The sequence below is a fragment of the Tachyglossus aculeatus genome, chromosome 3, assembly GCF_015852505.1.
Source record: "Tachyglossus aculeatus isolate mTacAcu1 chromosome 3, mTacAcu1.pri, whole genome shotgun sequence".
NCBI lineage: Eukaryota > Metazoa > Chordata > Mammalia > Monotremata > Tachyglossidae > Tachyglossus > Tachyglossus aculeatus.
Genome location: NC_052068.1, coordinates 71,032,626 through 71,161,424, shown reverse-complemented (window position 1 = coordinate 71,161,424; position 128,799 = coordinate 71,032,626). Strand labels below are relative to the sequence as shown.

Below are 128,799 nucleotides of genomic sequence, written 5' to 3'. Positions count from 1 at the left end.
ACCTCATGAGGAAGGGAGGGATGGAGTATTACTCTATTTATTTATTTATTTTACTTGTACATATCCATTCTATTTATTTTATTTTGTTAATATGTTTTGTTTTGTTCTCTGTCTCCTCCTTCTAGACTGTGAGCCCGCTGTTGGGTAGGGAGCGTCTCTAGATGTTGCCAACTTGTACTTTCCAAGTGCTTAGTACAGTGCTTTGCACACAGTAAGCGCTCAATAAATACGACTGATTGATTGATTGATTGATGGAGCATTTATTAATTCATTCAATCATATTTATTGAGCGCTTACTGTGTGCAGAGCACTGTACTAAGCCCTTGGGAAGTACAAGTTGGCAACATATAGAGACGGTCCCTACCCAACAACGGGCTCACAGTCTAGAAACACCAGCTGGACTGGGGTCACTGTCATTGCCTCCCTATACCCACCTCTGTGAAAGGCCTGGCCTCCTCTAACCCTGACTGCCCACTAGAGAAGCAGTGTGGCCTGGTGGAAAGAACAGAGGACTGGGTGTCAGGACACCTGGGTTCCAATCCCAGCTCCACCATTGCCTGCTGTGTGACTCTGGGCAAGTCACTTACCTTCTCTGCGCCTCCATCTCCTCATAGGCAAAAATGGGTTCACGTTACCAGTTACTGTGTGCAGAGCGCTGTACTAAGCACTTGGGAGAGTACAAGTTTGCAACATATAGAGACAGTCCCTACCCAACAGTGGGCTCACAGTCTAAAAGACATCATCTAAAAGACAATAAAGAGATGCATTCCCCACCCACATCTCTAAATATAAATATGAGTAGCAGCATCATCATCAATTGTATTTTTTGAGCGTTTACTGTGTGCAGAGCACTGTACTAAGCACTTGGGAAGTACAAGTTGGCAACATATAGAGACAGTCCCTACCCAACAGTGGGCTCACAGTATAAAAGACATCGTCTAAAAGACAATAAAGAGACGCATTCCCCGCCCACATCTCTAAATATAAATATGAGAAGCAGCGTGGTTCAGTGGAAAGAGCCCGGGCTTTGGAGTCAGAGGTCGTGGGTTCAAATCCCGGCTCCACCACTTGTCAGCTGTGTGACTGTGGGCAAGTCACTTCACTTCTCTGGGCCTCAGTTCCCTCATCTGTAAAATGGGGATGTAGACTGTGAGCCCCCTGTGGGACAAGGAAGCCCCTTCCTTCCTCTCCCCCTCGTCCCCCTCTCCATCCCCCCCATCTTACCTCCTTCCCTTCCCCACAGCACCTGTATATATGTATATATGTTTGTACATATCTATTACTCTATTTATTTATTTATTTATTTTACTTGTACATGTCCATTCTATTTATTTTATTTTGTTAGTATGTTTGGTTTTGTTCTCTGTCTCCCCCTTTTAGACTGTGAGCCCACTGTTGGGTAGGGACTGTCTCTATATGTTGCCAATTTGTACTTCTCAAGCGCTTAGTACAGTGCTCTGCACACAGTAAGCGCTCAATAAATACGATTGATGATGATGATGATGTTGACAACCTGATCACCTTGGAACCTCCCCAGCGCTTAGAACAGTGCTTTGCACATAGTAAGCGCTTAATAAATGCCATTATTATTATTATTATTATATGAATGTCAACTTTGAATAAACCTTAGCCCCAACTGAACCTGCAAAAAGCTTCCCTTTGGTCCACTGGGTAAAGTTGAACACCTAATTTTAAAAATTCTGCCTGAATGTGGAATATCTGGGGTTTCGCCTGGGCTTGCTTCGCCCCTCTCTGCTGCCCTCTTGTGGCCATCTGTGGAACTACCAGTGGCCCTGGAACCATGACGTCCTTCTAACTGGCTTTTTAGGGGATGGGAGAATTTAATAATGATAATGATAATAATAATAATAATAAATAATAATAATAATAATAATAATAGACTGTCTCTATATGTTGCCAATTTGTACTTCCCAAGCGCTTAGTACAGTGCTCTGCACATAGTAAGCGCTCAATAAATATGATTGATGATGATGATGATAATAATAATAATAATAATAACATGTATTAAGCGCTTACTATGTGCAAAGCACTGTTCTAAGCGCTGGGGAGGTTACAAGGTGATCAGGTTGTCCCACGGGGGGCTCACGGTCTTCATCCCCATTTGACAGATGAGGGAACTGAGGCCCAGGGAAGTGAAGTGACTTGCCCAAAGTCACACAGCTGACAAGTGTTAGGAGGAGCAGCGTGGCTCAGTGGAAAGAGCCCGGGCTTTGGAGTCAGAGGTCATGGGTTCAAATCCCGGCTCCGCCAACTGTCAGCTGTGTGACTTTGGGCAAGTCACTTCACTTCTCTGGGCCTCAGTTACCTCATCTGTGAAATGGGGATTAAGACTGTGAGCCCCCTTTGGGACAACCTGATCACCTTGTAACCTCCCCAGCGCTTAGAACAGTGCTTTGCACATAGTAAGCGCCTAATAAATGCCATTATTAAGTGGCGGAGCCGGGATTTGAACCCATGACCCCTGACTCCAAAGCCTGGGCTCTTTCCGCTGAGCCACGCTGCTTCTCTCCCATTGCCAATTCTTGTGCCGTCTGAGCTGGACTTGCTTTCTAGTGTGGTCACTGACTGCACTAACTAAAAAAGGACACCCTTCTGCCAACCTGGAAGCAACACATGTGACTTTAATATTACTTTCAAGTAATAGACAGTCATTCTCCCCACCTTCAAAGCCTTACTGAAGGCACATCTCCTCCAAGAGGCCTTCGCACACTAAGCTCCACTTTTCCTCATCTCCCACCCCCTTCTTCGTCGCCCTGTCTTGCTCCCTTTGTCCTTTTCCCCCTCCCAGCCCCACAGCACTTAATGTACATATCCATAATTTTCTTTATTTGTATTGATATCTGTCTCCCTCCCTCTAGACTCTAAGCTCTTTGGTGGGCAGGGAATGTCACTGTTTATTGTTGCACTGTACTTTCCCAAGCGCTTAGTACAGGGCTCTGCTCACAGTAAGCGCTCCAGAAATATGACTGATTGAATGAATGAATCATCATCGTCATCAATCGTATTTATTGAGCGCTTACTAGGTGCAGAGCACTGTACTAAGCGCTTGGGAAGTACAAATTGGCAACAATTTGAATGAATGTAATGGTGTCATCATAACACCCAGAACGGTTCTTCGTGAAAGCGAGCAGAACCTTTCGAATTGCTGAGTGTGCCTCCCGGCAGAACCCTGATCCTTCCCAATGCTGCACTGTCGATAAGTCCTCCTCCTGGGTCCCTGAAAGCATGAGCTGAGGAGGAACCGGGTTGGGTTTTTAAAATAAAAAATACCCGATTTCAAAAAGTACCCCATGTGGTTTCCATGCTAGTCGAGGGACACAGCCTGGCTGCAACTGGACCACAAACCACCCCACCCACTGTCCCCATGTCTGATGGGCTGGGCCTTACTCCGTTGGGTTTCCTTGGGAGGTAAAATCCCAAGGTTTTAACTGCACCAAGCTGGACCTGTAGCCTACCTCAGCCAAGGAGGTCCCAAGCTAAGCCTCCTGAGGTTCGGAAGTCTCCAGGCTCTCAAACGTCTCGCTCTTCTGGAGAGGGTTCCCAGCGAGAGCTGCAGTTAGGATGACTCTGGGCTGGAAGAGGCACGGACAGGGGATAATAATAACAATAATCATAACAGTATCAGTTAAGAGTTTACCATGTGCCAGGCATTCATTCATTCATTCATTCATTCAATCGTATTTATTGAGCGCTTACTGTGTGCAGAGCACTGTACTAAGCGCTTGGGAAGTACAAGTCGGCAACATATAGAGACGGTCCCTACCCAACAACCCTACCCTACTTCACCCAACAACGGGCTCACAGTCTACTGAGGTGGATACAAGCAAATAATATTTCCCTTGTCCCATTTGATTCTCTGAGCTAGAATCTAGGATCTGAGGGTTTTTCAAATTCCATTTAGCTCGAGGCTGACCTTGTGTGCTCCCTTCCTGGCATGGTCCCTCTCTCAGAAACTCTGGCTTTAACATCAACTCCTCAACATGAATGAAGAGAAGAAAGAGAAGTACAGAGAAGCAGCGTGGCTCAGTGGAAAGAGCACGGGCTTGGGAATCAGAGGTTATGGGCTCAAATCCTGGCTCCACCACTTGTCAGCTGTGTGGCCTTGGGCAAGCCACTTAACTTCTCTGTGTCTCAGTTACCTCATCTGTAAAATGGGGAATAAGACTGTGAGCCCCACGTGGGACAACCTGTTAACCTTGTATCCCCCAGTGCTTAGAACAGTGCTTGGCACATAGTAAGTGCTTAACAAATACCATCATTGTTATTATTATTATGGAAAGCAGAGGGGCCTCGTGGATAGAACACGGGCCTGGAGGTTAGAATGAGCTGGGTTCTAACCCCGAGTTCCCCCCTTGTCTGTTGTGTGACTCAGGGCAAGCCGCTTAACTTCTCTGTGCCTCATTTACCTCATCTGTAAAATGGGGATTAAGACTGTGAGCTCCATGTGGAACAGGGACTGTGTCCAACCTGATTAGCTTGTACCCATCCTAGTGCTTAGTATGGCGCCTGGCATATAGCAAGTGCTTAACAAATACGAATTTTTTAAAAACAAATTTAATCAAGATGCATCCCTCCCTGCGCCCCCACCTTCTTTTTAAGCCCCTTCCTGCACCCCCCTTCCCCATCCCAATACAGGCTCAGCAAGGCTGGGGCCTCCAGCCTCCTTCCTAGAGGTTTACCTATCTGGCAGCCGCTTGATGCCAAGGAATTGCCAATGCCTCCAAAGCTGCCAACTTGGAATCAACTGTCTCATTCCTGGTTCGGTTCAGCTCTAGAGACGTTATAGTCTGGTCCGGCGGGAAGAGCATGGTTCTGGCAATCAGGAGACTAATCCCAGTTTCAGTCTTTGGCTGGATAACGTGAGCCAAGACAGCACACACACACTTCACACCCTGTCCGCCTATTTGCTTGTTGCAGCTACTGCCCCAGAGGGAACATGTCTGGCAGGGATGAAAGAGTGTGAGCGGCAATGCCCAAATCACCAGTTCCATAATCAATTCCTCTGGACGCAGCTTTTCAAGGCTTGAAGCTCTTCCCCAGCAGGAACACGTCTGGCAGGGACAAGAGAATGTGAGTGGCAATGCCCAAGTCATCATCATCATCATCAATCGTATTTACGGAGCACTTACTGTGTGCAGAGCACTGTACTAAGCGCTTGGGAAGTACAAGTTGGCAACATATAGAGACAGTCCCTACCCAACAGTGGGCTCTTTCTATAATCAATTCCTCTGAAGCAGCCTTGTGGTCCTGAAGTCTGTAGTCCTGGTCAGGAGACCCCATCCATCCGGAGATGTTATGGTGAACATTACGGGCTATTAACCCCTAGAGGCTGGACCTCTGTACCCCAGATCAGTAAAGGAAAGCCCTGCAGCTTTGCAGGAAGGGCCTGCCCATTGGGGCAACAGAGAGACAAACAACCTAGTTCCCCAAAGGAGACATCTTTCTCTAATAATAATAATAATTATAGCATTTATTAAGTGCTTACTATGTGCCAAGCACTGTTCTAAGCGCTGGGGAGGTTACAAGGTGATCAGGTTGTCCCACGGGGGGCTCGCAGTCTTCATCCCCATTTTACAGATGAGGGAACTAGAGAAGTGAAGTGACTTGCCCAAAGTCACACAGCTGACAAGTGGTGGAGCTGGGATTTGAACCCACGACCTCTGACTCCAATCAATCAATCAATCGTATTTATTGAGCGCTTACTGTGTGCAGAGCACTGTACTAAGCACTTGGGAAGTACAAGCTGGCAACATATAGAGACAGTCCCTACCCAACAGTGGGCTCACAGTCTAGAAGGGGGAGACAGAAAACAAAACCAAACATACTAACAAAATAAAATAAATAGAATAGATAGGTACAAGTAAAATAAATGAATAAATAGGGTAATAAATATGTACAAACATATATATATATACAGGTGCTGTGGGGAAGGGAAGGAGGGAAGATGCAGGGGATGGAGAGGGGAACGAGGGGGAGAGGAAGGAAGGGGCTCAGTCTGGGAAGGCCTCCTGGAGGAGATGAGCTCTCAGTAGGGCCTTGAAGGGAGGAAGAGAGCTAGCTTGGCCGATGGGCAGAGGGAGGGCATTCCAGGCCCGGGGGAAGACGTGGGCCGGGGGTCGATGGCGGGACAGGAAGGCTGAGTAGCTGCGAATGAGGTTGTCGTTAATGTAACTTGGTGATAACAAGGGCCTTTTTCCCGGGGTGGGGGTGGGGGGAGTCAGTCAGGACCGGACCGGGAAGGGAGGTTGGGAGGCACTGTAATGAAGGTCGCCTAAGTGGGTGGGGGTGGAAGCCTGGGCTCTTTCCACTGAGCCATGGAGGGGGGATTTTGAGGTCCAGCTGCCACCCCGTTCAAGGAGACTATCCAGAGCCCTCGTAGAGCAGCCAAGGGTCCTAAGATGCCAGGTGAATGGGCCGTCCACCGCCCAAACGGTCGGCTTCCTGCTGAACAAGATGGTTCAGGAGGAGGCTCATCGTGGGCAGAAAACTTGTCTCCCAAGTGCTTAGTATGGTGCTCCGCACACAGTAAGCACTCAATAAGTACCTCTGATTAAACAAGATTGATTGAGGCCCACAGCTACCTCTCCGAGGCAGCAGCAGGAGCCGATTGTTGCCATCGTGGTCCAAACTGCCCCGGGATCTGGCCCGCTTCCAGGAAGGAGACCCCAGAAGTACAGCCCCCAGGACGATCCCCTGACCACCCCTCAGTCAGTCCACTTTGGCAGCAGTGGTCCATTCCAGCTCCTGAGGTGCCCGGACCAGCTGATGATCATGGGCAGGGGCAGGTGGAGTGGGGTTGGGAGGACAGGGTCAGGGGTAGAGCGGGAACCTCTTCCATCTTATTTTCAGCAAAATCCCCCTGAGTTGGGTCTGAAAAATAAACTTCTCCCAGTCTGATTACCGAAAGAGGCAGCCTGCTTTAGGCCCTCACTTTCCTCATACACCAGGGGAATAAATTCTCTCCATGACCCCAGTCTTGCTGTAACATATGATTTTAATGTGTTTTATCTGGCCAACAGAATGAATTCGCATTATCTTGAGAAGCAGTGTGGTCTTGCGGAAAGAAGACAGAACTGGGAGGCAGGGGACCTAGGTTCTAATCCTAGCTCTGCCACCGGCCTGCTGTATGACCTTGGACAAGTCGCTTAACTTCTATGAGGCTCAATCTCCTCTGCTGCAAAATGGGGAAAAAATAGCTGTTCTCCCTGTCCCATGTGGGACAGGGACTCTGATCTGATTGCATTGTATCTCGCCCAGTGTTTAACATAGGGATTGGCAAATAGTAAACCCTTAACAAACGCCACAATTATTATTATTTGAGTCAACTCGTATGTTGAAGAAAATGATTTCTGTTACAACTGAAGGTCATTGGTGTAAAAACTGCCAACCTGGCTTAATCATTAAGCGGTGCCTCATTTTCAGATGAAGTCTCTTGATTCATGAAATTGGATTTTCATGATTTCCTAACCCGCCCTATCCCTCCAGCAAGCAGCCCGGTCTCAGATGAGTGAAGCAAGAGTGGATCTTGCAGGGAGGTCTTCAAACAAAGGACATCTATCCCTCCTTTCCCTCTCTGAATGTATGTGGTTTGAGAGTAACGTCTGCAAGGCCAGGAAAACCAAATGTTGCTTTTCCTGACTGTTCCTTCCTCTCTTTCCCTTATCTCAGAAATCCCCAGAAGGCTTCCTCACCCATTCATATGATCATATTTATTGAGCACTTACTGTGTGCAGAACACTGTACTAAGCACTTGGGAGAGTACAATATAACAAGATAGCAGATATATTCCCTGCCCGCAATGAGCTTACAGTCTAAAGGGGGAGACAGACATTAATATACATAAATAAATATTATAGATATGTACATAAGTACATAAATAAATTATAGATATGTACATAAGCACATAAATAAATTATAGATATGTACATAAGTGCTGTGGGGCTGGGAAGGGGGATGAATAAAGGGAGTAAGTCAGGGCGACACAGAAGGGAATCAGAGAAGAATCAGATCCACCGGGGTGAGAACTGATCACCTATAGAGAAATGGGTTTCTGTTCTGTCCTTTTTCCCGTTAGTCATGGAGGAAAGGGTATCTGCTTCAGCAGTTCCCTTTTTTTAATGGTATTTGTTAAATGCTTACTATGTGCCAGGCACTGAACTAAGCACTGCGGTAGATACAAGATAAGCTGGTTGGACACAGTCCATGTCCCTCATGGGGCTCACAGCCTTAATCCCCATTTTACCGACGAGGTAACCGAGGCCCAGAGAAGTGAAGTGACTTGCCCAAGGTCACACAGCAGACAAGCAGCAGAGCCGGGATTAGAATCCAGGTCCTTCTGACTCCAGGCCCGTGCTCTATCCACCAGGCCACGCTGCTTCTCGTCCTGCTTTTTACATCCACCTTCAGCTACATTCTAGACTAGCACTGCAGCCCATTAAGGTTTCATGAGATGCGTGTTTTAATTAACACGTGAAAAATGATCGAATTTGGCTAAGGAATCATATTTCCGTGATGAATGCTTAAATAATAAAGATGATACAATTATGTTAACTGATGTACAACAATGACCTAGAACCTAAGCCCCAACCTCGTTTATTAATAATGCAGTAATGAGGAGCCGTCTATATGAATGCTAAAATCAACTCTCATTCGGCTCTATGTGGGTTCTGCTGCAGTAGAAGTACAATTTGCACGGCTTCTCTCTGGATGACTCAGAAACTACTGGGTGATTAAAATGTGGCATTTTCAATTGAGAAGACAGTATGGTCTAATGGATAGAGCACTGATCTGAGAGTCAGACGTAACAGCGTAGTCTAGTGAGCACAGATCTGGGAATCAAAAGGGACTGAACTCTAAACCCAGCTCCGTCACTTAATAATAATAATGATGGCAATTATTAAGCGCTTACTATGTGCAAAGCGCTGTTCTAAGCGCTGGGGAGGTTACAAGGTGATCAGGTTGTCCCATGGGGGGCTCACAGTCTTAATCCGCATTTTACAGATGAGGTAACTGAGGCACAGAGAAATGACTTGCCCAAAGTCACACAGCTGACAATTGGAGGAGCGGGATCTGAACCCAAGACCTCTGGCTCCAAAGCCCGGGCTCCTTTCCACTGAGCCACGCTGCTTCTCTTGTCTGCTGTGTGACCTTGGGCGAATCACTTCACTTCTCTGCATCTCAGTTACCTCATCCGTAAAATGGAGATTAAAATCCTGAGCCCCATGTGGGACAGGGACTGTGTCCAACCTGACTAGCTTGCATCTATCCCAGAATTTAGTACAATGCCTGGCACTTAGTAAGCGCTTAACAAATACCAGGAAAATAAAAGTGGAAAGGATAACTCATTTAAAAGAAACATAGTTTTAAAGGAAACGTCTCGTGGCTTCTCTGGCCTGGTTTTCCCAAATGGAAAACCATGATTCTCTGCAGCCATGTGGGTCCCAGATTAATCTGGAGTCTGAGCATAACTGCCTTGAATCTGGTTGTAACCCTTTTGTCTAGATGATTCTTTTAATCTTCCTCCCTATTCACTTTTGGCAGACTACTGCTCTCCCCATCTTTAAACTTCCACTAGATTATAATCCCCTCAGGGGCATGGATCAAGTGCACTATATTGTACTTTTCTAAACTCTTCCTACAGTGCTCTACACACAATAAGCACTTGATAAATACTATGAAAAGCAGTGTTGTCTACTGGCCTCGAGTCAGAAGGACCTGAGGTTCTGACCCCGACTCTGCCACTTGTCTGCTGTGTGACCTTGGGTAAATCACTTTACTTCTTTGTGACTCAGCTAGCTCATCTGTAAAATGGGGATTAAGTCTGTGCAGCCCACCTGGGACGGGGACCCTGTATAACGTGTTTAGCTGTACCTACGCCAGGGCTTAGAACAGTGCTTGATGCATAGCTAATCCAATTAGTATTACTATCGGTTGATTCCTCCAAAATCCTATTAAATTCAAATATTCTTTAGGAAGCCTTCCCTGATTAATCTCTCTATCCTATTTCTCTTATTAGTGCACCTCCTATGCCTTTATGTCTTTACTTCCTAAGCACTCGCCCCATGTCCCTGTACATACATATTTGGTTGTTTGATCTCCCTGTAATTTATTTTGGTATCTACCTCCCCCACTAGATTGTAAGATCTTTAAAGCCAAGAATTGCTTCAACTAATTCTATTGTACAATAATAATAATAATAATGGTATTTGTTAAGCACTTACTACATGCCAGGCACTGTACTAAGCACTGGGGTGGATACAAGCAAATCAGGTTGGACACAGTCCCCGTCCCACATGGGGTTCACAGTCTTAATACCCATTTTATAGGTGAGGTAACTGGGACACAAATAAGTGAAGTGACTTGCCCAAGGCCACACAGCAGACAAGCGGCAGAGGCAGGATTAGAACCCATGACCCTCTGATTCCCAGGCCCCTTGTCTATTCACTATGCCATGCTGCTTCCCAGTGTTCTGCACAGAATAAAGGCTCAATAAGTACTATTGATTGATTCATTTATTCATTTAATTGTGTTTATTGAGCGCTTACTCTGTGCGGATCACTGTACTAAGCACTTGGGAGAGTATAACACAAGAATAAACAGACACACTCCCTGCCCATAATGAGTAATTTTAATTTTCTGGTCTTCCGGGAGACCTTAAGGGTCATCCCCCGTCTCATGATGCTACTTCTCCTTCTCACCCTGTTGTTGGCGTAAATGAATAGTCCAAGATGTTGACCTTACCTCATCCATCCTTCCCTTCCTCCCAGCATGGCTCAGTAGACAGAGAGCACGGGCCTAGGAGTCGTAAGGTCACGAGTTCTAATCCCAGCTCTGCCACTTGTCTGCTGTGTGACCTTGGACAAGTCAACTTACCTCTCTGTGCCTCAGTGACCTCATCTGAAAAATGGGGATTGAGACTACGAGCCCCACGTGGGACAGGGACTGTGTCCAACTCCAGAAGCAGCGTGGCTCAGTGGAAAGAGCACGGGCTTTGGAGTCAGAGGTCATGGGTTCAAATCCCGGCTCCGCCACACGCCTGCTGTGTGACTTTGGGCAAGTCACTTAACTTCTCTGGGCCTCAGTTACCCCATCTGTAAAATGGGGATGAAGACTGTGAGCCCACCGTGGGACAACCTGATCACCTTGTAACCTTCCCAGCGCTTAGAACAGTGCTTTGCACATAGTAAGCACTTAATAAATGCGATCATCATCATTTGCTTTCATCATCCTAGCGCTTAGTTCAGTGCCTGGCACACAGTAAGTGCCCAACAAATACCATCATCATTATCATTATTTTAAATGTGATTCTCCCTTTCCTTTATGGAGGGAGGATAGTGAAACCATTTCATGTCTCAAGATTGGTCTAGTTCAAAAATGTTACCCGTTATTTTCATTCATTCACTCATTCAATCGTATTTATTGAGCGCTTACCGTGTGCAGAGCACTGAACTAAGCACTTGGAAAGTACAATTCAGCAATAAAGAGAAACAATGCATGCCCACACCGGGCTTACGGTCTAGAAGGGGGGAGAGAGACATCAAAACAAGTAAACAGGCATCAATATAGATAAATAGAATTATAAATATGCACACATCAAAATAAGTAAACAGGCATCAGTATAAAATTTATTCCAGTGTCTATCTGCCCAGCCAGAGTGTAAGTTTTTGAGGGCAAGGGTCATGTCTACAGAAGCAGCGTGGCTCAGTGGAAAAGAGCGGAAAAGAACACGGGCTTTGGAGTCAGAGGTCATGGGTTCAAATCCAGACTCCACCAATTGACAGCTGTGGGACTTTGGGCAGGTCACAACTTCTCTGTACCTCAGTTACCTCATCTGTAAAATGGGGATTAAGGCTGTGAGCCTCCCGTGGGACAACCTGATCACCTTGTAACCTCCCCAGCATTTAGAACAGTGCTTTGCACATAGTAAGCACTTAATAAATGCCATCATTATTATTATTATTACTAATTCTATTGTACTTTCCCAAGCATTTAGCACAGTGCTCTGCACACGGTAAGTGCTCAATACATCCTATTGATTGATTCACTCAGAGTCATGTGAATGGCATCTCAGACTCTATCAAGTACTAAATGGCCATTTGTTCCGTGATGAAATAAGTGGTCTTTGAAGGGGCTCAGGGGAATCATCAGGCTTTGATTTTCCTTAAGGGTCCCCAATATGGGCTACCCTTTAGCCTCACCTGAAAATCCCAGTAAAAACTGGGTTGCTCAAAATAATGAAATAGAGAAGCCCGAAACATAATAAACTCCATGACATTTCAAGTGCCTGAGGGAAAGCTGGAATAAATTGGATTAATCTTTCAGAATTCAGGGGTGAACTTCCCCATGCCTTAAAAATGCGCATCTAAAGAGGTACTGCGGAGCAGAGCAGAGACCCTTTCAGAATAAGCGGGGAGGTTCATCTGGCCCCAGAGATCGTTTTCCATTCCCATGGCTCAGCCCCAGGGACACTCTGAATTGAGTAAATCAGGCTGGGTAATCTATTCTTGCTATCTCCTGAACTCCCACAGGGCCTTTTCCATTTGGAGCTGGCTGTCTGAATAAGGCCCTGAAATCAGCCCCTTAGCAGGATGCCTGCCAGATATTGGGGAAACGCAAGAGGCAAGAGGATATAGAATTTCACTCGGTTTGAACTCCGTAAACATAAAATAAGACCCCACGTAATTGAACCTGATATATATTTAATGAAATGAAAACAAAACCATGTCCCTTCTCTTTGAGTGTTACGTTGTACTCTCCCAAGCGCTCAGTGCGGTACTCGGCACTCGGTAAGCGCTGTGTGAATGCAGTTGAATGAACAAATGAGGGCAGGGCCGCTGTTGTGTTGTTCCTGTGTGCCCTGTGTGCGGCCGGGGGGATAGGGCCACGGCACCGTTGTGCCAGTGTGAGCCACCATGATCCCCCCAGGGACAGGGCCACTGCACCCTTAGACCTGACTGACCCTGTGAACACTGCTGACCCCGGGAGATGGGCCTGTGTGACGCTAAACCCCCATGGGCATGTCTGAGTTCTCTCTCCCTCCCTTCAGTCTCCTATTTCCTCCTGCCTTCAGGATATCTCCATCTGGATGTCCGCCCGCCATCTAAAACTCAATATGCCCAAGACTGAACTCCTTCTCTTCCCTCCCAAACCCTGCCCTCTCCCTGACTTTCCTGTCACTGTAGACGGCACTACCATCCTTCCCATCTCATGTTTTAATAATGGAAAAAAAAAAATTACTTTTGTTATGCAGTCCAAAAAGGCAAACTAGTTATTCTGGGCCCAGAAATGAACTGGTTGCTTTACTGAACACCCGGCATGTGAGGAAGATTGACAGGGTTTTTTTTGTTTTGTTTTGTTTTGTTGTTTTAGTTTTTAATGGTATTTGTTAAGCACTTACTCTGTGCCAGGCAGTGAACTAAGCTCGGGGGTAGACTCGTTGTAGGCAGGGAATGTGTCTGTCTGTTTATTGTGATATTGTACTCTCTCAAAATCTCACAAGCCCGCAACCTTGGTGTCATCCTCGACTCCACTCTTTTGTTCATCCCTCACATCCAATCCGTCAGCAAAACCTGCCTGTCTCACCTCCGCAACATCGCCAAGATCCGCCCTTTCCTCTCCATCCAAACAGCTACTTGCTGGTTCAATCTCTCATTTTATTCTGACTGGATTATTGCATCAGCCTCCTCTCTGATTTCCCATCCTCCTGTCTCTCCCGACTTCAGTCGATACTTCATGCTGCTGCCCAGATCATCTTTGTGCAGAAATGCTCTGGGCATGTTACTCCCCTCCTCAAAAATCTCCAGTGGCTACCAATCAATCTGCGCATCAGGCAGAAACTCCTCACCCTCGGCTTCAAGGCTCCCCATCACTTCGCCCCCTCCTACCTCACCTCCCTTCTCTCCTTCTCCAGCCCAGCCCGCACCCTCCACTCCTCTGCTGCCGCTAACCTCCTCACTGTACCTCTTTCTCGCCTGTCCCGCCGTCGACCCCCGGCCCACGTCCTCCCCCTGGCCTGGAATGCCCTCCCTCCACACATCCACCAAGCTAGCTCTCTTCCTCCCTTCAAAGCCCTACTGAGAGCTCACCTCCTCCAAGAAGCCTTCCCAGACTGAGCCCCCTTTTTCCTCTCCTCCTCCCCATCCCCCCAGCCCTACCTCCTTCCCCTCCCCACAGCACCTGTTTATATGTTTGTACAGATTTATTACTCTATTTAACTTGTACATATTTACTACTCTATTCATTTTGTTAATGATGTGCATTTAGCTTTAATTCTATTTATTCTGACAACTTGACACCTGTCCACATGTTTTGTTTTGTTGTCTGTCTCCCCCTTCTAGACTGTGAGCCTGTTGTTGGATAGGGACCATCTCTATATGTTGCCAACTTGGACTTCCCAAGCGCTTAGTACAGTGCTCTGCACACAGTAAGCGCTCAATAAATATGATTGAATGAATGAATGAATGAATTCACTGGATCTGCTTGCAGATTTGCTATTGTGATCAACGTATTTTGATACTTCATATAATTCCCTCACTTTGTGATATCCACCTGGACATTGTCCAGAGACAGAAGGATACTAGGAAGACAAATTTGATTTTTAAGCCCTGTCCAGCTTTGAATGCTGAGTTGGAAATACAGCCTTTATGTAGGGTGGTGACTCCTGAGAAAGTAACCCGTGCAAAGGTTTGAAAAATGGAAAAGCAGGCTGATCTGATGGTATTCCTGCAGAAATCTCCAAGCTCGCAGGGGACCTAGTTTTCAGACATGATGATGGTGTTTGTTGAGTGTTTACTATGTGCCAAGCACTGTTCTAAGTGCCTGGATAAATATAAGGTTATCAGGTTGTCCCACATGGAACTTACAGTCTTAATCCCCATTTTACAGATGAGGTAACTGAGGTCCAGAGAAGTGAAGTGACTTGCCCAAAATCACAAAGCTGACAAGTAGCGGAGCCGGGATTAGAACCCATGACCTCTGACTTTCAAGCCCATGCTCTTTCTACTGAGCTCCGCTGCTTCATATTCAATGGTCCCCACTGCCCAAGCAACATATGGACCAGTGAAGGAATCCCACAAGATTTCCAAGAGGCTACCAAAGTCACCATCTTTAAAAAGAAAGGGGAGAGAGCCTAAGGTGGAAATCAAGGGGGAATCTCACTGTCTTTCTCCCGAGCAGACTATAATAATAATAATTATGGTATTGGCTACTATGTGCCAATCACTGTTCTAAGCACTGGTGTAGATACAGGGTAATCAGGTTGTCCCATGTGGGGCTCACGCTTTTAATCCCCATTTTAATAATAATAATAATAATAGTGGTATTTGTTAAGCGCTTACTATGTGTGACGCACTGTTCTGAGCGCTGGAGGGGATACAAGGTGATCAAGTTGTCCCACACAGGGCTCACGGTCTTAATCTCCATTTTACAGATGAGGTAACTGAGGCTCAGAGAAGTTAAGTGACTTGCCCAAGGTAACACAGCTGCCATATGGCGGAGCCAGGATTAGAACCCATAACCTCTGACTCCCAAGCCTGTGCTCTTTCCACTGAGCCATGCTGCATCTCTTAAGTGACTTGTCCAAGGTCACACAGCTGACAAGTGGCGGAGCCGGGATTAGAACCCACATCCTCTGACTCCCAATCAGTCATCATCAATCGTCATCAATCGTATTTATTGAGTGCTTACTGTGTGCAGAGCACTGTACTAAGCGCTTGGGAAGTACAAATTGGCAACATATAGAGACAGTCCCTACCCAACAGTGGACTCACAGCCTAAAAGGGGGAGACAGAGAACAAAACCAAACATACTAACAAAATAAAATAAATAGAATAGATATGTACAAGTAAAATAAATAAATAGAGTAATAAATACATACAAACATATATACATACATACAGGTGCTGTGGGGAAGGGAAGGAGGTAAGATGGGGGGGATGGAGAGGGGGACGAGGGGGAGAGGAAGGAAGGGGCTCAGTCTGGGAAGGCCTTGTATTTATTGCACACTTACTGTGTGCAGAGCACTGGACTAAGCGCTTAAGTCCCAAGTCCGTACTCCTTCCACTAAGCCACCGTCCACTAAGACTACTGGAGAAGAAAGTCCAGGTAATCATTGAATTCACAGTATGGCTTCAAACCAAAGCACAGCTCAACAGACAGACTCTCCACAGCACGACAGGTACCGGAAAAGAACAGAGAGCAACGCCAAGATCTCTCTATTGTGTTCACCGACCTACATTGTCTCCCCCCTTCTAGACTGTAAACTCGGTGTGGACAGGGATTGCCTCTATTGCTGAACTGTTCTTTCCAAGTGCTTAGTACAGCGCTCTGAGCACAGTAAGCGCTTAATAAATACGACTGACTGAATGAATACATTTCCCATCTCATGTGATTTTTCCAGCTTTGGGGGGAGTGGGACGGGGGAGATTTCTCCCATGTACTCGAGAACACTCAAGCGTCTCCATCCATCATCAATCGCATTTATTGAGCGCTTACTGTGTGCAGAGCACTGTACTAAGCGCTTGGGAAGTACAAATTGGCAACATATAGAGACGGTCCCTACCCAACAGTGGGCTCACAGTCCAGTTAGCAGAAAGTTCTCTACCCGAGCATTTTCAGTTTGTGGCTCGCGAACCGCCCCCCAGGTGTTCTGAAGAGAGGGAGAGAAGCAACCGATACCTCATTCAGCGTGTCACTGGAGTTTTGTTTCCATCTCCGTTGACTCCTTTTGGGAAACCAGGTGGACCGCATTTTTCAATGATGACACCTCAGTGGGGACAACATTTTTTCTGATGAAACTCAGGCATCACCCGCTGCTTCTTAGGGCATCACCATGAGTTAAAACTGCACTTTTAGTTTAGGGTCTCCAAGTTTGACCCTTGCTTAAGTGAGATATTCCTTTGAAGACATTTGGCCAAAGGAGCTGAATGAAATTGAAAGGGCAAGTTCGATCCTGCAAGGCCTGGCTTCTGCTTTTCTGTTGCCTAAAAAAGGAGAAAATGCATGTTAACGTTGCTGGAGTAGCACGGGGGTTAAAATCTCATCAGGATTTTTAAGCATAAAAAGTATTTTTAAGCATAAAAACACTCCCTCTGGTCTGAAGATCTTTCAATACATTTTCCTAGGGGAGCCCGACTAAATTCTCATACACTTAGAGTCACAACAGGGGGTTCAAGGAATAATGATATTAATTGATAATAATTGTTGTATGTGCCAAGCACTGTAATAATAATAATAATAATAATAATAATAATAGTATTTGTTAAGTGCTTACTATGTGCCAAGCACTGGGTGGGGGGGTGGGGGTGGGGGGGGAATACAAGGTAATCAGGTTGTCCCACATGGGGCTCACAGTCTTAATCCTCATTTTACAGATGAGGTAACTGAGGCACAGAGAAGTTAAGTGACTTGCCTAAAGTCACCCAGCTGACAAGCTGAGAAGCAGCAAGGCTCAGTGAAAAGAGCATGGGCTTTGGCATCGGAGGCCATGGGTTCTAATCCCAGCTCCGCCACTTGTCAGCTGTGTGACTTTGGGCAAGTCACTTCACTTCTCTGTGCCTCAGTTACCTCATCTGTAAAATGGGGATTAAGACTGTGAGTCCCACGTGGGACAACCGGATTACCTTGTATCTACCCCAGCGCCTAGAACAGTGCTTGGCACATAGTAAGTGCTTAACAAATGCCATCATCATTATTATTATTACTATTATTGACAGAGCCGGAATTAGAACCCATGACCTCTGACTCCAAAGCCTGTGCTCTTTCCACTGGGGCAGATGCAAGATAATCAGGTCCCACATGGGGCTTACAGTCTAAGTAGGAGGAAGAACAGATTCTGGATTTCCATTTTGCAGATGAGGGAACTGAGACCCAGAGAAATTGACTGATTTGCCTCAAGTCACCCAGCAGACAAGTGAGGGGGCCGGGCTTGAACCCAGGTCTTCTGACTCCCAGGACCAGAGTCTTACCACTAAGCAGCTTCTCAAGACAAGCGAGTCAACCCAAGAATATTTGGGACTTACTTACTGAGGTGTCTGAAGACTGTCCCCCTTCTCGACTGTGAGCCCACTGTTGGGTAGGGACTGTCTCTATATGTTGCCAACTTGTACTTCCCAAGCGCTTAGTACAGTGCTCTGCACACAGTAAGTGCTCAATAATTATGACTGATTGATTGCTGGTACTGGCAGCTCCACTGATGTTCCATGTTAGGGGTCGGTGGATCATTTTATCCACCAGCTCTGATGGCTATTAGTAGCATCCTCCTTCTTTTCAAATCCAGGCAAGTGATGTGGTTGCCATGGTAATGTGGCCTCGCTTGAAGGCTAGGCCAGAGGCCTTCATGATACATTGGCCTATCTGAATGTGTTTAAAAGAAAACCACATTTAGATCCTCAGAATCTATTCCTCCTGCCATATTCAACCTGCCCGTCCCAATCCGGATACGCAGAACACTGAGGATAAGTGTTTCGCGTTCATTTCTGAATGCATTCTCCTTTTTTTTTCTTCTTTCTTTCTGCAAGATTTACATCTTTCCCTAAAAAGGATTTTCACTGATCTCTGCAGAAGTTTATGAATTGCCTTCCTCCAGGAGTCTGGGGTTCAGGCATAAGGAGTTACTGTGCCAGAGTTTCACTCATTCAATCGTATTTATTGAGCACTTACTGTGTGCAGAGCACTGTCCTAAGCGCTTGGGAGGTACAAGTTGGCAACATATAGAGACGGTCCCTACCCAACAATCAATCAATCGTATTTACTGAGCGCTTACTGTGTGCAGAGCACTGTACCAAGCGCTTGGGAAGTACAGGTTGGCAACATATAGAGACAGTCCTTTCCCAACAGTGGGCTCACAGTCTAGAAGGGGGAGACAGACAACAAAACCAAACATATTAACAAAATAAAATAAATAGAATAAATATGTACAAATAAAATAGAGTAATAAATACATACATATATACATATATACAGGTGCTGTGGGGAGGGGAAGGAGGTAAGGCGGGGGGAAGGGGAGAAGGGGAAGAGGAAGGAGGGGGCTCAGTCTGGGAAGGCCAGAGTTCTACCAGAGCGTGTGGATTGACGACGGGTTCTGCGTAGGATGCAATGGCAGATTTAGGAAATGTTCTGACCAAACATGTGAGCCTGGATATAGCGTGATGTGATTTTTGGAAGACACAGCTGTGCACATGTGCAGAGCACTGTGCTGGGTGCTTATTGTGAATAAGGCACTGTGTTGGACACCCGCTGTGGACAGGGCGCTGTACTGGTTGCCTATTGTGGGCAGGGAACTGTGCATTATGCCCATTATGGATAAGACACTGTCCTGGCTGCTCTCTGTAGACCGGGCACCTATGGTGGACAAGGCCCTGGGCTGGGAGCCAACTATGAGCAAGGCACTGTGCTGGGTGCCCGTTATGGATAGGGCACTCTGCTGGGCACCCACTGAAGGCAGGGCACCGTGCTGGCTGCCCGCTTGAGAACAGACAACAGAAGTAAAAGACATAGTCTCTGTCCTCTAATGGACAAGGGCAAGGGGATGTAAATTGGCCAACATACAGAAGGGTGTGAGCCCATTGTGGGTGGGGATTGTTTCTATTTGTTGCTGAATTGTACTTCCCAAGCGCTTGGTACAGTGCTCTGCACACAGTAAGCACTCAATAAATACGACTGAATGAATAAATAAAATAGTAAGAGCATAGATGCAAAAGATAAAATGAACAAAAGAGTAAGAGCATAGATACAAAAGATAAAATAAACGACAACTCAAATAGCTAAAACGACCGAGATAGGCACGAGTGCTAAGGTGGCTGACACATAAAGTGCAGCAAAGTCTAACTCCTTCAAAGTCCGGAACTTGTGTTTTGCTCCTGTTGGTTTCCACTCCATTTGCCACTCAATAAATGTCACTGATTGACTGAGATCGGGGAGCAGCATGGAGAGACACTGTTGAAATTGTGGTTGCTTACATAAGAACCTTCATTTCAGTCTGGGTGATCTCTTTGCGTGTGGCAGTCAGAAAATTCTAGCTAAGGGGCTCTAATTACAGCATGTCATAAAAAAAGAGCAGGACAATTACTCTGTGTTTTGTGGCAACAAAGACAATCTACTGAGCAGCAGAGGTGAACCATATAATCGTCCTTACTGGCTAATTGCTGTACTGCTTGCCTACAAATGTAAACCTAATTACAGTTGTTTCTTGGAGGTCAGAGTTAAAGGAGTAAAAAGCCAGACAGTAGCTTGTGCTGTTTTAGGTTTTAAATGAAATTCCAATAGTTGCTCGGGGTATGCCTTTCTGAAACTCATTTTAAGTAAGGGCTCTCTGCAAGTGGTTCTCCTGCTAGAATGATGAGTTCTGTTTGCCACTTTGAAGGGACTGGTTGGAGTTTTCTGCTGCAAAGAAATGAGCCGAGAACCAACTAGAGAATATGGAGGAGGATGCAGTGAGCAGCTCAGGATGGAAAGTTTGTATCATCATCATCATCAATCGTATTTATTGAGCGCTTACTATGTGCAGAGCACTATACTAAGCGCTTGGGAAGTATCAGTGCAAACTCACCACCACCATGGCAGATCAGAATTGCAAGCTAGTCTAGGAATTCTGGGTGGACAGGTGACAACAGCAGCTTTTTTTTTTTCCCTCTATGGTCTTTGTTAAGCGCTTACTACATGCCAGGCACTAAACTAAGCACTACGTTTTCCATCGCCCAAACATGATTCCCTAGACTACTCCAAGCCAATGGGGTTCCCTACATTCATTCATTCATTCGATCGTATTTATTGAGCGCTTATTTTGTGCAGAGCACGGTACTAAGCGCTTGGGATGTACAAGTTGGCAACATATAGGGACGGTCCCTACCCAACAGTGCGCTCACAGTCTAGAAGGGGGAGACAGAGAACAAAACAAAACATATTAACAGAATAAAATAAATAGAATAAATATGTACAAGTAAAATAGAGTAATAAATACGTACAAACGTATATACATATATACAGGTGCTGCGGAAGGCGGTAAGGCAGGGGGGCCAGACTCTGCAAAATCCACCCGCTATTTGGGGAGAGCTCTCCAAATACCCACTCAGTTGGCTGGAGTTCATCATCATCATCAATTGTATTTATTGAGCGCTTACTATGTGCAGAGCACTGTACTAAGCACTTGGGAAGTACAAATTGGCAACATATAGAGACAGACCCTACCCAACAGTGGGCTTACAGTCTAAAAGGGGGATAATAATAGTAATGGCATTTATTAAGTGCTTACTATGTGCAAAGCACTGTTCTAAGCACTGGGGAGGTTACAAGGTGATCAGGTTGCCCCACAGGGGGCTCACAGTCTTCATCCCCATTTTACAGATGAGGGAACACAGAGAAGTGAAGTGACTGGTCCAAAATCACACAGCTGACAATTGGCGGAGCCGGGATTTGAACCCATGAACTCTGACTCCAAAGCCCGGGCTCTTTCCACTGAGCCACGCTGCTTCTCCCTGTCTGCACTGAGAGGCCTGGCGAGAACCGGGGCATTCTTGGACTATGCCCCATCCAGTGGCTGTTCAATCAGTGATATTTAATAATAATAATAACAATATTAATGGCAATTGTTAAGCACTTGCTATGTGCCACACACCGTCCCAAGCGCCGGGGCAGATACAAGGTCATCACGTTGTCCCATGTGGGGCTCACAGCAACCAATCCCATTTGACAGATGAAGGAACTGAGGCACAGAGAAGTGAAGTGACTTGCCCAAAGTCACACAGCTGACAAGTGGTGGAGTCAGGATTAGAACCCATGACCTCTGACTCCCAAGCCCGGGCTCTTGACACTATGCCAGACTGCTTCCCCTAAGACAATGTTAAGTGTATTGTTAAGTATATGCTATGTGCCAACCGCCGTACTGGGTTAGATGCAAGCTAATCAGATTGTTCACAGTCCATGTCCCACATGGGGCTCACAGTCTTAATCCGTTTTACAGATGAAGTAACTGAGGCACAGAGAAGTGAAGTGACTTGTCTGAGGTCACACAAGAGACAAGCGGCAGAGCCAGGAGTAAAACCTAGGTCCTTCTGACTCCCGGGATAGTGCTTTATCTTCTCTTACTGAACACTTATTGTGTGCAGAACACTGTACTAAGCATTTGGGAGAATACAATGCAAAAGGGTAGGTAGACATGCTTCCTGCCCACACAGAGCTTACAGTTTAGAGCGGGGAGATATACATTAAAATGAATTATGGATATTTAAGAGCTGCAGGGCTGAAGGTGGGGTGACTAGCAAGTGCTTAAATGATATAGATAGACGTGCACTGGGGAGGCAGAAAGAAGAGGCAGTAGGGAAAATGAAGGCTTTTTTGGGGAAGGCAGCTTGGAGGCTTTTGAAGGTGGGGAGAGTGGTGGTCTATCAAATTCGGAGGGGGGAGTTCCTGGCCAAAGCAGGCACACAGGCAAGGGGTACGAAGTGAGACAGACGAGATTGAGCTATAGTGAGCAGGTTGGCGATAGAGGAATAAAGTCTGCAGTCTGGCTTGTGGTAGGAAATCCGCACGGTAAGGTAGGAGGAGTAGACCTGACAGTGCTTTAAAGCCGATGGTAAGGAGTTTCTATTTGACGTGGAGGTGGATGAGCAACCCCTGGAGGCTTAGCACAGAGCTGAGAACTGAATTTTTTTGAAGAAAAATGATCCAGGCAGCAGGCTGAAGTGACGACTGGACTGGGGAGAGACAGGAAGTAGGGAGGTCAGGGAGAAAGTTATAAATATATTATTATTATTACTGTACTTGTTAAGCTCTTACTATGCCATGCACTGTTTCAAGCAGTGTTCTAAGGTTGATGCAGTAGTCAAAGTCATATGTAAATGCTTGGATCAGAGAGTAGCAGTTTGGATGGAGGGTAAAGGACATACTTAATCGATATTGGTAGAAGGTAGAGCCGACAGAATTTAGTGACAGATTGAATATGCAGGTGGAACGAGACGTGAGTTGAGAATAATGCCAAGGATATGGGTTTGGGAAAAGGGGAGGAGGTAGTGTTGTCTTCAGTGACGGGAAAGACGGGGGAAGGTCAGGGTTTGGATGAGGAGTTCCTTTTTGAGATGAGAAGGCATAGTAGCATTAGTGGAAAAGGAGTGGACTTACCCCACGGCCTTGCATCGCACAGGCAGAAAAGCTTTAAATCTCAGGCTGTAAGCTCACTGTGGGCAGGCAGGAAACACGTCTAACATGGTGTAGTCCATAGACCATCGGCCTGGGAATCAGAAGGTCATGGGTTCTAATCCCAGCTTTGCCACTTGTCTGCTATGTGACCTTGGCCAAGTCACTTCACTTCTCTGTGCCTCAGTTACCTCATCTGGAAAATGGGGATTGAGACTGAGCCCCACGTGGGACAGAGACTACGTCCAACCTGATTTGCTTGTATCCACCCCACCGCTACCCTTCTCAGGATCGCACCTGGAGAGTTTTCAGTACCCTACCCATCTCAGCTACAGAAGGGAGAGTCGAGCAGAGACCTACCCATTCCATTCTTAGATTAGGCAGTGGTTAGTGAGCGGAAGGCAACGTGCTGTAAATCAAAACTCACCTGTGCCGGGCGGCAGCAGCATGGAAGAGTGGTGGGTGGAGACTTGAGTTTACTGCACAGAAGGCAATGGTAAACTGCTTCTGTATTTTTACCAAGAAAACTTTGGACACACTCCAAAACGATTGCAGATGGAGAGTGGGACATTCTGGGAGAGATGCGTCCAGAAAGGACTCGACAGCATAAGCCAAGCCAACCCCAGCACTTAGTACACTGCCTGGTACATTGTAAGTGCTTAATAAATACCATAATAATAATCCAACGGGCACTGCTGAACTGCACTCTCCCAGACAGAACAGTGCTCTTCACACAGGAAGTGCTCAATAAATACCATTGGTTACTCCATCACCTATTCAGCCGTGAAGTGACCTTGGTGAATTTCATCAGAATAGCCAAATTTGTTCAGCAATTTCCAGAGATCGGGTTGGTTGGTGACTCGGTGAACCCAAGAGAGGTCCTGATGATTTCTTCATTTATCTGTCACTGTCCTACAAAGATCAAATCTCTTAGGCAGCCCTTTGGCCTGAAGCGACACTGATTTGGGTAGTACACAATTGACTGTTATTCCATATTTTGCCCTGATGAGTTCTGATTAGATCCTTGCCTGTTAATCCTGTAAAACAGTGAGACTCCCCAGGAATTTTCCCAATCAACCTGCTCCCCTTCTTGAAGATGGAGACAAGAGTAGTGTCTTTAATGACCTGTAGCACTTCCTCCGTTGCATGTGTAGAGGATTTCCGCAGAACTGCCATTCAATTCCGTGGCTTTTCCATTTCCCTGAACTGCGGTACCCCTGATCCCTTGGCTTTCTTGAGCACTGTTGTTAACTAAAAATTATGTAGAAAGGGAGCTGGAAAACAAGGATAATCCCCTGGGCATTGTATGGGGAACACCTCTCCCCGGCCGATTTTAATTCCATGTGGGCCCTCGGCTCTCTTTGTCATTACTGTTCGCGTGTTTTAGTAAAAAGATTAAAAACAAACCATAAGCAATCTTCTAGTTGTCATCTCCTTTCAAACTATCTTCTTGAAGACCACGAACAATCTTCCTTTCTCTCTAGGCACAATTGAGAGTAAATTGGAATAATTTCTTCAATTTCCACTGAGAAGGAATTGAGAGAAACTGGTTTTCCCCAAGTGTCTGTCTCCATTTGGCCTTCTCATACTAATAATTTTTTTTCATCATCCAAACTCTGAAAGAGGTGAGTTTCATTCCCTCATCAGACACTTAAACTTTGTGCGCCTGGGCTTCCTGTTGTTCTTTCAAGTTGGATGAAGCTGTGAAGCCAAATTCCTTAAAGAAAAAGGAACAGGCTACTTCCTAATGTTTTTTTTTTACTTCCTGAATCATTCTTAAGAAACGTTTTACATAGCAGTTAGCCGTAATACTGTGTACCGTCAAGTAGTCCTCTTGGCTTCTGATGACCTCTTTTTTACCTGCACTTTACAACAGTCATCAGCCAATACTGAAGAAATGGCTTTTCTCGCCATCCTTCCCCCTCAGAAAGCTGCGGTGGCCACTCCCAATAATAACTGTGATATTTGTACCAGGCACTGTACTAAGCACTGGAGTGGATACAAGCAAACTGGGTTGAACACAGTCCCTGTCCCACAATGGGCAGAATTCATCCTCATACTGCAAATGAGGTAACAGACACAGAGAAGTTAAGTGACTTGCCAAAGTCACACAGCAGACAAGTGGCAGAGCCAGGATAGAACCCAAATCCTGCTGACTCTCAGGGCCATGCTCTGCCCATCAGGCCATACTGCTTCTACCGATTTTAGCTTTGAAGCTACTGGGAATAAAATAAGCATCACTAGAATTCAGGAATGCTGTTTTGTAATTGCCTTTTGAGAGTCAGTGTTTGATGAACGGTCCCTACTCTGTCACACATGTTGGTTTGAAGGAAACTTGTTGAACGGGTAATTTGTCATTTCTTCCAATTCTGGCACACAGCTTATTTTGCCCATTCCAGTTGTTCGAATCTCTTCCTCCGGCTCCCACTATTGGTAAATTACTTGTCTGTCCACCCCATTAGATTGGAAACCCCTGCAGGGAACACATCATGTGTCTCTTGACCGTGGAACTCTCCCAAGCTCTAGTGCAGTGCTTCACACACACTGGGTACTCAGTAGGCACTCATAAATACTGATGACAGGGAAGTGGGGAGAAAAACCCTAGAACTGGTGCAGAGGAGAGAATTTCAAAGTAAATGATACCCTTCTCCTATCTAGGGGAAGCAGCATGGTTCAGTGGCAAGAGCCCGGGCTTTGGAGTCAGAGGTCGTGGGTTCAAATCCCGGCTCCGCCAATTGTCAGCTGTGTGACTTTGGGCAAGTCATTTAACTTCTCTGGGCCTCAGTTACCTCATCTGTAAAATGGGGATTAAAACTGTAAGTCCCCCGTGGGACAACCTGATCACCTTGTAACCTCCCCAGTGCTTAGAACAGTGCTGTGCACATAGTAAGCACTTAATACCATCATTATTATTATTATTATTAATGCCTCAGATTAGAGTGCCTGATACTGTAAGCTCTTCTTCGGGAAGCAGTATAGCTCAGCGGGAAGAGCACAGGCTCGGGAGTCAGAGGTCATGGGTTCTAATCCCAGCTCCGCTACTTGTCGGCTGTGTGACTTTGGGCAAGTCACTTAACTTCTCTGTGCCTCAGTTACCTCATCTCTAAAATGGGGATTAAGATTGTGAGCCCCACATGGGACAACCTGATCACCTTGTATCCCCCCGGCACTTAGAACAGTGCTTTGCACATAGCAAGCACTTAACAAATACCACTTTTTTTTTCTAGACTCCTTGTGGGCAGAGATCATCTCATCTCTACCAATTCTGTTGTACCGCACTTTCCCAAAAGCTGTGCATAGTGTTCTGCACAAAGTAAGGACTCAAGAAATACCACTGATTGACAATATCCAGAGACTGAAATTCCACATGCTTGTGGGACAGGGAGGCTGGAAACCCTCCATGCAGGTGGCCGGGTTCCCTTCTAAATGGCAAAATGCAGAAGCAACGTCAAACCTCGGGCAAACCAACTGTGCAGCCAGCCACGCTCGGTCCCTCTCAGAGATAGGAAGACAATCGGTGGAACAGAGTGATCGTTGCCCTAGAGAACACCCCGTGCTCATGGTTGGCTTCCAGCATGGCACGGAGGGTCGAGCATGGGCCTGGGAATCAGAAGGCTGTGGGTTCTAATCCTGACTATGCCATATGTCCACCGTGTGAGCTTGGGCAAGGCACTTCACTTCTCTGTGCCTCAGTTACCTCATCTGTAAAACGGGAATTGAGACTATAAGCTCCACGTGGGACAGGGACAGTGTTCTGATTTGCTTGTACCCACCCCAGCCTTTAGTACAGTGCTCGGCACACAGTACTTAATACCACTATTATTGATATTACTAATTTGCTATGATCCTCTCAGCCATGAATTCATCCAGCTCCGTCTGTAGTTTGGCCAAGACAATTCCTCATTGTAACAAATCCCATATGCTTACCACCCGCTGGATGAAGATTAGTTCCTTTTGTTTGTTCTGAAACTAAAAATTGCAGTAGCATTTTTTTCCAAATATGGTATTTAGCAAGTGCATACTATGTGTCTGAGCCCCTTCCTCCCAGACTGAGCCCCTTCCTTCCTCTCCCCCTCATCCCCCTCTCCATCCCCCGCATCTTACCTCCTTCCCTTCCCCACAGCACCTGTATATATGCATATATGGTTGTACATATTTATTACTCTATTTATTTATTTATTTATTTATTTTACTTGTACATATCTATCCTATTTATTTTATTTTGTTGGTATGTTTAGTTTTGTTCTCTGTCTCCCCCTTTTAGACTGTGAGCCCACTGTTGGGTAGGGGCTGTCTATATGTTGCCAATTTGTACTTCCCAAGCGCTTAGTACAGTGCTCTGCACATAGTAAGCGCTCAATAAATACGATTGATGATGATGTGTCAAACACTGTTCTACGTGCTGGGGTAAGTACAAGTTAATTAGGCAGGCCATGGTCCTTGTCCTGCATGGGGCTCACAATCTAAATAGGAGGGAGAATAGGTATTGAATCCACAGAACCCAAGTCCTTTGACTTCCAGCCCCATGCTCTTTCCACTAGGCCAGGCTGTTTGGTACAGTGCATTGTAGTCACGGGTTAGGAAGCAAAAAAATAACAGTGATATGTTCCCTGCCCACATTCAGCTTACACTCTAACAGGGGAATCAAAGGTAAAAATATTTTCAATGACAGTGGCCAAAATTAATAGATTGAGAGGACATAAATACTGAAGAGGGTGTAAAAAATTAAGTGCTGGAGTTAGCTCATCTGGTTCCAGGGATTGGGAAATTGAAACTGGTGAAGGATTATTTTGGAGGAAGGGGGACTTTAGGAAGGAATTAAATGTGGGGAGCACTGTAGTTAATGCTACGTGGATTCAGCATACTATTTTGGTGAATTCTGGAAAAGAAATGGAATGCTATGAAGTGTCCGCCAATCAAACTTGAGCACTGACCTGAAAAGGGTATCTTCAGACTCGGATGCTTGGGAAGACCCCTAATTTAGGGAATATTGGCTGTCTCAATTTTTAGGCTGCCCACTAAAGTTCAATAACACATGGTTGGCTTTGGTTCATCAGCCTCTCTCCTTCCTCAACCCTCTCCTCTTTCTCTCGCCTCTACCTCTAGGCTTTCCCCATCTTCCTCTCCTTTCCCCCCTCCTTCCCTCCCACTCCCCCATCTAGCCCCACTTAGACTGCATCACCCATCAATAATGTCTGGTTCTGGAACTCCTGTTCCTGTTTTTAGCTATTTTTGCTAGCACAATGCCTAATGAGACTTAGGTACCAAAGAAATCTACTTTATATAAAGATGTATTCAAAACAGTTTGGCAAAGGAAACATTCTACTTCCAAAAACAACAGCTTCAACATTTTTTCCCTAGACTACAAAACAGACAAATTAGAAAAATACAATTATACACAGAGAATTTACATTGTTAGGCATTGAAACTGATGCAGCAATCCCTGAAAAACAAAATAGGGCACCAATACAGACAACAATGTGTTAGTAACGGGTTCAGAGTCAAATTGACAAATGCACCATCTCAAAGGATTACTTATTACAGAACACTGAGAAAACAAAAATAAACCTGTTGGACATAGCTATCAATGAAAAGTCAGGTGCCTAAAGGGATAGAAAATTGTATATGCTTTGAAATAGTGAGTTCTGGGTGCCAGAGACCTAAGAACTATAAGGTTTAAAAAAGAAAACAAAAAAGGACCGATCTACTAAGCTTTCTTTCAATACTAGTGAAAAAACAAAAATCATGAATAAGGAATTTGGAAATAATTCTGCCTAAAACGGAGGGGCAATCTCTGACAATCTCCGAAGGGTTCCGATTAGCGGCTTCCCCGGCTCTACTTCTTCTCGGTTACCATTCTAACGTTCAGGAAAAACAGACACCAGAGGTTTTGGATGATTCTTGATCAGTCCACCGATGGTATCTACTGAGCGCCTCCTGTGAGCAGTGCACTGTACTTAGTACTTGGGAGAGTTCAATGTAACCCAGTTGGCAGACACGATCCTTTCCCACAAGAAGCTAGAGGAACCTGTCAACCACGGGAACAATTCTCATCTCCAGGGAATGTTGCTCAAGAAGAAATTTTGCAAGGGCGGGGGGGTGCAGTAGAGGTGAGTCTGAGTGGGTCACAAAGAGAAGAACGGGATTCTGAAAGAGATGGATCCTCCTGTTCATACAGGATCCCATCTTCATAATTCCCGAACGAGCAATCTCTACACAGAGTCATCAGTCCCCCCGCCAAGCCCTAGATGGTTCATTCATCCATTCGCGCCCTCATATTTATTGAGCACTTGTATGCAGAGCATTGTACTCAGCGTTTCGGAGAGTGCAATATAACAACAAACGGACATTCCCTGCCCACAACTGGGGTTCAGAAGGCATTGCTCTGACTAGAAAAGGCAGAAGAGCGAAACACTGTTGTGAGGACTCTTTCATCCCGATAAATAAAACGATTTGCGAGTTTTCTGGAGTCTCTGCCCTTACTGGGAACATACTCAAAATGGCTTAGCGTTTGTTCCACCCGAAAGCAACTTGCCTCATGCTGCGGGCTGAGCAGCTCCTCTCAACGAAAGTATCTAAAATGGCTCAAGGATATTCCCTAGGTCTACACAGCTGAGGCTCCAGGGAAGATGGGGCAGTGGTAAAATTCCCACTTATTGTGTCAGGCTAAGAATTTCTCGGACTCTGCACCCTGCACCAAAGTGATGCTGGAGTCTCCATTAAACCTGGTCTGGCATGGTATTTAGCTGCCCTGGAATACATAATCATTAAGGGTTACATACACATGTGTAGGGGTTTTTGTGCAGGCATGAGTGCGTGTTTGTATGTGTGAGACAATTCAGTAGATCTTGAGCGTCATCACACAGATCTATTCTTCACGCCAGGGACTGCAAGGCAGTGCCAGGAAAGTGATGTCAAGTTCACGACGGTGAAACGGATTAGCTTTCACAGCTGGGATCTGCTTTTTAAATCTTCAGAAGTGGTGGCCCGCTTTCACAGCTTCGATGTCGGAAATCAGGGTTCTGGCAAGGAATATGCCAAAAATCTGAAGCAAAAAAAAAAAGCCCGGTCAATGCTGGGGGTCTGAGGGAAGTAAGGAGGGAGGGATGAAAGGGAAGGAAGAAGGGAAGGGGAAAGGGAGGGAGGAAGGAAGGGATGGAGAGGAGAAGGGAAGGAAGAGGACACAAGAGAAATATCTTGCTATAATTTCCAAAAGACCAATGGTAAAATTAATAAAATCGGTTTCTGGTAGTTCTACGTCTTCTAAGTTCAGGCTCTCTCCCCAGGGAGAGAGCAAGTGATAAAAGTGGGGAACTTTTCTTCAAGGATTTAAATGGAGGAAAACTCACTGTCCACCACTATGCCACTAGTGATCAGCTATCAAGATTCATATTGGCAGAGGGGTGGGTCCATTCTTTGACTAATGAGCATCCTTGAAAAAGGCAGATATGCTCTGGAAAGGCCATTTCTTCTCAACCACAGTGCAGAGTAATCACTAGACAATTTGGATTCCGTTTTTAGAGCTTTAAAGTTTACTTTTATACTAAGTCACATATCAACATGGGAAGCAGCGTGGTCTAGTGAATGCAGCATGGCCCTGGGAGTCGGAAGGACCTGGGTTCTAATCCTGCCTCCTCCGCATCTCTGCTGTGTGATCTTGGGCAAGACACTTCACTTCTCTAGGCCTCAGTTACCTGGTCTGTCAAAATGGGGATTAAGAGTGTAAGCCCCATGTGGAACAGGGCCTGCGTTCAACCTGATTGTTTCTACTCCAGTTTGGCACATAGTAAGCACATAGCACAGTGCCTGGCACATAGTAAGCACTTAAATACCATAATAATAACAATTATTATTCTTATTCTTATTAAGTAGCATGGTCAAGTGGAAAGAGCAGCACAGGCCTAGGTGTCAGAGGAACTGGGTTCTAATACTGGCTCTGCCACTTGCCTGCTATGTGACCTTGGGCAAGTCCCTTACGCTCCTCTGTGCCTCAGTTCCCTCATCTGTAAAATGGGGATTAAATCCTAGTCCCTCCTACACCTTCCTAGACTATGAGCCTCCTGTGGGGCAGAGACTGTGGCTAATTATCTTAATTAATTAACTAATAATGGCATTTATTAAGCGCTTACTATGTGCAAAGCACTGTTCTAAGCACTGGGGGATACAAGGTGATGAGGTTGACCCATGTGGGCTCACAGTCTTCATCCCCATTTTACAGATGAGGGAACTGAGGCCCAAAGAAGTGACTTGAGTCACACAGCTGACAAGTGGCGGAGCCAGGATTTGAACTCATGACCTCTGACTCCAAAGCCCCGGGCTCTTTCCCACTGAGCCATGCTGCTTCCCTGATTATCTTGTATCTACCTCACGCTTAGTAAAGTGCTTGGCACACAGTTATACACTTGAATACCACGGCGGGGTGGGGGACAACAACAAAAAAAACCCACAAATGCGTCTAAGACAAAAGACAACTTCTTTAAAGTCATTTTGCCATGGCAGACATTAGCCTAACTGCAGATTCCTCACAGTTGGAGACTCCGTCCTCAGTGCCTTGCACCCACCTGCAATAATGAGATGGCAATGAAGACTCCTGCCACAATATAGATGTTTCGCGGTAGCCAGCCTTCCAGAGCAGGAATGCAGCCTTTGATAAAAATGGACTCATCCCACTTGTTCTTGGCCTAGTTATGAGGGAGGGGGAGGAAGAATTACAAAACAGATTCATTTGCAGACATTCAAAAATGTCCCAATTTGGGGAGTAAATCATAGCTTTAGCTCAGCGAAATGTAAAGGGGTGCAAGACAAGAGGCCATAGGGTATGCAACAGGTATCCTTTTGTATCCTTTGACCATTCCCTCTCCCCCTTTACTTCCCCTTTAGTTGCAAACCCCTTTGGGGCCAGGGACCATGTCTGACTGAGTCCGTTGTTGGGAAGGGACCGTCTCTATATGTTGCCAATTTTTACTTCCCAGGTGCTCAGTGCTCTGCACACAGTAAGCACTCAATAAATACAATTGAATGAATGAATGAATGATTCTCCCCCTCGCATTACTTCCTAGCACTCTGTAGACAGCTTTGCACCTGCGACATGCAAGAATGGTGCCGTTCTGAAAGAAGAGGTGGGAGCTTCTGTTGATTTGAGATTGGGCGCTGCGGGACACACCCGAGGTGTCGGGGTTGGATGGCGGAAGCAGCCCGCCCTCCGAACGACACTGTAGAAGACCGGGCACCCATTGCAGGAGGACAGGAGCATCCCCCCGACGAACCAAACCACGTGGGCAATGCTATTATCACCCCCTTTGTCTGCTCCCTCCCCTCCACAGTCCAATGGGGGATGGAGGCCGATTAATGGGGGCATCTCCCCGCCCAGCGACACGGCCAGATGGGAATCAACCCCATGTCCCGCAGCAGTGGAGGGAAGATCTGTTAGACCCCGGCGGGCGCTGCGGGTCCTCCCCTTCTAGACTGCAAGTTTGCTGTGGGAAGGGAATATATCTGATTATTGTTGAACTGTACTCTCCCAAGCGCTTAGTACAGTGCTCTGCACAAAGGAAGCGCTCAAATACCACTGACCGACCCACTGACCAGGGACTATGGCCTGGGGCACTGAGGACCACCTCCTTCCAAGGGCTATTTTGCAAATCTATTTTAAAGTCTTAATACTCTAATCCATAACCTTACTGTGGGCAGGGAATGTGTCTACCAACTCTGTTACACTGTACTTTCCCAAACACTCAGTACGTTGTTCTGCACGCTGTAAGTGCTCAATAAACACCATCATTTAAGTTGTATGTCTTTTTCGTTGGCTTATCCCTGCTTTCTATGTCTGGTCTCTCCAACTTGGACTGCGAATCGCCGGGGGCGGTGGTGTAGGGGGCTGTGTCTGAACTCTTTGTTTTGTGCATGCTCCGGTGTTTTGAACATGGTACAGAACACATAATAGATGCCATTCTCAAGGAGACTAGACCACTGTTCCAATGGGAGAGTTTAGAAGGTACGTATGCATCACTGGTGGAGTGCAGAGGGGTGGGTATAACTTATAGGAAGTAAGAGAATAATTCTCCAAATAGGCAAATGTACACCTCCGTTATGACTCTGAAGAAAATCTCTATTCATACATATTCTACATATCTATTCTATTTATTTACATATCTATTCTATTTATTTTATTTTGTATACATATCTATTCTATTTATTTATTTTATTTTGTTAGTATGTTTGGTTTTGTTCTCTGTCTTCCCCTTTTAGACCGTGAGCCCACTGTCGGGTAGGGACTGTCTCTATATGTTGCCAATTTGTACTTCCCAAGGGCTTAGTACAGTGCTCTGCACACAGTAAGCGCTCAATAAATACGATTGATGATGATGATCTCTGTGTGTAGGACCACTGTACACCCTGGGCGGGAATCTAATGAGAAGGTTCACGAGAAGCAGCGTGACCTAGTAGACAGAGAGCAGGCCTAGGAGTCAGAAGGACCTGGGTTCTAATCCCGGCTCTGCCATTTGTCCACTGGGTGATCCTGGGCAAGTCACTTCCCTTTTCTATGCCTTGATTCCCTCACCTGTGAAATGGGGATTAAGACTGTGAGCCCCGCAAGGGACGGGGACTGTATCCAACCTGATTAGCTGTAACCACCCCAGCACTTAGTTCCATACCTGGTACATAGTAAGTGCTTAAATATCATAAAAAAAAGTTCATGAAATCTGCAAAATACTGTTCAAGGACAAAGCTCAGCTTCATAGCCAGAATTAAATATCTCCAGGAAAAATGTGAATCAATCAATCAATCAATCGTATTTATTGAGCACTTAATGTGTGCAGAGAACTGTACTAAGCGCTTGGGAACTACAAGTTGGCAACATATAGAGATAGTCCCTACCCAACAGTGGGCTCACAGTCTAAAAGGGGGAGACAGAGAACAAAACCAAACATACTAACAAAATAAAATAAATAGAATAGATATGTACAAGTAGAGTAATAAATATGCACAAACATATATATATATAGAAGCCTTCACTGGAAATTGGTTCTGGGGCAAAATTAGCCTTACAGATTATACGGAGTCTGCAGGACAGAGCTGGGTCATGGACTGAGATTTGCCTAAATCATTCATTTTGATTTCTCTGAGTTTAGTTTTGGGCAGAACAGAGCAAATAAAGCCAAAGCAAAAACAAAAAAAATTTTAATCACAAGGAAAGCCTTTATTGACTCAGAATAACTTTTTCAAGGCCCCTTTACACCTACACTTGCGTCTCTTTCTTCATTATAAAGTTATTGGCGAGCTAAATTAGGAGACGGGGCAAGAAGCAACAAAAATAACTATTAAGAAACACTTCAAACTACATGTAAAAGGTTCTCACCAGATTTCTGACATCATATCCACATTGCGTATTCACAACCTTTTGCTGTAAGAGAAGAGGTTAAAGAAATTAACTTTTCTTAATTACCACGGGTTCACGTGAGGCTTCAGAGAGAGGCCGAGGGAGAAACTCAGTAGCTCATAAATTGTGTAGATGCCTTCATCTAGCAGGCCAGCCCTACTTCACTCATGTTCAATCTCTGCAAGTGTTTTAGAGACTAAGTGGTAGAGCTACGCAGAGGAAAAAATATTGTAGAGGCAAATGGAATTGCTCACGATGGACAGGGAGCGTCTCTACCAACCCCCTTGCATTGTACTCACCCAAGCGCTTAGTACAGTGCTCTGCACACAGTAAACCCTCAATAAACACCATTGATTGATTGAGTCGGAGGTTCAGCTACAGTTTGGAGACTGAGGCGCTGTGATTTTTAACTCTGGTTCTGTCACAATTTTCCTCATCAAGAAAATAAAAGATGATATGATGGAATATTCTCTCAGAGTACTTGCTTATCGCAGTTATATTATATAACCAAATAAACCATTATGGCCTTGGCTCTGAATAAACTTAGGCCCAATTTTGGTCTCCCACTTTGCAATGACCTCAGAAGGAGCACCTCAACAGCATAAGCCTTACGCTGTACTCTCCCAAGCGCTCAATATAGTGTTCTGTACATTGTAAGCCCTCAAAAAACCCCACTGATTGTTACCACTGTTTGAACCATTTGTTTTGGCTTATTTGGAGACAGGAGAATTGCATCAACCATTTAAATGGGTCCTCAAATTCCACTATCCCAGCAATCAAAAATGACATTTTGAAAATAAAGGCAAAGGAAAACCACACGCAAAAAAGATGGTCCTCACTTTCTGCCACCATCCCGGGACATAGATTTTTTAAGGGGTGTGAGTGCTCAAGTCTGAACTCGGGCTCACCAAAAAGAAAGGAAGACCCCTATACAATCAAAAACTTAACCTCCCCATCCACCCAATTACTGCCAGAAGCGTAAGAAATCTCCTCCACTCCCAGGAGAAAACGTGTTATTTCACTCTCTACCCACCTCTGCAAAACACCCCGACTCGAGCCGACTCCTCCAGAGCCCTTTCACATTGCTTTCCGCGGCCCAAAACCTTTAACTGGTTCCGAGTCCCATGTCAACAACCCGGAGTCTTGCCACTACAGGAGTGAACGTTTAAGTACGGTGACCCCCTGTGATAAACAGCACCGCGAAGTTTCCATCATAGATGGCAAGAACTCACCGCAGGATCGGGGACACAGCAGGAAAAGGGGACGCCACATTTTTCCCGGCTATAGCTTTCTCCGCTGCAGTTGAAGTAGACGTTGAGGTCCCAGTCTTCGGGGCCGTAAGCTCCGCAGCACTGGTTCTGCAACGAGAATAATCAGGGTACCGTCAGAGGCCCGGTGGCAAGCAGCGGCAGCAGGCCGCGTCCCACGCCTTCAACCTCCGCCACTTTGTGGGGAGGGGAGAATGCCGGCGTTGGAAGATGGCCATCTCCTTTCACCTCCATCGCACTAGTCCAAGAGAACCCTGCCATGTAGCTGTGCTGTTTCTAAAAAATAAAGTTGAGAATCCACCTTAGAAAGTCTGACACCAACAGTGGCTTTGACCAAGCATGGGGGTTAAGATTGTGAGCCCCATGTGGGACAACCCGACTACCTTATAGCTACCCCAGTGCTTAGAGCAGTGCATAGTAAGCGCTTAACAAATACCACATTTATTCTTATAAACTTCTGTGCTGACACACTAGTTTCTACAAATAAAGCTAATGCCGCCCACATTTTCGCGGGTTATAAAAAGACACCTTTCAGGAAAACAAAATTCTTCTAAAATTCTCCGTGTCTTAGGTTCTGGTGTCACCAACCAGGCAATGGGATGCAGGGAACACTTAATCTAGGCAGAACATTGTACTAGGCATTAGAGACAGCACAATGGAAGTGCAAGTCAGCCCCTCCCTTCAAGGAGCTTCCGATTTTATCAGCAGCCTAAATTGGACAATCGCGGTGGCAGCAGAGGGAAAAACGGATTATGTAAAAATGAATAAATGAATAATAAAGGGCATAAATACATTATGATGTGCACAAGGGCCTGGCTTCGTGGAAAGAGAGCAAAACTGGGAGTCACAAGACCCATCGCCTAGTCTGAGTTCTGCCTACCGGCCTGCTGAAAAATGAGGATAAGGATAGACTGTGATTGATTGAAGCCTCTCTTCCAAGGCAATCCCTATGATTCAGCTTACTGCAGATTTAAATTACCAGTCCATTACTGACATACCCTGCATATATGTATATATGTTTGTACATAGTTATCACTCCATTTATTTATTTATTTTACTTGTACATATCTATTCTATTTATTTTATTTTGTTAATATGTTTGGTTTTGTTCTCTGTCTCCCCCTTCTAGACTGTGAGCCCACTGTTGGGTAGGGACTGTCTCTATATGTTGCCAACTTGTCCTTCCCAAGCGCTTAGTACAGTGCTCTGCACATAGTAAGCGCTCAATAAATACGATTGATTGATTGATTGATTGACAGAGGCTGGGCCCAGTCTCAGAATGCTGTATCTATCCTTGCCAAACGCACACCGCAACATGGCCTTGAGGGAAAAGGACAAGACTGGGTGTCAAGAGGGCCTGGATTTTAATCCAGGCTCAGCCACTTGCTGTGTGACCACGGGCAAGTCACCTAACTCCTCAGTTTCCTGTTCTCCCTCCTACTAAGGTACTGAGACAAGGACGGTTTCTCATCTGATTTTCCTGAACACACTTGGCACAGAGTAAGGACTTAGCACCAAAGTTATTATTATGCTATGTGCTTAATAGATGACAGAAATTAGTCAGCCCTCTGATCCGTGGGGTTCTCATGAGCACTCCACTGAGGAAATTGCATGTTGCAGTCTGTGCTTCCTGACCAGAGTCATGTGTATGTGTCCAATTGTTTCTTTCAACGTGAGCTCATTGTCTCAAACTTGCTCTGCCAGATGAACCTTTCCTAATTTTCCTACTGCGCTTTACTCAAAACACACAGGGGAAAAAAAAAAAACTGTATTAAAGGTAGCTGCTGAGAAGCTATGCCATGGAATCGTGGAAACTAGTTGGGGGAGACCTCCTACAAGGGGTGGGTTTACCAGTGGGTTTTTCAGGGACCCCCTAGAGATGGAGCAGGATGCGGTCTCGAAGATTGGAAGGGGACAGAGACTGGGGCAAAGGGAACAGCACATAACACGTAACTGTGGGATTTGCTAAGCACTTACTATGTGCCAAGCACTGTACTAAGCGCAGGGGTAGATACAAATTCATCAGGTGCCCATGGGGCTCATATGTAGGAGTGATAACAGGTACCGAATCCCCATTTTCCATATGAGGGAACTGAGGCCCAGAGAAATGAAGCGACTTGCCCAAAGTCAACCAACAGACAAATGATAGAGGTAGATTAAGAACCCAGGTCCTCTAATTCACAGGCCTGTGCTGTATCTACTAAGCCCCACCGCTTCTATGCAATGGATCAGAGACTGAAGGATAGAGAGGGAGGTCATGTACAGGTAGTTTGGGAGGATCAGAGAGTGCAAGCTGGGGCGTAGCACGCAAAAGAAATTGGCTACTTAAGGAGACCTGGGAGAGCCACTTGAAACCAATAACGAGGAGCAAAGTGGACAGCCATTAAATCTTAATAAGCAGAGTGGTGTATTTTGGGTGACGTTTTAAGGCTATGATCTGGGTAGCAGAGGGGACTGAAGAGGGCACAGGTGGGAGAAAGGAAGACCGAAGAGGCGGTTCACACCACAGCCCACTTAGGCTACTTTGAGAACTTGAACCAGGAAGGTTCATTTATTTATTCATTTATTTATTTTACTTGTACATTTCTATCCTACTTATTTTATTTTGTTGGTATGTTTGGTTCTGTTCTCTGTCTCCCTCTTTTAGACTGTGAGCCCACTGTTGGGTAGGGACTGTCTTTATGTGATGCCAATTTGTACTTCCCAAGCGCTTAGTACAGTGCTCTGCACATAGTAAGCACTCAATAAATACGATTGATTGATTGATTGATTGATTGAAGGAGCAGAAGTGGTTAGAACAGGGCCCTGGGAGTCAGAAGGACCTGGGTTCTAATCCCAGCTCCGCCACTTGTCTGCTGTGTGACCCTGGGTAAGTCACTTCTCTGTGCCTCAGTTTCCTCATCTGCACAATGGGGAATAAGACTGTGAGCCCCATGTGGGACTTGGACTGAACCCAACCTGACTGTATCTACCCCAGTGGTTAGTACAGTGCCTGGCACGGAGTAAGCACTTAAATACCGTTTAAAAAATGAAAAAAAAAAAGGCAGGTGGCTGTAAGGGTGGAGTGGAAGAGATTTATATGGGAAATATTGTGGAGGGGAACATGGTAAGACATCGACAAAGCGAGAGGTAAAACACAGAAAAATCAAACATGACACCAAGAGTGCCTGGAATAGAGAGAATGGTGATATCAACTGCAATGGGAAAGTCAGGAGGAGTACATAATAATAATAATAATAATAATAATAATAATAATAATGGCATTTATTAAGCACTTGCTATGTGCAAAGCACTGTTCTAAGCGCTGGGGGGGATACAAGGTGATCAGGTTGTCCCACGGGGCTCACAGTCTTAATCCCCTTTTTACCGATGAGGCAACTGAGGTCCAGGGAAGTGAAGTGACTTGCCCAAAGTCACCCAGCTGACAATTGGCGGGGCCGGGATTTGAACCCATGACCCCTGACTCCAAAGCCCGGGCTCTTTCCACTGAGCCACACTGCTTCTCTAGTATGTTCAGGCGTATGGTCAGGAGGGGCGACGAGCAGCTTTATTCAGTGGAAAGAGCACCCGCCTGGAAGTCAGGAGACCTGAGCTCTAAACCCAACTCTGCCACTCTGCCTTGTGACCATAGGCGAGTTACTTAACTTCTCTGGTCTTCATTTTCCTTATCTGTAAAATGGAGCTTTAGTTCCTGTTCTACCTCCCACTAGGCTTTGAGCGTTTGCTCCCACCGCCCCCCTTTTTTGGTGATATTTTTTAAGCCTTTACTCTGTAGCAAACACTATTCTAGACACTTGGGAAGAGCAATCAACCATATTTATTGCATGCTTACTGTGTGCAGAGCACTCTAATAATAATTGTGGCATTTGTTAAGCGCTCACTATGTGCCAGGCGCTGTACTAAGGCGTTTGGGAGAGTACACTATAACAGAAATGGTAGACGCACTCCCTCCACACAATGAACGAGCTTACAGCCTAGAAGGGGAGAACTCCATCACTTCCTCCTACCTGTAGTCCCCCACTAGACTGTAAGCTCCTTGAGGATAGGGATTATGTACACTCATTCAATCGTGCTTAGCAGAGTGCTCACAGTAAGCGTTCAGTCAGTACTACTGATTTATTTGCTCAGAAGTCCTGGAGACAAGAAAGAGGACATGTGGTAATACAGAGGAAGTAAGGGGTTGGAGACTACTTGGGAGGCATCCACACAGAAGAACCCTTGTTCTGTTCTTACTCTGTACACACTTAGAGCAATTCCCCTTGATTCTTTTTCAAGTTTTTGTTATCTCCTTAGAAAAACTTCCTGTGGAAACTGTGGCTCTCAACAGCGCTTAGAACAGTGCTTTGCACATAGTAAGCGCTTAATAAATGCCATCATTATTATTACCAACTGGGACATGCTGATTTACACTGGGTGGAGCGGACTGACATCCTGAGTATTTTCTGTAGCTCTGGTGGGTCTCACCAGCTCCTCATGTCTGGTTCTTAGAGCCCCCAAGGACCCCAGGACCCAAAAATTCTTCGGTGGATTCCGTTCGGAACGATTGCACTGCCTTTGGGAAAGGCCTCTAGTGTGAGCCCATGTCCATCTCATCCCTGGTTTATTACACAGCCCTGAGAATACAGACTGGAATGACTTGAGATTGTTAGTCTTACAAAAGTTCACCCGGTTCTGTCGCCCCAAGAAGCCGACTCCGTACGCTTAGGGCACAAACGGAAACCACAAAACAGGAGCAACACTTTCAGGGACTCAGGAAGCTATCTGATTGTTTTTCTAGGATCTTAAGCAGCCCAGTGCCTTCCCACGCAACCCCATCTGAAGTTACCAAATCAGGTAATATACTAAATGGAATTTCCAGACCTACCTTAGCCTCAGCAATCTCTGCTTATCGTCCAGCTGAGGGTCCTGTCCACGAGGACTTGAAATTAGATTCTGAGAAAGGGGCTGGGGAGTGTATCAGTCTTAGGCCCTTCTTTAAGAGCATTACTTTTCCACCAACAGCCCCGATATTATTAGTGATCCTTCACAGGGATTATTCAGCTCAAGGCCTTCTCTTAAATTACAACCCTGTCCTCCTTTACTCTGAGAGGATGCAGGCGATCTGTTGGATTACTGGTTTGTTTCAGATGACCTTTGGGTCTCGGGCGTAAAGGAGTTAACTTTTAAAATTTGCTTTGAACCTTGAGCTGTTGTACTTCTCTATTTTGAGTCGGCCAGGTATTCCCCGCTCCCAACTGAGGGTTCCAGGACAAGGACAAACATGACAAAAATCTACTAAAACCGGACTGGACCAGGGAGCAAGGGGGAAAGGGGCTTAAGGAAGATCTCTGAGGTGGGTGTGGCAATTGGGGTCCTCCACATTAGTCTGGGGATAGCTGGCTCCAGGAAAAAGGGCCACCGTCAAGACCCCTCTTCCATTTCAACCTTCCCAAGTTCTCAGAGCACCTTACTCTAAGGGGCTCAGGGACCACAAGCCTAGAGTTCCCAGTTTATTGACCAGGACGCTGTATTTCAACCAATCATCCCCACCCCTTGGGTGGGGAAATGATGGGAAAAATTATCCAGCAACTCAGTTACCTGTCAAGCTACTAGGACAGTTTGGAAGTCTGTGAACTAAGACGAACGGCACATTTTCCAGGGGCTCCTATGCCTTTCCTCTCCCGCCAGATTTAAAAGAGCAAAGGTTGACCAAAACAGCTGCCCCGGAGGCCCAGGTAACTTACGGCTTTCTGCAGGGAATCGATGAGGTTCTGGAGGTCGATATCGTCTCGGTAAGATTTGATGTTGATCTCAAAGAATTCCTTAAACCTATCCCTCACCCAGTCCTGGAACAAGAAAGCCAGCACCGCCACTGCCAGCTCCAAGAAAAATATCAACACGATGGCTCCACAAAACTGCAAAAAAGGCAAAGAGAAGAGAGAAAATAACCAGAAGTGCAGTGATAAAAGTGGAGTGCCCCACAGGGGCTCACCCGTACATCAGTCAGACATATAGGGATATCATTTTCAAAGTTTGTTCTCCTGGGGTCAAATCCTGACAGAGCAGTAAGGTCAAGTAAATGAAATGCTTTTGCAGAGCACAACCTCCCAGGTGGTGAACTATTTTCTTGATCAAAGTTCTGCGACTGGCACTGCCATCCATACCTGGATACACAGATGCACACGCACCCCCCCCCCCCCCACCCCCTTCCCACATTAAGGAGTTCTGGGGGAGTAAGGAAGAAGTTCTACCATCATCCCATATCCGCCTCTCCCTCACTAAGGTCACTCTGATGCAGGAATGGAGAGGGCCCAGCTGAAGACCAACCAAGGACTTGGAGTGTCTTCCCCTTCCTTCTGTGCTCTATCCCCAAACACTGATACTTTTCCTTTGTTTCCAAATGAGTAATGAAGCCTGCTCTCACACTGGCTCTTCAGTAAGCCCTCTCTGCCTCCCTCCGCCCTCGCTCTTCCTTCCCGTCACCCCCAGAGTTACTTACAAACTTCAGAAGACAGATGTTCTCCCTCAGGGCCCCGACGCAGCCGGCGAAGCCTAAAGTGAACATCACCACCCCGACTATCAGGACGAGCACGACCGGGTCCACGCCATGGAGACGGGTCACTTTGGTCAGGTCGGATAGCACCCCCTGAAAGTGGAGGAGAATCGACAAGGTGGGACCGACGGTCCGGGAGAATGAGGCTGGAATAAAACACACTGACTGGAATTAAGCGATATAAGCTCTAAATTGAAGTCAAAGGATGGCAGTTATAAAAACCTCTACTGAGTAGTGGTGGAGAACCATGTGTTTCACATAAAGTACTTGGGGCAAATAGGGAAAAGCTCAATCATGGAAGTCACGAACAGCTGGGAACCAGATACAAATCCCTGACAAGCTAGGAGTGTGAGTTTCTCTCATAGGCAAATGCTGCCATTTCCTCTGATAAGCAACTGAGATGGTTCCTGTGAAAAGCATATCAGGACAGAAACAGAAAGCACTCCATGAACAGTAGAAATGTCTACCCTAGGGCTAAATCAAATGACCCAGTCCTGAAACAAGAAGGCCAGCACCACCACTGCCAGCTCCAAGAAAAATATCAAAACAATGGCCGCACAAAACTGAGACCCATGTGTTTCACAGAAAGTACTTGGGGTAAATAGGGAAAAGCTTAATCATGGAAGTCAGGAACCAGTTGGGAACCAGATACAAATCCCTGACAAGCTAGGAGTGCGAGTTTCTCTCATAGGCAAATGCTGCCATTTCCTCTGATAAGCAACTGAGATGGTTCCTGTGAAAAGCATATCAGGACAGAAACAGAAAGCACTCCATGAACAGTAGAAATGTATACCCTGGGGCTAAATCAAATGACCCAGTCATTTGATTTGATAAGCATTCTATCGGCTTATCATCATCAATCGTATTTATTGAGCGCTTACTACGTGCAGAGCACTGTACTAAGCGCTTGGGAAGTACAAATTGGCAACATATAGAGACAGTCCCTACCCAACAGTGGGCTCTCACCTCTATGATTTCCTACCACAATCCAGCTGACACACTTGACGCCTTTAAATCAAATGACATTAATTCCTAGCAAAACTGGAATGAGACTTGATTCATTGATGGTCAACTCTTACGAACAGCCGATCCGGGCAATGAAAGAATTCTCTTTTTGACTCCACCATTACAACCTTTAGGTCATTATTCTCTTGGGCACTGATGAACAGCACGATCCCTGGAACGAATGCATTCTCTCTCTGACAGCACCATTACAACTTTCGGATCATTATTCTCTTGGGAACTGGTGAGAACTCAAGAGGGGAGAAGGGAGGTAAATTTGGGGGAAGAGGACCCTGGCCAACCCAACGCCTCTTCTTCAGGATGGCTTGAACCAATCCAGCCAAGTTTATTATTTAGAACGAAAGAAAATCTGTTGGGCAGGAGAGAGGGGGATTTACAGAGCTACGATAGTGGGACCGCTCCAGAGGTAAAATGGACAAATTTTACTGTGTGCTGAGTATTGTACTAACCATCAGACTGGGGATGGAAAGGGGATTCTTGGTCACTGGATTATTCAGCAGCCAAGGACCCTGCCCTTTCAGAACCAGGATGGTTCTGTTGTTACAGGAGGTCATGGGTTCTAATTCTGCCTCCGCCACTTGTCTGCAGTGTGACCTTGAGCAAGTCACTTCACTTCTCTGTGCCTCAGTTACCTCATCTGCAAAATGGGGATTGAGAATGTGAGCCCCACACAGGATGGGGACTGAGTCCAACCTGATTTGCTTGTATTCACTCCAGCACTTAAGACAGTGCCTGGTGAATAGTAAGCACTTAACAAATACGGTCATTTTTGCTTTGTTTTTTAGTGGCAATAGTACTGATAGAAGCAGCATTTCTTAAGCACCCCCTTGGCGTGATTCACCGTCCTGGACACTTGGGAAGCACAGAATTCATTCATTCATTCAATTGTATTTATTGCGCGCTTACTGTGTGCAGAGCACTGTACTAAGCGCTTGGGAAGTACAAGTTGGCAACATATAGAGACGGTCCCTACGCAACAGTGGACTCACAGTCTAGAAATAATAGAATAATAAAGTCACATGTTCCCTACCCACAAGGAATGTACCCTTTCGGAGCTTGCACCATCGGCCCCACCCTGGAAGCCACACTCCCTCCCCGCCCCATCCCAGCCTGAGGTCTGGACAGCAGGGTCGGCTCACAGAGACCACATATGGAGCATCAGTGCTCTTGCCTAATAATGAGTGGGACAAACAGATGCACAAACCCGTAACCTTGGCATTACCCCCAACTCATCTTTCTCATTCAACACACACATTCAAACTGTCACTTCAACCTTCACAACATCACTAACATCCACCCTTTCCTCGCCATCCAAACTGCTACCATGTTAATCCGAGCACCTATCCTATCCCACCGTGATTACTGTATCGGCCTTTTTGCTGATTTCCCTGCCTCCTGTCTCTCCCGACTCCAGTTCATACTTCATTCTGCTGCCCGGATCATTTTTTTCTACAAAACCATTCAGACCATGTTTCCCCACTCCTTAAGAACCTCCAGTGGTTGTCCATCCACCTCTGCATTAAACAAAAATGCCTTATCATTGGCTTTAAAGCATTCTATCGGCTTATCCCCTCCTACCTCACCTCTATGATTTCCTACCACAATCCAGCTGACACACTTGACACCTTTCAAGCCAACCTATGCACTGTACCTCAGTCTCATCTATCTCGCGACCAACCCCTCACCCACATCCTGCTTCTGGCCTGGAACTCCCTTCCCCTTCATCTCCAACAGACGATCACCCTCTCCACCTCTAAAGTCTTATTAAACTCACATCTCATCCAAGGGGCCTTCCCCAACTAAGACCTCATTTCCTGTCCTCCCACTCCCTTCTGGGACATCCTTGCACTTGGATTTGCATCCTTTATTCACCCCACCCCCAGCACTTATATACATATTTATAAATTATAATTTATTTACTTATTATTTATTATCTCCCCCTCTAGATTGTAATTCCGTTGTGGGCAAGGAATGTCTCTACCAACTCTGTTTATCTTTCCAAGCACTTAGTTTTGTATTCTGTTCACAGTTAGTGCTCAATAATACCACTGATGATAAACCACAATTTATCTGTATTAATGGCTGGCTCCCCCTCTAGACTGTAAACTCCTAGAGGGCATGGAATGTGTCTACTAACTCTATTATATTGTACTCTCCCAAGCTCTTAGTACGGAGCTTTACACACAGTAAGCACTCAAGAAATATCACTGATTGATTGATTAGCAGATGAGGCCATGATGCAGTTGCAGGTCTTCAGTGTCTCCAAGCCTAAACTCAACCAAAATTTCATTCATTCAAAGGTATCTATTCATTCATTCAACAGTACTTATTGAGCGCTTACTGTGTGCAGAGCACTGTATTAAGCACTTGGGAAGTATAAGTCAAGCACTACTATGAGCAGAACATTATACTAAACTCTTAGAAGAGTACAATAAAACAAAATTGGCAGACATGATCCCTGCCCTCAATGAGCTTCATTCATTCATTCACTCAATCGTATTTATTGAGCACTTACTGTATGCAGAGCACTCTACTAAGCGCTTGGAAAGTGCAATTCAGCAATAGAGAGAGATAATCCCTGCCCACACCAGGCTTACAGTCCAGAAGGGAAGACAGACAATATAATTTATAATATATAATTTAAAGATATGCACAAAAGTGCTGTAGGGCTGAGGGTGAGGTGAATATCAAATGCCCAAAGATCACAGATTCAAGTGCACAGACCATGCAAAATCACACCGCAAAGGCAGCAGTGCCGCTCTTGGGAAATACGAGCCGACCACCACCAGATGTGGCTAAAAACCCAGGGCTTTATCCAGCCTTCCCTGACATCCTGGCTAACGTTATGAGCTACCAACCGCTTCAACGCTGAGCTGAACTGGATCGTCTCAAAGAGGTTAGCCACAGAGAAACAACACATTCTCACTAGATCTCCAAAACTTGCGAAAGCAAATGCTCCTTCCTCCCATAACTCCTCCCAAACCGTCATCTGATCTATTAGATAGCCGACTGGAGACTTTTGGAGACTTCAGAATCGGGTCATCTAAGGGTTGGGGGGCTATTTTATTTGCTTGGGGGGGTGGGCGGGGAAGGTTGCCATGAATCACATCCTGAAAAAGGGCAAGGCACAAGTGGCAGAAGAATCTCTCCTGAAGCTCTGGATCCTGGACCCGTCTGCACACCAACTCTGAAATCTTACCTGGATTCTCCCCGCCCAGAGGAGAAAGACTCACCTCATTCATTCCATCGTATTTATTGAATGCTTACTGTGTGAGCACTGTATTAAGTGCGTGGAAAGTACAATTCGCCAACAGGTAGAGATAATCCCTACCCAACAATGGGCTCACAGTCTAGAAGATGAAAACTGGCACAAACATCAACTGCCCCATCCTTGCTCAACTCTTCACTTCTGAGTTCCACTGGACTGCAAGCTCCTTGAGGGCAGGGATCATGCCTCCTAATTCTATTGAATTATACTCTCCCACGTTCTGCACACATTAAATCCCATCGATTCATGGTTCTGGTGAACAACTCATCCTATGCTCACCTACGCAATTCAGAGTCCATTCCCCATTCCCTGATCATCGTCCATCACCCACCACTGTAAATAAATCAATCAATCGTATTTATTGAGCGCTTACTGTGTGCACAGCACTGTATTAAGCACTTGGGAAGTACAAGTTGGCACCATATAGAGACAGTCCCTACCCAACAGTGGGCTCACAGTCTAAAAAGGCACCGAACCCAGCCGTCTTCCCCGTTCTCAATGAAGATCAGTGGAGCATCCCATGGGAACCAACACATGGGCTTCGGGCTCGAGACTCGCAGACCAAGGGAGTGCAAAGGAGGAACTAATTAAAGAAACGGTGGCCTGAGCACCTCCCGCAAATTGGTCAGCAGGAATTCATTCCTTCATTTGAACATATTTATTGAGCGCTTACTGTGTGCAGTGCACTGTACTAAGCACTTTGGGAGAGTACAGTGTAACACTGCGGGTAGCACAGAGAGCACATTACACATCATATGTGAACTTCTTTTTATGCCTTTGCACCCAAAGTAATTGGAATATCAGCCTGGCTGAGTGGAAAGAGCCTGGGTGTCAGAGGCCCTGGGTTCTAATCCTGCCTCTGCTACTTGGTTGCTCTGTGACCTTGAGCGAGACACTTCACTTCTCTGCCTCAGTTACTTCCTCAGTAAAATGGGGATTAACATTGTGAGTCCTATGTGGGACGGGAACTGTGTCTCCAACCTGATTATATATTTACCCCAGTGCAGAGTATCTATCATTAAAAAAAACAAACAACCTTAGTTTCGGTACTTTACAGGCACAGCACAAAGATTGGGGATATTCCCCAAGTGCTTTAAAGATCTTTACACTATATAATAATAATAATAATGATAGCATTTATTAAGCGCTTACTATGTGCAAGGCACTGTTCTAAGCGCTAGGGAGGTTACAAGGTGATCAGGTTGTCCCACGGGGGGGCTCACAGTCTTCATCCCCATTTTACAGATGAGGGAACTGAGGCCCAGAGAAGTGAAGTGTCTTGCCCAAAGTCACACAGCTGACAAGTGGCGGAGCTGGGATTTGAACCCATGACCTCTGACTCCAAAGCCTTACTCTGCACTTACAACAGAGCTCTGCACATAGTAAGCACTCAGTAAATACGACTGATTGATTCCCTTCCAACTCCCATTAAAAACTACTTGTAAGAGTTTCCACTCATCCCTCACCGGGCTCTTACCTTTTCACTCCATGCCCAGAGTCCAACCCCAAGAAATGCAACTCCAGCTAACTGGAAAGAAGAGAAGACAAATGAATCAGGGATGAAGGGAGGTCAACCAGAAACCTTCTCAATGCAATAAATGGACTAAATCAACAAGTCGGCGGCAGGAATTCTCCAAATAAACCCTCCAGTCGTGTGTGTGAATGCACGTGTGCATGGTGCGTGTCTGTTGCTGGGTGTCTGGTGGTGAAAAAACTGAGGAAGAAATGGGTTTGAAAGGATTTCCCCCAAGGGCGGTGGGATGATGATGATAATAATAATAATAATAATAATAATAATAATAATAATAATAATAATAGCATTTGTTAAGTGCTTATTATGTGAGCGCTGGGGGAGATACAAGGTAATCAGGTTGTCCCACATGGGGCTCACAGTCTTAATCCCCATTTTACAGATGAGGTGACCGAGGCCCAGAGGAATGATGTGACTTGCCCAAAGTCACAGAGCTGACAAGTGGCAGAGCCGGGATTAGAACCCATGACCTCTGACTCCCATGCCCCCGGCTTCATCCCCGGAGCCACGCTACTTCTCTGCGATGTGCTGCTGCCCCTGCTCCTGAGGGCCCGGGCTGGCTCTAAAGGACAGTGGTAAAGGGGAAACATTTCCAGAGACAGCAAGGGCCACGGGCGGACCAAAACACCGGCCACCCGCATGCCTTCCGAACATCTGAGACCGTGGGATCCAGGACGCGGCGGAGGCTGCTATGCCGGGGCAGTGGGAATCCCGCCACTCCAGCCGCCACTTGGCTCCAAGTTTCCACAGCTTCCCTTCTCTGTCCAGGCTTTGATCCCAGCGACCCCTCCGTGGCCCAGTCCACGCACTCTGTCTCCATTGCCTCACGCAGCAGTTGAGCCCGGTGGGGCGGATGGTGAAGGGGGAGGTGGCAGCAGGAAGCAGCAGCTGGGCCTCGGAGGTGAAGAGGAGGAGCAGGGGAACCCAGAGCCCAGCAAGGAGCGGTACCATCATAGCATCAACCACTCCTCTGGCCCCTACCCACCACCTGCCCCCCCAGCCAAGCAAGCCTCGGCTGGCTCCCCCAACTCCCCAACCGAGCCCCGACAGAGGGTGCCCAGATGCTCAGTCCATCCCGAGCCCGTCCGGCTGCTTCTCCCAAGGAGAACCAGAAGCGGAACCCGCAGATCATCGACCAGTGATTTGGATGCGGCGGGACCCAGGGGACTGAGGAAAAAACCCACCATGATTGTCCGTCAATATATTAAAGCCTCAGACCCACCAGGGCTCTTGCTTTCATGCTAGACGTGACCCTCTGGGCATCCCTGATTAAAAGGGAAGAGAGGACTGCCCCAGCGCCTGTCTACACCACCTTAGGAGGAAGACAGTCACAGTGCCAACGCACACATCCCTGTGTCTGCTGCACGGGGAGTGGAGCGAAGCAGACAGCAGCAGCCCCTTCTCCCCGAGTCAGCCCAGGCCAGCTCTCCCCTTTAGCCGCTCACAGCACTGAAGCTGTATCCGACAATCCCAAGCATTGATGTCAAGGACAACTCAGGAACACGGCTTCCACTTTTTAATCCACCCTTCTAATATAGCCACAGGTGTCCCTTCTCCTGCTCCCGCTATTTGGAAATCATTTGTGTCTTTCTCACTCATTCGTTCAATATTTACTGACCGCTTACTGGGTGAAGACCACCGTACTAAGGACTTGGGAGAGTACGGTACAACAATAAACAGATACATTCCCTGTCCACAACAAGCTTACAGTCTAGCGGAGGAGTCAGACATTAATATAAAGAAACTACAGATATGAATATAAGTGCTGTGCCCTTTCTCCAGGGCAAGCTCCTTGAGGGCAGGGCCAAGGCTTCATTTTTAGGGTACTCTACCCCAAGCACTAGGTGCAGTGCTCGGCGCACATTAGAGGCTTGATGAATATTTTCGGCTGGCTGGTCCCAGCTGCCACTAGCTAGCGGTCCACCCACTGAATGAACACCTGTGCTCTGCCACTTTTGATCTGTGACTCTGTGCCGCATTACGCTTTCGGTTTGCAGCCCTCCAGTCTCCGGGGTTTCGCCAGCCCCGGTATAAAAGACACTTCATAGAGTCGTATGTGAGGCCCCGGGTCGAAGCTTGCCCTCCTCAATGATCAACAGGTGGGTGATTTTAAGAAGAAACAAGAAAACCAGGCTTCTGCATCAACAGCCTACCTCTCGGGGCTCCCCAGTCTAAGGGCGGGCCGGTTCGAAGGCCTGCAAGATGAACTGAGGATGCAGGACGAGGCCTCGGACCTCAGCCCAGCCCCATCAGAAACTGATGTGCGTTCTCTAGTGTGTCCACTTTCTGCATCAGCTCTAGGGGGGCAATGGTAGCTGCATTCAGGTTTCCAACCCGGGGGCCCTTCGAAGAGTTCTCGGGGCAGGACGGCCTTCATTCATTCATTCAATTATATTTATTGAGCACTAACTGTGTGCAAAGCACTGTACTAAGTGCTTGGGAAGTACAAGTCAGCAACATATAGAGACGGTCCCTACCCAACAACGGGCTCACAGTCTAGAAGGGGGAGACAGACGACAAACTGTTGGGTAAGGACTGTCTCTATATGTTGCCAACTTGTACTTCCCAAGCGCTCTGCACACAGTAAGCTCTCAATAAATACGACTGATTGACTGATTGATGTAGACGGGTATCAAAATCATCAGAACAAATATAATTAAGGCTGTATGCATATCATTAATAAAATAAATAGTAAATATGTACAAGTAAAATAAATAGAGGAATAAATCTGTACAAATATATACAAATGATGTGGGGAGGGGAAGGAGGTAGGGCGCGGAGGATGGGGAGGAGGAGAGGAAAAAGGGGACTCAGTCTGGGAAGGCTTCCTGGAGGAGGTGAGCTCTCAGTGAGGCTTTGAAGGGAGGAAGAGAGCTAGCTCGGCGGATGTGTGGAGGGAGGGCATTCTAGGCCAGGGGGTCGACGGCGGGACAGGCGAGAACGACGTACAGTGAGGAAGTTAGTGGCAGAGGAGCAGAGGGTGCGGGCTGGGCTGTAGAAGGAGAAGGGAGGTGAGGTAGGAGGGGGCGAGGTAATGGACAGCCTTGAAGCTGAGAATGAGGAGTTTTTGCTTGATTCGTAGGTTGACAGGCAGCCGTCACGTTATGGCAGTGGCAGCCTGGCCCTGCTTAACCCGAGGGAGAATAGAAATCCTTCCATAGCCCATGGTGGCAGGAGCGTTTTCTATTCTCACCTGCTCGGGATGTTGTTACTTTTCTTCACCCAGGCACTGGCTGGGATCTGCCCAGTATTTCTGGGTGGGTGAGAAGGAAGACCCTCCAGGTGAAACCTTCGGGCCACGGGGATTCGCTTCCAAAAAGTTGAAAACTGCTATGCAGAAATACTATGCTTAACTTAAAATACATTCTGCCCAAAAGAACAATCCTCCGCTTTCATTCCACACTAATGAAAAACCAAAATTCCACTGAAAGCAATACCAACACCCAGGAAAAGCAATATGCACTAGAGATAATGTCAGCAACAGCTATGGACATGATATATGGAGGCGAGGTGTGTGCGTGGGGAGAAGAGATGGAAGAGAGAGAAGGAGAGAGGGGGTTGGGTAGGGAAGAGGAGGGCGGAAAAGGGGAAGAGTGAAAGAGAAGACGCAATCTTCAGTACAGCAGGGAACCGTGCACAGATTCCCACAGAGGCAGGAAGAGAGGGGAAGCCAGGCTATTAGGCAACCCCAACCCCACCCCAGGTTTTCATCACATAGGGCCATCCCAGGTCACGACCCTGTGTGCTTCCAGCAAAGCACTGCCCGGGGGCTGGAATGTGCAGAGTGTGCAGTGTAAGGCAGTGGTAGTGGGAAGGCCAAAAGAGGAGGTATTAGAAAGTGGGAGGTCTGTTATGACAGTTAGACTCTGGCCAGCCTGCCAGAGTGATCAGAAACCTGAAAACTGCTCCTTCCCATGGGCTTTAAAGAACTCAATCGACTCTCCCTCCTCTTATCCGACCTCACTGATTTCCTACTGCAATCCAGCCCCCACACTCACTCCTCTAATGCCAATTTAGCCCCTGTACACTGATCTTGCCTATCTCGCCACCACCCCCTTGCCCACGTCCTCCTTCTGGCCTGGAACACCCCCTTCGCACCTGACGGCCCACCACTCACCCCACCTTCAAAGCCTTACTAAAACTACATGTCCTCCAGTGAGCCATCCCCAACTAAACCCTGGTTTCCCCTACTCCCTCTTCCTTCTGTGTCAGCCTCGCACTTGGATCTGTGCTCTTCAAGCACTTAGAATTCACCCCATCCTCAGCCTAACTGCACTTATGTAAATAGCTGTGATTTATATTGATGCCTGTCTCCCCCTCTACACTATTATTAAGCTCCTCGTGAGCAGAGGACGTGACACACACCTCCGCTGTACTCTCCCAAGAGCTTAACATACAGTACTCTGCACACAGTCAATGCTCAATAAATACAACTCAATGACTGATTTCTCCCTTGTCCGCAACTTACTGTGGCCTAGTGGAGCCCTGTCACAGACCTCAGCTTCTCCCGTAGTCCACCCAGCCAACGCAGTGCCTGACAACACTAACACCGCCACGACAGTCACCATCCACCTGACACGTACCCAGACGGTCACGCCGTGCACAGGCTGAATGAGCAACTGTATGTTCATGCCCAGCTCGCCCTTTTCAAACGCAACCAATTACTAATAAATTCTTTGTAGCCTTATTAGTAATCTGGTACAAGTGCCGTCCTGGTACCAAACAACCAAGCTATGTAAAATTTGGGGGCATGTCAGGGAACGTTTGCCGACATAGCCCTGATTCTATAAGCCCCGTCTGAGAGTGCATCCAATTGTTGCCAGAAAACCAATTCCTTTCCTGCTCCCTGCTCCGTTGGAGCTGTGCTGTTCTGACCGGTTCCCTCCCTTTCCACGCTCCTGAGTCACTCCCTTCACCGCTCCCTTAGTTTCTAACCAAAACCAACTACGCTGCTGGAGCCTTTTATTCATTCATTCAAGCTTATTTATTCAGCGCTTACTGTGTGCAGAGCACTGTACTAAGCGCTTGGGAAAGAACAATACTACAAAAAACAGTGACACTCCCTGCCCACAATGAGCTCACATTCTAGGTCAGGGAGACAAACATCAATATAGATAAATAAAATTACAGATCTAGCCATAAATGCTGTGGGGCTGGGGGAGGGTGGGGAGAGCGAATGGAGCAAGTCATGGTGACGCAGAAGAGAGTGGGAGATGAGGAAAAGTCTGGGAAAGCCTCTTGAAGGAGATCTGCCTTCAATAAGGCTTTGAAGCGGGGAAGAGTCATTGTCTGTCAGATTTGAGGAGGGAGGGCGTTCCAGGCCAGAGGCAGGACATGGGCCAGGGGTCGGTGAGGAGACAGGAGAGATGGAGGCACAGTGAGAAGGTTAGCACCAGAAGTGCAAAGCCGCACTAAGGCAGAGATTCTCACATCTTTCCCGGCACCGGTGGTCTGCAGTAGCAACCAGGAAGATCACCATGGAGCCAGGGAGTGGTCAGTCACACAGAATAGGATGGGAGGGAGGGGAATAGAGGAGGAGAGGGAGGTGTGTGGGGATGTCGGTGACCTGGGACTGGAGCTCCCAGAAGCCAGGCAGGGACCCAAGGAGGTGGCTGGGCATTGGGGAATAGGGATCAGAGCTAGATGGAGAGTAGCAAGACACTTCAACTGCACAGGGTGGCCTCCCTGTCCCACGAGGGAGGGAAGGACGCAGAAGTGGGACCAGGTCCTCCATCTCATTTGTCCTTTCCTGGGCCCTGGGACTCTCGTGTTCCCTCTCTGCTCCCTCCTCCCTTTGACTCTCTGTTCCTTTCTGTCTATTACTCTCTCTGTCTTTATCAATCTCTCTCTGTCTTTGTCTTCCTGTCTCTGCCTCTCTTTGTCTCTCTCTTTGTCTTTCTCTGCCTCCGTCTTTATCTTTGCTGCTTTCCCCCCCTTTTAGACTGTGAGCCCACTGTTGGGTAGGGACTGTCTCTATATGTTGCTAACTTGTACTTCCCAAGCGCTCAGTACAGTGCTCTGCACACAGTAAGCGCTCAATAAATACGATTGATTGATTGATTGACCAGGCCTCTGGCCACTAGGAGGGGACTCCTGGTTGCATTTTCCTTCCCCTCTCTTGCTGGCAGCTGCTGTAGTGCACGGTGTGAGGGGTGCTGCACACCTCGTTTATTTACAAAACAATACATCCTGGGATGGTGGTGGGGAGAGCTGGGGAAGCAGGGATCAAGGCAGAAGACTGGGGTCAAATCAACCAATCAATGGTATTTCCTGAGCACCTACTGCATTCAGGGCACTGTACTACACACTTGGGAGAATCCAAAACTATAGAGCTGGTAGACTCGATCCCTGCCCACAAGGAGCTTACGGCCTAGAGGGGAGACAGCCACTGAAATAAATTACAGCTGGAGGAAATAATACTGTGTTAGGATATGCACATAAGTGCTGTGGGGTACCAAAGTGATGTAAGAGGTTAGAAAAGTCCCTAGAAAAAATGAAGGGTGGGGGTATGGTTTAGGGAGGAGTGGGAAGTGGGAACTGTAACCTCGTTGTGGGCAGGGAAGGTGTCTGTTTTATTGTTATATTGTACTCTCCCAAGTGCTTAGTACAGTACTCTGCACACAGAAAGAGCAATAAATATGACTGACTTACTGACTGACAGACTTCTATCTGCAAAGCCTGGTCATGCTGTGGGTGGTTCTGGAACAAACTGCTCACAAATCAATGGAGAAACATATGGCTCACTACATAGCCGTGTTTTTTGAGAAATATATCACTACTGTACCAACGGGTATACCTAAACATTATTATTTCATAGAATAAAAAGAAATGAAATTCATGAAGAGGATTAAAATTAGATTGCAAACTCTCCCTAGCGGTCCAGTACAGTCCTTTGAACTCAAAGGGCACTCAGTAAATGCTACTGGTTGGCCTGCAATAGGGGAAACAGCATAGCCTTCTGGAAAGAACACGGGCCTGGGAACCTGAGGATCTGGGTTTTAATTATGATGATGATGATGATGGCATTTATTAAGCGCTTAATATGTGCAAAGCACTGTTCTAAGCGCTGGGGAGGTTACAAGGTGATCAGATTGTCCCACAGGGGGCTCACAGTCTTAATCCCCATTTTACAGATGAGGTAACTGAGGCACAGAGAAGTTAAGTGACTTGCCCGAAGTCACACAGCGGACAATTGGCGGAGCTGGGATTTGAACCCATGACCTCTGACTCCAAAGCCCGGGCTCTTTCCACTGAGCCACGCTGCTTCTCAGCCGGCCACTTGCCTGCTGGGTGCCCTTGGGCAAGTTACTTGGTTTCTCAGTGCCTCACTTACCTCAAATAGTGAAATGGGGATTAAAATCCTCCCCTGTCCAACTCAGACTTTGTCCAAAGAAAGTATCTTGTATCGATCCCAGCACTTAGTACAGTGCCTGGCCTTAGTACAGATAGCCCTTGACAAGTACCATTAAAAAAAATTCTTGTTAATGGATGGGCTTTCTGAAGAGGCAGGTTTTTTGCTACCTTTTCTCTGAGGGAGGCTTTCACCCCATCACTCACCAAGGTCTCCAACAACCTCCTCTTTGCAATGTCTAACGGCCTCTATTCTGTCCTCACCCTCCTTGTCCTCTTGACTGTCTATGACACCTCTGACCGCTATCTTCTCCTGGAAACACTACCCAACTGGTTTTGTTGACATGGTAGTAACCTGAATCTCAATCAGTGATGTTTATGGAGTGCTTACTATGTGCAAAGCACTGTACTACGCGCTTGGAAGAGTACAATTCAAGAGAGTTGGTAGACAGGAACCCCATCCCCAAGGAGCTTACAAACTAGAGGGGGAGATGGACATTAAAATAAATTACAGAGAGAGGAAATTCCCTACTAAATTTACTCTTCTTCTCAGCTTTCACATTCCAGTGAATGCTACCATTTCTTTTTCCCAGAGGCCTGCAGTCTTGGCATCATCACCTTCCTGCCTGGAATCTCTTCCTTTTTCAATTCCACAAGGCTACAGCTCTCCATGTCTAGAGGAGTATGGCCTGGTGGGAAGTACACACACCCGGCAGTCAGGCAACCTACGCTCTAATCCTGGCTCTGCCATGAGCCTGCTCTGTGACTTTTGGCAAGCCGCTTAACGTCTCTGTGCCTCAGTTTCCTCATCTGTAAAATGGGGCTGCAACACCTGCTCTCTCTCACCCTTAGATTGTGAGGCCCTTGTGGGACAGGGATGGGGTCTAATCTGCTTATAGATATCTAATAAACAGAAACATATATAATATTATTTATAAAATGGGCGGCACAAACTGGTGCTTTCAAAATTTTCCCAAGCTGTCAACACTTGATTCACGATCCCAGACAAAACAAAGTCTTCACACTGTCAAAAATTCTGCTCTCTCCTCATTAATAGTAATTCACTTCCTGGGGTAAAGAAAATCAGGGGCTACTTTCAGTTAAGCTATTTTAGTACTAAGAGCAGTGTTACTTAGCTGAATTTTGCACAGAGTGCAATGTCACAGCTAAATAATTAACTTTTTTTTACCATCTTTACCACATAAATACAACATATCAATCAATAGCATTTATTGACCACCCGGGTGTCCTGTCCACAAGGAGTTTAAAATTTAATGGAGCAGACATTCAAAATAATTTACGGATGGGAGGAAGTCCTTAAATACCAGAATAAGTAAATAGAATGTGAGATCCTTGAAGGAGAAAATCACGTTTACTAACTACTGAAATTTCCCGTGCACTTAGTACAGTGTTCTGCATACTGTGGGCACTCAATAAATACGACTGACGATGACCACGTGTAAAAGTCCAACACGAGGTAAAGAGTGCCAAAGTGCTGCATTGTCGGCAGGGAATGTGTCTACCAACTCTGTTGCACTGTACTCTCCCTGGCACTTAGTACAGTGCTCTGCACATAGTAAGTGCTCAATAAATACCATTGATTCGGTCGTATTTGATTGATTGATGACAGCTGGTAGGATGTAATCTGGCAAGAAGAAAAATTCATTAGGGAAAGTTTCCAGGAGGGGATGAGATATCAGAAGATGGAAAGAGCTGAGACCCGATGGATCTGAAGGGAGGAAGGAGTTACAGGTGCGAGCCACAACAGGAGACAAGGGCTGGAGGTGGGAAAGTTGGGAAAGTTGGGAAGAAGCACGGTAAGAAGGTGAGTCTGAAAGGAATGGAGGGTGTAAACTACGATGTAGTAGAAGGGAATGGGGTGGTGAGGGAATAGGAGTGCCTTAAAGCCAATGATCAAGAATTTCTGTTTGATCAATCGGTGGTTATTTACTGAGTGCCAACTGTGTGCAGAGCACTGTACTAAGCATTTGAGAGTATAGTAGATATGGTAGCCTTCAAGGGGCATAAAATCTAGTTCAGCAGAGAGACAATAAAATAAGTTATAGATGGTGAAACAAGAGTATAAGGAAATGTATCGAAGTGCTATGGGCCTGGTGGAGGTGCTATCAAAGTGCTTAAGGGGTACAGACCCAAATGCATAGGTGACGTAGAAGGGAAGGTAAAGAATTTAGTCAACGAAGGCTTCTTGGAGGAGATATGATGTCAGCAGGACTTTAACTTTTGGGAGTGGTGGTCGGTCAGATATGAAGGGGAAGGGAGTGCCAGGCCAGAGGGAGGACATAAGAAAAGGGTCAGTGACGAGAGATGAGACTGAGGCACAGTAGGTGGGTATTAGAGAGAGGAGGTATACAGGCTTGGTTTGGATTAGGAGTTCTGTGAGATACGGTAGGAGGAGGTGAACTGACAGTGCCTTAAAGCTGAGGGAAAAGAGTTTCTTTGACGCGGAGATGGATAGTTTTTGAAGAGTGGGAATATGTGCACAGAACTCTTTTTTAGAAAAACGATCCAAGCAGCCAAGTGAAGTACAGACTGGGGAAGGGAGAGTCTAGAAGCAGGGCAACCAAAGAAAAATGATTTTTAGCCCCCTGAACCGAGGTGATGGTCGCTTGGGTGGAAAGGACAAGGTGGAATAAGGAAATATTGTGGAGGCCACAATGACAGGACTAAGAGACTATGTGAAAAGTGGCGTGAGGACTCAAAGATATCGTCACCGTTCCAAGCTTTGGAGATGGAAAGAAAGGTGGTGTTGGGTTGACTAAAAATGGGAAGTTAGGAGGATAATTGCTCTCCCCCACTTCAAAAGCTTATTGAAGGCACATTTCCTCCAAAAGCCTTCCCTGATTAAGCCCTCATCTCCTCTTCTCGCATTCCCTTCTGCGCCTCTCCTACTTGCTTCTTCATTCATCCTCCCTCCTATCCCCACAGCACATACGTAGAGATCTGTAATTTATTTCTCCATTTATTTATTTATATTAATGTCTGTCTCCCCCTCTAGTCTGTGAGCTCGTTGTGGGCAGGAATGTGTCTGTCTGTTGCTATACTGTACCCTCCCAAGCATCAGTACAGTGCTTTGCACACAGTAAGCGCTCAATAAATACAACAGTGAATGAATGAATGAGGAGGATTTGGGAGGGAGGATGAGTTCTGTTTCTGATGTATGAAGCTTAAAGGGTTAGTAGGCCATTCATTTGGAGATGTCCAGCAGGCAAGAGAAAATACAAGATAACAGATGGGGAGAGAGGTAAGGATGAGCAAAATAGATTTCCTTGGGGGTGGAGTGGTGTCATCCATTTAGAGTTAGTAGCTGAAGCTGTAGGAGCAGATGAGTGTCCTATGGCTGTGAGTAGAAAGTGAGGGAAAAGGACCCAGAACAGAGCTTAGAGGGACACCCAAAGTTCAGGAATGAAAGGTGGAAGGGAAGTCAGTGAAAGAGACTGAGTGTCCATAGATGTAGGGGAAAACCTAGGAGAAAAACTGGGCTGGTGAAACTATGATTTTTTTTTTGGGTGTGTGTGTGGTGGGGTGGGGAGAATATTTGTTATGCGCTTACTATGTGACAGGCACTGGAGTAAGCACCAAGGTAGACACAAGCTAATCAGGTTGGACACATTCCATGTCCCAAATGAGGCTGACAGTATTATTAATCTCCACTTTACAGATAAGGTAACTGAGGCACAGAGAAGTGAAATGACTTGCCCAAGGTCACCCAGCAGACAAGGGGCAGATCCGGGATTAGAACCCAGGTCCTTCTGACTCCCGGGCCTGTGCTCTATCCACTAGACCTCGCTGCTTCTCCTGATAATATTATCAGGAGGAAGGCGTGGTGCACAGTGCCAAAAATGACAGATACCCAGGGGAATTAGGATAGAGTACGGATTGCTAGATTTGGCAAGGAGGAGGTCATTGGTGACCTTGGAGTGGGCAGTCTCAATAGACTGAAGGTAGTGGATACCAGATCAAGAATGGTATGGGAGGAAGGGGTTTGGTATCGGTTTGAGGAATTTCGACAGGAATGGGAGTGGGGATATGGGGGTGGGAGAGTGCAGCAAGATCCAGAAGGCTTTTTAGTAGGAAGGAAGCTTGAGAATATTTGAAGGCAGATGGAAAAGAGCCATCAGGGAATAAGCAATTGAACATGATGGCTAGGGAAGGAACTAGGGAGGGACAAAGTGCTTCTAGAATGTGATAAGGGATGATACGATCTCCCCCTGCTTGACTTACATTTGCTTTTATTTCTTGGATATATTCTTCTCAAGCTTTCTGACCACTAATATTTAGATTTCCAAAATCCACTGTTGGGTGTGATATGACACCTTCTACGTAAATAATAATAATGGTATTTTTTAAGTGCTTACTCTGTGCCAGGCACTGTACTATGCGCTGGGGTGGATACAAGCAAATCGGGTTGGACACAGTCCCTTGTCCCACGTGGGGCTCAAAGTCTCAATCCCCGTTTTACAGATAAGTTAACTGAGGCCCAGAGAAGTGAAGTTACTTGCCCAAGGTCACACAGAGGACAAGTGGTGGAGTCAGGATTAGAACCCATGACCTTCTGGCTCCCAGGCCTGGGCTCTAGCCACTATGCCATGCTGCTTCTCATTACATCATAATGTAATCTTCTACATCATCTTCTAAATCCTCTAGACTGTAAGCTCATTGTGGGCAGGGAATGTCACTGCTTATTTTTGTATTGTACTTTCCCAAGCACTCAGTACAGTATTCTGCACACAATAAGAGCTCAATAAATACAGCTGACTGAATCATAATACCTATTCAAATAAATTTTTAAAACCACCTTCCAAAACTGTATAAAAAGGTCTAAAGTTTTTAACTCCAAATCTGATACATTTAAAATTTTACTTCTGTTTTCGGCCTGTAATCCGGTAAATCACTAGTTCTGGTAACAGAAAGTTCAAAATTTGCATAAACTTTTTTCTACGTTTGTGTCGCAATAAACATGATGTTCCCAGTTTCCTAATACCAGTTGAAAGCATTTTCATTCTGAATGCAAGCACTTTCAATAGCAGCTCTCCCTTTTACCCAGAATTTTGTATTTTTCCAAATTGCTGATTTATTCATTCTTTTCATTTAATAAGAAAACTGTATATGCTCCTCAAAACTGCTGTTATTAAGCACTATTCATTGTTCAGAACTGGAGGGCAGATAAAAATAATATTCATGAAATATGGTTTGAAACGTACAGAACGACAACCACCTTATTATTTGGAATGCTGTTTTACATTTCAGTTAGTGTTACTGAAATTTTTAAAAAGCGAGAAGAGATGGTCTATGAAATAAAATTTGTGATTCTATCTACTATCACAGATTGCAAGCTTCCTGATGGCAGGAGTCGTTTTTATCTACAATACTGTACTCTCCCATGTGCTTAGTACAGCGCTACAGAAAACAGTAAGCACTAACTGCCACTGATTGATTGAGAACAATGGATCAAAAGATTTTAAATGTCTGGATCCTAGTACAATTTACTGTTTCAGGTGTTGCCTCAAATAATACATTTGCAGGCAAACAGGTAATGTTGACTCAGAAACATCGGAAAACATGATTCGTTATTTTGATCTGCTCAAGAAGTGGGCTGGGCAAAGCATTGACAGAAATATGAGTATATCGGCATGTCATATTTTTGCAGTTCCAATCATCAGAGCTCCATCTGAGAGGTATTTTTCTCCGCCTGGGGCTGATTGTTTTGTGGAACACTAAATTTAGACCCCAAAAACTTGGCTGACATCCTACTTTTCAACAGTCATTTCAAATTTGAAGATGTTGCAAACTTGTACTTCCCAAGCGCTTAGTACAGTGCTGTGCACACAGTAAGCGCTCAATAAATACGATTGAATGAATGAATGAACTGAATTGTTCATTTTAATCATACAATTGTGGCCCCAAGTCAGTAAAATAACACTGTTAGAACAGGTGACTGTTACACATAAATATTTAATGTTTTGTTATTTCTTGCTGCAGATTTGTAAGTCTGGAGTTGAGTCAGTCGACAAGTTTACAAATGTGGGTTGGGGCAGGGTGTGTCGGCAGTACTGCTTTGTGGGTACACGGGGGATGTGGGTTCAAGGCAGATCAAGGCAAAACGTGTAGGTTTTTACTTCCTGCCTCCTTAATAATAATAATATTATTATTATCATGGTACTTGTTAAGCGCTTACTATGTGCTCAGAACTGTTCTAAACTCTAGGGTAGATACAAGGTAACGGGGTTGTACACAGTCCCCGTCACACAGGGGGCTTCAGTCTCAATTCTCAATGAGAAGCAGCCTGGCTCAGCGGAAGAGCCCGGGCTTGGGAGTCGGAGGTCATGGGTTCTAATCCCAGCTCTGCCGCTTGTCAGCTGTGTGACCCTGGGCAAGTCACTTCACTTCTCTGGGCCTCAGTTCCCTCATATGTAAAATGGGGATGAAGACTGTGAGCCCCACCTAGGACAACCTGATTACCTTGTATCCCCACCCCCACCCCCGGCCCGCAGTGCTTAGAACAGTGCTTGGCACATAGTAAGTGCTTAATAAATACCATCATTATAGAGAAGCAGTGTGGCACCGTGGAAATCAGTCAATCAATCAATCAATCGTATTTATTGAGCGCCTACTGTGTGCAGAGCACTGTACTAAGTGCTTGGGAAGTACAAGTTAGCAACACATAGTGACAGTCCCTACCCACCAGTGGGCTCACAGTCTAAAAGGGGGAGACAGAGAACAAAACCAAACATACTAACAAAATAAAATAAATAGAATAGATATGTACAGGTAAAATAAATAAATAGAGTAATAAATATGTACAAACATATGTACATATATACAGGTGGAAAGAGCAGGGGCTTGAAAGTCAGAGATCATGGGTTCTAATCCCGGCTCTGCCACTTGTCAGCTGTGTGACTTTGGACAAGTCACTTAACTTCTCTGTGCCTCAGTTACCTCATCTGGAAAATGGGGATTATAATAATAATAATGGTATTTGTTAAATGCTTACTATGTGCCAAGCACTGTTCTAAGCATTGGGGGGAGGGGCAAGGTAATCCGGCTGTCCCACGTGGGACTCACAGTCTTAATCCCCATTTTACAGATGAGGTAACTGAGGAATAGAGAAGTTAAGTGACTTGCCCAAAGTCACACAGCTGACAAGTGGTGAAGCCAGGATTAGAACCCATGACCTCTGACTCCCGAGCCCAGGCTCTTTCCACTGAGCCACGCTGCTTCTCTAAAGACTACGAGCCCCACGTGGGACAACCTGATTACCTTGTATCCCCCCCAGTGCTTAGACCAGTGCTCGGCACATAGTAAGCGCTTAACGAATACCATCATTCTCATTAATTCCCATTTTATGGATGAGGTAACAAGCACAGAGAGGTTTAACTGACTTGTCCAAGGTCATACAGAAAGTGGAAGAGCAGCGATTAGAACCCACGACCTCTGACTCCCAAGCCTGTGCTCTTGAAACTAGGCCACGCTGCTTCTCTACACAGGGAATCCCTACCCAAAGGCCACGAAGTGATCCCAAAACAAAGAGGTGCTTGCAAAACGAAACAAATGGGATGAGCCACCCAAGCTTCCCCTCATCTGTCGTGTTCAACTTGATTAGCAACCATCTATCTCGGTGCTTAGTACAGTGCCTGACACATAGCAAGCACTAACACCACAAAAAAAAAGTGGAAAAGAGCACAGGCCAAAGACATGAGTTCTAATCCCAGCTCTGCCACTCGTCTGCTGGTTGACCTTGGGCAAGTCACTTAACTTCTCTGGGCCTCAGTTTGTTCATCTGTAAAATCTGAGCCCCAAGGGGGGGCAGGGACTGTGTCCAAATGGATTATCCTGTACCTACCCCATGACAGTCTAATGTTTGGCACGTAGTAGGCTTTACCAAGTACCATTAAAAAAAATTCCACGGACGTTCACTACACTTTTAGGACTGTCATTCCATCCATCATCCATCAGTGGTACTTACCGAGCGCTTAGGTACTAAGCACTGAATAGTAAAAAACATTTGCCAATCTGACTTGACACCCCATTTTTCTCCCTTCTGAAGTGATGGAAGTCAGAAGGACCTGAGTTCTAATTCCAACTCCCAACACTCGTCTGCTATGTGACCTCTAGCAAGTCACTTAACTTCTCTGTGCCTCAGATGCCTCATCCAAAAAATGGGGATCACATGGCCTTTTAGACTGTGAGCCCACCGCTGGGTAGGGACTGTCTCTAGATGTTGCCAACTTGTACTTCCCAAGCGCTTAGTACAGTGCTCTGCACACAGTAAGCGCTCAATAAATACGATTGATGATGATGACTGTGTCCAAACTAATTAGCTTGTATTTACCCCAGTGTTTAGTACAGTGCCTGGCACATAGTAAATGCTTAACAAACGCCACACACCAACCAAATACCTGAAAAAGGGATTAAATCTGACTACAACACGGGATTCACCACACCAACACAGCTTGCTGGAATTATGGAGTAATAGACTTAGGCTAGGAGAGAGAAGAAGAGAAAACACAGAGCACTTGAAAGGATTAAGAAAATAACAGGAAGTGAAATCACTGGTAATCAGGGGTAGAGGAGAGTTATGTAGAGGGCAAGGGGAGAAGTGAAGGACCTCTCCCTCTTTTGCAGCAAAAATGGAAAGGAAAAAGGAACAGCGTCATCGGGAATAGAGTACCCTGCTGCCACGGAGAGGGGGACGGGAGTTGAAGCCGCTTTCCAGAGGCCTACGCTGGGTTCAACACATAGAGGATTGTCTCAGTTGTAGCTTTAGCAGCCATGGGCCGGGACAGAATCAATTCTGCCGCAGCTCCCGTGGAGATGGGAGAACGCAGCCGGGTGCTCTGCCCAATCACCCACCCCCAACCCCAGACGTGTTTCACCTGCCCCACTTGCCAAGCTCAAGCAATGGGTTCGGGATTTAAACTCCTCCCCACCCAGCCAGCTAGTGCAACCCAACCAACAATATGTTGCCAATTTGTACTTCCCAAGCGCTTAGTACAGTGCTCTGCACATAGTAAGCGCTCAATAAATACGACTGATGATGATGATGAACACCGCCCGGCTAAAATGCCACTACCATCCTGTGTCGTCGAAATCTCATCTCCATTCGGAGCGGCTTCAGCTCTCCGTGGTAGCAGGGTACTGTATTCCCGATGCCGCTGTTCATTTTTTCTTACCATTTTTGCTGCGAGAGAGGGAGAGGTCCTTCACTTCTCCTCTTGCCCTCTACATAACTGTTCTCTACCCCTGATTACCAGTGATTTCACTTCCTGTTTTTTTTCTTAATCCTTTCGAGTTCTCTGGGTTTTCTCCTCTTCTCCTCCCTCCTAGCCTAAGTCTGTTATTCCGTAACTCCAGCAAGCTCTGTTGGTGTGGTGAATCACGTGTTGTAGGCTGGGTTGTCTTGCAGACAAAGAAGCTTCTTCTGAACCCGAAACTAACAGACTAAAGGGAAGAGGAATATGGAATCCTCCCTTTCACAAAGGGCAAAGGGAATTTCTCGCTCTTAATCAGGAACTGGAAAGGGCAAAGTCCCCTTCAGAGACTACATTTTCTCAAGTCCATTTTCCTGCACACCCAGGTACTCTGGGGGCAGGTAAGGTGAGTCACTGTTCTCTTGGTTCTCATCATCTGATGCCTAGTATCTGCTGGAAGCCAAGCTATTTTTTGGCTCTTGGGGAAGGCCTCCACTTGAGTGAATAATCTCTTCTATTTACCTTGTTCAATCTCTAACTCTGGTGGGAGAAGCTTAGACAGGGCAATGGGGATCTTGGATCTTTCTGCCTGAGAAGCACTGGGGCCTAGATGGAAGGGCATGCAACCGAGCAGTCAGAAGACCTGGGTTCTAGTCCTGCCTCTCCCACTTGCTGCTGTGAGACTTTGGGTAAATCACTTATCTGCACCTGTTTCCCTCATTTGCAAAATAGGAGTTAAATACATGTTCTTCCTTAAACAGTAAGCTTCATGTGGAACAGGGACAATATCTAACATGATTATCCTGTGCCACCCCCAGTATTTACTATAATGTTTGGCACATAATAATAATAGTAATAATAATAATAATAATGTCTCCCCCTTTTAGACTGTGAGCCCACTGTTGGGTAGGGACTGTCTCTATATGTTGCCAACTTGTACTTCCCAAGTGCTTAGTACAGTGCTCTGCACACAGTAAGTGCTCAATAAATACGATTGATTGATTGATTAATAATAATAATAATGGCACTTAAGTGCTAAATGTGTGCCAAGCACTGTAAGAAGCACTGGGGTATACATAAGATAATTATGCTGGACATGGCCCCTGTCCCTATGGGGCTCACAGTCTAAGCAGAGGGAGTGGGACTGAAGCCTCATTTTACAGATGAGGAAACTGAAGCCCAGAAGTGACGTGACTTGACAAGACAAGTGGTGGAGCTCGAATTCCTCACTATAAACTTCTCACCCTTGGCTTCAAAGCTGTCCATCCCCTCGCCCCCTCCTACCTCACCTCCCTTCTCTCCTTCTCCAGCCCAGCCCACACACTACACTCCTCTGCCGCCACTAACCTCCTCACTGTGCCTCATTCTCGTCTGTCCCAACGTCAACCCACGTCCTCCCCCCGGGCCTGGAATGCCCTCCCTCCCCACATCCGCCAAGCTAGCTCCCTTCCTCCCTTCAAAGCCCTACTGAAAGCTCACCTCCTCCAGGAGGCCTTCCCAGACTGAGCCCCCCCTTTTCCTCTCCTCCTCCTCCCCATCTCCCCCACTCCCTCCCTCTGCCCTACCCCTTTCCCCTCCCCACAGCACTAGTGTATATTTGTACGTATTTACTAATGATGTGTATATAGCTATAATTCTATTTATCTATTCTGCTGGTATTGACACCTGTCTACTTGTTTTGTTGTCTGTCTCCCCCTTCTAGACTGTGAGCTCGTTGTTGGGAAGGGACCGTCTCTAGTATGTTGCCGATTTGTACTTTCCAAGTGCTCAGCACAGTGTTCTGCACACAGAAGCGGCGTGGCTCAGTGGAATGAGCCGGGGCTTTGGAGTCAGGGGTCATGGGTTCGAATCCCGGCTCCACTAATTGTCAGCTTTGTGTGACCTTGGGCAAGCCACGTAACTTCTCTGTGCCTCAGTTACCTCATCTGGAAAATGGGGATTGGCTGTGAGCCCCACGGGGGACAACCTGATCACCTTGTAACCTCCCCAGTGCTTAGAACAGGGCCTTGCACATAGTAAGCACTTACTAAATGCCATTATTATTATTATTATTAATAAATACGATTGAATGAATGAATGAATTAGAACCCAAGTCCCCTGACTCCCAGGACCATGCTCTTTCCACTAGGCCACGCTGCTTCTGTCCATGTCCTGTTACTTTTCTGTCCTTTAAAATGCTTCTCAAGAACCATCTCCTCTCAAAGATATGCTAACACTTCAAAACATCTGGACCTTCATCGGGGCAGTGGAACTTCTGAATCTCATCGTGAGCTAGGATTACACCATTTTCACCCACCATCCCCGAGAAGGGATGGGAATTTGGGAGAGGGGAGGTTGCTGCTCTCGGCTCCTATAGCCGCAGAGCCAGCAGCTGAGTTCGGGAGGGGATTTCTGTTGCCCAGTCCTCTGCTCACATGACAAGAGTGGGTGTCTCTCCATGTCAGCAGGGTTCACGGTATAAAACACAAAGAAACCCTTCTCGGAATGAAAGTCATAAAGAGTCCTTTCTGATCACAGCTAAGCCTCATTGCCGTCTTTGGTTATACAGGCTACAAGATTCAGATCTAACGGAACAAGGCCTGAAAAAAAAATGAAAATGTTGCCCAGTCTTGCAATGGTCCTTTATTTTCACCCTGGTTTCCAGCTCCAGAGATCTTGCCTGACGTCTCTTCAGTTCTACGGTAAGCTGGGCAGCCTCAGCTGTGTACCCTCCCCTTTCCCACATACACCATTCATTCAATCGTATTTATTGAGCGCTTACTGTGTGCAGAGCACTGTACTAAGCGCTTGGGAAGTACAAGTTGGCAACATACAGAGACAGTCCCTACCCAACAATGGGCTCACAGTCTAGAAAGGGGAGACGGACAACAAAACAAAATATGCGGATAGGTGTCAAGTCCACAAAATAAACAGAAATAAAGCTAGATGCACCTTGTTAACAAAATGTTGGGGAAGCAGCGTGGCTCAGTGGAAAGAGCATGGGTTTTGGACTGTGAGCCCATTGTTGGGTAGGGACCGTCTCTATAGGTCGCCGACTTGTACTTCCCAAGCGCTTAGTACAGTGCTCTGCACACAGTAAGCGCTCAATAAATACGATCGAATGAATGAATGAATGAGTCTGAGGTCATGGGTTCAAATCCCGGCTGTGTGACCTTGGGCAAGTCACTTAACTTCTCTGGGCCTCAGTTAACTCATCTGTAAAATGGGGATTAAGACTGTGAGCCCCCCATGGGACAACCTGATCACCTTGTAACCTCCCCAGCGCTTAGAACAGTGCTTTGCTCATAGTAAGCACTTAATAAACGCCATCATTATTATTATTAAAAAAATAAATAGAATAGTAAATATGTACAAGATAAATAGAGTAATAAATTTGTACAAACATATATACAGGTGCTGTGGGGAGGGGAAGGAGGTAGGGTGGAGGGGATAGGGAGGAGGAGAGGAAAATGGGGGCTCAGTCTGGGAAGGCTTCCTGGAGGAGGTGAGCTCAAAGTAGGGCTTTGAAGGGAGGAAGAGAGCTAGCTTGGCGGATGTGCGGAGGGAGGGCATTCCAGGCCACGGGGAGGATGTGGGCCGGGGGTCGATGGCGGGACAGGTGAGAACAAGGTACAGTGAGGAGGTTAGAGGCAGAGGAGCGGAGGGTGCGGGCTGGGCTGGAGAAGGAAGTAGCACCAGCAGCAGCAGATAATTCTGACAAGCGAAACCCACTTGCCAGAGGTATCTGGTTTGCACCCCTGGGCTGACAGCCTCCTGGATTCAGACAGCATCAATTTTCCACTCACCCAGAAGATGATATTGTAGCTGAAGAGCAGATATTTGTACCAACAGCTGACCTCAGCATTAGAATATCTGTAATACTGCATCTTCTAAAAAGCAGTCTCTGTAAAGAAAGAAGACAACAGTTTACCCGCTTGTTTGAAAGACATCAACGCCCACTCATCGACAGGAAAAATAAGGTTCGACAACTGCAGCGCAAGGAAACTAACCTGCCAGTTCACACGAGTCACTCCATGAAATTACAAAAGATAAAATGTTCCACTTGGGCGGCAACTAATAAGGGAGAAGTTTGGTAAGACGCTGCTTATTAATAGGAACAAGTCCGGCAGGAGTGGAACTTCAACTGGCTTTTCAAAGAGGAGGTAAATATCAAAGGGGCGATGGCTCTCCTTAGCTGGGGGAGAGCCCCGTGAGTTATCAATAATAATAACTAAGTGCCAGGCACTGCACTAAACACTGGGGTAGATACAAGGTAATAGGGTTGCAAACAGTCCCTGTCTCACACAGGACTCCAGTCTTAACCTGTCGTTGGTATTTACTGAGCACCTACTCGGCGTCTGGGAGCGTACTTGAAAATTAGCAGGTATGATCCCTAGCCTCAAAGAGCTTACAGCCTTATAGAGAACCGGGTCTCTTGGCCAGAGAAAGTGAGAACGGCTTAAGAGATCCAGAGGGAGACGGAACTGAGACTACTACTGGCAAAGAAGACTGGAAAACAAACAGGAAGGATGGGGCAGAACGGTTGGGACTGATCATTTCACCTTGAAGTTGACTGATCCTGAGCATGCGAGTTGGACCCCGCAAAGGGTTCTGGTGAGACTCAGGAAGGTCTAAGGGAGCGGAAAAGAACACGCCAGCGTCCGCTGTGCTTCATGTAATACTCTGTACGCACTCATCATTCAATAAATACTGTTGACAATGATTGAGGTTGAATCCATGGTTGCGTCTGGACACAACCACTTGGACATTTGCACCACGTGCCCCTAAAAACAATCAGGTTCCTTTCTCAGGCCCTGGTATCAAGGGTGCTCCTAATTGGGACTACTATATGACAATCAATTAATCATCATCAATCGCATTTATTGAGCGCTTACTGTGTGCAGAGCACTGTACTAAGCGCTTGGGAAGTACAAGTTGGCAACATACAGAGACAGTCGCTACCCAACAGTGGGCTCACAGTCTAAAATCTTCTTGACTGAGCTTTTACTGTGAGCAGCGCACTCTCCCTCTGCGAGGGATGAGGCTGGGGTCATCTGTCTCTCCTAGACTTCAGTTTAAGGTGGGGAGAAGAGGGAGAGATGTAGCTACTCCAATTGTCAGCTGTGTGACCTTGCGCAAGTCACTTAACTTCTCTGTGCCTCAGTTACCTCATCTGTAAGATGGGGATTAAGACTGTGAGCCCCACGTGGGACAACCTGATCACCCTGTATCCCCCTCCAGCGCTTAGAACAGTGCTTTGCACATAGTAAGTGCTTAACAAATGCCATTATTATTATTATTACTGATAGCTCACTTCCTCCAGGAGGCCTTCCCAGACCAAGTCCCCCTTTTCCTCTGCTCCGCCTCCCCTCCCCAACGCCCTGATTCCCTCCCTCTGGTCTACCCCCTCCCCGCCCCACAGCACTTGTTCATCTATGTACATATTTATCATTTTAATTATTTTATTAATGATATGTACATATACCCATAATTCTATTTATTTATATTGATGCCTGTTTACTTGTTTTGATGTCTGCCTCCCCCCTTCTAGACTGTGAGCTCGTTGCTGGGTACGGATTGTCTCTGTTGCTGAACTGTACTTTTAAGCACTTAGTACAGTGCTCTGCACACAGTAAGCACTCAATAAATACAAGTGAGTGAATGAATGAATGAACGAATGAACAGTCAGGTGCAGTGGGGGGTGAAGGTCTAACTGAGCCACCCACATTCTCATCCAGTCTCCTGGGCTAATGCCACCGGTGGTCTCGGAATCAAACATATTTATTGATTGTTTACTGGGTGCAAAGCACTTCATTAAGAGCAAGGAACAGCCGATCTCCGAGCCCTCATAAGAATAATAATCATTGTGATATTCCCCAGACTGCAGGATCGTTGTGGGCAGGGAACGTGTGTACCAATTCTGTTAGGCTGAAGACTCCTAAGTGCCTCGTACAGTGCTCTGCACACCATAAGCACTCAATAAATACCACTGATGATGACTACACTTGTTAAGTGCTATGTGCCAAACACCGTACTGAGCAAGTGCTGAGGTGGCTACAAGTTAACCAGGATGGACACGGTCCTTCTCCCATATTCAGTCTAAGTAGGAAGGAGAAGAGGTATTGACTCCCCGTTCTACAGTGAGGAAACTGAGGCACAGAAAAGCTCAGTGTCTTGCCCAGGGTCCCACAGAAGGCGAGAGGCAGAGCAGGGATTAGAACTCAACTCCTACTCCCAGGCCCTGAGCTCTTTCCTCTAGGCCATGCTGCTTCCTGTAATGGACACCACATGACACTCAGGGAATTAGTGTGAGTTTGAGGGTTTTTTCTACTCTCGTAAAAATGAGGGGAAAGGCAAAAATGAGAAACAGAACAGAGAGCCAAAACCTTTTTCCGTAGATAACCAGACAGACTGCATAATTCATTTAATCGTATTTATTGAGTGCTTACTGTGTGAGCCCGTTGTTGGGTAGGGATTGTCTCTATCTGTTGCTGAAGTGTACTTTCCAAGCGTTTAGCACAGTAATAATAATAATAATGGCATGTGTTAAGCGCTTACTATGTGCAAAGCACTGTTCTAAGCGCTGGAGGGGGATACAGGGTGATCAGGTTGTCCCACGTGGGGCTCACAGTCTTAATCCCCATTTTACAGTAAGTGCTCAATAAATACGATTGAAGGAATGAACGAATGCAAAGCACTATCAGACAAGAAGAGAGAAGTGGTGGGAGTATCAGGGCAGGGCATAATAATAATAATAATAATAATGGCATTTGTTAAGCACTTACTATGTGCCAAGCACTGTTCTAAGCGCTGGAGGAGAAACAAGGTAATCAGGTTATCCCACGTGGGGCTCAGTCTTAATCCCCATTTTACAGATGGGGTAACTGAGGCCCAGAGAAGTCAAGTGACTTGCCCAAAGTCACACAGCTGACAAGTGGCAGAGTCGGAATTAGAACCCATGACCTGACTCCCAAGCCCGGGCTCTTTCCACTGAGCCACGCTGCTTGCCTGCATAGGCAGACAAGGGCTGTACCTATCTATTTATTTCATTTTGTCAGTATGTTTGGTTTTGTTCTCTGTCTCCCCCTTTTAGACTGTGAGCCCACTGTTGGGTAGGGACTGTCTCTCTATGTTGCCAACTTGTACTTCCCAAGCGCTTAGTACAGTGCTCTGCACACAGTAAGCGCTCAATACGATTGATGATGATGAAGGGCGGATTCCTGGGAGCAGCCCAGCAACACAAGATGGCAACTGCTGCCTCCGGGTGGATTTGGAAGACCTGAGCCCAGCAATCACCTCCCTGCAAAACTTTCCCGGGACGGCCGCTGCTCCGATCATTCGTTCATTCAATCGTATTTATTGGGCGCTTACGGTGTGCAGAGCACTGTACTAAGCGCTTGGGAAGTACAAAGACGGTCCCTACCCAACAACAGGCTCACAGTCTAGAAGGGGGAGACAGACAACAAAACAAAACAAAACGATCAATCAATCAATCAGTCAATCAATCGTATTTATTGAGCGCTTACTATGTGCAGAGCACTGTACTAAGCGCTTGGGAAGTACAAATTGGCAACACATAGAGACAGACCCTACCCAACAGTGGGCTCACAGTCTAAAAGAGGGAGACAGAGAACAGAACCAAACATACCAACAAAATAAAATAAATAGGATAGAAATGTACAAGAAAAATAAATAGAGTAATAAATATGTACAACCACATATATATATATATATATATATATATATATATATATATATATATATATATACACACACATATATACAGGTGCTGTGGGGAAGGGAAGGAGGTAAGACGGGGGGATAGAGAGGGGGACGAGGGGGAGAGGAAGGAAGGGAGGCCTCTCCAAAGGAGGATACTCCAAGCATCCACCTCCATGAGCCTCCCTTCATATGGCCAGCGACGGGATAACGATTGACCCCCGGCCAGATAACGTGCTACAAATGCCACTCTCTTTTCAGAGTGCTCACGGGTTCTCCTTACAGGCTGCGAATGTATTAAGTGTGAAATTGTTTCCAGTCCATAAGGAGCTTAGAGCTTTAATGGGGAAGGGAGATACAGAAATACGCACGCGCAGTAGCATCGGAATAAAACCGAATTTCGGTCAAAGATACGGAGGGGCACAAATGCTGAGGATGGTCATAAATCATCATCATCATCAACTGTATTTATTGAGCGCTTACTGTGTGCGGAGCACTGTACTAAGCGCTTGGGAAGTATAAGTTGGTAACATATAGAGACAGTCCCTACCCAGCAGTGGGTAACTGTTAGGTCACAGTCTAACAGGGGGAGACAGAGAACAAAACCAAACATACTAACAAAATAAAATAAATAGAATAGCTATATACAAGTAAAATAAATAAATAAATAGAGTAATAAATATGTACAAACATATATACAGGTGCTGTGGGGATCGGAAGGAGGTAAGATGGGGGGATGGAGAGGGGGACGAGGGGGAGAGGAAGGAAGGGGCTCAGTCTGGGAAGGCCTCCTGGAGGAGGTGAGCTCTCAGTTGGGCCTTGAAGGGAGGAAGAGAGCTAGCTTGGCGGATGGGCAGAGGGAAGGCATTCCAGGCCCGGGGGATGACGTGGGCCGGGGGTCGATGGCGGGACAGGCAAGAGCGAGGTACGGTGGGGAGATCAGCGGCGGAGGAGCGGAGGGTGTGGGCTGGGCTGGAGAAGGAGAGAAGGGAGGTGAGGTAGGAGGGGGCGAGGGGATGGACAGCCTTGAAGCCCAGGGTGAGGAGTTTCTGCCTGATGCGCAGATTGATTGGTAGCCACTGGAGATTTAAATGAATACATAGGTGCAAGAAGCATCTGAAAAGTTGATAATTATTTGGGGAAGATAGGATTTTAGGAGGGCTTTGAAGGTGGGCAGGGATGAGGTTCGACACCCAGTAATGCCATTACCAGGATTTTTTTTAAAGCCATGAAAACACTGATCTCTTTCACTCTAGCTGGGTTGACGAAAGGTCCAACCCTGTTCACTCCAAAGCCCACGAAGATTAAGTACTGGGCTGTTACAGTCCCATCTCCCAAGGAAAGGCTGAATCCCCTAAGAAAGCAACATTGCTAAAGACAGAATGGCCAACCGCTTCTCTGACTGTACCCTCTAGACTGTAAGCTTGTTGTGGGCAGGGAACGTGTCTGGTTTCTTGTTGTACTGGACTCTCCCAAGTGCTTAGTACAGTGCTCTCAATAAATATGACTGAAAGAATGACTGGTACCATGATCTCTCCAGTTTTAGCCCAGATGGCAGAGCTGGGAAATGGCTAGTTTCACTTCCCATGCAGGATGACAGAAGTAGTGGCTCCAGGGGTGTCAGGGAAAAGAGGAGGAAGGCTCTCCCCCGTCCCTGCTTCTCTTGGATCCCACCAAAGTCAGACCCCCCTTTTCACTGAAGCACGCTGTCTCCCGACCCAGGAGGCCGCACCACTAAGCCTCTGGAAACACGCGGAGGGAGGGGAGCAGTGGGGGTGGGCGAGGGGTTGCGGAGAAACGGAGAGAAGAATCCACCCATGTCCTTAGCCCCATTTGTGCAACACTGGGGAGGTTGTGACAGTCTGTAACCGAGGGCTGTTTGTCTGAAATGACAAGATGCCCAAAGACTGACCCCCTCCGGGACCGGGGGGCGGGGGAGGATAATGTTAAAAAGACTGCATTGCCTGATGAATTTTTCACTTGTTTTCACTGAGCTTTGCAGAGTTCTACTTCACTCTCTGGGTCTGAGCTCTGCCCCACTGACTGTGAGCCCCTTGAGGGCCAGGGACCACGGCCAATTTGACTTCAGTTAATGGTACTGAGCGTTAACTGTGGGCAGAGCACTGCCCTAAGCACCGGGGAAGCACAATACAATATTTTTAGACTGTGAGCCCACTGTCGGGTAGGGACTGTCTCTATTTGTTGCCAACTTGTACTTCCCAAGCGCTTAGTACAGTGCTCTGCACATAGTAAGCGCTCAATAAATACGATTGATGATGATTACGGCATTTATCGAGCACTTACTATGGGCTAAGCAGCGGGGGCGGACGAAAGATTGTGAAACTGGACAAAGTCTCTGACTCACATCAGGCTCATAATCTGTCTTTTCACCACGTGAGGTAACTGGACATCGGAGAGGTTAAGGGACTTATGCAAGGTTTCGCACAGTATACTGGGGCAGGGGACAGTGGGTCTCCTAAATCCCAGTAGAAGAAGCACGGTTTAGTGGATGGAGGGCAGGCGTGGGGGTCAGAAGGACCTGGATTCTACTTTCGGCTCCGCCGGGTGTCTGCTGTGTGACCTCGGGCAAGTCACTTCACTTCTCTGTGCCGCTGTTACCTCATCTGTAAAATGGGGAGAAGACTTTGAGCCCCATGTGGGACAGGGACTGTGTCCAACCTGATCTATCTGTATTTACCCCAGGGCTTAGAAAAGTCCTTGGCACAGAGTGAGCACTTAATAAGTACCCCAATTATTATTCTCAGTCCTGTGCTCTTCCCATGAGGCCACATTCCCTCTCATCATTGCCTTGTAATTACTCCAAAGCTCAGTTCAGTTGCCCAAAAAGCGCTTAATCCCATGTCACTTCTAACAATAGCCAGCCTTTTCCTGTAGCCTGGCCAGAGCCCCTGTCCTTTTGAACCAGAGGGCAGGGCAGGAAACACTAGTTCTCACAATACCACCAACATAGTAGTTGTCAAGAGGCTTCCTGCCAAAACAGCTCAACCCTGGGTCACCAAAAGGTGACCCTGTCTACTTCTCCAGAAAAGCCTTGGAAAATGCCCACCCATCCTCCATAAACTGGCCCGCAAACATTGTCGGTGATGCCGTCTTGCGCTTTCATTCTTAAGTGCACCTTACAGGCAGGGCAGCAAAGGCCCGTTTGGATAAGACAACCTGGAGATCTGGTTACTAGTGGAGCTTCAGACACAGACTTTTAAAATGACTTTTTAAAATCAAAGGAGGAAGTGCCAAGCCTAGCCCTGGGAAGGCAAGGCCGAATTGCTCAAGCCTGGTAATGACAGAGCAACTTGGACAACTGTGATACATTGGAAACCTCAGACAAATACTGCTAACCTCACTCGGCTCTTCCTCCCCCCTTGAAAAAAACAAACATAAAAATAAAAAAGGTGTGAGGGGGGAAGAGATCTGAAGGCCAGACCCCGGGTGGATCAGGGACTGCAACTTCTCAACAAAAATGCTGAAATCGGTGTTCATCAGATAATAATCCCACCTGTGGTATTTGTTAAGCACTTACTATGTGCCAGACGCTGCACTGAGCGCTGGGGTGGATACAAGCAAATCGGGTTGGACACAGTCCCTGTCCCACGTGGGGCTCACAGTCTCGATCCCCATCTTCCTGATGAGGTCACAGACCCAGAGAAGTGAAGTGACTTGCCCTAGGCCACACAGCAGACAAGTGGCAGAGCCGGGATTAGAACCCAAGTCCTTCTGACTCCCAAGCCCGTGCTCTATCCACTAGGCCAGGCTGCTTCTCTTAGACTGGAGGCCTTGTCAAGTGGGAGCAGAGGGGCACACCAGGCAGCCGGGGAACTGGGGGAAGGAGATGCAGGAGAGCAGCTGTGAAATCCAACTGAGGGGAGGGGGAGCCCAGTTCTACCCCTCTACCCAACTTCCCCTGGCTCCCCGCAGGGATCTTCCTCCCTGAAGCTCTTGCTGACACTCTTTCCTCAGGCCCTCCAGATGCTCTTTGGGAGGTTTCTGGCCATCAGCCAATACCCGGGCTGGGTCAATCTAAGAGATCCTGATGGAGCCCCGATGACATGAAAGCACTGACAGTGGGGAGAAACCAGGCCAGACCCAAAGGCAAGCAGTTAAGTTTACGGTCTCTGATTCCTAAAGACAGTTCAAAGGAACCAAATGCCCAAAACTGGGAGCAATCAGGCTTGAGCCCTTGGGGGTGTTCGGCTGGGGGGGGGGGGGCGGGGGGAGGGGGCTCATAGCTCATAGGAAGGGGAGGAGCACTAAGGGGCATTTGGGGATAAGAAGAAAGGATAGACAGGACAGTCCTGAGAAGCAGACCCAGATGGAGAGGGGGAAAGAAGAGAAAAGAAAAAAGAGAAGAGAAGAGAAGAGAAGAGAAGAGAAGAGAAGAGAAGAGAAGAGAAGAGAAGAGAAGAGAAGAGAAGAGAGAAGAGAAGAGAAGAGAAGAGAAGAGAAGAGAAGAGAAGAGAAGAGAAGAGAAGAGAAGAGAGAAGGGAAGGGAAGGGAAGGGAAAGGAAGGGAGGGGAAGGGAAGAAAAGAGAAGAAGAGAAAAGGAGAGAGAAGAAGAGAAAAGAAGAAAAGAAAAGAAAAAAAGGAAAGAAATGAAACGAAAAGAAAAGAAAAGAAAAGAAAAGAAAAGAAAAGAAAAGAAAAGAAAAGAAAAGAAAAGAAAAGAAAAGAAAAGAAAAAGAGTAGGAGGGAAATCAGGAGGGAAAGTAAGAAGACAGCATGAGTACAGAGGGGGAGAAAGAATAAGGAGGTTAGGGTGGGAAAACAATTTAAGGAATATCAGTTTATGATACAGATAAGTGGTGTTGGATGAAGATTTTCTTTTAAACTCATTTTGCCTCCTTCTAATTCCTCTTCTTCCTCCCCCCTACTTCAGCATTTGATGAATAAGTCTGTGGTCTTTACTGTGCCAAGAGATTCTCCCACTTATCACCTCCTTCCTCAGGACCCAAATGTAGACAGCATGAACTTTGGCCAATGGATCTGTATTACGCCAACCTAAACGACATATCAAGGCTGTCTGATGGGATGGCATAATCAGCTTGGTGCCCGTCTGTCCTCTCCTTTCCCTCCCAGTTAGGGCTGCCCCAGAGCAAATAATCCAACAGGGCTTGGGACCAAGCAAAATAGCCAGCAGGACAGTACTCACCCTAAGGCCTGCTTTTGTCTTTGGGGGGGAATCAAACAGGCATTAGTTGAACAGCCTGGGATACAAATCACCTCAACAAAAGCACCTGAAGTCTACTTTTTCAGAAGGAATGGTAGGCCAGCTCTCAGTTGGGGACAGTCACCCTCTTTTTGTCATACTGTACTCTCCCAAGCATTTAGTACAGTGTTCCGCACACAGTAAGCGTTTATTAAGCATTTATTAAGCGCTTACTATGTGCAAAGCACTGTTCTAAGCGCTGGGGAGGTTACAAGGTGATCAGGCCGTCCCACTGGGGGCTCACAGTCAATCCCCATTTTACAGATGAGGTAACTGAGGCACGGAGAAGTTAAGTGACTTGCCCAAAGTCACCCAGCTGACAACTGGCAGAGCCGGGATTCGAACCCATGAACTCTGACTCCAAAGCCCGTGCTCTTTCCACTGAGCCACAATGACACAACTTTTGCTGTTCACTCACTCACACCATATTTATTGAGCACTTACTGCGTGCAAAGCACTATACTAAACACTTAGGAGAGTACAATATAACAATAAACAGTCACATTCCCTGCCCACAATGAGCTAGTGCTTGAGCAGAGGAGACAGGTTTGAATGTTCTTATTAAGACACATAACTCAGATTTCGCCCTCTTCTCCCGCCCCAGGGTGGTTTCACAAGAACGAGATCTGTGAACATTTCCCAACAACTGCCTTTTTCTTATTTTTGGCTCTGCTCTGTAATAGGACTGACATCAGCTGCAAGACTGTGAGGATCTAGGTCAACTCAGATATTTGCCACTCTGCATCGGCCTCCAGAGTTCTAAAGTAGGATGCTACTGCTTCTGGGTCTCAGAGAAAACAGAAGTTTCAAAAAAAAAATGCAAGTTAACGATTAAACTGGCCTAGGCTCAGGAAGAAGAGGAAGCAGAAAGTCTTGCCTTCCTTTTATCTTCCAAAAGAATGGAAGATCTAGGTCAACTCGGATATTTGCTACTCTGCATCGGCCTCCAGAGTTCTAAAGTAGGATGTTACTGCTTCTGGACCTCAGAGAAAACAGAAGTTTCAAAAAAATTAATGCAAGTTAATGATTAAACTGGCCTAGGCTCAGGTAGAAGAGGAAGCAGAAAGTCTGCCTTCCTTTTATCTTCCAAAAGATTGGGAGCTTGGGATGAAACTCAAGGCCTTTCAGGAGAAACAGGAGACCACAGGAATGGCTAAGCAAAGCAAACTGCTCGGCACCTAGTAAGTGCTCAATAAATACCACTGATGAATCAGTGCTTTATAACAGTGCCTGTGAAGCTGTTTTAAAAAATCAATCAATGCTATTTACTGAGCACTTATTGTGTGAGGAGCACTGGATTAAATGCTTGAGAGTACAAAAGGATAAGTAGACATGATTCCTGCCCTCTAGGATCCTTCAATCTGGACAGGGAGACAGACAGACTAAATCACTGGTAGGGGAAGGAATGGACTAAATTGAGCACTTACTGTGCTTAATTGTTCAAAATATTGGGCACTTAACTGTATCCAGAGCACTGTACTAGGTGCTTGGGAGAATACACGAACAGAATTGGCAGACACAAATCACTGTCCATAAGAAGTTTAATGTCTAGGGTATAAGGATATACGTGGCAGTGGGCTTTAAAAAGTAAAGCATATTTGCCAAAAGGTTTTGGGCACAAATTACCCTTTCTTAAAACCTCATTTGTTACCTATTTGGGAGAAAAGGAAAACAGAATTATGTGCCAGAGGAGAAGGAGGGAGACTAGCAATTAACCCAAAGAGTAAAATTTGTCTTTCCGCTGTCTAATCAAACAATTAAGGTACTCCCAAGTTACAACTGGTCCAGTTTCAAAAGCCTGCAGGCAGTAAGGTGAGGGGCAGTCTCCAATGACACTCGAACAGGGGAAGACTGATGACGCTCAGTGCTCCCTTTTCTGTTAAACAATGAGAGGAAAGACCAAATCCCTGGGGAATGCTAGCAGATCACAGGCAGCTCAGATCAAACAACTGCTGTCTATAACACTGAGCTTTTTTTCTAATTTTTTTCTACAAAAAGTTGTCGCTGAAAGGTGTCGACAAAGAGATGGGAGAGGAAGGAAGAAAAAGAAAAAGATAAAAGCATAAAAACACCTTTTCTAGGGTCTCAGAACTCGTTTGTCACGTACAGCATGTTCGCAAAACAGATTCCCAGTTCAATTCCAGGCATTCGGAAGTGAGAGAGGAGGCGGCAATTCCTGAGCCATGGGGGAACTTTCCAAATGCTTTAATATCTCCGCTTAATGGTAGTACAATCACAGGTGACACATTTTTCCTGATGCCTACGTGACCTTCCTCTGGATCTGACTGGCCTTAGGTCTTTCCAACAGTGTCACCAAAATCCCCAACTGGGAGCTTTCTCCCTTGGACCAGATGTTGGACTTGCTTCCAGTAATAACTGTGGGGTTTGTTACGCGCAAAAAAAATATGCCAAACACTTCAATAAGCACTGGGGTAGATACGAGATAATTAAGGTAAACTCAGTTCTTGTCCCACATAGGGCTCATAGTCTGAGGAGAGAGAACAAATATTTGTTTCACGCACTCCTTCTCATTCTGCCAAAGCCAACTACCCACCAACACCAGGACCTTCAGTTTGCCAAAATTATGGCAAGCACCAACCCCCACCCTCCTCTCCAAATCAAGACTCCCCGCTCTCGGTCAACAGTTCAGAGATGAAGCACAGCCCAAAAACCCTAGAGGAACTTTCAACGCCAGCCACCCCCTACCACCTGATTCCTCCGCACCTTGCATATATGCCATGAAACACCTTTGGGGAGAAAAAATACCCAGGGCAACCTGGCCCGCTTTTCTCTCCTTGACTTGGCTGAATGGCCACTTAAGTGACCGGCCAATGAACCACAAAAATGTTTAAGTACATTCCATCTCCTGCTTTAAAACTCCACCCCTCTGCTTCATCTTACCTAATGAATGACAATCTCACAAGTCTCTCAGGAAAAAGATAGGCCATAAGGTATGAGTTACTTCTGCCACTCGCATTTTTGCCTGAGTATATCCAATTCTGTCCTCCTTTTCCATCTCTAATGGAGACCTCTAGACTATTAATCAATCAGTGGTACTTACTGGGCGCTTAGGGTATGCAGAGCACCGTACTAAGACTTTGGGACCCCCCCTCCCCTCATCTATTAATAAAACCAGCCCTTTGTTTTGATTTCCCTTCTACAAACACGCACACATCCTCTTCGCATTATCCATTTAAAAGTGAAAGAAACAAACCACTGGATCACACCTGCTCCTCCAGTTCCTACCAGATTCACATCCAAACTCACTGCCCAATCCCACTGCCTCCACTTCCTTCCAGTTCTCTCCTTGACCTTCTCCAGTCCGACATCCAGCCACCGAATGACCCGTTATTCCCTCACACCAGCCACCCATGACCCTTTCAAGGACAATCAGGTGGCCTCCTCCACCCTCACTTCTTTTCAGTACTCACCAACACCTTTACCAATTTGGATGTTCGGGAGACTATCAAATCTTGATTCCCCACTTAGCTTTTAATGCCCCAGCTGGCAACTGGCACTAGGTTTTTCTCAATGGTGAAACTAGGCAGATGGAGATAAGGTAATGCACCTAGGGAAAAATCATCCAAATAGCCACCACACAGCAGGCCATAACAAAATATATGTCCCAAGCAAACAAAATATAACAATATAACAGATGCAGTTCCTGCCTATGAGTTTACAGTAACCACCCAGACTGCAGGCATGGTGGCACACCGGAGCTGAGAGGTTTCCTGTCTTCCCCACTAGAGCTGTGCAGGGGCGGAAGGTCCTCAGAGGTTTCCTAGTCAATTACTGGTAGTTACCAAGTGCCTACTAATTATAACAACAGTGATGGTATTAGTTAAGTGTTTACTACGTGCTAGGCTCTGTGCTATGCACTGGAGTAGACACAAGCAAACCAAATTGGACACAGTCCCTGTCGCATGTGGGGCTCACTGTCTCAACCCCCATTTTACAGATGAGAACTGAGGACCAGAGAAGTGTAGTGACTTGCCCGAGTTCACACACAGCAGATACGTGGCAAAGCCCAAATTAGAACCCATGACCTATTGTCTCCCAGGCCCATGCTCCACCAACTCCACCAGGGTGCTTCCTACTGAGTGCAAAGCACTGTACTGCAAGCTGAGGAGAGGATAACGCCCTGCCCACCAAGAGGTTGCCACAATTCTAATGGGGAGGCAAGTGCAGAAACTGATTTACTAATAGTGGGATCAGGAAGAAGAACAAGGGCAAAATAAGAAGTAGTAGGGCAAGAATGACAAGATAAAATAACAGAATAATTGAATGTACAACTGACTATACCTATGTACTTAGCCCCTCTAGACTGTATGTCCCCATCTAGAACATATGTCCCCATCTAGAACGTAAGCTCGTTGTGGACAGGGAATGTATCTGCTTATTGTTGTATTGTACTCTCCATTCATTCAGTCATATTTATTGACCACCTACTATGTGCAGAGCACTGCACTAAGCCCTTGGAAAAGTACACTACAACAATATAACAGATACCTTCCCTGCCCACAAGAGCTTAGAGTGCTCTGCACACAGTAAGTGCTCAATAAGTACGACAGAACGAATGAACGAATTCATTCATTCATTCAATCGTATTTATTGAGCTTACTGTGTGCAGAGCCCTGTACTAAGCACTTGGGAAGTACAAGTTGGCAACATATAGAGACGGTCTCTACCCAACAGTGGGCTCACAGTCTAGAACAGGGAGACAGAGAACAAAACAAAATAGATTAACAGAATAAAATAAATAGAATAAATATGTACAAGTAAAATAAATAAATAAATAAATACGTACAAACATATATACATATATACAGGTGCTGTGGGGAAGAGAAGGAAGTAAGGCGGGAATGAATGAATGAGAGGATAAACACTTCAGTGTTAGAAGCAGCTGTTGGGTTGAATATGACAGAGGGTTGGGAATTACTCTTGAAAGGTTTTGTGGAAGAGATAGGCTTCTAGAAGACGGGGAGAGTTGTGATGTGATGTGGGGGGAGAAGCTGCGGCCACAGGAAACAGCATTTAGAAGGTGGGGGAGGGAGGGAAAAGAACAACTGACAACAGAGTTAGATGACCTTGGAAGAAGTGGGTTGAGATCCAATATTTATTTGGAGAAAGCTAGGAAAGACTTGAAGCCAACGGTAAAGAATTTTTGCTTGAATCAGAGGGCGATGTGCAGCCACTGGGAGATTTTTTTTTTCTTCCGTTGGGTACAGAGCTGTGTATTGAGCAACATTTCAGAAAGATAGTGGGGGGGTGAGGCTGGAAGAGCAAGGAGGAGACTGATACATTAGTGGAACCGTGATATTTTGAGGGCTTGAACCACGATGGAGTCTCTTGGGGGTGGAGTGGAAGGGAAGGATGTGGGGAATGTTGTGGAAGAAGAAACGGCAGGACGACAGTTGAACGAACACGAAAGTAGAGAAGTTAAGGATGGCACTATGCTTGTGGGCTTCTTGGTGGTTTCACTGACCAGAAGTGGGGAAGTTCACAGAACGGGAGGGTTCAGGAGGGGAGTTGAGAAGTTGGGTTTCAAATGATGAGGGCAGGACAGCCGAGTGAAGATGTGTTGGAGTAGGCTTGTAAAAAGAGAAAGCCCAGTTTCCAGTGCCATGGGCTATTTGGCCCTTAGAGGAATGTGTGTTGCGATTCTGGCATATCCAGGGCCAACATTCCTTTGCAATCAGCAGGAAGATTTATGTCACAGAGTGGTATTCAAACTACACCCAAAAAGGACTACATTGTGCACTGGATTCTGAATAGCTACAAAGCACAGAGATCACATAACAAAGGAAAAGGCTCTCACGATCACTGAAGCAGCTTAACAATCCTGCACTGTTATTATTCTGCCAGTAATTATTCTGGTAAAAACAGGGACTTGAGTGACTTTTCAAAGGGCATCCAATACCCCAGGCCCTTGAAGCCCAAGGCAAGGGGGGAGCACTTGGGAAAGAAAATGACCAAAGGTCACTTTCTTGACCCCTTACCAAACCTTTTGAACTACGAAATCAGTCCCAAACATTACATTTCAGACAAGCAAAACGCTACTTATGACTCGCCAGCTGAGCGGTGAAGATAAAGATCCAAGAATGCAGTGATATTTGGAGGTGGAGGAATACAAAGAACAAGAAAAACTGAACATCTTCCACCCTCTTCCTTGTCTCAAAAGCCCATTACCTTGGTGTTATCCTAGACTCACCTCTCTCAATCAACCCAGTCATTCAAATATGGGGCCAAATCCGGTCAGTTCGACCTTCACCAACACCACTAAAATTCACCCTTTCTTCCTCATCCAAACTGCTACATTAATCCAAGCACTTATCCCATCCCACCTTGATCACTGCATCGGCCTCCTTGCTGACTTCCCTGCCTCCTGTCTCTCCCCACTCCACAACTTAGTTCGCTCTGCTGCCCAGACCATTTTTCTACAAAACTGCTCAGCCCGTTTTTCCCCACTCCTCACAAACCTCCAGTGGTTTCCCATCAACCTCCGAATCAAACAGAAACTCTTTACTTTCGGCTTTAAAGCACTCAATCACTTTGCACCGTCCTACCTTACCTCGCTGCTTTCCTACTACGACCAGCCTATACACTTCACTTTTCTAATGCCACTCTCCTCACTGTACTTCCATCTCATCTATCACGCCGCCAACCTCAGGCCCACATCCTGGCTCTAACCTAGAACACCCTCGCTTTTCATATCTGTCGGATGACTACTCTCCCCACCTCGAAGACTTACTGAAGGCACATCTCCTCCAAGAGGCCTTCCCCAATCAGGCCCTCATTTCCTTCTCTCCCACTCCCTTCTCCGTCGACATTGCAGTTGTATGTGCACCCTTTACTTACCCCTCCCTCAGGCCCACAGCACTTCTATACATATCCATTATTTATTTATATTCATTCATTCAATCGTATTTATTGAGCACTTACCACGTGCAAAGTGCTTGGGAGAGTACAATTTAACAATCAACAGACATGTCAGTCTCCCCCTCTAAACTGTAAGCTTGCAGTGGGCAGGGGAATGTGTCTACCAACTCTATTGTATCGTATTCTCCAAGGGCTTAGTACAGTGCTTTGCAAAGCAAATCATACTATAGTAAGCATTAATATACCACTGATGATGGTTTGAGATGATGAGATATTTTTCTTTCTGATTGTTTTGCTAGAAGATTCTGATTCTCTGTTAAAGAGGTAAGGAAGAATCTGAGCCTTAAAAACACCGAGATAAGCTGACCACCTCTAGCTAACAACATGGGGATGTGGGGGGCAACCAATAGTGTTTGGGACTTATAATCGACTGGTCCCTTAAAACTGCCAGGCTAGACCTCTGCTGTCTCTACAGGAAAATTACAGAAATTCCTAGACATTTAGGAGAAAAGTATAATATAGGGTATTTTTCCATCGTTTCATGTTACTGCAACGCCTTTCTTTATTGCAAATTTGGTTCTATCTTCGTTTATAGCTGTAAAAGATGAACGAGAGATGGGGAGCAGGGGAGGGGGCCAACCTGAAATTTTGATGGTTTCCCTATTTGACAAAACCCAAGAAGAAAAGTCAATGAATAGTCGATTGTGAGAATAACAAAAAATAAAATCAGGTCTGGAACTTCTACAGCAATTCAATTCAAAATAGGTCAGTACCTGAATCTGAAAGTCTCCAATCCCGCCTGGTCACCCTTCCCCTTTCCCAGATTTCTCCCATATTTCATTCATTCATTCAATCGTATTTATTGAGCGCTTACTGTATGCAAAGCACTGTACTAAGCACTTGGGAACTACAAGTTGGTAACATATAGAGACGGTCCCTACCCAATAGCGGGCTTACAGTCTCCCAGCTGGGCCACTGACCAGCTGTGTGACTTTGGACAAGTCACTTCACTGGGCCTCAGTTCCCTCATCCAGAAAATGGGGATTTGATCCACAGGGCCAAATCTGGAAGCAGTGTGGCCTAGTGGAAAGAGCACAGGTCTAGGAGTCAGAGGACCTGGGATCTAATTCCGGCTCTGCCACTCGTCTGCTGTGTGTGACCTCAGGCAAGTTACTTAATTTCCCTGGGCTTCGGTTGCTTCATCTGAAACGGGGACTAAATCTGGGAGTTCCATGTGGGACACGGACTGTGTCCAACCGTTTACCTACCCCAGGCTTAGTACAGTGAAAAATAAGCTCTTAACAAATATCATTAAAAAAATATAACTCCTCTCAGATACCTAACCACAATTCCTAGTTTCAAAAAGACCAGGAAATTGAGCACGCAACAGATGGTAAAAAAATCTCATTGACTTTTTTGATATGCCCATATATGCTGCATGAGATTATTTCAGTTTCATTTTTATTTTTTAGTTACCAAGAAAGCCTTAGATTATAAACTTCCAGAGGAAGTCAGAATACCATCACTTAATAAACATCATCATTATTTACTATGAACCTTAGCGCTCCACAGGGTAATCCTGCCCTATCAGTTTAGAAGTCCTCCCTACCACACTCTTCATTGTCCTTCTTCTGACTTAATTCCTCTCACTCGCCCATTCGCCCCATCCCCGCCCAACATATGCACCAGTTGAGGTTCCTCCCTGGGATGAGTCTGCACACCCCAAGACCCTTGGGATCCGCGAGGGGTGACCTGATGGCCAGGACTGCCTTCCTTCTCCCAGGAGACTCTACGGGATCAGGGCACGCCTTCCCAACCTGCAAAATACTGGCATGATTGGGGCGATCAAAACCAGGGGCTGACGCCAAGGGGCCTGGACAAGCGTATTTTCTAAGTTCCTGACTCAAATTATGAGCTCCTTGTGGTATGGGAACCTGTCTTGTATCGACCCTAGGGTTGATGGAAAGTAAGTGATCAACAGAGTAATTGTACTAGGACACTGATAGTTGTGTGCCAACATAAGAGGTGGGCAAGGCTGGCTGAAGCGTTTGATCGTTGGTAATGCCATGCCAAGAGGGAGGCCATCAGAAGAGAATGGAGACTTCAAGTTTTCTAGACCCAGAGAAAAGCCACTTACAATACACCAGTTATCCAAACTAATCCTCTCACTGGGATTTCAGATAGCTTAAAATGAAGTTGGCCGGTATTTGGCCCTATCTGCCCCTAACCTGAGTTGCGCTTTCCTCTTTTGGGGAAGGGGGGTGGTGGTGGGAGATGGACAGGGGAGGTGTTAGCTCAACTAGCTTGGGTTCAACTAAGGAACTTGGACAATCTGGTTTCCACAGCATTTTAGATACCGTTCTCCTGATCTCTACACGAATTCCGTGCCCTATAAGAAGCACTCACTAACTAGTACTCACCCACAAAGAGAAAACATGTGTGTTGTGTTCTCTTTTGCAAAATTCAAATTGTCTAAGTGCATAGGTTTAGACATGGTCTCAAAAGGGAGGGAAAAAATCTGCTTTCATTTGGTTTCCTGCCTCTACTCTGGCAGGAAGCTGCCTGTTTATAAATGAAGTCCTAGCTATTATTTACCAAATTGTCTTTAAAATAGGCTTTTTATTTAGTGGAAGTGGCATTCTTGGCCAAATTAAAGGTCTTCAAGTGACCTGAATTATTTTCTCCATGAGCCCAGTCTTTCAGCTCTCAAGGTACTGCCGGGGGCTCAACTTTAACGCTCCGGATTATAATCTGGTTTGACAGTTTTCAATTCATCTGTAACTTCCATGGGGTCTGATGTTCATCTGAGCATTCAGGTATCCGGCCCCATTTTCTTCAAGTTATGAGAATGAAAGTCATTGAGTTACTTATCCTCCCCCAGGCCCCACTTCCAAGAATGAAATATAGGGTTTGTGCTGTGTCATCAATTTGGGGGAGTCTCACATATTTCTTGCTCATTTTCAATTGTATAAAAGTTTGACCCCACCCCCTCCGATTTGCTGGAGATATTAATCAAAAATAGGAAATCCGCTTTTTTTGTTTGCTTGTTTTGGCTTGCTTGTTTCTGTTGAAGGGTTTCATTCCCAGGGTCAGAAGAGGTTTTGGAAAGAAGGCAGAAAATATGTTTCAAACCAATGGAGGTGGGTGGCAATCAGATTTCAGGAGAGGAGTGATATGGCATCACCTTTGCCAAAATCTGAGTCCCAGCACATGAGCCTGTGTTATCCTTCTTGACTTTGTACTCCAATGAATTTTTACATTTCCAGCAAAGAACCTCCCATTTGGCAAGTGAACCAGGAGTCTTTCTGCCATATCGAATCCAGAGCCAGAGCATCCTCCCGGGAACAGTCACTTTTGGCCACACAACTTTGGATGTGGTAAGTGGCCACTGACATTTTAGGGCAACTAAACTATGACAGGGAAATACATATTCAGAAAAGTAAAAGATGGGATCCAAATGACTTCCAATAAACTCTTAATCTTAAAGATTGCAGTGGCATATGTTTGGTGACATCGGCTGTCCCAAACATACAGCCCCTTGCCAGGTTTTCTCCAAAGACTCGGGAGAGGAATGCGTGAGTTGCTTATTGGACCACTGACACAAGCCCCCCCTTCCCAAAGGAAGAGAGGGCAGGGGAAACCAGACCCCACCCAGTGTCCTGAATTAGCCAGCAAGTCCAAATAAAGAAGGACTCCAAACCAAAGAACAAATAAGGAAGGTCGGTGGGGTAATCTGATTTCACTTGTGGATGGAAAAAGATTCTGCAAATACATTAGTAACGACAAATTTAATTTTGCCCTTTTCCAGAGTCTTTGACCTTGATCAGACACGCAGAGCCCTTCTATTTAACTAGGCCTTAAAAAGAAAGTGTCACGATCCCTCATTTTAGCAGATAAGATAAACTGGGGCACCTTTGGAAAGTTCTGGGCTGCTCTAAATCTAATGAGAAGTCCCAGGAAGCTCCCTTAAGACCAGAGTTGTTGGCCGGTTCTCTTAACCACAAGACCACAGGCATGGAACCTTTTTAGTTTTTTTTTCTTCAATGAAGATAGAGTGCTTTTCTGTTATTTTACAGTAGATTATAAGCACCTGAAGGGAGGGATCATGTCTGTTTGGTTTTCTCTTCTCAAGTACTTAGTGTAATGCTCTGCACACAGTAAGCCTGTAATAAATAGTATTGCTTGATGGGTTTTTTTGGAAGCAGTTATTCTGCATTTGTTTCTACTTTTGGAATAAGGAGGTGGTATGAGTGTTTAAATGTCGTGTCCTCCCTAATAATTTTGAAATTGCCCCTAACTGCACTAGTGACAGGGCATTTGAGATTAGAGGAGAGATGCAGAGAGACTAGATCATTTTCCTTAAGGCCAATGGAGGATGTCCCAGATAGTGACAGGAGTTCTGGTTCCTTGCTACCAGACTTGTTTCTAGTTTGTTGAGAGGCCCGTTCTAAAAATATAATAGGGCTAACCTTAATTTGGCACATTAACAGTTTATGAAATTAGGGGATATATTCTTTTATAGCAAGTTCTCGTGTTAAAATAAAGTGCCCTACTGAAAGCTCACCTCCTCCAGGAGGCCTTCCCAGACTGAGCCCCCCCTTTTCTTCTGCTCCTACTCCCTCCCTTGTGTGTATATGTACATATTTAATATTCTATTGATGATGTGTATCTATAATTCTATTTATATTGATGCTGTTGATGCCTGTCTACATGTTTTGTTGTCTGTCTCCCCCCTTCTAGACTGTGAGCCCGTTGTTGGGTAGGGATTGTCTCTGTTGCCAAACTGTACTTTCCAAGTGCTTAGTACAGTGCTCTGCACACAGTAAGCGCTCAATAAATATGGCTGAATGAATGAATGAATTCAATACATGGATTTTTACAAATGAATCTGCCTTCAGATCAACATCAGTTTCTATTAGGTACCTGTGTACGGAGCACAGGGACAGTACAGGAAGGTCTTCAAGGGGCTCGTAAATGACTCAATTGATGTCATTTTAATTTAGAGGCCTCTCCTTTCAGCAACACTCCACTTTGTGGCCCTGATGAGAATCCGGATCTTTATTTTCAGGCCAAAGGCTGGGCAATCATTACAGTCATCTTTGTCTTGGAGACAATGAATTGTAAATCACATCCCATACGGTTGCTTGGGGTCAGGGAATGTGTTTGATTTCTGGGGTACTCTCCCAAACATGTAGAACAGCATTTTCCACTCAGTGAGTACTTAAAGAGCACTGATTGAATGAGGAAGAAAAACATGCAACATCACCTGTGTGCATCTGGAACTACTTCCCTCTAGACTGTAAGCTCGTTGTGGGCAGGGAATGTGTCTGTTTATTGTTATATTGTACTCTCCCAAGCAGTCAGTACAGTGCTCTGCAGACAGTAAGCATTCAATAAATATGACTGAATGAATTTCAGGCTGTTTGTGCTTGGTGAATCTTGAACCCAAGAATGTTGAAGCTATTATGATGGGTGTTAGGTTTCTCAGCATTCCCTGAATAGAAACTGAACGTTCCTTATTGTTTTTCAAAACCCAGCATGATTAAAGTAGGCAAGTCCATGTCTTCAATAGCAACGCACAACTGGTCAAGGCTTTGGAATTGCCACAATAGATGGTCGGTGAAGAAAATTCTGGGGTGGAATGTTTTTTATACGAAAATGCCACATTTTGATAGCATCAGACAAAAAAAGTTAAAGAGGAGGGATATTTGAATGTGTTCTGTGAGCAAAAACAAACATCCCTACACGGGCGCGAATTTGAGAGAAAAAAGACCTGAGGATCACACTTGACCACAAGCTGAATGATCCAGACCCGAAGTGCCATTATTTTTAAAGCCATCAACTGACCTGGAATGTGTTGGGTCAAGTCTGTACTTCCCAAGTGCCTAGTACAGTGCTCTGCACACAGTAAGCGCTCAAAAAATACGATTGATGATGATGATGATGACCCTTCCATTTACTCTACGCTAGTTCAGAGGACCAACAACCAATATAAAATTTATGCCACCTACAATTACAAAGTGCAGTGGAAGTGAAAGGAACAGCAATCCAAACAGCAGCCCAGACTAGAAGCATCAGGTCTCAAAAGGAGTCAAGAACTCAAAACAATCAATTCTGGCAATTCCAACCTAGACCCGAGCAAGCCGCTAACACACTTTCTGAGCTTCAGGTTCCTTGGAAGGAGGGCTGCCAGTGGCCTGTCTGGGGATCCTGAGAAGTCCCTGGTGAAAAAGAGTTGAACTCCTCAAAACTGTAGTCCTTGATTAACTATCACTGATGTCTCCGCTTTCCTCCCTGTCTTTCTGACCCAGCTCCTCTCTGCCAGTGCAAACGACCCGATCCATATCATCTATGCCTTCATCCACTGCCAGCTGGGTAGGTGAATCAACCCTTTGATCTCAATTCGGGAGCAAGAATCCCGCACCTGCTCTCCTTGGAACAAGGTAGGTGGGCATTAGGTTTTGTATGGAAAATTCCTGCACGCACACGGCAAAAGGCTGCAGCCCTGCCTTCCTACTCACTTGTTGCACCCCAGGCCCCAGTAGAAGCACAACTGGCAGGGACGAGAGAGTATTTGGGGCCCTGGACAAACCACTAGCACTGTAATCACTCCCTCCCTTCAGGTTCTCCATAATGAAGTCTTGGTGACTGGAATGAGATCTGTCCGACACTTCCAACGGGTGATTTCATCACATCGCTCGGATTCCAGAAAACGTAGGTCTGTGGAAGCTTCTGGGATCAGTATCGGAGCAGAAGTTCAAGGCACAGACTATTCCGCGGATTCTGGACTCCACATTGGAAACCTCAGGCACCAAGCTCAGTGTCTCGGAGCAAAAGGCCCTTCCCTTCTGGGATGTGTGGGCCCTGGATGTGTAAGAAAATTGAGGTCCCATCTTGAGGATTCAAAAATGCAGATTGAAATTAGCACCTAGAGTTCAGGCACCCTCATTCCTGAACTTGAAGGAAACTGGCTCCCACCCACGAGTAGCAAAAGTGGGTGTCTTCAAGCTCTTGGGATTTTGACTGAGATGCGTGGCTCAGCAGCAAGAGCATGGGTTTGGGAGTCAGAGATCATGGGTTCTAATCCGGGGTCCGCCACATGTCTGCTGTGTGACCTTGGGAGAGCCACTTAACTTCTCTGAGCCTCAGTTACCTCATCTGTAAAATGGGGATTAAGACTGTGAGCCCCATGTGGGTCAACCTGATCACCTTGTATCCCCCCCCAGGGCTTAGAACAGTGCTTCGCACATAGTAAGTGCTTAACAAATGCTATCATTATTATTGGACAGAATGGCACTCTCAATCAATGGCCTTTCTTGAGCTCTTACTGCATACAAACATTTAGGTGAATAAAACAGAGCAGGGGCCCTGGAGACACCCATCCACCTGAGAGGCCAATTAACCAACTGATTAATCAAACAAGTGTACTTACTGAACATTTACTGTGTGCAGAGCCCTGCACTAAGTGGTTGGGAGAGTACAGTATAACAGAGGTGGTAGACACTTCCCAGGCCCACAGTGAGCTTACATTGGGAGGGGAGACAGAAGTTAATATAAACAGATAATTATGGATCTATGCACGAGTGCTGTGGGGAGATCTCCACTTGAGATCTTCGACACTTCTTCCACCTAATCAGCTAGCACACCTGGATGACTATATAATCAGCAATTGCATCATGCCCGTCAATAATGACATGCCCTTGAATAATGAATTCCATCAAGGGTATGGTATCTGCCCCTTCTAGACTGTGAGCCTGTTGTTGGGTAGGGACCACCTCTATATGTTGCTGATTTGTACTTCCCAAGCGCCAAGCACACACAGTAAGCGCTCAATAAATACGATCGAATGAATGAGTGAATATTGAGCACTTACTGTGGGCAGGACATTCTACTAAATACTAAATGCCTGGGGGAGTGCAATACAATAGAATTTGTAGACATGACCTTGCCCTCAAAAAAACTTTACAATCTAGCAGGGGAGAAGGACAGGGGAAGCAGCAGAGTAGAAAAATAAGCACGTAAGTCCAGCGGGGCAAGATGTGAGGTGAGTATCAAGGTGATACTGGAATACAGTGATGTAATCTGTTACAACTATTCCAATTTTTTTAATGGCAATTTATTAAGCGCTTACTATGTGCAAAGCACCGTTCTAAGCGCTGGGGAGGTTACAAGGTGATCAGGTTGTCCTGGGGGGGGGCTCACAGTCTTCATCCCCATTTTACAGATGAGGTAACTGAGGCACAGAGAAGTTAAGTGACTTGCCCAAGGTCACACAGCTGACACTTGGCAGAGCCGGGATTTGAACCCATGACCTCTGACTCCAAAGCCCGGCCTCTTTCTGGGCAATGTTTGGGGTTCGGCTGGCTCTATGAAAATACATTCTCTTCTGTGAAACTGCCGCAGTTGAAGCTGACAAGCACCATCAGTGATGCTAAACCTACCGTCTAAATTGAGATGTGCCCTGATTTTAAAAAAAACCCACAATTCTCGAGAATAGCTCAGTCTGCTGAACAACAGTACACTCAAGGCATTGTCAAAATTTATCAACGGCTATTGCTTTTCTTGAAAACGTCCTCTTTTTTACTAGCAAAGTTGATTAAGCTGTTAAAGCTTTATTGTTAAAAAAAATTCATATTTTTGAATAGCTTAACAAGCTATGCTTTGCTGGCGTAATACAACAGTGTGACCCACAGGCCTGGCAGTCAAAGGACGTTGGTTTTAAATCCTGGCTCTGTCACTTGCCAGGGAAGCAGCTTGGCTCAGTGGAAAGAGCCCGGGCTTTGGAGTCAGAGGTCATGGGTTCAAACCCCGGCTCCGCCAACTGTCAGCTGTGTGACTTTGGGCAAGTCACTTCACTTCTCTGGGCCTCAGTTCCCTCATCTGTAAAATGGGGATTAAGACTGTGAGCCTCCTGTGGGACAACCTGATCACCCTGCAACCTCCCCAGCGCTTAGAACAGTGCTTTGCACATAGTAAGCGCTCAATAAATGCCATCACTATTATTATTATTATTACTGTGTGACCTTGGGCAAATGACTTCATTCCTCTGTGCCAGTTTTCTCAATCATTCAGATTCAATACCCGTTCCCCCTCCTACTTAGACTGTGTCTGACCTGATGATCTTTTATCTACTCTAGCAATTAGTATACTGCTTGGCACATAGTAGGCATTTAAATACCACAATTATTATTATTATTACTATTATGAATGCAGCCCGCACACATACGGATTTCTGGTCACTAATGACACTACTTGGATGCATCTGCCAAAGAGGTTAAAAAAACCCACCGACATTCCTTGCCCCCAAGGAGATTACACTCTAACAGAGGAGACAAACACAAAATTACTTGGGAAATAGAAGAGGATGAAAAGATGGATAAGCAAAGTGCTTAAATAGCAGAATACATAAATTGAAACATTAGGAGTACTTTGAGTGTTCTGTCCGCTTGTTACTCTCGACTGTATTTTCCCTTGCCCCCTCAAACACACAATCTACTTTTTCCTCCCAATCAAACTCCAAGAAACTACTAGGCTTGAGTCCACTGGTAACACAAAGAAGAAAAAGAAAACAAAACTACTTGGAGACTGCAGTGTGCCCAATGACTTTTTTAGGATTTTGCAAGTTGCTCAAAGCCCTGACCCTGTGAGACAAAAAAGATACTTTCTGGCCCCAGCGTCGTGGGTATCAAACTGCCAAACTGCAATTTACTGTCCCACAACTCAGAAGACTTGACATACAATTACGTTTACACACATAGTTCGTTCTCTAATTACCAAAATCAAATGCTATAAATATAGTCTACTTCCCAATTACAGGCTGACCCCAGCTTACGACCACCCCGAAGGCACAACATATACACTGTTTGGAGATTTTTACCCCCAACTAAGTCAGTCTGGCCCCAGTATTACAGCCAAGCTGAGAGCTACAAATAGGTAAATTTCCTCCCTGTCCTCTTCTCTACTTGGTGGCTTTTTCCTTCCTGCCCTTCTCCCTTTACTCCAAAACACCTCCTTTCCCCATCTCCAAAGCTGCAAGGGCAGAAATGGTCCATGATGGGACAGGGTTGACAGTAGCAGCAAAAGCCTAGGAGGCAAGTGAGTGGGGAAGGACAGAAGCTCCCTCTGCCTAGTTAAAAATTAAAGTTTAAAACACAAAATACCTCTTTACAAATGCCATGGAGAAGACTGGGGTGCGGGGGGGAGATGGGTTTGGGGTACAGGAAGGGGAAATCCACCAATATAGGGGAGAAATTTAGAATGTAATTACCTTGTCGTCCTCAGGGACTGTCCTGCAACAGAACATGTAAGTCTTGGGGATAACATACCCCAAGCCATGGCAGCCAACTTCTTATTTTGAGCAGGAGTGAAGAGAGACGGGGATTCAAAGAGGCTACAGGCTGGGAGAGGGAAGGCAGGGATCGTGTCTACCAAGGCGATAGTACTGTACTCTCTCTCAAGAGCTTCGAACAGTGCTCTGCACACAGTAATTGTTCACTAAATACCACTGAGTCGGAGAACAAACAGGCCTGATGGCATCGTTTTGGGGTCTCCTGAGCCCTGACTAGGATCTCTTAGGTCTCGTCAGCGACCTGGGCCACACAAGGCAGGGCGTCCGGCTGAAAACGCCGTGGGGGGAAATTGCCCCCTTGGAGTTGGCAGTCCATGAAACGTTTGCCAGGGCGTAACCTCATTTACTGTGCTACATTCCTCTACTGTATCTGACTCAGGCCCTCGTTCTCTCCACTAAGCCATCCTGTGAGTGGAAAGAAAACACCAAGGGAGGATTAATCACCCCTGCAACAGGAAACATGAGGCTCGCTCTCCCACCACGGCGAGCCCCTGAACGCAGGTGATAGGATACTGCATCCTAATGCCTGCCACCGACTTGCCTCTTCTTCGACGGCCCTGTCTAAAAACCAGTCAGATGCACGGCAAGGAACTACGCCTTTCTGCGATACTCCTTCAAATATTGTGAAGTGCACAGTTGCAAAGCAACTGGTTTACAGCCAAGCTTCGTTTAAGTGCTTTTTTCCATGACGGTGATGCTCTCGTTTGGCAAGGGTGCCCTGGTTTTGCTGGGCATGCACTCTGAGAAGCAAATTTGCATCTTGTGGTGGGCGTACATCGTTCCACTGCACAACGGCCGCGCGTCGAAGCACACAGCTGCTGGGATTTGCACTGAAGTTACTACTCAAATAGATACAGTATATTTTTATGCCCTCGGAGTATGGTACCAAAGCTTAACTCCGCCAGAACATTTGCTGTCCTGAAGTGTCTAAGACTCAGCTACGCAAAGAGTTTGGTTTCACACGGTGAACAGTATTTTCTTTTAATTGCATATATTCAAATCTGATTTAGTGCATCTTTACATGGCTATTTATTGGGTTTAATCCCTGTTTTGGTATTATTTTTTTATCACTCTTACATCTTTAGCAAAGCATTAATGCACTTTACAATATATCCTGGGGGAAACTAGACTACTTTTTGCTGCTGGCTTTCACTACCACTCTTGTGCAGATCCTCATGTCTGGACGCCTCAGGACCAAAGCCGGATCAAGGCTCTCGCCAGGAGATGCCATCATTTAATAAGAAGAACAGCTGTGGCATTAAGTGCTTACTAAACTAAGCACTAGGGTGGGTGTGATATAAACAGAATAGACATTGGTCCCTGTCCCACAGGTGGCTCATAGTCTAAGGAAGAGGGGGAAGAGGTGTCCTCGTATGAGTAACCTAAAGCACAGATCAGTTAAGTGATTAGCCCAGTGATACCCAGCAGACAAGTGGTGGAGACAAGATTAAAGCCCAGGTTTCCCGATTCCCGGCACCTTGTTCCTTCCATGACGGTTTCTTAGAACCGATTAAGTGCACTGACCACTGTCACTACCCTGTTCTCCTAAAATGTGGGGGTTGCGTTCTTAAAAAACCTGTATTAAGGAAAACCTGCGATAGTACCTGTGCACAAGCGCCCAAATCGTTCCTTCTGACACCAGCCCCAGAGAAACATTTGCTCATTCCATAACGAGGTTCAATTCAAAATATGCAGCGGAGGCTGCGAGCTTCTTGAGGGCAGGGATGAGGCGCCTTGCTTTTATTGTACTCTCCCAAATGCTTAATACAATGCTCAGCAATCAGACTCTCGAATACCATCAATATATGAAAACATGCATTCTGGCAGATAGGGTGGATCATCATCATCATCAATCGTATTTATTGAGCGCTGACTATGTGCAGAGCACTGTACTAAGCGCTTGGGAAGTACAAGTTGGCAACATATAGAGACAGTCCCTACCCAACAGTGGGCTCCCAGTCTAAAAGGATCAGGACTGGGAATCGGTGGTCCCATCAAGATAACTGGGTACTGAATCTTTCTTCTTTCCTCTGGAAGGGCAAGGAAGCACAGGCATTAATTGCATTCTCACTAGAAAGACCTGTTGCAGGCTGAAAACCTTACGGCCCCATGTGAAGGGCCCAATTCAACTGCCTAGACGTATTTCAGCCTTATCATTCATTCAATCATATTTATTGAGCGCTTACTGCGTGCAGAGCACTGTGCTAAGCGCTTGAGAAGTACAAGTTGGCAACATATAGAGGCGGGCTCACAGTCTAGAAAATGAACCGCTCAACGTGGGCTAGCGGCAGGAGTACAGGACCGGGAATGGAGAGATCTGGGTTTTAATCCCAGTTCTGCCAGGTGTCTGCTGTGTGACCCTGGGCAAGTCATCTGACTTCTGGTTCCTCATTTACAGTTTCTCTTGTTTACGGTTTCCTCCTCTGTAAAGTGGAGATGAATAAGATCAATCAGTGGTATTTACTGAGTGCTTACTGTGTGCAGTGCCCTGGGGGAGAAGGATACAACAGGGTCAGAAGACACATTCCCTTCCCACAAGGAGCTTAGCGTGTAGAGTAGGGAGGTAGACATTAATATAAATATACATAAGTGCTGTGGGACTGAGGGTAAATACCTGTACTCCCTTCTCAGACTGAGTCTGATCTGTTTGTATATTGTATCTACCTCAAGGCCAGGGAACACGTGGTTGGTGCTTTAAAAAATCCCAAGCACACTGAATGGTGCTCTGCACACAGTAAGCACTCAATAAACACCACTGATTAACACGCACCATTTTGATTTTTAATTACTTGTATCATCTGTCTTCCTCCCATTCATTCACTGGTATTTATTGAGCGCTTACTGTGTGCAGAGCACTGGACTGAGCGCTTGGGAAGTCCAAGTTGGCAACATCTAGAGACGGTCCCTACCCAACAGCGGGCTCACAGTCTAGAAGGGGGAGACAGAGAATAAAACATATTAACAGAATAAAATAAATAGAATAAATATGTACCAAAATAGAGTAATAAGTAAAATAAATAAATAAATAAGCTCCCTGTATTGCACTCTCCCAAGGGCTTTTATACGGTGCTCTGCACACAGTAAGCACTCAAAAAGTACCACACTGATTACTTTTTTGTTTTCTCCAGTCACCTCGATCTGTACTTCTGGAATGTGTCTGCCAACTATTGTTACGTTCTGCTCTCCCAAGCACTTAGTACAGTGCCCTGCACCCAGTAAGCACTCAATAAATACCGATGATTGGTGGTTTCTCTTCTTCAGTCACCTTGATCAGTACTTCTGGAATGTACATGGAACAAAAACTCCTCACCCGTTGGCTTTTAAGCACTCTACCACCTTGCCCCCCTCCTACCATTCCCATTGTTGTACTTCCCGAGCGCTTAGTACAGTGCTCTGCACACAGTAAGTGCTCAATAAATTTGATTGATTGATTAATTGTGCCTGGATCTTGCCTATGTCGCCGCTGACCCCTGGCCCATATCCTGCCTCTGGCCTGGAAAGCCTTCCCTCCTCAACAGACAACTACTCTTCCTCCCTTTAAAGCCTTACTGAAGGCACACCTCCTCCAAGAGGCCTTCCCTGACTCAGTCTCCCCTTTTCCTCATCCCCCAGCCACACAGCACTTAATATTAATAATGATGGCATTTGTTAAGTGCTTACTACGTGCCAAGCACTGTTCTAAGCGCTGGGGAGGTTACAAGGCGACCAGGTCGTCCCACGGGGGGCTCACAGTCTTCATCCCCATTTTACAGATGAGGTCGCTGAGGCCCAGAGAAATAATAATAATTATGGCTTATGTCCATAAGGGAAACGGCGTGGCTCAGGGGAAAGAGCGCAGGCTTGGGAGTCGGAGGTCATGGGTTCTAATCCTGACTCCGCCACTTATCAGCTGTGTGACCGTGGGCAAGTCACTGCACTTCTCTGTGCCTCAGTGGCCTCATCTGTAAAACGGGGACTAAGACTGTGAGCCAAACGTGGGACAGCCTGATTACCTTGTATCTACCCCAGCTCTTAGAACAGTGCTTGGCACATAGTAAGCGCTTAACAAATACCACTGTTATAAAGCTCTTAGTACAGTGCTCTTCACACAGGAAGCGCTCAATACGATCGAATGAATGAATCCACCACCTCTGACTCTTAAGACCGTGCTCTTTCCACGAAGCCATGCGTACTCTCCCAAGCGCTTAGTACGATGCCCTGCATCATACTGAGCGGCCCCGGGGGGTGAGGGGGGGGGGCGCATCACCTGGACGTTGAGGGTCTACCCACCACCCACTACTGGAGAAGCACTGTGGCTCAGTGGAAAAGAGCCCGGGCTTTGGAGTCAGAGGTCATGGGTTCTAATCCCGGCTCCGCCACATGTCTGCTGTGTGACCTTGGGCAAGGCACTTAACGTCTCTGCGCCTCAGTGACCTCGTCTGTAAAATGGGGATTAAAACTGTGAGCGCCCCGTAGGACAAGCTGATTACCTTGTAACCTCCCCAGCGCTTAGAACAGTGCTTTGCACAGAGTAAGTGTTTAACAAATACCATCATTATTATTATTAGACCAGACTTCTAGACTGTGAGCCTGCCGTTGGGTAGGGACCGTCTCTATATGCTACCAACTTGTACGCCCCAAGCGCTTAGTACAGTGCTCTGCACACAGTAAGCGCTCAATAAATATGATTGAATGAGTGAATGAATGAATGATTACCCTCGGCCGCCCGTGGGAGTCCCCCGGGGGGGGGGGGCCGCATCCCCAGCAGCCAGCAGGGGGCGCTGTGGGACTCCCCTCTGCCAGCCGGTAGGGCCGCAACACCGGCGGCCGGCAGGGGGCGGTGTGGGTCACCGCTCGGCCGGCCGGAGGGGCCGCCCCGTGGGGCGCATCCCCAGCGACCTGCAGGGGGCGCTGTGGGACACCCCTCGGCGGCCGGCAGGGGGCGCTGTGGGTCTAGACTGTGAGCCCGGTTCTAAGCGCTTAGAACAGTGCTTTGCACCTAGTAAGCGCTTAACAAACACCACCATTATTATTGTTACTATTAAATGTTGCCAACTTGTACCTCCCAAGCGCTTCGTACAGTGCTGTGCACACAATAAGCGCTCAATAAATATGATTGAATGAATGAATGAATGGGTCACCCCTCGGCCGGCCGGAGGGGCCGCCCCGTGGAGCGCGCGGTCCGCGGCCGGCGGGGGGCGCTGTAGGTCTCCGTTCGGCCGCCCGGAGGGGCCACCCCGAGAGGCGCATCCCCAGCGACCTGCAGGGGGGCGCTGTGGGACACCCCTCGGCGGCCGGCAGGGGGCGCTCTGGGCCTAGGCTGTGAGCCCCTCTCTAAGCGCTCAGAACAGTGCTTTGCACCTAGTAAGCGCTCAACAAATACCATCATTACTACTATTATTATTAAACGTTGCCAACTTGTACCTCCCAAGCGCCTAGTCCAGTGCTCTGCGCACAGTAAGAGCTCAATAAATACGACTGAATAACTGACTGAATGAATGGGTCACTCCTCGGCCGGCCGGAGGGGCCGCCCCGTGGGGCGCACGGCCGGCGGCCGGCGGGGGGCGCTGTAGGTCTCCGTTCGGCCGCCCGGAGGGGGCACCCCGAGGGGCGCATCCCCAGCGACCTGCAGGGGGCGCTGTGGGACACCCCTCGGCGGCCGGCAGGGGGCGCTGTGGGCCTAGGCTGTGAGCCCCTCTCTAAGCGCTCAGAACAGTGCTTTGCACCTAGTAAGCGCTTACCAAATACCACCATTACTATTATTATTAAATGTTGCCAAATTGTACTTCCCAAGCGCTTAGTCCAGTGCTCTGCGCACGGTAAGAGCTCAATTAATCCAATTGAATGACTGAATGAATGAATGGGTCACCCCTCGGCCGGCCGGAGGGGCCGCCCCGTGGGGCGCGCGGCCCGCGGCCGGCCGGGGGCGCTGTAGGTGTCCGTTCGGCCGCCCGGAGGGGCCACCCCGAGGGGCGCATCCCCAGCGGCCGGCGGGGGGCGCTGTGGGTCTCCGTTCGGCCGCCCGGAGGAACCACCCCCAGGGGCGCATCCCCAGCGGCCGGCGGGGGGCGCTGTGGGTCTCCGTTCGGCCGCCCGGAGGGGCCACCCCGAGGGGCGCATCCCCAGCGACCTGCAGGGGGCGCTGTGGGACACCCCTCGGCGGCCGGCAGGGGGCGCTGTGGGTCTAGGCTGTAAGCCCCTCTCTAAATGTTGCCAACTTGTCCTTTCCAAGCGCTTAGTCCAGTGCTCTGCACACAGTAAGCGCTCAATAAATACGACTGAATGAATGAATGAATGAGTCACCCCTCGGCCTGCCGGGGGGCACTGTAGGTCTCCGTTCGGCCGCCCGGAGGGGCCACCCCGAGGGGCGCATCCCCAGCGACCTGCAGGGGGCGCTGTGGGCCTCCCCTCGGCGGCCAGCAGGGGGCGCTGTGGGTCCAGACTGTGAGCCCGTCTCTAAGCGCTTGGAACAGTGCTTTGCACCTAGTAAGCGCTTAATACCACCATTACTATTGTTATTATTAAATGTTGCCAACTTGTACCTCCCAAGCGCTTAGTACAGTGCTGTGCACACAGTAAGCGCTCAATAAATACGATTGAATGAATGAATGAGTCACCCCTTGGCCGGCCGGAGGGGCCGCCCCGTGGGGCGCACGGCCGGCGGGGGGCGCTGCAGGTCTCCGTTCGGCCGGCCGGAGGGGCCACCCCGAGGGGCGCATCCCCAGCGGCCGGCAGGGGGCGCTGTGGGGCACCCCTCGGCGACCGGCAGGGGGCGGTGTGGGTCTAGGCTGTGAGCCCCTCTCTAAACGTTGCCAACTTGTCCTTCCCAAGCGCTTAGTCCAGTGCTCTGCACACAGTAAGCGCTCAATAAATACGACTGAATGAATGAGTGAATGGGTCACCCCTCGGCCGGCCGGAGGGGCCGCCCCTAGGTCTCCGTTCGGCCGGCCAGAGGGGCCACCCCGAGGGGCGCAGCATCCCCAGCGGCCGGCGGGGGCCGCTGCAGGTCACCGTTCGGCCGCCCGGAGGGGCCACCCCGAGGGGCGCATCCCCAGCGGCCGGCGGGGGGCGCTGTAGGTCTCCGTTCGGCTGCCCGGAGGGGCCACCCCGAGGGGCGCATCCCCAGCGGCCGGCAGGGGGCGCTGTGGGACACCCCTCGGCGGCCGGCAGGGGGCGCTGTGGGGCACCCCTCGGCGGCCGGCAGGGGGCGCTGTGGGGCACCCCTCGGCGGCCGGCAGGGGGCGCTGTGGGGCACCCCTCGGCGGCCGGCAGGGGGCGCTGTGGGGCACCCCTCGGCGGCCGGCAGGGGGCGCTGTGGGGCACCCCTCGGCGGCCGGCAGGGGGCGCTGTGGGGCACCCCTCGGCGGCCGGCAGGGGGCGCTGTGGGCCTAGGCTGTGATCCCCTCTCTAAGCGCTCAGAACAGTGCTTTGCACCTAGTAAGCACTCAACAAATACCATCATTACTACTATTATTATTAAACGTTGCCAACTTGTACCTCCCAAGCGCCTAGTCCAGTGCTCTGCGCACAGTAAGAGCTCAATAAATACGATTGAATGACTGACTGAATGAATGGGTCACCCCTCGGCCGGCCGGAGGGGCCGCCCCGTGGGGCGCACGGTCGGCGGGGGGCGCTGTAGGTCTCCATTCGGCCGCCCGGAGGGGGCACCCCGAGGGGCGCATCCCCAGCGGCCGGCGGGGGGCGCTGTAGGTGTCCATTCGGCTGCCCGCAGGAGCCACCCCGAGGGGCCGCCCCGTGGGGCGCACGGCCGGCGGGGGGCGCTGTGGGTCTCCGCTCGGCCGCCCGGAGGGGCCACCCCGAGGGGTGCATCCCCAGCGACCTGCAGGGGGCGCTGTGGGACACCCCTCGGCGGCCGGCAGGGGGCGCTGTAGGTGTCCATTCGGCTGCCCGCAGGGGCCACCCCGAGGGGCCGCCCCGTGGGGCGCACGGCCGGCGGGGGGCGCTGTGGGTCTCCGCTCGGCCGCCCGGAGGGGCCACCCCGAGGGGCGCATCCCCAGCGACCTGCAGGGGGCGCTGTGGGACACCCCTCGGCGGCCGGCAGGGGGCGCTGTGGGACACCCCTCGGCGGCCGGCAGGGGGCGCTGTGGGCCTAGGCTGTGAGCCCCTCTCTAAGCGCTCAGAACAGTGCTTTGCACCTAGTAAGCGCTTACCAAATACCACCATTACTATTATTATTAAATGTTGCCAAATTGTACTTCCCAAGCGCTTAGTCCAGTGCTCTGCGCACGGTAAGAGCTCAATAAATCCAATTGAATGACTGAATGAATGACTGGGTCACCCCTCGGCCGGCCGGAGGGGCCACCCCGTGGGGCGCACGGCCGGCGGCCGGCGGGGGGCGCTGTAGGTCTCCGTTCGGCCGCCCGGAGGGGGCACCCCGAGGGGCGCATCCCCAGCGGCCGGCAGGGGGCGCCGTGGGGCACCCCTCGGCGGCCGGCAGGGGGCGCTGTGGGTCCAGGCTGTGAGCCCCTCTCTAAGCGCTTAGAACAGTGCTTTGCACCTAGGAATTGCTTAACAAATACCACCATTACTCTTGTTATTAAACGCTGCCAACTTGTACCTCCCGAGCGCCTAATCCAGTGCTGTGCACGCAGTAAGCGGTCAATGCAATTGAGTGATGGGATGGGCCGCCCCGTGGGCACCCCGGCTCCATCGCCCCTTCCCCCCCCCCGCCCACCGTCAGCCCAGACTTACCCCGCGGCGGCCAGTCCGGGCCGGGTCAGTGCGGGGCGCCGCCCGCCCGCCGACACGGCCCTCGGGAGACTCGGGGGAGGAGGAGGAGGAGGAGGAGGGAGGAGGAGGGAGGAAGCAGGCGGGCGCTGTGTGGTCGTCAGACCCGCGGCTCCGCGCCCCGTCGGTGCCCCGGCGCCGGGCACAGGCCCCCTCCAGGCCCACACTTCCGGCACAGGCCCCGCCCCCCGACGCGCGCGGGCACGCGCACGCACAGGCGCGCGACACCCCGCCTCCCAGCCCCCGCCGAGGCCCACGGGGGGCGCCGCGACGTTTCTGGCGCCGTGACGTTTACGGCGCGCGGTGACGTTATGGCGCGCGGTGACGTTTTGGCGCGCCGTGACGTTTAGCGCGCCGTGACGTTTATGGCGCGCGGTGACGTTATGGCGCGCGGTGACGTTTTGGCGCGCGGTGACGTTCTGGCGCGCCGTGACGTTTAGCGCGCCGTGACGTTTATGGCGCGCGGTGACGTTATGGCGCGCGGTGACGTTTAGCGCGCCGTGACGTTTAGCGCGCGGTGACGTTTTGGCGCGCGGTGACGTTCTGGCGCGCCGTGACGTTTAGCGCGCCGTGACGTTTATGGCGCTTGGTGACGTTTTGGCGCGCGGTGACGTTATGGCGCGCCGTGACGTTTAGCGCGCCGTGACGTTTATGGCGCGCGGTGACGTTCTGGCGCGCGGTGACGTTTAGCGCGCCGTGACGTTTATGGCGCGCGGTGACGTTTAGCACGCCGTGACGTTTATGGCGCGCGGTGACGTTATGGCGCGCCATGACGTTTAGCGCGCCGTGACGTTTAGCGCGCGGTGACGTTTTGGCGCGCGGTGACGTTCTGGCGCGCCGTGACGTTTAGCGCGCCGTGACGTTTATGGCGCTTGGTGACGATTTGGCGCGCGGTGACGTTATGGCGCGCCGTGACGTTTAGCGCGCCGTGACGTTTGTGGCGCGCGGTGACGTTATGGCGCGCGGTGACGTTATGCCGCGCCGTGACGTTTAGCGCGCCGTGACGTTTAGCGCGCCGTGACGTTTATGGCGCGCCGTGACGTTTAGCGCGCCGTGACGTTTATGGCGCGCGGTGACGTCATGGCGCCGTGACGTCACCGCGCCCCCCCCCCCCCCCGCCCGGCCCTCCCCTTAACATTCATTCATTCATTCAATGGTATTTATTGAGCGCTTACCGTGTGCGGAGCACTGTGCTAAGCGCTTGGGAAGGACAAGTGGGCCACATCTAGAGACGGTCCCTACCCAACAGTGGGCTCACAGTCTAGAAGGGGGAGACGGACGACAAAACAAAACGTATTAACCAAATAAAATAAATAGAATAGTAAATATGTACAAGTAAAATAGAGTAATAAATTCATTCATTCATTCAATCGTATTTATTGAGCGCTTACTGTGCGCGGAACACTGTGCTAAGCGCTTGGGAAGTACAAGTTGGCAACGTATAGAGACGGTCCCTACCCAACAGTGGGCTCACAGTCTAGAAGGGGGAGACAGAGAACAAAACAAAACATATTGACAAAATAAAATAAATAGAATAGATATGTACAAGTAAAATAGAGTAATAAATTCATTCATTCATTCAATCGTATCTATTGAGCGCTTACTGTGTGCGAAGCACTGGACTGAGCGCTCGGGGAGGACAAATCGGCCACATCTAGAGACGGTCCCTACCCAACAGCAGGCTCACAGTCTAGAAGGGGGAGACAGACAACAAAACCAAACATATTAACAGAATAAAATAGAATAAATATGTGCAAGTAAAATAGAGTAATAAATTCATTCATTCAGTCAGTCGTATGCATTGAGCGCTTACTGTGTGCGGAGCACTGGGCTAAGCAATTGGGAAGGACAAGTCGGCCACATCTAGAGACGGTCCCTACCCAACAGTGGGCTCACAGTCTAGAAGGGGGAGATGGACGACAAAACAAAACGTATTAACCAAATAAAATAAATAGAATAGTAAATATGTACAAGTAAAATACAGTAATAAATTCATTCATTCATTCATTCCTATGCATTGAGCGCTTTCTGTGTGCGGAGCACTGTACTAAGCGCTTGGGAAGGACAAGTCGGCCACATCTAGAGACGGTCCCTACCCAACAGCCGGGCTCACGGTCTAGGAGGGGGAGACGGACGACAAAATCAAAACATATTAACAAAATAAAATCAATAGAATAAATATGTACAAGTAAAACAGAGTAATAAATTCATTCATTCATTCAATCGTATCTATTGAGCGCTTACTGTGTGCAGAGCACTGGACTGAGCGCTCGGGGAGGACAAATTGGCCACATCTAGAGACGGTCCCTACCCAACAGCGGGCTCACAGTCTAGAAGGGGGAGACGGACGACAAAATCAAAACATATTAACAAAATAAAATAAATAGAATAAATATGTACAAGTAAAATAGAGTAATAGATTCATTCATTCATTCAATCGTATCTATTGAGCGCTTACTGTGTGCAGACCACTGGACTAAGCGCTTGGGAAGTACAAGTTGGCAACACAGAGAGACGGTCCCTACCCAACAGCGGGCTCACAGTCTAGAAGGGGGAGACAGACGACAAAATCAAAACATATTAACAAAATAAAATAAATAGAATAAATATGTACAAGTAAAATAAATAGTGATAGATTCATTCATTCAGTCGTATTTACTGAGTGCTTACAACATCTAGAGACGGTCCCTACCCAACAGCGGGCTCACAGTCTAGAAGGGGGAGACAGACGACAAAATCAAAACGTATTAACAAAATAAAATAAAAAGAATAAATATGTACAAGTAAAATAGAGTAACCAATTCATTCACTCATTCAATCGTATTTATTGAGCACTTACTGTGTGCAGAGCACTGGACTAAGCGCTTGGGAAGTCCAAGTTGGCAACATCTAGAGACGGTCCCTACCCAACAGAGGGCTTAACAATAATCCCAATAATTGGGCTCTTTGTTCAAAGTGCTCACTACGTGCCAGGCACTGTACTGAGCGCTGGGGTGGATAGTTATACATATTATGGCATTTGTTAAGCTCTTACTACATGCTGTCCTAAGCACCGGGGTGGATACTAATTATTAGTATAATTGTAATAATGATATTCATTCATTCACTCAATCGTATTTATTGAGTGCTTACTGTGTGCAGAGCACTGTACTAAGCGCTTGGGAAGTACAAGCTGTTTTGTTTTGTTCTCTATCTCCCCCTTCTAGACTATGAGCCCACTGCTGGGTAGGGACCGTCTCTAGATAATGTTGGTATTTGTTAAGCGCTTACTATGTGCAAAGCACTGTTCTAAGCACTGGGGTAGGTACAAGGTAACCAGGTTGTCCCACGAGGGGCTCACAATCTTCATCCCCATTTTACAGATGAGGGAACTGAAGCCCAGAGAGGCGAAGTGACTTGCCCAACGTCACCCAGCTGACAAGTGGCGGAGCCGGGATTTGAACCCACGACCTCTGACTCCAAAGCCCGGGCTCTTTCCACCGAGCCACGCTGCTTCCCCTACGTTGCCAACTGGTGCTTCCCAAGCGCTTAGTCCAGTGCTCTGCACACAGTAAGCGCTCAATAAATACGATTGAATGAATGAATGAATGAATGAACGTATAGAGAGGGTCCCTACCCAACAAGGGGCTCACAGTCTAGAAATTAGTAGTAGTAGTAGTAGTAGTAGTAGTAGTAGTAGTAGTAGTAGTAGTAGTAGTAGTAGTATTGTTGTTGTTGTTGTTGTTATTATTATTATTGTTGTTGTTATTGTTATTATTATTAGTAGTATTGTTGTTATTGTTATTATTGTTGTGCTCTCCCAAGTACTTAGAACAGAGTTCTGCATACAGTAAGCGCTCAGTAAACACCCCTGATTGAAGAATCAGGTAACCCCTTTCTCTCCCCACCCCAGAAGGAAGGATTTGAGGAAAGGGATTGAGCAGAATTAATCAGTAGATGCCAGCATCACTCATTTATTTTCTCTTAGCGACTGCAAATCACGCCAACGCCCAACCAAAGAAAGCAAAGCCAGGGCCACAATCAATCAATCAATCAATCGTATTTATTGAGCGCTTACTGTGTGCAGAGCACTGTACTAAGCGCTTGGGAAGTCCAAGTTGGCAACATATAGAGACGTTCCCTACCCAACGGTGGGCTCACAGTCTAGAAGGAGGAGACGGACGACGAAACAAAACATATTAACAAAATAAAATAAATGGAATAGATATGTACAAGTAAAATAAATAAATGAACAGAGTGATATTACAAAATAAAATAAATGGAATAGATATGTACAAGTAAAATAAATAAATGAACAGAGTGATAAATACGTACAAACATATATACAGGTGCTGTGGGGAAGGGAAGGAGGAAAGGCGGGGAGGATGGAGAGGGGGAGGAGGGGGAGAGGAAAGAGAAGGCTCAGTCTGGGAAGGCCTCCTGGAGGAGGTGAGCTCTCAGTAGGGCCTTGAAGGGACATGAATCCACAAATTAGACATGAAGCAAACTGAGTTCAAAAAGTTACACCAGTTCATCCTCTCCAGGACGGGGCTGAGGTGAGCCCTTTTAGACTGTGAGCCCGCCGTTGGGTAGGGACCGTCTCTATGTGTTGCCAGCTTGTCCTTCCCAAGCGCTTAGTACAGTGCTCTGCACACAGTAAGCGCTCAATAAATACGACTGATTGATCGATTGATTGAGGAGGCCCTTTCCAAGCTCAACTTCAGGTCTTTTCATTGTCTCCGCCGGTTTCCGTGGCTTGAAGTGGAGAGGAGGTGGAGGAAGGCATTGTTAATAATAATAATAATAATAATGATAGCATTTATTAAGCGCTTACCATGTGCAAAGCACTGTCCCAAGCGCCGGGGAGGTAAGCAAGGTGATCAGGTTGTCCCACGGGGGGCTCACAGTCTTGGTCCCCATTTTGCAGATGAGGGAACTGAGGCCCGGAGGGGTGAAGTGACTTGCCCAGGGTCACACAGCTTAGTGGAGCTGGGATTTGAACCCATGACCAATGTTGCCAATTTGTACTTCCCAAGCGCTTAGTACAGTGCTCTGCACATAGTAAGCGCTCAATAAATACGATTGATGATGATGATTGATGATGACCTCCATCATCATCATCATTATGATGATGATAATTATTGACGCGTGCCTCTGACTAGATTGTGTGTACTTGGACTTCCCAAGCGCTTCGTCCAGTGCTCTGCAAACAGTAAGCGCTCAGTAAATACGATTGAATGAATGAATAAATATTTATTTTACTTGTACGTATTTATTTTATTTGGTTAATATGTTTTGTTCCCTGTCTCCCCCTTTAGACTGTGAGCCCGCTGTTGGGTAGGGACCGTCTCTAGATGTTGCCAACTTGGACTTCCCAAGCGCTTAGTCCAGTGCTCTGCACACAGTAAGCACTCAATAAATAAGATTGATTGATTGATTGATTGATTGATTGATCCCCATTTTTACAGATGAGGGAACTGAGGCCCAGAGAAGTGAAGTGACTTGCCCAAAGTCACACAGCTGACTGTGTGTCACACTTCTAGACTGTGAGCCCACTGTTGGGTAGGGACCGTCTCTAGATGTTGCCAACTTGGACTTCTTCCCAAGCGCTTAGTACAGTGCTCTGCACACAGTAAGTGCTCAATAAATACGATTGAATGAGTGAATGAATGAATACCCGAGTGGTGAGACTGTGAGCCCGCTGTTGGGTAGGGACCGTCTCTAGATGTTGCCGACTTGTCCTTCCCAAGCGCTTAGTACAGTGCTCTGCACACAGTAAGCACTCAATAAATATGATTGAATGAGTGAATGAATGAATACCCGGGTGGTGAGACTGTGAGCCCGCTGTTGGGTAGGGACCGTCTCTAGATGTTGCCAATTTGTCCTTCCCAAGCGCCTAGTACAGTGCTCTGCACACAGTAAGCGCTCAATAAATACGATTGAATGAGTGAATGAATAAATACCTGAGTGGTAAGACTGTGAGCCCGCTGTTGGGTAGGGACCATCTCTAGATGTTGCCAACTTGTACTTCCCAAGCGCTTAGTACAGTGCTCTGCACACAGTAAGCGCTCAATAAATACGATTGAATGAGTGAATGAATGAATAAATACCCGGGTGGTGAGACTGTGAGCCCACTGTTGGGTAGGGACCGTCTCTAGATGTTGCCAACTTGTCCTTCCCAAGCGCTTAGTACAGTGCTCTGCACACAGTAAGCGCTCAATAAATCCGATTGATTGATAAGTGGTGGAGCCAGGATTTGAACCCACGACCTCTGACTCTAAAGCCCAGGCTCTTTCCACTGAGCCACGCTGCTTCTTTGTTCTGGGGAGTGGCACAAACCCATCACTTCCCACCAGTTATTTTCCCTCCGGAGCTGCCTCTCTGAGGAAACCGGGGCCCATCTTTAGATGTTGCCGGCTTGTCCTTCCCAAGCGCTTAGTCCAGCGCTCTGCACACAGTAAGCGCTCAATAAATACGATTGAAGGAAGGAATGAATCGGAGGAGGAGGAGGAGGAGAAGGAGGAGGATGTGTGAATGCTGATTCACCCAACCAGGCTGAGTCCCTCCCCAACATTTTATCGGTCTTTCACACAACCTCCCCAGAGAGGGGGTTTCAGCATTATCACTGAGCAAGTGAACGAAGAAATAAAAACACAGAAGCAGCTCAGTCTACTGGGAAGAACACAGGCTTTGGAGTCAGGGCATCTGGGTTTGAACTCAGCGCTTAGAACAGTGCTTTGCACATAGTAAGCGCTTAATAAAGGCCATTGAGAGCTCACCTCCTCCAGGAGGCCTTCCCAGACTGAGCCCCCTCCTTCCTCTCCCCCTCATCCCCCTCTCCATCCCCCCGTCTTACCTCCTTCCCTTCCCCACAGCACCTGTATATATGTTTGTACATATTTATTATTTATTTATTTATACGTATTTTGTATAAATATGTATAAATAAGTAAATAAATATGTATAAATAAGTTTGTACATATTTATTTATTTTACTTGTACATATCTATTCTATTTATCTTATTTTGTTAATATGTTTGGTTTTGTTCTCCATCTCCCCCTTCTAATCAATCAACCGTATTTCTAGACTGTGAGCCCACTGTTGGGTAGGGACCGTCTCTAGATGTTGCCAACTTGTACTTCCCAAGCACTTAGTACAGTGCTCTGCACACAGTAAGCGCTCAATAAATACTATTGATTGATTGATAAAAAAAACCCTGTTTGGCCACTTGCCTTCTGTGTGTGACAGTGGGTGCGTCACTCAAGGGCTCTGTGCCTCAGTTTCCTCATCTGTAAAATGGGGAGTCCGTTCCCAGACTCTCTCCCTTTAAGACGGTTAGCCCCAGGTAGGACGTGGACTGTTTCTGTCCTGATTATCTTGAATCTAGCCCAGCATTTAGTTTAGGGCTTGGCGCATAATAAGTGCTCAACACATCTGAGTATCATTATTATTGTCGGCTGTTTTTTTTGATGGCATTTGTTAAGCGCTTACTATGTGTAAAGCACTGTTTTAAGCGCTGGGTGGATACAAGCTGATCAGGTTGTCCCACGGGGGGCTCACAGTCTTAATCCCCTTTTTACAGATGAGGGAACTGAGGCTCAGAGACGTTAAGTGACTTGCCTGAGGTCACACAGCAGACATGTGGCGGAGCCGGGATTTGAACCCATGACCTCTGACCCCAAAGCCCGGGCTCTTTCCACTGAGCCACGTTGTTGTTGTTGTTATATCGGGGCTTGGAACTCGATAGGTTAAGCCTTGGAAATATCGGCCATGGCTAAAGCACTGTCACTCTACTTTCATTCGTTCATTCATTCAATCGTATTTATTGAGCGCTTACTGTGTGCAGAGCACTGTACTAAGCGCTTGGGAAGTACAAGTTGGCAACAAGTTAGCTGAACTTCATGGCCTAGTGGAGAGAGCACCGGCTTGGGAGTCAGAAGGACCTGGATTCTAATCCCTGCTTCGCCACTTGTCTGCTGGGTGACCTTGGACAAGTCGCTTCACTTCTCTGTGCCTCAGTTACCTCATCTGTAAAATGGGGATTAATTCTGCGAGCCCCTTATGGGACATGGACTGTGTCCAACCTGATTACAATAAGCGCTTACAATAAGCACTTCAATAGTAATAATAATAACAATGATTCCCCAGCGCTGACAATAAGCACTTCACAAATGCCATAAATTAAAAAAACAATGCTTTAGAGTGGTACGCAAAGCGCAAGGCAGAAAAGTTGCTCCTATCAATCAATCAATTGTATTTATTGAGCGCTTACTGTGTGCAGAGCACTGTACTAAGCGCTTGGGAAGTACAAGTTGGCAACATAGAGAGACAGTCCCTACCCAACAGTGGGCTCACAGTCTAAAAGGGGGAGACAGAGAACGAAACCAAACATACTAACAAAATAAAATAAATAGATATGTACAGGTAAAATAAATATGGCTTGCTAATTGTATTATATCCCCTTCCCTCTCATGGTTTCTAACCACGGCATCATTTGGTGTGCACCTGGACAGTAACGCTGTTCCGGCATGTCTTCCGTTGGGGTGGGATTTGAAGATACCTTGGGATTGACAAAATTTCTCCTGGAAAATAACCCAGAGAAACACTCCGCTGATTTTCAAATGGATTGCGTTGGTTGAGAATTCTCAAAAGATCCCAGAATCAGGAACACAAATCTGGGGAGGATTCATTCCCTCTGTTTTAATCTGTGGAAATAAATGCTTCTTCCCATGCTAGGGAGCGAAGGACACCTGGAAGGAAGATGTAGGCAGTGGTACAGAGGAAGGAGGAGATAAGATGACGAGAAAGGCTGGGGGAACTGGATTTCTTGAGGATAGAGCACAGTGACTCTCCCCAATTCAGTCTTATTGAAGGCACAACTCCTCCAAGAATTCTTCCCTCAATCCTCCTTTCCTCTTCTCCCAATCAATCAATCAATCGTATTTATTGAGCGCTTACTGTGTGCAGAGCACTGTACTAAGCGCTTGGGAAGTACAAGTTGGCAACATATAGAGACAGTCCCTACCCAACAGTGGGCTCACAGTCTACAAGGGGGAGACAGGAAACAAAACCAAACATACTAACAAAATAAAATAAATAGAATGGATATGTACAAGGAAAATAAATAAATAAATAAATAGAGTAATAAATATGTACAAACATATATACAGGTGCTGTGGGGAAGGAAAGGAGGTAAGACGGGGGGATGGATAAATAGAGTAATACTCCCACTCCCTTCTGCATCACTGTGACTTGCTCTCTTTATTCATCCCCCCTCCCAGCCCCACATCACTTATGTACACATCTGTAATTTTTTTTTTTACATTAATGTCTGTCTCCCCCTTAGACTGTAAGCTTGTTGTGGGCAGGGAATGCATCTGTTTATTGTTGTATTGCACTCTCCCCAGCTTAGCAAGGTGCTCTGCACACAGTAAGTGCTCAATAAATAGGATTGACTGACTATAATAGAGAGGTAGATCACTGCCTTGGAGGAGTTTACAATGACAATATGAGAGTGACTGAAGGGGGACAGAGAGAGAGAAGGAGGGAGAGGGAAAGGGAGAGGGAAAGGGAGAGGGAGGGGAAGAGGGAAAGGGAGAGAGAGAGGGAAAGGGAGAGGGAGAGGGAAAGAGAGAGGAAGAGGGAGAGGGAGAGGGAGAGAGGGAGAGGGAGAGGGAAAGGGAGAGGGAGAGAGGGAAAGGGAGAGGGAGAGGGAGACGGAGAGGGAGAGGGAAAAGGAGAGGGAGAGGGAAAGGGAGAGGGAAAGGGAGAGGGAGAGAGGGAAAGGGAAAGGGAGAGGGAGAGGAAGAGGGAGAGAGGGAGAGGGAAAGGGAGAGGGAGAGGGAAAGGGACAGGAAGAGGGAGAGAGGGAGATAGAGAGGGAGAGGGAAAGGGAGAGGAAGAGGGAGAGAGGGAGAGGGAAAGGAAGAGGGAGAGGAAGAGGGGGAGAGGGAGAGGAAGAGGAAGAGGGAGAGAGGGAGAGGGAGAGGGAGATGGAGAGGGAGAGGGAGAGGGAGAGGGAGAGGGAGAGGGAGAGAGGGAGAGGGAAAGGAAGAGGGAGAGGAAGAGGGGGAGAGGGAGAGGGAGAGGGAGAGAGAGAGGAAGAGGGAGAGAGGGAGACGGAAAGGGAGAAGGAGATGAAGAGGGAGAGAGGGAGAGGGAAAGGGAGAGGGAGAGGGAAAGGGACAGGAAGAGGGAGAGAGGGAGAGGGAGAGGGAGAGGGAAAGGGAGAGGAAGAGGGAGAGAGGGAGAGGGAAAGGAAGAGGGAGAGGAAGAGGGGGAGAGGGAGAGGAAGAGGAAGAGGGAGAGAGGGAGAGGGAGAGGGAGATGGAGAGGGAGAGGGAGAGGGAGAGGGAGAGGGAGAGGGAGAGAGGGAGAGGGAAAGGAAGAGGGAGAGGAAGAGGGGGAGAGGGAGAGGGAGAGAGAGAGGAAGAGGGAGAGAGGGAGATGGAAAGGGAGAAGGAGATGAAGAGGGAGAGAGGGAGAGGGAAAGGGAGAGGGAGAGGGAAAGGGACAGGAAGAGGGAGAGAGGGAGATAGAGAGGGAGAGGGAAAGGGAGAGGAAGAGGGAGAGAGGGAGAGGGAAAGGAAGAGGGAGAGGAAGAGGGGGAGAGGGAGAGGAAGAGGGAGAGAGGGAGAGGGAGAGGGAGAGGGAGAGGGAGAGGGAGAGGGGGAGATGGAGAGGGAGAGGGAGAGGGAGAGGGAGAGGGAGAGGGAGAGAGGGAGAGGGAAAGGAAGAGGGAGAGGAAGAGGGGGAGAGGGAGAGGGAGAGGGAGAGAGAGAGGAAGAGGGAGAGAGGGAGACGGAAAGGGAGAAGGAGATGAAGAGGGAGAGAGGGAGAGGGAAAGGGAGAGGGAGAGGGAAAGGGACAGGAAGAGGGAGAGAGGGAGAGGGAGAGGGAGAGGGAAAGGGAGAGGAAGAGGGAGAGAGGGAGAGGGAAAGGAAGAGGGAGAGGAAGAGGGGGAGAGGGAGAGGAAGAGGAAGAGGGAGAGAGGGAGAGGGAGAGGGAGATGGAGAGGGAGAGGGAGAGGGAGAGGGAGAGGGAGAGGGAGAGAGGGAGAGGGAAAGGAAGAGGGAGAGGAAGAGGGGGAGAGGGAGAGGGAGAGAGAGAGGAAGAGGGAGAGAGGGAGATGGAAAGGGAGAAGGAGATGAAGAGGGAGAGAGGGAGAGGGAAAGGGAGAGGGAGAGGGAAAGGGACAGGAAGAGGGAGAGAGGGAGATAGAGAGGGAGAGGGAAAGGGAGAGGAAGAGGGAGAGAGGGAGAGGGAAAGGAAGAGGGAGAGGAAGAGGGGGAGAGGGAGAGGAAGAGGGAGAGAGGGAGAGGGAGAGGGAGAGGGAGAGGGAGAGGGAGAGGGAGAGAGAGAGAGAGAGAGGGAGAGGGAGAGGGAGAGAGGGAGATAGAGAGGGAGAGGGAAAGGGAGAGGAAGAGGGAGAGAGGGAGAGGGAAAGGAAGAGGGAGAGGAAGAGGGGGAGAGGGAGAGGGAGAGGGAGAGAGAGAGAGAGAGAGAGAGAGAGAGAGAGAGAGGGAGAGGGAGAGGGAGAGGGAGAGGGAGAGGGAGAGGGAGAGGGAGAGGGAGAGGGAGAGGGAGAGAGGGAGAGGGAGAGGGAGAGGGAGAGAGAGAGAGGGAAAGGGAGAGGGAGAGGGAGAGGGAGAGGGAGAGGGAGAGGGAGAGGGAGAGAGAGGGAGAGGGAGAGGGAGGTGGGGGGGGGGGGTTCTGGCCAGGTGTAGGAGTGGGGGAGAATGGGATATGCTGCTGATACATAGGCAGTCTCTGGGGAACTCACACATGTTTGCAGCTCCATCCCAGCATCTGATGATGTGGATGATACTGCTTCTAGATTGGAAGCTTCTTGAGGACAGGGACTATGTCTACTAAGTTTATGGTACCCTAGCAAGCGCTTGAAGCAGCGTGGCTCAGTGGAAAAGAGCCCGGGCTTTGGAGTCAGAGTTCATGGGTTCAAATCCGGGCTCTGCCAATGGTCAGCTGTGTGACTTTGGGCAAGTCACTTAACTTCTCTGGGCCTCAGTTACCTCATCTGTAAAATGAGGATTAAGACTGTGAGCCCCACATGGGACAATCTGATCAGTTTGTAACCTCCCCAGCGCTTAGAAAAGTGCTTTGCACCCAGTAAGCGCTTAATAAATGCCATTATTGTTATTATTATTAGTACTGTGCTCTGCCAATAGTAAGTAAGCACTCAATAAATACCACCTCAATCAATCAACCAATCAATTGCATTTATTGAGTGCTGTTGTGAGCCTCAGCCACGGCCTGTTTTGCAGGGTACCCAAACATCCCTCACCTGATCCCGATCCTGATCTCTGGCTCCACTAGCTGCAAAGACGGGATTCATTCACTCATTCAATCGTATTTATTGAGCGATTACTGTGGGCAGAGCCCTGCACTAAGTGCTTGAAGAGCACAATATAACAATAAACAGACCCTTTCCCTGCCCACATGAGTTTACAGTTTAGAGAGATCAGAGAGAGGGAAAGGAAGTAACTGAGGGGTAGACTGAGCCAGCCAAGCTTCCTGAGGTTGGTAAAATGGCCTCAGGGCTGGGACGAAGCCCAGATTGGGGGCTCCCCATGTATGTATCTGTGGGTCTCTCCCCCTCCGGGGAGGTGACCGGCTGCCCATATCTGTGGCACAGAGTCACTTCTCTGGGCCTCAGTCACCTCATCTGTAATGGATAAAGCACTGGCCTGGGTGTCAGAAGGTCACGGGTTCTAATCCTGCTCCTCCACTTGTCTGCCATGTGACCTGGGGCATATTATTTCCCTTCTCTGGGCCACACTCCCCTCATCTTAGAACAGTGCCTGGCACGTAGAAAGCGCTTAGCAAATACCATCATTATTATCATTGGCGATGGTATTTAGGATGATGATGATGATGGTGTTTGTTAGTTAAGAGCTTACTATGTGCCAAGCACTTTTCTAAGAGCTGGGGTAGATACGAGGTAATCAGGTTGTCCCCTGTGGGGCTCACGGTCTTAATCCCCACTTTACAGATGAGGTAACTGAGGCAGTTAAGTGACTTGCCCACAGTCACAGAGCAGACAAGTGATGGAGCCGGGATCAGAACCCACAACCTCTGACTCCCGAGCCTGTTCTCTTTCCACTAAGCCACACTGTATGTATTGGTATTTTCTGTGTGTACCTTCCTAAGCGCTTAAGAGAGTAATAATAATAATAATAATAATAATAACGGTACTTGTTAAATTCCTACAATGTGCCAAGCATTCTTCTAAGCGCTGGGGTAGATACAAGTGAATCGATTTGGACACGAGTTGGTCCCACCTGGGGCTCACAGTCTTAATCCCCATTTTACAGATGAGGTGACTGAGGCCCAGAGAAGTGAGGTGACTAGCCCAAGGCCACACAGTAGCCACGCAGCAGAGTCGGGATTAGAACCCAGGGCCTTCTGTCTCCCAGGTCCATGCTCTAGCCACTAAACCACACTGCTTCTCTCAATACAGTACAGTAGAGTTGGTAGACGCGGTCCCTACCCTCAAGGAGCTTACAGTCTAGTAGATGGGGATCTACTTTTTAGACTGTGAGCCCACTGTTGGGTAGGGACTGTCTCTAGATGTTGCCAATTTGTACTTCCCAAGCGCTTAGTACAGTGCTCTGCACATAGTAAGCGCTCAATAAATACGATTGATGATGATGATGATGATGATGGGGAGAAGGCTTACCCCCAGGATTTCCTCAGAGTTCAGAGTGCAAGGCTCTGCTTTCGGGCATGATGCGACGAGATGCGACGAGATGAGACGGTGTCCTCGCCTCACACGCCCCTGCGCACGACCTCTGCACACTAGCACTTAGTACAGTGCTCTGCACATAGTAAGCGCTCCATAAATACGATTGATGATGACCTTTCCCGCCGGAGTGCGGATGAGTCCGGCAACTGCAGCGGCCTGCCGTGGTCACGCTGCGCTTTCGGCGGGAAGACGGGAGCCATGCCCGGTGGGCCGCCGGGCCTGCGAGTCTTCTCTCCTTGACTGGCTGGTCTCTGGAGCTCACTTGTGGATTCTCCCCAAGACGCATCCCTTTCCCTTTCCCTTTCCCCAAGACACACACAAATAAACACACCCACATACAAACACACACACACACACTCCTCTCTGTCTTCAAGGTTGAAGAGAAGGAGAAGCAGGACTGTACCTGTGCCCATGATAAGGTGGGGAGAGGAAGGGAGGGAGGGAGGGCTCGGGAAAGGCAGCAGAGTTGCCTTGAGGGCTTTCCAAGCCCGCTCCCAGAGCAAGAGTGAGGCCTCTGTGCCAACGCCTCTGCCTGCCCTCACCCTGCCGGGACTGGAAACCTCCATAATAATAATAATAATTTTGGTATTTGTTAAGCGCTTACTATGTGCAAAGCGCTGTTCTAAGCGCTGGGGAGGATACGAGGTGATCAGGTTGTCCCACGTGGGGCTCACAATCTTAGTCCTCGTTTTACAGACGAGGGAACTGAGGCTCAGAGAAGTGAAGTGACTTGCCCGAAGTCACACAGCTGACAATTGGCAGAGCCGGGATCTGAACCCGTGACCTCTGACTCCAAAGCCCGGGCTCTTTCCACTGAGCCACGCTGCTTGTCAGTTGGCAACGGGGCTTGGGTTGACCCTACCTTTCATTTTATGGCGATTCTTAAGTGCTTACTACGTGCCAGGCGCTGTTCTACGTGCTGGGTTACACAAGGTAGTTTGGTTGGAGACAATTCCTGTCCCACACGGGGCTCCCAGCCTTCACCCCCATTTTACAGATGAGGTAACTGAGGCACAGAGAAGTGAAGTGACTGGCCCAAGGACACGTAGCAGACAAGTGGCAGAGGCAGGATGAGGTCCTTTTGACTCCCAGAGCCGGGCTTTATCCAGAAGTCCACACTGCTTTCTTCAGGAAGCAGGGACTAATCTGCCCCACACCAGATCCCAGCATGGGCATGGATGCCAGTGCTCTGGTGAGGGGTAGGAGTGGGGGAGAATCAACACCCTTGGCTGATAATAATAATAATAATAATGACGGCATTTATTAAGAGCTTACTATGTGCAAAGCACTGTTCTAAGCGCTGGGGGGATACAAGGGGATCAGGTTGTCCCACGTGGGGCTCACGGTCTTAATCCCCATTTTACAGACGAGGGAACTGAGGCTCAGAGAAGTTAAGCGACTGGCCCAGGGTCACACAGCAGACATGTGGTGGAGCGGGATTCGAACCCATGACCTCTGACTCCCAAGCCCGGGCTCTTGCCACTAAGCCACACTGCTCCTCCCTCAATCGAGCAATCAGAGTTTTTAAGCGCCATGTGCAGAGCACTGTACTAAGTGCTGGGAAGGGTATGGTACAACAGTCTTCTAGACTGTGAGCCCACTGTTGGGTAGGGACCGTCTCTATATGTTGCCAACTTAGACTTCCCAAGCGCTTAGTACAGTGCTCTGCACACAGTAAGCACTCAATAAATACGGCTGAATGAATGAATTGGCAGACAGATTCCCTCAGTCAATCAATCAATGGCATTTATTCACATTCAGTCATTTATTGAGCGCTTGATGGCATTTATTAAGAGCTTACTATGTGCAAAGCACTGTTGTAAGCGCTGGGGAGGTTACCAGGTGATCAGGTTGTCCCACGGGGGGCTCACAATCTTATTCCCCATAATACAGATGAGGTAGCTGAGGCCCAGAGAAGTGAAGCGACTTGTCCACAGTCACACAGCTGACAATTGGCAGAGCCGGAATTCGAACCCATGACCTCTGACTCCAAAGCCTGGGCTCTTTCCACCGAGCCACGGTGATGAAGGCAGGAACTCGGGCGATGCTTGGCGCGGATTCAGAGGGGACGGTTATTATTAAGTGCCGTCTAGTCGTTTTCGATTCATAGTGACTCCACGGATGTATTTTGTCCAGAACGTCCTGTCCTCTGCCATAATCTGCAACTTTTCTAATCAATCCATCAATCAATCAATCGTATTTATTGAGTGCTTAGTGTGTGCAGAGCACTGTACTAAGCGCTTGGGAAGTACAAATTGGCAACATATAGAGACAGTCCCTACCCAACAGTGGGCTCACAGTCTAAAAGGGGGAGACAAAACCAAACATACTAACAAAATAAAATGAATAGAATAGATATGGACAAGTAAAATAAATAAATAATGGTTCTTCCATTGTCGTTATTTCGGTCTCTATCCATCTGGCTGCTGGTCTGCCTCTTCCACGTTTTCCTAGCATTAGTGTCTTCTCCAGAGAATCAGTCCTCCTGATTATATGTCGAAAATATGCTTAAGTCGAGTCATTTGTCCTGTCGTGGTACGGTAACGAGGTACTCGAGTTGATGATGCCAAAGCCCTGATTACAGCTAGTCGTCTTAAAATGCCTGCTTGTGATGACCTGGATGAAGCTGCCAAAATGTTTGCGTGAGTCTGCCATGATATTACATAAAGAAGCAAGAAAAAAGCTTGAAATTACAGTGACTGGTAAACAGAAAACAAATCAAAGGACAACGTCTTGAAATGTTATATCTATAATTCTGTTTATTTATATTGATGCCTGTTTACTTGTTTGGACGTCCGCCTCCCGCCTGTGAACCCGTTGTTGGGCAGGGATTGTCTCTGTTTGTTGCTGAATTGTACTGTCCAAGGGCTTAGTACAGTGCTGTGCACACAGTAAGCGCTCAATAAATACAATTGAATGAATGAATAAACCTGATCACCTTGTATCCTCCCCAGCACTTAGAACAGTGCTTTGCACATAGTAAGTGCTTAACAAATGCCATTATTATTATTATTATTGTCTCTGTTGCTGAATTGTACTGTCCAAGTGCTTGGTACAGTGCTGTGCACACAGTAAGCGCTCAATAAATACAATTGAATGAATGAATGAACCTGATCACCTTGTATCCTCCCCAGCGCTTAGAACAGTGCTTTGCACATAGTAAGCGCTTAACAAATGACATTATTATTATTATTATTATTGTCTCTGTTGCTGAATTGTACTGTCCAAGTGCTTAGTACAGTGCTGCGCACACAGTAAGCGCTCAATAAATACAATTGAGTGAATGAATGAATGAACCTGATCACCTTGTATCCTCCCCAGCGCTTAGAACAGTGCTTTGCACATAGTAAGCGCTTAACAAATGCCATTATTATTATTATTTATGTGGTGTAGCCTGCTGAATAGAGCATTGGTCTAGGAGTCAGAAGGACCTGGGTTCTAATACTGGCTCCGCCATTTGTTTGCTGTGTGACCTTGGGCAAGTCGCTTCACTTCTCTGTTCTGCAGTTACCACACTTGTAAAATGGGGATTAATACCGTGAGCCTCTCGGGGGACATGGACTGTGAGCCCACTGTTGGGTAGGGACCGCCAACTTGTCCTTCCCAAGCGCTTAGTACAGCGCTCTGCACACAGTAAGCGCTCAATAAATACGATTGAATGAATTGAATGAATGAATCTGGCCTTCCCAAAACCGCTCTGGTTTAATTTCCTCTAAAATCCATTTGTTTATCTTTCGGACAGTCCGCGGTATTCGCAAAAGCCTTCTCCGGCACCGCGTTTCAAAAGAATCGATGTTCTTTCTAACCTCTTTTTTTCACTGGCCAGCTTTGGGATCCATACATTGTCACTGGAAATACCACGGAGTTGACGGAAGCTGCACACAGTAAGCGCTCAATAAATATGATTGATTGATTGATTGATTGATTGATTGATTAAAAACAGAGGAAGAGGAGTCACGGGAGAACAAAAGACAACGCGAGCTTCAGCCAGTGAGAAACTAGGCCCGATTCTCTCTATCAGCTCCTTCAGCACTGAACACATGCCCTCAGTCTCCTGCTAAAATAGCATTAAAGCGGCCGACTGTGGGGCTGTCATCATCATCATCATCATCAATCGTATTTATTGAGCGCTTACTATGTGCAGAGCACTGGACTAAGCGCTTGGGAAGTACAAACTGGCAACATATAGAGACAGTCCCTACCCAACAGTGGGCTCACAGTCTAAAAGGGGGAGACAGAGAACAGAACCAAACATACTAACAAAATAAAATAAATAGAATAGATATGTACAAATAAAATAAATAAATAAATAAATAGAGTAAAAAATATGTACAAACATATATACATATATACAGGGCTGTCCTTTTCTAAAAGTGAATGGACTGCGAGGCTAATTATCTCCTACCCCTAGAAGCACTCTCATCATCACCAATCGTATTTATTGAGCGCTTACTATGTGCAGAGCACTGGACTAAGCGCTTGGGAAGTACAAATTGGCAACATATAGAGACAGTCCCTACCCAACAGTGGGCTCACAGTCTAAAAGGGGGGAGACAGAGAACAAAACCAAACATACTAACAAAATAAAATAAATAGAATAGATATGTACAAATAAAATAAATAAATAAATAGAGTAAAAAATATGTACAAACATATATACATATATACAGGGCTGTCCTTTTCTAAAAGTGAATGGACTGCGAGGCTAATTATCTCCTACCCCTAGAAGCACTCTCATCATCACCAATCGTATTTATTGAGCGCTTCCTATGTGCAGAGCACATCGTATGTGCTCTGCACATATATGTTGCCAATATGTTGCAACATATACGTTGCCAATTTGTACTTCCCAAGCGCTTAGAACAGTGCTCTGCACATAGTAAGCGCTCAAAAATACGATTGATGATGATGACGATGTACATTACGTACACTGTACACTCTCACAGGATGGAAGTTGCAGCTTCATTAACGGACCCTTGCGAAAGACAAAGAGCTCAGATTGGCGATGCTTTTTTATTTACTAGCAGAGCTCTCTGGGCAAAAAGAGTTTCCTTTCCCAGCCACAAACAAAACAACACAAACTCCGATCGCTGCAGGGATCCAGAAAACAAAAACAAAACAAAAACCTCCATTCCCCTCTCCACCGACTGTCACCTTTGTCCTTAAGGGGTTTGGGTAGGGACTGTCTCTATATGTTGCCAACTTGTACTTCCCAAGCGCTTAGTCCAGTGCTCTGCCCATAGTAAGCGCTCAATAAATACGATTGATTGATTGATTGATTACGTTACTAATCTTGCCCGGCCTGTCGTGTCCCATCTGGGCCCCACACCTGGGCCCTGCCTCCAGGGAACAGCCTGCAAAAACCAATCATTCCTTATCTTTCCTGTCATTTCCAAGCCATCAATCACGCTGTTCTAACTCCTTTAAACATATGAAGTTTGAGTTCTAAATATTTGTGAGCCCTTTCACGACGCCTGCAAAAAAAAAAAAAAAATGATCTGGATAGCAAACACAAATTGTAGATTCTGGTGGCCTGCAATCTTGTTTTGGTCCATATGTCAGCAGATATTCGTGTTTTCTTGGAAAAAAGCCACGGTGTTGCTTTATCACAGGGTGGTGTCCCTCCCTTTGCCTGTCACCTCTTCTTCAGATTGCCTTTTAAGTGGGGAAAGAACCCACTATCTTCTGATCCCTGCTAATTTGTGTCTCTTTTCATACTATTATCTTTTCAGTTTTCCATAGTTTTCCAGCCCCTACCTGTTGCAATTAGCTCTTTTTTTAAAAGAGCCAGTATATATGTATATATGTTTGTACATATTTATTACTCTATTTATTTATTTATTTTGCTTGTACATATCTATTCTATTTATTTTATTTTGTTAGTATGTTTGGTTTTTTGTTTGTTTTTTTTTTCCCTGTCTCCCCCTTTTAGACTGTGAGCCCAATGTTGCGTAGGGACTGTCTCTATATGTTGCCAATTTGTACTTCCCAAGCGCTTAGTACAGTGCTCTGCACATAGTAAGCGCTCAATAAATATGATTGATTGATTGATTGATTTAAAAAAAAAAAGTCCTCATTATGGAATTTTGTTTACGCAAAACCAAGACTGCTTTAGCTTTCAGGTTTGCTTTTTTAGTTGCTGAATTCTTACTGATCTCCTGATTTTCCTGATCTCCCACCGGGATCCACGGTTCAAGCTGCCTTCCAAGGAAGTGTGTCAGCCCCCAGTTAGGCTCCCTTTTCCCAAAGAGAGGAGGAGCATCATGGCCTAGTGGGAAAAGCTTCAGGCCTGGGTTCTAATCCCGGCTCCACCACTTGCCTCCTGTATGATCTTGGGCAAGTCATTTCACTTCTCTGGGCCTCAGTGACCTCGTAATAATAATAATAATAATAATAATAATAATAATAATAATGGCATTTTTTAAGCGCTTAGTATGTGCAAAGCACTGTTCTAAGCACTGGGGAGGACAGAAGGTGATTACGTTGTCCCACATGGGGGCTCACAGTCTTAATCCCCATTTTACAGATGAGGTAACTGAGGCACAGAGAAGTTAAGTAACTAGCCCAAGGTAACACAGCTGACAAGCGGCGGAGTGGGGATTTGAACCCATGACCTCTGACTCCCAAGCCGATGCTCTTTCCACCGGGCCACGCTGCTCCTCTATCTTTTCGTAAGCGGGGATTAAGACCGTGAAAGACAGGGACTGTGTACAACCTGATTTGCTTGTATCCACCCCAGTGCTTAGTAATAATAATAATAATAATGACGATGGCATTTGTTAAGCGCTTACTATGTGCAAAGCACTGTTCTAAGCGCTTGGGAGGTTACAAGGTGATCAGGTTGTCCCACAAGGGCTCACAGTCTTCATCCCCATTTGACAGATGAGGGAACTGAGGCACAGAGAAGTGAAGTGACTTGCCCAAAGTCACACAGCTGACAAGTGGCGGAGTCAGATTTGAACTCATGACCTCTGACTCCAAAGCCCGTGCTCTTTCCACTGAGCCACGCTGCTTAGTACTGTGCTTGCATGTAGTAAGCACTTAATAAATACCGTAATTATTATCATTAGTATTATTATTATTACTCCATTTCTCTGTGCCTCAATTTCCTCATGGAGATTAAGACTGTGACCTCCCTGTGGCACGTGAACTCTGTCCAATCCAATTACCTTTTATCTACCCCTGTGCTTAATATAGTGTCTGGCACAGGTCAAGTGCAGAACAAATATAATTTTTAAAAAAGTTTTAAATGGGAGCAGCATGAGTCTTCAGATTCCTTTGAGCCCATATGTTGCCAATTTGTACTTCCCAAGCGCTTAGTACAGTGCTCTGCACATAGTAAGCGCTCAATAAATACGATCGATGATGATGATGATGAGCCTTTTCAAGTGAAATGTCTTCCCCTATAAAAACTCTATTTTTTTTTATTTTCTTAGGTCCCGGAAATCCCCAGAAGGAGCATTTTGTGTGCGTGTCTGTGTGTCCCAAGCGCTTAGTACAGTGCTCTGCACACAGTAAGTGCTCAATAAATACGATTGATTGATTGATTGTGTGTCTGTGTTTGTGTGTCTGTGTGAGAGAGAGCATGAATTGCTCTCTAGTTGGTTGTTGGTCACCAGGAGAGACTGAATGACCTCTAGCACCTGATTTCCTACATGCAGGATGTTCTTTCCCAGTGCTTAGGGCAGTGCTTTGCACACAGTAAGCACATGTTTAATACTACTACTAGTACTACTTATGCCTAATACCCTGCATTTAGGAAACTCCTAGGAAAACTTGCTTTTCAATCAACTTTTCCCTGTCAATCAATCCATCGTATTTATTGAGCACTTACTGTGGGCAGAGCACTCTACTAAGTGCATAGGAGAGTATAAAATAACAGAGTTGGTAGACATGTTCCCTACCCACAGTGAGTTTATATTCTAGAGGGGGAGACAGGCCTTAATACCATTAAGTAGATTAAATTACAGGTATGTACATAAGCAACCAATCAGAGGTATTTATTGAGCTCTTACTGCATGCAGAGCACTGTACTAAATGCTTGGGAGAATAAAATACAACAAGAGCACGGGCTTTGGAGTCAGAGGTCATGGGTTTGAACCTCGCTTCTGCCACATGTCGGCTGTGTGACATCGGGCAAGTCACTTAACTTCTCTGAGCCTCAGTTCCCTCAGCTGTAAAATGGGGATTAAGACTGTGAGCCTCAGTTCCCTCAGCTGTAAAATGGGGATTAAGACTGTGAACCCCACGTGGGACAATCTGATTACCTTGTATCTACCCCAGCACTTAGAACAGTGCTTGGCACATAGTAAGCGCTTAACAAATGCCATTATTATTATTACTATTATTGGTAGGCAAGCATTTGAGAAGCAGCAAGCCTAGTGAAAAGAGCATGGGCCTAGGAGTACAGAGGAGCTGGGTTCTAATCCTAGGTCTGCCACTTGTCGGCTGTGTGACTTCGGACAAGTCACTTAACTTCTCTGTGCCTCAGTTCCCTCATCTGTAAATGGGGGAATTAAGACTGTGAGCCCCAAGTGGGGCAATCTGATTACCTTGTATCTACCCCAGAGCTTAGAACAGTGCTTGGCACATAGTAAGCGCTTAACAAATACCATTATTATTAACCTTGTGCTTATTTACCTTCTCTGGGCCTCAGTTACCTGATCTGTAAAGTGGGGATTTGGGCCCGAGGGAGGAGTGTTGCCGACTTGTACTTCCCAAGCGCTTCGTACAGTGCTCTGCACACAGTAAGCACTCAATAAATACGATTGAATGAATGAATGAATGAATGAATGAGTGGATAAAGGTTGCAAACCTTAATGCAAGGGTGATGCAGAAGGGAAAAGGAGAAGAGGAAATGAGGGGTTAGTTATTCAAGGCCTCTTTTAATACGATTTTGAAGGTGAGGAGAGTGGCCCTCTGTCACATAATCAATCAATCGTATTTATTGAGCGCTTACTGTGTGCAGAGCACTGTACTAAGCGCTTGGGAAGGACAAGTTGGCAACATATAGAGACAGTCCCTACCCAACATCATCATCATCATCAATCGTATTTATTGAGCTCTCACTGTGTGCAGAGCACTGTACTAAGCGCTTGGGAAGTACAAATTGGCAACATATAGAGACAGTCCCTACCCAACAGTGGGCTCACAGTCTAAAAGATAAGAGGAAGGTCTTCTAGGCCAGAGGTAGGATGTGGGAGAGGGGTCAGTGGAGAGATAGAGGAGACTGAGGTACAGTGAGTAGGTTGGCATTAGAGGAGTGTGCAGGGCGGAGTTGTAGTAAGAAAACAGTGAGATAAGGTAGAAGGCAAGGTAATTGTGTGCTTTAAAGGTAGAAGAAGACAAGGTAATTGTGTGCTTTAAAGCAAATGATAAAGAGTTTCTGTTTGATGAGGAGGTGGATCATCAAGCACTGGAGGTTCTTGAGGAGTGGGGAAAAAATGGACTGATGTTTTCGTAGAAAAATGACCAAGGGTGTTTGTGCTTAAGGTGTTATTGGAAATCGCTTTTATTCCTGAAATCCTTTACCTTGAACTCCACTCATTCACCTCCATTCCCTCAGGAACGCTCCTCCTGGTGCTTGGAACTCCCTCCATTCCCATATAAATAAAATACATAAATAATGGCATTTATTAAGCGGTTACTATGTGCAAAGCTGGGGAGGTTATGTATATATATATATATATGTATATATGTTTGTACATATTTATTACTGTAGTTAGTTATTTATTTATTTTACTTGTACCTATCTATTCTATTTATTTTATTTTGTCAGTATGTTTGGTTTTGTTGTCTGTCTCCCCCTTCTAGACTGTGAGCCCGCTGTTGGGTAGGGACCGTTTCTATATGTTGCCAACTTGTACTTCCCAAGCGCTTAGTACAGTGCTCTGCACACAGTAAGTGCTCAATAAATACGATTGAATGAATGAATGAACTTTGTGTCTCAGTTCTGACAGGGGCCCTACATGAAGAATGCGAGGCATTCGAAAGTTTTAACTGGTGTCTATCTGTAGAACCATTTTGGGGTTTTGGGGGGTTTTGCCTTTGAGACCAAATTCCTCTATTCCTTCAGTTTAAGCAATGCTATTTATTAAGCGCTTTTGCCGAGCACCGTGCTGAATGTACAACCGAGTGCCTAAACATGATCTCTATCCTCTAGTAGTTTACAATCTAGCTGAGGAATCTAACACTACAATAAATTACAGATGGGGGGAAAGCAACAGAGTTTAAAGATGCACACATAAGGGTCTAGTGGGGAAGTGAAGAGAGGGGCTCACAGTCTAAATCCCCATTTTACAGTTGAGTAAACTGAGGCACAGAAAAGTTAAGCGACTTCCCCAAGGTCACACAGCGGGCAACTGGCAGAGGAGGAATTAGAACCCATGCTTTCCTGTATATATGTTTGTACATATTTATTAGTCTATTTATTCATTTTACTTGTACATATCTATTCTATTTATTTTATTTTGTTAACATGTTTGGTTTTGTTCTCTGCCTCCCCCTTCTAGACTGTGAGCCCACTGTTGGGTAGGGACCGTCTCTATATGTTGCCAACTTGTACTTCCCAAGCACTTAGTACAGTGCTCTGCACACAGTAAGCGCTCAATAAATACGATTGATTGATTGATTGATTTCCAGGAGCTTTCTCTTTCCACCAGGCCACGATGCTCCTCTAATTACCTGACTCAGACAAATTATTCAAAAATGATTAAGTTGGAGGTGACTACCGTACACACTTTCGCGGCCTCACCTTCCACCCCTGTGCCGATGACTCCCCAATTTTCCTGGCTAGTGCCGGACTCTCCCTTGTTACACAATCTTTCATTTCCTCTTGCCTCCAGGACATCGTTACTTAGAAGTCCCACTGACACCTTCAATTCAACATGAGTGAAACCGAATTATTTTCCCTTCCTCCTCCTCCTAACTTTCTCATCGTTTTTTGACATTAATAATAATGATGGCATTTATGAAGCGCTTACTATGTGCAAAGCACTGTTCTGTGCGCTAGGATGCTACCATCCTCCTGTCCCAGAAAGACATAACTTTGGTCATATTCAACTTCTTGCTGTCTTTTTCCTTTCACATTGCCGGTCACTCAAGAGCACGGGCTTGGGAGTCAGAGGTCATAGGTTCTAATCCCAGCTCCACCATTTGTCTGCTCTGTGACCTTGGGCAAGTCACTTCACTTCTCTGGGCCTCAGTTACCTCAACTGTAAAATGGGGATTAAAAGTATGAGCCCCATGTGGGACAACCTGATTACCATCTATCTACCCCAGCGCTTAGAATAGTGCTTGGTACATAGTAAGCAGTTAACAAATACCATAATAAAAATAATTATTATTAAAAATGTTCTGGCTCTGCCCCTTACACTCAACTAAAATACCACCCTTCCCGTCCCCAGTTCAGTCTTTCATCCAGTCCCAACTGGGCTACTACATCAGCCCAGCACACTGGTCTCCCTGACTCCCTCAC

General features: G+C 47.0%; 2 protein-coding genes across 2 annotated transcripts; both read right to left on the bottom strand.

Moving 5' to 3' along the window:
- Nucleotides 1–28,410: 28,410 nt before the first annotated feature.
- Nucleotides 28,411–103,721, bottom strand: TSPAN14 (tetraspanin 14). The gene is made up of 9 exons (XM_038744084.1): nucleotides 103,547–103,721; nucleotides 68,495–68,592; nucleotides 48,097–48,147; nucleotides 42,275–42,421; nucleotides 41,520–41,690; nucleotides 35,761–35,886; nucleotides 34,508–34,552; nucleotides 31,710–31,829; nucleotides 28,411–30,193 (listed from the first exon to the last, which is right to left on the bottom strand). The coding sequence occupies exons 2-9, from the start codon at nucleotides 68,573–68,575 to the stop codon at nucleotides 30,122–30,124; spliced, it is 813 nt and encodes a 270-aa protein (XP_038600012.1). The 5' UTR covers nucleotides 68,576–68,592; nucleotides 103,547–103,721; the 3' UTR covers nucleotides 28,411–30,121.
- On the bottom strand, nucleotides 100,700–102,846 carry LOC119925301 (basic salivary proline-rich protein 1-like). Its single transcript, XM_038743406.1, has 5 exons — nucleotides 102,783–102,846; nucleotides 102,415–102,686; nucleotides 101,737–101,923; nucleotides 101,452–101,575; nucleotides 100,700–100,964 (listed from the first exon to the last, which is right to left on the bottom strand). The coding sequence occupies exons 1-5, from the start codon at nucleotides 102,844–102,846 to the stop codon at nucleotides 100,700–100,702; spliced, it is 912 nt and encodes a 303-aa protein (XP_038599334.1).
- Nucleotides 103,722–128,799: the final 25,078 nt, after the last annotated feature.

Excerpts from the sequence above, each read along its gene's own strand:
- LOC119925301 (XM_038743406.1), bottom strand. The coding sequence starts at position 102,846 with ATGCGCCCCTCGGGGTGGCCCCTCCGGGCGGCCGAGCGGAGACCCACA. Across the intron at positions 101,576-101,736 it reads CCCCTCCGGCCGGCCGAGGG|CGCCCCCTGCCGGCCGCTGG; the intron begins GTGACCCATTCA and ends GGTGCCCCACAG. Across the intron at positions 100,965-101,451 it reads CCCCTCCGGCCGGCCAAGGG|GTCGCTGGGGATGCGCCCCT; the intron begins GTGACTCATTCA and ends CGCCCCCTGCAG.
- TSPAN14 (XM_038744084.1), bottom strand. The coding sequence starts at position 68,575 with ATGCAGTATTACAGATATTCTAATGCTGAGGTCAGCTGTTGGTACAAA. Across the intron at positions 48,148-68,494 it reads GCTACAATATCATCTTCTGG|TTAGCTGGAGTTGCATTTCT; the intron begins GTGAGTGGAAAA and ends TCTTCTTTCCAG. Across the intron at positions 41,691-42,274 it reads ACATCTGTCTTCTGAAGTTT|TTTTGTGGAGCCATCGTGTT; the intron begins GTAAGTAACTCT and ends CCTTTTTTGCAG.